This window comes from Juglans regia, chromosome 11, assembly GCF_001411555.2.
Source record: "Juglans regia cultivar Chandler chromosome 11, Walnut 2.0, whole genome shotgun sequence".
Classification (NCBI taxonomy): domain Eukaryota; kingdom Viridiplantae; phylum Streptophyta; class Magnoliopsida; order Fagales; family Juglandaceae; genus Juglans; species Juglans regia.
The window spans coordinates 1,672,525-1,811,953 of record NC_049911.1 but is presented as its reverse complement, the minus strand read 5'-3'; the positions used below and the strand labels follow the sequence as shown (position 1 = coordinate 1,811,953).

Sequence of the window (139,429 nt, the reverse complement as noted above, 5' to 3'; positions counted from 1 at the left end):
TGGGGCCGTTTGGACTGAAGTTCAATGGTGATCCACACTGTCGATCAGCCTAATTATCAAGTTCAAACTTGGAAGTTAAAAAAAATAAAGAACCTCGTTTGGTGAGATGAGATGGTAATTCTCATATGAACTGCATCATTTGGCTATACAGTTTAGATCAAATGAGATGTTTTGTTGAAAATTAAATAAAATATTATTATAATATTATTTTTATTTTAAAATTTAAAAAAGTTGAATTATTTATTATATTTTGTATGAGAGTTTGAAAAAGTTGTAATGATTATATGAGATGAGATAGTTTGATTTTGTGCATAGACAGTAATTTTATAGTCAAAACTCCCAATCTTAAAGCGATAATATCACCTATATCTAATTAAATGCAACTTGTCCATATACAATGACCATCAATTGGTGCATTTTGCTTAACATAATCTAATTTTGATATTTTACTCTCATTTTTTATTAAAAAAAGGTTCTATAGTCATAAAGAGATCTTACAAAAGTAAATCTAAAACTTGACGTGGGTTGATATTATACGTTAAATCGTAAAGCTAAACTTAATCTATTAAATGAAGTTGTATCAATTTGTAAATTTATTTTTATGGGATCTCTTCGTAAGTAAAATATTTCTCTTTATTAAAAGTTGTATGATAAATCTATCATAATTTCTTACTCCAAATTTTCAATATAGAATCAGTTCGTTTCACACCCTATTTATTTTTTAAATACATACTTAGGACAGTTGCTTAGTCCGGATTCGGCCATTGACACATTTCCTAAGAACCTATTGAATTTAAAAGGAAGACTTCGTTCGATCGAGAGACAGAGAGAGTAAATAAAATAAAGGGAGTTGGACTTCCTGTCCATTGTGAAGTATTCCATTGTCTCTTATAAAATTGAAAAAAAAAAAAAAATCAAAGATATTGGAACGTTTGTGGAAAGAGGTTTACTTCCACGAGATCAAGAATCTGAATCTTCACATGCAAGATACCAAGGACATCAAACTGATATCTATCATTATTAATGTTTATCAATTTAATTCATATTTATTATTATTGTTTATGACTTTAGTACCACTTTGTTCTTGGTGATCAGGTAGAGATCAGCATAAGGTCACATTCATGAGAACGAGTATGAATATCAAGTCTTCCGCTAGACCCGCTCCTTTTCTTAGAAAGTTTGAAGTTCTTTATAAATCAAGGGCACGAACTCTTCTAGAATTATTCTCAGTAAATAACATTAAGCTTATTGCCACAAAAAACATAAACATGCATAGATCACTTAAATAAGATAAATGTTTTAGTCAAAAATAAATTCTACAGAGGTAAAACCACAAACTGACATGACTTGATGTGGTACAGTATATTGTAATTAATTTTATATAGACTTCATTCTCAATGAGGCCATATAGCTAGATCATGCTTAATTCTTAGTATAAATGATGGAAGTCAACAAAACACTAAAAATTGTTAAAAAAAAGAAACAAATAAAGTATAAATTGAGAGCGCAAAAATAAATTCACAAACTGACATGACTTGACATGGTATGTTATATTATAATGCAATTTTTTATAGGCTTCATTCTCAACAAGGCCATATAGCTTAAAAAAGGAAACAAAGAAAGTATAAAATGAGAGAGAGAGAGAGAGAGAGAGAGAGAGAGAGAGAGAGATTAGGTTAGACAATCATTGATGGCTTAGTGGGTCATCAGAAGGGTAGCGAGTTGTATGAGTACTTGGCTAGACGAAAGGAGGGCAATGATGTGCTGGTTTGGTTGAAAGATCCGGATGGAAATTTTGCTACCAAGAGTGCCTGGAATTGCATTAGGGTCCGGGCGCCTCCTTTACCTTGGGCCCAGTGGATCTGGCATTCAAATCTCCCTAAGAAAATGTCCATCATGATGTGGAAGGCCACTAATAATTGTCTCAGTGTTGATGAAAAGATTAAGATGGTGGGCATTTCGATGGCTTCCAAATGCAACTGCTGCCAAGAGGGCCATACTGAGGACTTAAATCATGTTCTCTGCACAGGGGATCTCCCCAGACATGTCTGGCGGCTAGCTGCTATTCAAGTTGGGGTCCACATGCCTCCGTTCCTCACTTGGAAGGAACAGACAAATTTCTGGTTTCGCCGCGCGGGTAGCTCCTCTCAGTTACGTACTATTCTTGGCCTTATCCCCTCTATTGTCTCTTGGAAACTTTGGGAGAGACGTTGTAAAGCCCGATATGAGGACAAGGGCCATACAGCTCAGTCGGTTTGGCATGCTTCTAAAGTTTGGCTCCGCTGTATCATGGACCAGATTATGAAAATCTCCACTGTTTCCAAAAAGGACATTGATATTTTGAATAGACTGGAGATCCCAATTTTGCCTCCCAAGCCACAGAGGGTCAAGGTGGTAAGATGGACTCGGCCCCAACAGGGTTGGGTTAAGCTTAACACTGACGGCAGTAGTCTTGGAAATCCAGGCCTTTCTGGTGCTGGGGGAGTTATTCGGGATGAGAATGGCAGTCTCCTTTTGGCTTATTCGGTCTCTCTGGGTCAGGGTACTAATAATTTTGCTGAACTCAGAAGCCTTCTCGAAGGAATTCGCAGATGTTATACCCTTGGGTTTCGCCGTATTGAAATTGAGACAGATTCCCAATTGCTTGTAAATTGGATCACTAAGGATGACTGTTACACCTGGTACCTAGAAGACTACTGGGACGATCTCCAAGATTACCTGAATAGGTTAGATTATATTGTGCATCATATCTTTCGCGAAGGTAACATAGTGGCAGATTTCCTAGCAAAGTGTGGGGCTGAGGGTTTAAACTCGGAATGGTCTGACAATCACACCTGGCCTAGTCGTTTAAGAGGTCTTTTTCGCATGGACAAATTGGATCTTCCACATCTACGAGTCCGGTAAGGTTTGTATCAGGTAACCCCTTCTTTGGTTTGGTTATGCTCTTGACTCTCTTTTGTGATTTGTTTCTCCCTTGCAGGTTACCATGTATATGGTTATTTTAGTAAGTGTTTGTCCTTTAGTTTGGTTTTTTGACACCCGGGCTTCGGACTTTATGTAACCACCCGGTGTTGGGCTGTAACCACGGTTTTCCTCCGCTACAAGTGAGGGCAATTAATAAACTTGGGGTTCCGTCCTCTTTTTTTTTTTTAAAAAAAAAAAATTCCCAACATTAAAGATTACATACTAAAGAAAGGAGACCATGACAATGTAACAGCTGCCATAAGCAAAGTCCAAAACAGGATCAAACAAACTTAAGAAAAATATATTATATACATGAGACCTAAACCCCAACAAAGCCAGAGCTAAAGAAACCTTTTAACAAGCTTATGTTGTTACTTCAAAAGGCAAGCGCCGGAGTTTGTGAAACAAAAAACATAATTTAGAAATAGAAGTACAGACATTCCTAGAGAACTGCATTAACATGGACGTTAGCATTTAAGACTTATGTAGAAGAAATGAAGAAAACAATAACAACTAAAGGAAAAGTCAAATCTAAGATCCTGAAAATGAGGCACTTTGGGAGACAATATTTTAGCTGCATTACTTGGTTTAGATTATATATTGGCATTGTGTTGGAAGTTGAGTATTATTGGCAGGCATAGACTGAGTGACTGATCAGAGGACTGGTAGTTGAGGAACTCAAACACATTTCATTGACGATCATGCTCTTTCCGGAAGTTCTGTAGATTCCTGTTTAGTCTTGGAGATGAGCAAATAAAACCTAATTGTCAATTTGACCAAAATATTATTTTTTTTCCCCTTTCACACACCCACTCGGAATATATATATATATATATATATATATAAATTATATAATATACCCCTCACTCTCCCTTTAAAACCAACCAATTTGCACTACAACTTCAGCTTCTCTCTATCCCTCGTTTTCCATGCTTTGTAATTTGACCATAATCTTTTTCCTTTCTCACTCCCTTTTGAATACACCACACTCCTCTCCCCCTTCCAAAACCACCAACTTCTCTCACAACTCACAAGTTCAGCATCTCTCTCTCTCTCTCTCTCTAACTGATCTTCATCCTTTTCTGTCTTCAGCTCTAAGAGGAAGTTAAATTAGAAGGGACAAAGCAAGGAAAGAAGACAGTTTTCTTCTAGATCTTGAGAAGCCATGTTTATCTCAAGGACTCAAGTAGGGTGCCTCTTACTTATTTTCTTAAGTATTTCTGCTTTACACCATGAAGCTTTGGGGGCTAGAAATCTAAAAGAGAAGGTGGAGAATGCAGACAAGTCTCAAGTTTTGAAGAAAGGCTCTAATAATGCGGCAAATGATCAGGGCTTTTTTGCAGCCAGCAATAGACAAGTACCCTCTTGTCCCGATCCCTTACACAACAGGTAAAAATCTAAAGGTGAATTTGTCAGAGCTAGAGCTGTATATAATATATATATACACACAATCAAACTTGCTGAGCATGATCACATGGGAGATTGATCCAGAGCTTCTGCATGATAAAACAACAAGATTGAATGGTAGCACAGATGTTTGTTTTTCCATATAATACTCTGTAATTTTACAAACGTTTGTTAGGAAATCAAAAAGACTATATTTTGGTTAAAAAATATGCATTGCATGTATGTTATTTTAGTGCAAAATAACGGTGTCATGAGATTGCCTACACCGTTGTTTTGATCACTATGTTTATTGTTTTGATCAATTGAGTTATAAATTACAAATGCCAAATATTCTCTCAAAACCTTAGTCTTTACAAACCATTGCAGAACTAAGGCTGCCTCCTTGAAGTTAGAACTTCCTTTTGTGCTGTTCAGAGATATATATCATATATGGAAAATTCTATACACCCTACTACCATCCTATTAAGTAAGATGTTTCTTTATCATCTAATGGTGATAAATGTGCCACGTACTACTTAGTATGATCAAAATAGGATGAGAGTGTAGTGTATAACATTACTCATCATATATGGCTTTCTCAATTTCAGTAGTTCCGTTCACATATATACCTCAAAGACTTTTTGCCCTATTTTCTAAGCTAATCCACAAGTTATCTATATTCACATCACTTCCTTTTTTAACTTGAAATTTAACAAAATGTGATCCCCATAGATCACATCGAGAGCTTCTTGAAATGGCCCCAGGCCTCCATAATTTGGTGGGAGATTGGTATCCTAAGCAGGGAAATCGATCATTCAGCAGGGAAAACGAGGGAGGAGTATGATTGCATTTGGACAAAAAACAAGCAATGAATTACACGCATTGCAGTAAGACAAATTCGCAAATAATTGGCATAAAAAATATCTTTATATTGTCCAAATAAATTGATGCATGACAGACAATTAAATGAGCAAATTAAGGATGTGACGCTTTTTTTTCTATACATTTGATCTTAGAAGGCATAAGAGAGTGTACCTCTAAACGGACTCTAGTTCAAAAAGTCTAATTTTCAATAGTTAGCTAGATTGACTTCTGGCAAGGAAGTTATAAGAACATTATGCTTCAGAAAGAAGGGATTTAAAATTCTTCCCAATATTTTAAGAAAAAAGATATTTGTAATCGTGAATTATCGTTTTAAAAAAATTAAATAAAACATGAGATCTATATGGAAAAAAAAAAATTAATTTTTTAAAAATGATTATGCGACGTTTACGCACCGCTCGATCATATTTTAGAACCAATGTTCCAAATCATGTTCTTCTTTTCAACCAGTTTCATAATTGAAGTGAATTGTGGGCCAGCTTGACCGTATTGAATGGATTTTCGTGTCCTGCAAAAGGGGAGAAATTGCAGATTCAGAAATACTAGATTTATAGTATCACTTGTACTTAGCTCGATTTCGATTTGTGCTACATATATGGCCAGACTCATTACCGATAGGACGCAAAAATATTACCAGAACATGCTACAAATCAATTCATCACAAGATCATGATATCATGTGTAAATAGTTTGAGCTGAAGCAGTTAGATTCAGGCCACGGGGATATTTATAGGCTCTCTCGTCAGATTCGAAGATAGTTTTCTATCTCCAAAACTATGAAAATGGATCTCATGCAAATTTCTGGACATATACATCCATATTTGCTACAAATGCAAGCTTTCAAATGGTATACAAATCGATAAAATCCAATATATATTTAGGTAACAACTATTCCCATCGCAAAATCAGCTTCTAGACAAAGATCACAAACTCGGTCTTCCAATTTCCGAACAATAATGCATCAAAACAATCTAATTTCATGTTGTTTCCACCCATTGTTTTTGCTTCTTTTTTTTTTTTCGGAAAAATAATGTTGGGGTGGATAATAACATTGAAATTTTAAGTACTTCCCATCTAGCTCTCAGTCAAAGGTTTAGTTAAACAATGAATTAGGCCTTTGATTTCTTCCCTTTGGCTTCGTCGGCTGGCTTGTTCTTGAAAGGTAGGAAGGTCTTTCCACCCATAAATTCCCGCAAGGCTTCCGGTACCTCAACACCATCGGCCCTCTGATGGTTCTCAAGTATAGAGCATATTGTTCTCTCTGTTGCTGTGAGTGTCGAGTTCAATAAGTGAACATATTTCTTTGCTTGCTCATTGCTCTGCAACAGCACAAAAATTAATGGGCAAGAAAAGCATTATCTCAGAAAGGAAAAGGGTCAATCAAGGTTTCAATAGCTCTTGCATGCCATTTTTTTTATCAGCCTTACAATCAAAGTTTGTTAAGATTGGAATTCGCTTTCCCAAGTACGATTTATTTGATGAAAAATAAAAAGAAAAAAGAATTTTCCCAGGTACAATTTATCTAGAAGGAACGCATACAATCCATTTTGTACCAGCAAACAAAACCTGATGTTTATCGTATTTGACATGGTTTAAAGACTACAGCACCCAAGAGAAATATCTTTTCTCATTCTTTGGACCATCCTCATTTTGGGCCCAAAATTCCAAAGTAATTAGTACTGTCCTAGTTGGCTAAAATAAAATTTTGGATGATAGCACGAAATTAAAGAGGGAAAATTCACTTATACATGATAGGAGATGAATTAAAATTACTAGACTTAAGGATTAATTAATTACAGCATTGAAGTTTCTCAAAGTTTTTATTCTTCAATTAGAAATATTTTTGTCAATTGTATGTTCCCATTAACTTTTTTTCACTGATATACTCAATATTGCTGTTGATAAAGGCACCCTGATTGGCAATCGGGAATTTGTGATTACCCTATGGCTTGGCTCAGACATAATAAAATAAATTTACAGGATCACCTTTTTCTGCCCAAATCGAATTTCTAATCTTCTTGACTGATAGTCTGTACAGTTTGAGCAGGACACCAGCTCCCTGTAAGTCTGAGATGCAGGAAACCATCCTTCCAAATCATACTTCTTGGAAGCTGCATCATTGAGAGCACCAGAAACAATAGCAACAACTTGATATGGAATGTTTAGCTGCAATGTAGAGAAATGAATCAGATTCGGCACTTAAAAAGCAAGGCACTACTAAATTGAGAATGATCATCATGTCACTAAGGGGAATTCCTATATCGCACCCCATGTTCTCCTACACAAAGTGGGGAGAGAAAAGGGTTCAACCTGTGTCACTTAAATACACAAGTCCAGAAGTCACAAAAATATTTAACTACTCCACCACTTATACATGCAATTTCACACATGAAACACAAATACATCAGTCTCTAAACAAAGAAAAAACACAGAAATTGGACCATCAAAACTTGTTCATGGGTCTCCAAGGTCATGCGACATGCAAATAACCAACCTAGTCTGATATGCCAATCAAGAGTTTTCAAGGAAATGGAAAATTAAATGCATACAAGTATTTATGAAGATAATACTGTCTTGTAGATTGCATTAATAATAGAATAGTGTTACATGTACTTACAGTTTTACTTACACTTTTACTTACAGGACTCATTTTGTTAGTTTTCTTTTGAAATTCAAATTTTGAATTTCAAATTTTATGATTTTCAACATATCAATAATTGACATGTGGAGAAGTAAGTTTTTCTTAAGTACATTTAGCATTTTTCTTAATAATCATAATACCATCTTGTAGAAATCCTCGGAGTTTTTCATCATTTCCTCGTGCATTGCCCAAGATTCATTGTTATCCGGGCCAGTAATGCAAAACTGTTCAACCTTCTCAAATTGATGAACTCTGAATATTCCCAGAGTATCTCGACCATGTGAACCAGCCTCTTTACGAAAGCAGGATGAATAACCAGCGTATCTGGAAAAAAAATGAATATTCTTAACAAATGTCAACAACCATGCTTTTCTACACATGAAAAGGCTTCAACAAGATATTACAACCTTAAGGGTAGCTCAGAAGGATGGATCCAATCATCCAAATGATATGCACAAAGTGGTTGTTCAGCTGTAGCAATCAGATATTTGTCATCACCCTCACCAGTTACCTATTACAATCAGCCAACTGAAACAATTAGCTTATACACCTGACGATATGTTGCAGGAAAAGAATCTAAATGAGGCATTAATCTTTTTTCTGATGTAAGACTCAGCCACAAACACACTCTTATCTATGAAGAATTAGCCAGCCGTGACAAGAAGGTGCATGAAAGGTCCACTGAAAGATTCTCAAACTTATGGATCTTTTACGTTTACTAAGTAACAAGTAAAAACTCAAAATAGACAACATTGCATCCAAATAAAACCAAAATAAGCAAGCTTAGACATTTAAAACAATTATTCAGGGCCATAGTATTAAAGACATTTGCAGAAGTGTACAAATGTTACCTTGTAAAGTTCTTCATCAAATTGTGCTAATTGAGCACACTTTGCCATGATATCTTTTCTCATGAAAAATGGAGTCTGCAATGGTGTATATCCTCTTTTCTCCAAAAAATCAAGACCAAAGTTGATCAGAGCTTGATTAAGACGCACTCCATCTCCTTTCAAGTAGAAACCTCTACCTCCAGCCACATCAGTACCTACAAATTTGAAGCATATTGGGATTAGGAATCAAATTAGTTCCACAACAGATATAACTAACACGAGTATATAATTTGTTTAAACAGTTTGAGCGCTATGAAGGCCAGCAATCACACTACGGAGAAATACATCCAGGCAGTAAAAGTGAAGGGACAAAAGCGCACAGGATGAGACTGCAAACTTACAATGGCCAAGCTCTGCCATTATCTTTTTTCCACTTTCTGGTTACGTTTTCCTCTTGTATGCTTCTTGTGTACTTGGTCTATGATTTATGTATTTTCTATTCAATTCTTAGATAACTTATAAAAAAACTTTTTCCACAAAGTAAATACAAGTTGTTACAAACTCACAAAGCTGACCACATTATATCAGTGACATTGCAATTGAGTTAGCAAAGTAACTTATTGCACACTATAAGATTCTAATCTCATTGAATAGAAAACAACTTGCCCACCACCAATGTCGTAAATTGACGGTTTTACATTTTCTTAGAAGTGTCTAGACATTCAAATCTGAAAGCTGATCAAATTAGAATGAATAAAATCAGACCCAAGATATACAAGCTTTTACATTTACCATACATCTTTTCTAACAGAAAGTGTACACAAAAATAGTTTTTTCCTTTTCTAAATAGTCATATCACAAAGTGTAAATATGTCAAACCAGAAGAAGCACCCAAAGGAAGTGTTAAAAAAGTAATGACCTCAATTGATGCAGATTTGAGGTGACTCCACTGAAACACAGTAACACTAATTGTACGTTAGCAAGAATAAAACCAAAAAAAAAAAACAATAAAAAGTACAAGAGAACCAGTGTCAAACCCATGCATAAATTGAGTTATACACTATATGTTGCTACAATAAGATTTAATGCTTTCAAGCTTAGAACAGAAGTTTTTGCCTTAATATTGGATGACAACAATATAATACCTTTCTTTAAATCAGCAATCCCAAGGAGCTCAACAAGCTCAACATGATTCTTTAGTTTTGGCTCCAACCGTTTCTCACCCCATGATCTGATAACCGCATTGTTTGCCTACATCACAATAACCAATTCAAATATCAGAATAAGCACTAGGTAAAATGAAAAAAAAAAAAAAAATGTTATATACCTCATCATTGCTGATTGGAACAGAATCATGAACGAGATTTCCAATGGTTTCTAATTTTGAATTCAATTGTTTTAAAACTTCCCGAACTTTAACTTCTCCCTCTGCGGCTGACTTCTTGTTTTCTTCCGTATCCTTGATCATTCCAGTGGTGTCTTCACCAGCCTTTTTTGCATACAAAATCACAATTCAGTTTCATACCAAATGAACCCAAGTACTTATTTAAAAACCCAACAAAAACAGAATACTCAAATTACTAATATTCAAGAAATATTAAGTCCAACAGCTTATGGTCATACATATTTAATATAATTCAAATTTCAAATTCTGGATTCCTTAACTCTTCAACATAAGGATGACATTTTTTACAATACCAAATAAATTGGCTTATTTGCAAGCATACATCAACCGTATCCCTAATATATGCCTGCTTGAAAATTTTCCATTTTTTTGTATATAAAGCAAGAAAAAAACAATACGAGCAACCCCATGGGATGGAGGATGACATTTTTTACAATCCCACATAAACGCACAGTCTGAACTTCTTCCCGCTCCCCCCCCCCGCGCGGCCGGCGGGCAGTGCAAATCTCCCCGAGCTACTTCCCCCAGTCTGTTTGTTTTGGATATTTTAGGATATTCTTCCTGAATAGGTACTGAGAAAAAAAAAACAAAGGCAATAAATTCCATTACATAAGAACAGAAATCTGTGGGACCTCCTTTAGTTATATTACAATCATAATTTCAGTCACTCATGGAAGATTACCAGGGGGCCTTGAAACGCAGACGGGGAAGGCAAGAAGCTCGGGGGCACGCGGGGTGGGGGGAGAGAGAGAGATGCACGGAGGGGAGGGGAGAAGCTCGGGGAGAGACTGTGGGGGAATCACAGACTGTACGTTTTGCATTTTAAAAAAATAAATAAAAGCCATGCTGGCAAGCCCATACGGGGTGTGTGGTGTAACGGCTTTGGGTATAGCTTTACTCTTTTTACAATCCCATATAGATTGGCTTATTTGTAAGCATACATAAACCGTATTCCTACACATGCCCGTTTGAAAATTTTCCATTTTCTATATATAAAGCAAGAAAAAAAATACGACCAACCCCCATGTCCATCCCACCAAGCACATCCTCAAACAATTACAACCATTGGTATTTTCACTTAATGTTTCTGTTATTAGACCTTCAAGATCCTTTTTTTTATACAAGAAATATTATCCATCATTTGGTTTAGAGCAATGCTACATACAGTCGTGAAATGCGCAAACGCCGTGCAGTCGCTTTGAAAAAGAGTGGGGTCCACTATTAAAAAATTAATTTCTTTTCAGGTGGGTTCCTTATTTATTCACTTTTTTCAAAGCGACTGCACGGCGACTGCACGCTCACGACTGCAAGTATCATTTCTCTTTGGTTTATACCAGAAAGGCATGCCTTTCAACGTGCAGTGGTACCAATCTGTGTCCATAGGGTCCCATCCTTCGCACTCCATTGCCCAAAGTAAAAATGTGTCCTCACCAAAACGGTCCTGTTTCGAACAGGACAGCCATATTCTACAGAAATCTTTTCTTCGAACTACTATTATTAAAGGGTATATATCTCAAAAATACTTTTCTTCCTTTCCTTTTCTTTTCGTAATTGTTAACAAAAGATTCATTCACAGCATAATACAAATTTCCAACAATATGGATAATAAACCAAAACATGTTTCAAGCTTTTCATCAAGATGATTTAGTAACTCCTTTTTGGTTTTTTTTACGCTCTAATTTCCAATAACCAGAAACAAAAACAACCAAAACGGGAAAAAATTATCATAAACAAATGAAAAGGAAAAGTATGAAGCACTCACAATTCGAAGTTGTGCGATTCGCTTGTTGATCTTGTTAAGATCCTTTCGAAGATTCTCGAGATCGAATTGAACTAAAAATCAGTACCGAAATATTAAAAAACAAAAGGTTAAAAAAATCCATAAGGAACATTACTAAATTTACAAAATATAGCGCGCGCAAGAGAGAGAGAGAGAGAGAAAGAGGAGGTAGGAACGGTACGTTTTCGCCATTCTTTGTCGAGCTCGATGACCTCGTCAACGAGCTGGACGTTGGCGAAACGGCGTCGTTGAGATTCGCGGATGAGATCGGGGTTGCCACCCTTCTCTACTCGGAAGATATTGATGTCCAACATTCTCCCCCTCTGCCAATGTATGACTGCAACTACGGAAATGGAACGTAGAACAAAGCAGGAGCCAGCAGGAAGTGTACTACTCTACGAGACAAAACCCTACCTATGAAAACTCAACTCAGAATAAAGCTTCTGTTTGGGACACGGGTTCAAGCTACCCTGAGTCCCTGACCCGGTTCAGAACAATCGGATTTTTTACGGATTTTTGATTCGTTTGAAATTATAGGGCTGTTATGTAATATTTTAAAATATTTTCTTCTCAAACATTATCAAAAAAATAAAATATTTTTTAATTTTTAATTTTTAAAATTTTCATCTAATCATTATCTGATGATTATAATTTTTCTAAACTTCAAACAAAACAAAACAAAAATAATTCTACTTTTTTTTTAATTTCAAAACAAAAAGAATATTTAAATAATTATATTCAAATAATTTTCTAATTTTATAATATTTTATTTAATTTTTTTCTCTACTTTTCCAAAACTTAATAAAATATTTTAATTCAAATTATTTCATTACTCTTCACAAATATATTGAAATATTCTAAGTAACTAAACTACTCTTAATTACATCAAAGGAGAGAATATATTTTTTCAAAAATTCCACTCGCAACCGGTTTGGGGAACGGGTGCGTATCCGTGTCCTACGTGGGCACGTTAGAAAACGACGTCGTGTTCGTTTTGAAATCCAACAATGAAACTCAAACCCTCATATTTCATTCATTCATTTTCACAAAAAAAATAAAATTTCTCCCGCTCAATCTAGTTTCTTCTCCCCATTGATTCCTATCGTCTTCCCCCACGAACCTTCGAACCCACGAAAAACCACTTGGTCTTCTGCACCGAACCACGAACCACGGAGCCCTCTCGTCTTCACCGAACCCACGAAGCCCCATCCTCTTCAAACACCAGATCTGAAATGTGAAGCCCTAATCCTAACCTGAAATGTGAAGCTCTAGCCCTAACGCTAACCCTAACCCGAAACCCTAACCTCAAAAAATTTGGCATAATCATCAATTAGGCCGAGATTTAAAATCAGGTTAATTCTCTGATTGTTATATTTTATTTTCTATTTTTGAGCTCCAATTAAGAACTTCACTTTCACTCCTTGTGAAGAATCATAAGAGAAATTAGAAGTAGTGGACTGGATTGATATTATTTTAGCAATAGATTCTGAGGGATGTGTATTGGAATTGTATAGTTCACTGATAAAAGAAAAATCAATTTCTTACAGCATGGATATTTTATTTAATTATTTAGAAAACTTTAATGGATCAAGATGTTATTGTAAAGGATATGAATCGGTTTCATGATTTCCAGGATGGAATTTGCTATTGTGGTGATTATGCTCTCGTAATTGTAGGTTAAATCGGGGATTTCTTTGACGCCTCAAGCTGTGCAGAGAAGCAAGTTGACGACTACCAATCCAAATCGAAGGCTTTGGAGGAGAATTTTAGCAAAATTGGTGAGTTTAAGAAATCTTCCACTATCTTTCTCAACATTTGTTACCTTGAAACATGCATTTCCTTAAAAAGTTGACCTAGTTGATTGCCTCAATTAAATTCTATCAGTTCTTGCATTCCTTAAATTTTCACTCTGTGCTCAAGACTTCCATGTGGTTTTATTTCTATATTTTATTTTTTTTGTTGCAAATATTAATCTCATAGTGCTCGAGAGGCAAGTAATCTTAAGAAGATGATAGAAAATAGAATAATTTGTTTGGAATGATGTTTTCTAATTTATCATTATACTGTAATCTGAGTCCTGAGCAAATGCTTAATGAGTTAAAATGGTATGACTTGCAGTTTTCTTTTTCATTCTTTTAAATAGATATCATTGTATGCACCATTAAAATTCTTTGAATTGCCATTGAACTCCCCTTGATTTAAGCTTCTCCATGCTTCCATGCAGGCATATGTGAATACATGCATTCATACATAGATGTGTGTGTGTGTGTGTGATGAAGCATTTAAAAGGTGACTTTCATATATGTTAAATGTTAAGTTATTTATTTCTTGCAAGTTTCAGTCATTATAATCGAATCTTGAATGAGAAATAAAAGAATTTTGGATAAATTATTGGGTGGCCTCTTTCTCAAGAGGAAATTGAAGACTTTAGTTCTTAAAGAGGAATTTGCATAATTTGGGTTAGGTTTGGTTGTGCAAGGCATAATTGGATATTGTAGGAGGCTTACGGTTGGGCAATGGTTCAGGATTGGCGTATACTATTAATTGTTCTAGCCACTAGGCAATAGCAGACAGCATCATATGTCTGTATGTTTCAATGTAGTTGAGTTGCATAAATGTCGATGCATCAAGCAGCAAATGATGAATAAACATTTACATTACATGCAATGTTTAAAATATTTGAGCCTTCAAGTGTCGGGTGTCTATTCTTGAGAGCTGACCCTTCATGTAAGGTGAAGGTTGGGACTGTATTCAACTATTGCTTCTCAGTACCAGTACCTTGCTGTACTTTTTTTTTTTCACTAAATAAAGGATAGAACTTAGCATGTGAAGACTATGCCTACATTCCTTTGCATTACTTGATACTGTAAAAAGCCCACTATACTAAGTCAAGATAATGAGACATGGTATTTGTTTTATGTTCCACATTTTTTACAGTCCCTCCCCACCAAACCGAAAGGAAAAAAAAATCTCTAAAACAATAAACTGGATTAAGTTTAATAAAAAATTTCTCAAAAGTAATAAATAGTGAAAGTTTAAACCAATTGACAATGATTATAGAGTTTGTTTTAATAGCAAGACCATGTATACGCCCCGTATGAAATAGTAAAAGTGTCTTGTTTCATTTTATCTTATTATTATAATTTTTTTAAATCTTCACATAAAATATAATAAATAATTTATTTTTTTTAAATTTTAAAATAATAATAATATTAAAAATTAATATTTTATTTAACTTTTAATTTTTATTTCAGTTGGTCTCATCTCAACTCATTATGAGGTCGGTTGATAGCATATTAACAACCCAATTCTTAAAGTAGAAGAGTTTGTTTTTTCCTCTCATCAAAGCATAAGAGTTAAACATAAATATTAGCACCCTTGGTAACAAACTTGAAAAGTCAAAAGATGAGAGATGAAGTGTGCAATCTCGAAATACCTCTACTACCTGATAAATTAGGTGTAGAATAATGAAGAATAAAAAGAATGAGAATTTAATAATATGGTGACACTTTCGTGAAGATATTTATCTTATAAGTTGATAATGAACAAAATGAATTGAGTACATTTATCTGTACATCAATGACCTCTATTTATAAGCGCCATCATGCACCGATTGACAAATGGCTCAATCATTGATAATCCAATAGTAATTCAAATGTCACAACTTTAAGAAGAGACAACATTTTGTTTAAATCAAAAGGTTATGTCTCTTGACATTTCACTAGTCACACACAATCTTTTGACTAAATCAAAAAGTTGTATTTTTTGATACTTCCTTAAACATCACCCATTATGGGAACCATCACCATGTTAGAGGGTGTCATTTGAAGGGGTACACATTTTGGTATCACACCCCTTAGAATAACACTAGGGTTCCCTTTTGAAGCTTCATAAATATGATCCGTTTGGATAGTGAGTTAAAATGAGATAATTTTAAATAAAAATTGAAAGTTAAATAAAATATTGTTAAAATATTATTTTTTCATATTATTATTATTTTGAGATTTGAAAAAGTTGAATTATTTATTATATTTTATATAAAAATTTTAAAAAATTGTAATGATAAGATGAGATGAGATAAATAATAATAAAATGGTTGAGTTAAGATGGTTGAGTTAAGTAAATAGTAATAGTATTAAGATGAGATAAAAATTGTAATGATGAGATGAGATAAGATGAGATAAATAATAATAAAATGGTTGAGTTAAGATGGTTGAGTTAAGTAAAAATTTTAAGAAGTGGTGTGTCTCATTAATAATGAGTATATTTGTATAATGATTTATTAATTATTGATGAAGATATTTTCCACTATCAATTATCAATTCTTAAATAACAAAAATTCTCAGACATATTTAAATGGAAAATCCCCCAAGTTTTCTTCCCGAATTTATTTAATTGAGAATTTCCAAAAATGATCAATTAGACACATTTCTAATTAAATGGGAATTTTATAGAGATTATTTAATGAGTACTCGTACCAATAATTAGAATGGTAGATTAAATTATTATATAATTAATTATTTTAATTTTATATTTGGGAAATCCGAATTTTTATCTTCAATTAGTTTTTGGCTTAGTCATTTTCATAACCCACTTTATTTAAGTGGCAATTAATTAATTACAGATTGAAATATCATAAATTTAAGATTTTACATGCCATCCGATTTTGTAATTATGCCAATTATCATTTTAAAGAGAAATGAGATAAATAAGATAAATGATTCAAGTTCGCATAGGCGAAACGATGATCCGTCACAATTTCGGGCTTTTGAACGTAATTATATGCCATAATGTTGAAAATTACGATTTCAAATGCCCACTCATATATGCCTATGTAGGATTGCAATCTCATTCCGAGAGTATTCAGCCATGAGAGGAAATGCCCACTTGACGTTTCCGGAACATGAGAGGATTCAGCCACCTCATCAATCCCAAACGCATTTGAATAAGAAGGAAATCTATCGAAAATCTCATCATTAGATGTAACCGTCCAAATGAAATTATGTATGGCACTACGTACAACATCATTAATCAACCTTTGCCTAACTTTGGTATCAAGACATTGAGCTCAAAATTTTGAAATGTTATTTCAATGCATTAAATGAGTGTTTAATAACATGAAATAGTAACCTGATTTAACGTTTCAACCATAAATTGTTTTTAATAGGAAATAGATTTAATTCATTCATGAAAATGAAGTTACAGTTATGACATGATACATACAAGAAAAATCTCAGATTATAAGTCAACTACTTACGGTTAGGGCTCCACCAATACACAAATTTTTTTGTAACTGATATGGTCTTAATTTTTATAACTCTCTACAGACAAACCAACTGTGAGATCACACTCTACCAAAAGTAGAGATTTCAAACTCAACCTCCAGGGGAAGAGAGAACTTTCACTCTATAGACAAAATGTACAAGAGACTATTTATTTTTTATTTTTAGTAAAATAAAAGAAAATAACAATAAACATAAAGATGGATGTGAAAATGATGGATTATAACTGTAGATCCGAATTTTCAGCTTGAAAGAAAACAAAATACAAGAAACAAATAGATTATGATGGCACGTGAGGGACACGCGCCACACTAGGAGTGTGGCGGCCATTCGAGTATGAAGAAATCGAGGTCTCTGGTCCCAAAAATGCCATACGTGGCGGTAGTAGAAGTTTCCTGGTACAGTGGTACGTGAATCTCACACGTTGCTATGACCTGCGCATGTGACTCAAGTGCCGCTTTGTTCGATGACAACTTTCGGCCGTCCGAAGGATCAACAGCCTAGGAATCCTGTGTTGGGGCATGTGGTGGTAGCTAGGTTTCGAAAAATAGCAGATCGGCGTTTCGCCATACTTTAGACAGAAAAATAAACAAAAACTGGAAAATAAAGGGTTACACAATTTCTGGTCTAGCCAGATGGGAGGAGGGAGGGAGGAGCCAAAGCTCCACCCCCCAAGTTGGGTTTTTGCTGGGGCAACTCTTTGGAGAGATAAAGGAGAGAGAGCTTCCAACTAGGGTTTTTTCTACCCTATAGTCCGTTTCAACCATAAATTGGGCTAATTACGAGCTAAACAAATCATCTCATACAAGAAGTAGTTTCCTTGTCTTAATTAAATAATGTATAATATTTACTTTAGGTAGACTATAGAAACCGGTTCTTTCTTTATTCAACGCATCAAAAAATATACGAGCATGATTGGCAGTTCCCTCCCGCCCCACATATACGAATATAAACTTCATATTGAAGTCATATAATGCCAACACATTTTGTGTAATACGGTGATGACAGTTTCGATAAGCGTTACTTATAACAGCTTGTGCTCAAGCTTCCGTGAAAGTTCCGTCCATGCACCAAGACATTTTTACAATGATACTTTCAAGTGAATGTCAATCAATTAGGCTATGTTTGGACACTTGGATGAGATAAAAACATCTCATCTCATCTTAAAACTTTTTATAATTTATTTTCTAAACATCACTCAAACATAAAACATTTTTCAATTTAAAATATTCAACTTTTTCATCTAATAATTACCTAATGATTATAATTTTTCCAAAGTCCAAACAAAACACAAAAAATAATAAAAAACTTTCAAATTTCAAAACAAAAATTATATTCAATCAATATTTTGATTTTATAATATTTTTATTCAATTTTTTCTCTCTTATTTTTCAAAATCTAATAAAACATCTTAACTCAAACTATTTTACTATTATTCACAAATTATTTTACTACTACTTATAAAACTCTATATCATCTCATTACCCAAAGATGCCTATGTCAAGAGAATCAAGCACCGAAAAGGTTAGAGCGTTACAAATGAGTTAACATCTTATTGGAAAAAAGTTACATCAAACCTGAATAATGTTTGCAGTTGACTTCAATATAAGTATGCACTCCAGTGACATGTGTTGATGCAGTCAGCAGTCTCCCAAGACTACAGAGCGCCTGCATTACTGCACTCACATGTCGATTTATGGTCTTACTAGAACGTTGAAACCGATCTCCTGCATTTTGCTGTAGCGCATGGCCCACTACAATGTAAAACATTGCTAATTGATTCCTCCACTGCCATGCTTCCTGTAGATTGCATATCATATCCACACAACGGGTCGCATAAAGCTCAAAATGCCTCGACCTCCATTTGAAACCGATGCACTAACGCATGATGTCTCTTCGCTCTTGCTGTTCTTTCCATGGATAAAGTCATCATTTGACCCACTGTCAGCGTCCATTATAGCTTTTCTTATTAGTTATGCTTAGAAAAACTGGATCCACAATATGAAAAAGTGGAATCATAACCCCAAACAAGCAATATATGATGATTAATGTAACATAACAGGATAAAATAAAATACTGTTTCCCAGGGTTAGCAGTTAATTACAAATGCATGCAAAGTATTAACATTGGAAATAACATAGTTCCGAAAAATACCCAAACATGGAAAATATGAGCATAAAGAATAGCCGACAACAACGTCGGTACCCTTGTTTGAAAATTTCCGCTTATCGCTCTGAATGATATGATGCATAAAATAATTAGCAGCGCTCAAGGCCTCATATGCCAACTCAATGCAAACTCCACACCCATTCAGTTCTGCGACTTTCAGACATTGCAAGGAAGTCCATCTGAACTGCCCTGTCAAGCAATCGTTCCCATGCAAGATTAAATTGCTCAGATGGAAGCGGAGGGGTAATCCCTTCCAGCAGGCGGACACAATGAGATTGACGCTCAAAACTGCCATCAGATTCACCGCCATCAGATTGACTGCCAACAGATTCACTGCTTGTTTCACCTTTACCACGCTTCCTGGTCCCATACAATACCTCATCCAACTTTGCCCTCGCTGCAGAACTACGAGCTATTGCAAATAGGCAGTTGCTAATTTCTGTGGGTACCTGCATGAAGGGTCCCTCCCTCTGTCGCCGACGTGAGTCACAAGAGGATGCCTGCGATGATGATCTCCCTGATTGCAACGATACGTCCATGTCATTTACATCAATGGCCAATCCTTTGGCATTGCCCAGTACGGGGCCTTGAGCTCGCAACTCCTCAAGGCGCCGCTCCTCATTGATAGTTGGTGGTTCTTGCGATGAGGCATGATGGAGCACCCTTGTGGCAACCTGCTGAGATTCTAACTTCAACGAGCGTAAGTAGTAGCGCTACAAAATAAGGTTACACCAGTCAATAATAGGATAAAAAATATTGAACCAAATTGAGTACAATATAAGACAGACGCACATGGTGCTGCAAATAAGCCATCATATAACGTTTGCTGTAATCATATTTTACTACTAACAGGCGTGATTGACAAGAAGAAAGAATAGAGGGCTATCAATTTGTACAGTCAAATTAGGATGCAACACCACAGCTTTCAGCCATAACTCTATCCATAATGCACTTTGTTACCATAGCCCGATGGGCAACTTGGAAACACAGATGCCCATAAAAAAAGGAAAAAAAAAAAAAAAAGCAAGACTAGCAAAGAGACAATAGAAAATAGGAAAACGCAAGACTAACAAGACTAGGAGACCCAGAATTAACTAATAACAGCTCCAATGTTCATTTCACTCATGGTCTAATAAAATTACACATCAAGGGACCATATGGCATAAGGCCTGGTCTCCAAATGGGAGAACCAGTTTCGAATCCCCCGACCCCCTATATCAAAAGAATAAAAATTAAAATAAAATTAAAAGAGTTGAAAACAGACTCTAGTTATATATATATATATATATATATATATATCATTAAACCAACTGAATAGACATTACTAAATTTGATTGGGTTTTATTCCAACATAGATAAGAGACAAGCCAACAAAAGCAGCCTTTATATGAAAACGGTTGCCATTTTAAAAATAGTTTCAAAACTTCAGTATGGTCTGGAAGTCATAACTTTTTCAAATTTTCCATGGCCGAGGCTCCAACCATTAACCTGCAACTTGAAAGCTGCTGCTTGCTATGTTCATGAACTCAAGCCTCCTCATGGAAGTACATAAACAGAAGTACAGAAAATATGGTTCTATTGCAATAATTCTAGCTGGAGGATAGTAAAGATGCCGTCCAAGGAAAGGAAAGCACATTTCCAATTTCAGCTCTAATTGGAGGGACTGGAGCTTTCAGATGAAGTAACTTCACATGAAGCAGTACTAGATGACGTATCACTACTGGTGCTCACTCCATTCCTAAAGCTCTTTGATGCTAGTGAGGGGTTTCTTTCCCACTCATTAGCTGCAGGGATTTGCCCCTCCTCCGCTAATCTTTTAAGAAGGTTCATAACAGTGGGAATGAACTTGGAAGACAAGGAGATAAGATCAGGTAGCTGTTGAGTCACACAGTTTGTATTAGAAACTTTTGCAAAAACAAAAGAATGAATTGTGAAAGACACTCGGCTTTGTTGTGATAATTCAAAAGACCCGGTCCTTGCTTTCTGCGTTGCTCTTGTATACACCGTATACCAGGGTGCATACAGTATTTAGCAGTCCAATATCAACTACAAAAAATTTTGATGAATATAATTCTTCTTGGGTGCAAACAGTATTTGTCTGTTAAAATCTCAATAAAATCATTCAGAGAGGTTTACTTACCAGCAGGGATCAACTTACAAAAACAAGTTCCATAAATTATTTTTCTAAGCAGTGATCTCCAAACTCCAAAGTAACAAATAGAAAAATGAGAAAAGGAAAAAATATAGCAGCAACTACAAGGCTGCTCTTTATGGTACGGGCATGCGCAACAGAATTTCAATTATGTGATTTGTGCCTATCAGATTTCAAGTTTAATTCAAGAGCCTACTGGCATACGCAACAGAAAGTAGTTGAATAGAATTTGAGTCTCGAGTTCAAATTTCCAGGTGCACTTTCAAACAAGAAACTGGCTGTAGAGCTTCCTAAAAACCAATAAGACCAGCCATCAATTACGAAAAATTAAGCATAAGGTTCAAAGAGGTCATAGATTGCAATGGGAGGACATTTGTGCTTACCCCGAAGGAGCGCGTCTTCGGACCCATCGTGGCTGAGGTATGACTGCTATGGCGTTTATGGTCAGAGTTGGGGAGGGAGGTGCGAAGCTTGTAGAGACCGGGTTTCCTCGGTTTGGAAATGTAGTCGATTTGGTCCACAACAGACAAACCGAGGTCCCCTATGGAGATTGCAAAAATCTCTACAAAGCTAACTCAAGCTAGTTGGAGATGGCAGATGGAAGAGCAAAGCTGGCCTTCTGCACGGACAAATATGCTTTGCAGGTGAAGGCGAAATTCCCAAGGGAAACGGACAAAATGGTGCAGCGGGATTGTCGGTGATGGAACGGGGGGGCGGGGGGGCTTGCCTTTATGGCTGTTTACGGTGCCGGCCAGCGACCAAAAGTTGATGGAAAGGCAGGAAGGCAGACCGGAAGAAGGGAAGAAATCAAGTTGATGAGTTCCCTCTGGACGGACGGCGATGGCGTGTCGGTTGTGGAGGAAGGCAAAGCGAAAGAAATTTCGATAGGACAACACCGATGGTATGGATTTCTGCCTTCGCCAGGGGCTCAGCGCAGCTTTTATGTTGCTTCATGTCAGTGATAGAAATGTGTAGTCTCGTCAATGAACAGAACTGAGATATGGAGAGAACAACTGGGGTTAAAAAAAAAAACAAAAAAGTGTTAACCGGGGTGAACGGACCGCCGATTCGGTCCGATTTTATTTTTTGAAAATGGTCCAAGTCGATCCGATTTGATTTGATAACACTGATTTATATTTATATATATTAATTTTTTATATTATATAAAATACTTTTTATATCATTTTTATATATAATTATATGTAAAATAATTTTATATTATATGCTAAATTTTTAACTAATATAATATTAAATTTTAAAATTTTATTATTGATATATAATAATAATCTAATAACATAACATTTAACATAATATAAAATTAATCTTATAAATCTTAATATAACATTTGGTATAATAATATTATTAAAAGTTTTAATTTTATAGCATAAAGTTAATATAATATAAAATTTTAATCTTAAACATGAATATTTGATCGTATGTTATTAATATAAACTATATATATTAAGGATAAATATATTTTATAACATAATAAATTATAATATATATTCTTTTTTATATATACATTTGATCATATACACTCATAAAAAATATATATAACCATCATATTATTACTAACATATATGTAACAAAAAATATTATCACTAATATATATAATCAAATATATAAATAAATTAGACACTAACGTATTATCACTAACATACATAATCATATACTATATCACTAGGGTTGCAACCCGACCAACTCGGTTCATGTTTTGGTCCGACCAGACCCGATCCGTATTCAGAAGGGGACAAATCGATAAGGACCGACCCGACCCGAGATTGGAGGAGATAAAACTGCAAATCAGCTGCACAATAAACACAAACCCAAATCATAAACAAAATGACCTTACCCTCGATGACGACGAATCGGGTAGACAACGTCATCCTCTCTATCTGCAACTTTTGGGTTAAATTTGTCTGTCTCATTCTTGAGCTCAAACCAGTAATGGCTTAGGTGCTGGTGCTATGCCGAACAATTTTTTGTCAAAAAATCTTCAATGGTTTGCTGTGTAAGCACCGCAAAGTCATCTGATTTACTAAAGCAGCATCATTCTTTGGTGGGAACTCAACCACCAAGATCGAGATATGATGCAAATGAGAGTAGAGCACCCCCTCATTTGGCTGAGGAAGAAACCATCAAGGAGGTACTCTCCGAAACCCCGAAGCCCAAGCCTCCTCAACCTCTAGGTTTCCAATCTACTGCTACTAAGCTTGTGTTCAACGAAGTCAAAGATAATGACAGAGACGGAGACGATGAAGACAACAAGAACATGATCGACAAGTTTCCCTCGCCGATAAATACCGCTACCGACAATGAGATCTTTAAGGATTAAATTTCGTCCACTTGTGACGGCATTTATTTAGCCGCATGCAATCCAGAGACAAAAGATCACTTGAATTCGACTTTGTAATTGTGTAGTGGATCTTGCACTGATCAGAGGGTGTTTTTAGTTTTTTTATTCTTGTTTTATGATTTTCTGGGAGCTTACGTTGTTGACAGGGAGTTCTTCTTTTCTTTTGCTTTGTTTTTTCATGGGAAATGCAAACTTACAGAGGAGTAAGAAGTTAGAACGGTGTAGTCGGTTTCAACGGGTTCAAACCGTAAGTTACTTCAACCCGTTTTTTCAGATTGGGTGGAATCGGGTTGCACGGACGGATCGGATCGGATCTGAACATTTTCTGCACAGCCCTATATATCACTATATGATACTATTATATACTTACTAATACTATATTACTATATAGTCCAGTATATATCAATATATCACTATATTATAGTTATACTAACTATATAATCCACTAATACCATACTAAAACCATAAAAATCGAACCGAACTAGACTGTAATCGGTAAAACTAGAAGTACTGGTTTAAAGGTGTAATCGATGTGGTATCAGTTCTACAAATCTCAAAACCGGTGTATACCGACATGGTTATAAAAATATGTTTAAAACTGGACCGAATCGGATCGGTTAAACCCTAAGAACAATTGGGGAAGTATCCTTCGCCGTACCAAATTAACTGAATCCGTTTTGAAGTGAATAGCTTAGGTAACGTCCTGACCCAATAACTCTAAAGTTGGAATATTGATAATTTTTATTAAGCCTAAATAATATTTAATGGGTCATATTGGATAAGTCCATGAGCAATATATTACTGAAGTTGATTAAGAGTTTTAATTAGATTTAATAACTAGGCTAAATTTTATTTATTATTTATTGAACAAGTTAAACTCGTTTTATAATTTAAAGATCGGCCATAAGAAATTTATTTTAATTTAAAATCACCACTAATTGAAGTCTCTTACGCAGTCTTAATCACTGTCAATCATATATTGAATAAACTATTAGATTATATTTTTAAATTCAAACTCTCTTATTGAATGATTACAACTGAGCCCAACTAAAACTCGTTGTCACTCTCTCCTTAATCTCTCTATAAATATCTCTCATTCTTTGTGTTATTTGGAAAAATCATAAACCTCCATAAGTACAGCGGCCAAACCCAAGATACCTAGTACAACACTACGTGTATCCCATATTCACCACGCCAATAGTCGACTGCCTCATTCCTCTCATAACATCCATCACGTTTTCTCTCACATTTTCTCTCACGTTTGTTTTCTTTCAAACTCTCGGTTAATCTATTTCTCTCTTTGGCCACCACCGAGCCCATGAAAGAAAATCAGTCATGTCACGAAAATATTAGATTAGTGCTACAAGATAAATAACTTAATTATAAATTATGATTAACATATTTTAGCTAGTTATATTATTATTATTATTATTAGAACCAGTTCTTTGTAAGCCAATGTTTATGTACCACACATATTATCATATCTGTAAGCACGTCATTCATCATAACTCATGATGATGTTTCATTTCTCATATTATAGTTATGTATGTATTATATATCTCATGCATCTCACGTTGCATAAGACATGTAAACTTTCATAAGATAAAGTGTAAGATAAAGATCATATAAATCAAATGGCTATTCAAATGTATGGTACCAATGCAGTCAGGATGAATGTGGAAGCCACGAACTCAAGCGTGATCCACCATAGTATTTTATCAGATCAGATTAGCGATTCCCCTTGCGGCCACAAGATGTTGGACCGGTACACAACTTTGCACACATGATTAAGTATGTTGGCCAATCAGAAAAATCAAATAATTCACATTAGCCAAACAAGTCATTTAATTCAAATATGTCATGCATGTCATCAGCACACTTATGAACAGTCATGATTTTAATTTTCAGAAAAAAAAAATTAATAATAACTGGCATGACATAATGCTACGTCAATTTGTGAGATCCTCTTTGTGGATCCCTTTGTATCTCTATCAATTTTGTATAAAATAACACAATTTTTATACTTCCAATTGCTATCCTAAAGCTTCCGCCAAAAAGAATAGTAAGCAATGGAGAAAAATAAAGAGAGATTGAATTGTAGACTTGTCCTGATCAAGATTCAAGACCAAGCGCCCACCACCTAATCACCAAGGTCTTGAAATCATCAAACTCTATTTTTGAGTTCCCTCTTGCAATCATTTATGGTTAAGCAACCGCAATTTGCTCACAAATTTGCAAGTGTGAGTAAGTAGTGCTCCCCATTCCAAACCCCAGTCTCAAGATTAATGTAGGAAGTTTTAGATAAGGCTAGAAAATATCAGGCTGTCCCAAACCCACAACAGTAACAAGATAATGAGGAACTTTAAAACTGAAATTGAGGATTTTTCAAGAAATTTTGGACAAAATTTCATTTCATGAGATGATACCAACTACCTTACCTAGTGAGTTCTTTTATATTAGCCCTAGAGGAGCAACAAGTTAGCAAATCGAAGATAATGATCACAAGATAGGTTTTTCCAATGTCCGAACAATACATCAGAGCGATCTACTTTATTGTTGTTTACATGTAGTCGTTTTTGCTTTTTTATGTTTCTTTGAGGGAAAAGATGATGGATAATGACATTGAAACTTTGTTTACTTCCCATCTAGTTCACAAAAGCTTAGCAAAAGAATGACAGCAGAGCATCCATGATCACTGATGAGGAGAAAATCACGCATGGAGTAATTTAGGAAAGTCTGTTGTTAATTCTTTTTAATGTAAACGTTACACTGGATAGATGTCCATACGTTAGCTGTTTTATTGTAATTAGTAGATACCTTGTATAGCTACACTATGTATCTATTATACAAGGAAATACAATGATACCTCCAATCTCATCTCGTGAGATAGAGTTTCTCAGAAAGTCTTCATGGTATCAGAGCTGACGGGGAGATAGAGAGAATTCTTGTTTCCTTGCAGATATGGCTTCCAGTTCAGACTCTTCCATAAACAATACCATCACTGAATACCCTTACCCTGTGACTCAAAATATAGCCAACTTTGTGTCACTTCGTCTTTCATCAACAAACTTCCTTTTATGGAAGACACAAATGCTAAATATCCTTGAAAGCTACGACTTGCAAGGTTTTGTGACTGGTGAAACACAAGCACCATCACAACTGATTGCCAATGGTAATTTAAAACAACAAAATCTAGTATTTGTGAAATGGCGCAAAACAAATCGTCTTGTGAAGGGATGGTTTACAGCTACCCTCTCTGAAGAAGTTATTGGAATTGTAGTTGGTCTAACAACTGCTGCCGAGGTCTGGCATGCTCTGGTACATGCCTTTGCACGTGTTTCTTCAGATCGAAGTCTTGCTTTTAAGCAAAGACTTACCTCCATCACTCGAGGAACATATACCTTGAATGTTTATCTGCGGCGCTTCAAAACAATTTGTGATGAACTTGCTGCCATCGAAAAACCAGTTTTTGATCATAAAAAATCATGGTGGCTTCTCATTGGTCTCAGGAAGGAATATGAGGTGTTTACAGCAACAATGCTTCGACCTCAAATTCCATCCTATCCTGAAGTTGTGACACTTCTAGAAAGCTACACAGAGCGTTACAAGTTGGACATACCTTCATTTGCTCCAATGGTTTTCTATGGACAAAAAGGCAACAAAAAAAAAAAAAATGGAGTCAAGGGACTTCAAATTCATTCAACTTCAAGGGCTGTGGCTTTAATCAAGGCAATCAAGGACAACAGAGTGGATATCAAGGCCAAAATTCTGCTTCCAAGTCTTCCAGCAATCAATCTCAAGGATCAAGTTCCAACTACCCTCAACATCAAAATCAGACTGCACACAAGGATGATACAGTTATCTGTCAAATTTGCAACAAGAGGAACCATACAACTATAAAATACAGAAATCGTTTTAATCATTCTTTTACAGTTGACAGTCTTCCTTAAGGTTTTGCAGCTCTTAAGATGGATGAATCACAAGAAACAACATGGCAAGAACCAACTTGGCATCCCGACACTGGTGCCACTGATCATATGACAACTGATGCATGTAATCTTCATTCCATTAAAAATTATTCTGGTTCTGAGGGTGTTATGGTTGGAAGTGGAGAAGTATTACCTATTACACATATAGGTCAAGCCACAGTTGGAACTGGTTCATCCAAAATCAACCTCAATGATGTTCTTGTGGTTCCAGAACTCAAAAAAGACTTATTATCAATCAACAAACTAACTGATGATTTACCTCTCACAATTGAGTTTGTTGGTCTGGTTTTATGGTTAAGGACAGGATCACAAGGAGAGTGATAACAACGGGGAAGAAGAAGAATGGCCTATATATTTTTGATGAAGACCATTCAGAACCTGCTGCTGCTGCATATTTCTCAAATAGATTTTGAAAAATAAATAAACAGTGTTGGCATTTGCGTTTAGGACATCCTAATGCAAAGGTTTTAGATTATCTTTGTTAGCAAAATTTCATTGTTTCTGATTCCAAGTCCAAAGAAAATGAAATTTGTACTAGCTGCCAAATGGGTAAAGCCACTAAATTACCTTTTCTACCTAGAGATAGCAACATTAATCTTCCTTTCTATAAGGTGCACTGTGATCTTTGGGGGCCTACTTCTACTCTATCAAGAGAAAAGTTTCGATTCTATGCAGTGTTTGTTGATGAATACACTAGCTTTACTTGGTTGTTTCCTTTCAAACAGAAATCAAATTGGTTTGATTGCTTTCTTCAATCTCATTAATATGTTACATGCCAATACGATATGAAAATCTGTGTACTTCAAACAGATGAAGGTGGAGAATTCTCAAGTAATATTTTGACAAATTACTTAATAAAACATGGCATTCTTCACCAATCGTCATGTCCCAAAACCCCAGAACATAATGGGAAAGCTGAGAGAAAACATCGCAGCATCACTGAGTTGGGCCTCTCCATGATGTTTCATGCCAACTTTCCTCAATATTTTTGGCTTGATTGCTTCTGCACAGTAGTCTTTTTACTCAATAGGCTGCCAACTCAAAGTCTACAAGTTGATTCTCCCTATTATCGATTGCACAAACAACATCTTGATTACAGTGTGCTTCGAGTTCTTGGTTCAAGATGCTTCCCATATCTTGGTACTTATAGACAGAACAAACTGGATCCAAAGTCTCTAGCCTGTGTTTTCATTGGATATAACACTAAGCACAAAGGCTACAAGTGCCTTTACCCACCAATAGGTAAAATATATATCTTGAGACATGTGATTTTGATGAATCTGTGCTTCCTTTTTGCAAACCAGATCTACTGTATGGCTCCACATCTGTTAAGGGAGAATTCTCATAATTTGAAACAACTTCAACAATCCCATCTTCAGCATTTGCTCCTCCTCCCGTACCTCAAATCCTACTGCCTGCTCCTACCAGTGAGCCTATTAATCAATGCCGACAGCAGCCCATCCATGATGCTGTTATTTAGGAAATTTTTACACCAGAATCATCATCAGGTACTACAATTCCACCAGCACCACATACTATGGTTACAAGGTCTAAAGCTGGAATCAGAAAACCAAATCCCAAATATGCAAACCTACATGCACTTTCACCAATACCTAAAATTCCAAAGTCAATTATCTCAGCCAAAAAGCATCCTGGATGGACAACAACTATGCAAGAAGAGCTTACTGCTCTTTCTGACAATAATACTTGGACTCTTGAACCAAGACATCCAGACATGAATGTGGTAGGTTGCAAATGGGTCTATAAAGCAAAATTGAAAGTTGATGGTTCTTTGGAAAGGCTTAAAGCTCGGCTTGTGGCAAAAGGCTTCACTCAAATTGATGAGGTTGATTTTTCTGAGACATTTTCTCCTATTATTCGAGCAGCCACTATTAGAACAGTTCTTACAATGGCTGTTGTCAAAAGCTGGCCACTAAGACAACTTGATGTTAAAAATGCTTTCCTTCATGGAAAGTTGGATACTCCTGTTTATATGCAACAACCTCTTGGTTATGTCAACCAAGATCATCCTACATATGTGTGCAAGTTAAAAAGAGCTTTGTATGGGCTTAAACAAGCACTGAGAGCTTGGTTTGATAGACTAAGTGATTTTCTCATTTAACTTGGTTTCTATTCAAGTAAAGCTGACCCAAGCTTATTTATTTGTCATTCAAATAAGGGTGTACTCATCCTATTACTCTTTGTTGATGATGGTCGTAACAGGTGAAGACTCGACTCAAATTGACTGGCTCATTCAATAGTTCAATCAACAGTTCTCAACTAAATACCTTGGCCAACTTCACCATTTTCTTGGCATTGAAGTGCATAGTCTCAGATCATATATGTTTCTCAGTCAGCATTGATATGCTCTGGAACTTTTAACAAAATTTGATATGATTGATTGCAAGCCAATTGCAACTCCAATGCCTTCCAAAGGACGACAACTTGACTCATGTACTGAACCATTTCATGATCCCACAAAGTATCGAAGCATTGTAGGAGGATTGCAGTACCTTTCCTTTACAAGACCAGACTTGTCTTATTGTGTCAACTTTGCTTGTCAATTCATGCAATCACCTACAACAGCTCATTTCAAGCTTGTCAAACGTATACTGAGATATCTAAAGGGCACGGTTAACTTTGGAATTTATATACATGCAAACAGCCTACTTGATCTCTATGGATTTTCTGACGCAGACTGGGCAGGCTGCCCATTCACGAGGAGATCAACTTCAGGATTCTGCACTTTTCTTGGAGGGAATTGCATATCTTGGAGTGCCAAGAAACATAAAACAATTACGAGGTCGAGTGCTGAAGTAGAGTATCGATCAATGGCCTCCACTGCAGCGGAATTATATTGGCTTTCCAATCTTCTATGAGACTTACAAATTTTCTTGCCAAATGCCCCTTCACTACACTGTGATAGCCTTAGTACTTTGTATATGACAGTCAATCCCATTTGATATGCTCAAACCAAACATATAGAACTTGATTATCATTATGTTCGAGAAAGAGTTGCACTTGGTTCACTTCAAACACGGTTTGTCTCATCTGCAAATCAGCTCGCTGATATTTTCACAAAACCACTTCCCAAGAAACAATTTCAAGATCTACGTAGCAAACTTAGCCTTCTAGCTGATCCTTGGTCATGTTTGAGGGGGAGTGACAGCAAAGCATCCATGATCACTGATGAGGAGAAAATCACGCATAGAGTAATTTAGGAAAGTCTGTTGTTAATTCTTTTTAATGTAAACGTTACACTAGATAACTGTCTATACATTAGCTGTTTTATTGTAATTAGTAGATACCTTGTATATCTACACTATGTATCTATTATAAAAAGGAAATACAATGATACCTCTAATCTCATCCCGTGAGATAAGAGTTTCTCAGAAAGTCTCCAAAGAATGGACAAGGCTTTCACTTTCTTCCCTTTGGCTTCATCAGCTAGTTTGTTCTTGAAAGGCAAGAAGGTCTTCCCACCCATATATTCCTGCAAGGCTTCTGGTATCTCAACACCATCCTCCCTCTGATAGTTCTCAATTATACAGCACATTGTTCTTTCTGTTGCTGCGAGTGTAGAGTTCAATAAGTGAGCATATTTCTTAAACTGCTCATTGATCTGCGATGGCACAAAATAAGAATGAGCAAACAGTCATAAATTTGATAAAGACATATCATAAGGTGGTGAGGCAGTCAATGCTAAAATGATGATCCCATAAAAGAAAAGGGTATATCTAGGTTCAATGGCTTTCTCTTGCATACCATGTTCAATTAAAACTCATGATCATGTCATTAAATTTAATGAGAGAAGTCATGCATGCATAGTGGATGATAAAGGCAAAGAAGAAGTTTCTATATGAATATATTACAGTAATGGAAATTTTCAAAGTTTTTATTCTTCAATAAAACAATTCTCTAGAATTTTCCCTTGTCTTCATTGACTTTACATCGTTTATAGACTCAATATTGCCATTGATGGAAGTATCCGGATCAATTAATCGGAAAGAAATGATGATTCTATGACTTGGCTCAGAGTTAATAGCATCATCAATGGATTAGTCAAAATTAAAGAATATTTTTTATAAATATAAGAGAAATTTAACTTTCAACTATTCCATTTACATAAATTTCTACACTAGAATAACTATTTTTTTTTTCATTATATAACAATAAAATAATGTAAGATGAATTTGATTTTAGTTATTCACATAAAATCTCCACATTGTATTATCTATTTATTCATTATATAGTAATGAGTAACTAATAATTTAAAAAATATTTAATTTTTTTAATTATTAATTTATTTAATTTTATCATATTTTACTATTTCACCTATTATATATTAATTAATAATCATATTATAATTAAATTAATATATCACTAACTCAAATTAATATATCAATTGTGATAAAATATGTGATAGAAAGAAATGGAGAGAAAAATAATTAATAAAATATGTATTTGATGTATGTACAGTAACTTTTAAATTTAAAAAAACTTTTGAAAATTACTGTAGCTAAATTTAATTATTTGAAATTTAACTAATCTATTGTGAGCAATTTTATTATCTAATAGTTAAATTTTTAATAAATTTAACTTTAAACTAATCTTTTGAGAATGCTCAAGGACGGATGGCTATGTTAGAGCCACCTTTGGACAATCACGTGGTGGCTCGAGCAGAGCCATCTCATGGTGCTTGAGGTCTGAGCTATCACCAGATCGACTTAAATAAGGCCATATATATATATATATATATTGATTTGTTGATTTTTTTGTTTGAAAAATAGTAAGAGAGAAAAAAGGGTAGCTGACGTTATAGCATTACCTTTGCCATAGAAACTGGGAGATGACTGCATATTGTAGGGTTATGGCTGACATCAAAACTTCTTTACAAGTTCTATTTATTGCATAATGCCTCAACATATGCTAACTCAGTTATGTTTTCAATTAATACATCTCAGTGGAAAAAGCTAATATGAGAAAGAAATGACTCAATCTACAATGTATTCAGCCACCATCAGAACAGACTGATCCTGATTGGAAAGTCCACATATGTTTCACAATGTATTATTCAACATTCTCATGAATATTCAACATTCTCATTATTCATGCTTAATGCCTCTCAATCACAATACATAATTAAAATGGGAAAAAAGGTGGAGGAAGAAATCATTGACTATCCTCAATGTTTCACAGCTATATTTTTTCAATGTATATGGGTAATTTTTGTCACCCACTTTCAGAATATTACAGACTGGACAACAAAATACTACACTACTCATACTTCCAATTGCTAACCTATAGCTTCCGCCAAAAAGAATGGTGATCAATGAAGAAAAAGAAAGAGAACGATGAGAAAGATTGAATTGTATACTTGTCCTGATGAAAACCGAGCACCCTACTGTTCATCAGGGTCTTGAAAATCAAACTCTGCTTTTGAGTTCCCTCGATCATTGTGTCAACTGCAGTTTGTGCTCCAAAAGCCTCATTCCAGAGGAAACAATTCAATTTTGATCACTGCTGAGAGCTCCTAGAAAGCATCCTAACTTTTTTTTGGTATGATTCCTTATATATCATCAGCTACCATGAATTTGAGGCAACTTAGGAGGATCTGTACTTATTAGATTTGCCCACAAGTTTGCAAGCGTGAGAAAGTAGTGCTCCCCATTCCAAACCACCAGTTTCAAGCCTGGTTCAGTCAATTTCAGAGAAAGTTAGAAGACGCCAGGCTCCCCCATACTCTCGCCAGAAGGGGAAAAAAACAGAGAATGAAATTCAAAATTAAGATATGGATTAAGATGATCAGGATTTTAATAAGACAGAACTCGCTGTTTTCATTCTGGGGTGTGATAAATTTGAACTACAAAAAGAAGCTGAAATTAGGAAATTCTTTCAGATATTATTCATAAGTACTGAGATCCAAATTTCCTACTTGTTGAATCTTAGTTGTTCAAATTTTCATTGTTCTCATCAAGCTGTGTAGAGGAAAATGGTTATTTGATTGGCCTGTGTTAACTTATTAACCCGCGAGAGCTATAAAGTCAATACTACATACCTGGCACTGTTCCTGCAGTTAAGGCTGATAACCTACAAATAGGTTGTCCTGAGAATACATGATTTTGAAGTGCAACTGCATCAATATCATGAATATAATTGATAGATTCCAGTAGTGCCTTTATTGTTCCATCATATTGAAAATCAATATGATCAGAAATGCTTTTGAGAGCATCTTCAAGTCCTGAACTTGCCCATATACTATAGCATTCGCTTAGAAGGCCATACAAGCAAGTGGCAACGCCAGAAGTTAAAAATATCCATGGCTTATAAAGCTTGGTTGAGGCTCCAAGAACTTCGACGACTCTGTAAATTTCTCCAAGGGCAAGGATGCATCGCTTCCCTGTATTTTCATAAAAAACAAAAAGAACAAAAACATACATCAATGATAGAATTAAGGACAAGACAAAGTAGCTTTTTTGAAAAGGATGAGAAAACATAAAATAAATATACTATCATCATTATCAATGATGGTACCTAACAGTCAACCAGTACCTTCAGGTTCAGATAGTATTTGACTTTGTACATTCTTTTGCAACGACTGCTTCCAAATTGAGGCCCCATGTTTCAGTTCATGAGCACAGACAGATAGTATACTAGACCATGTCGAAACATAATATTGTTGCTCCTCCATTGTTCCCAACTTAAGAATCGCTAGTGTTGATTCCACATCATTAAGGAGTTCAATAGCCGATTTCAAATCCTTTTCTGCCTATTAAAAAGAAATGAACACTGATAGGTTACAAGCCAAGCCAACTCATCAATAAGCAGAGTATTATAAACAATTCAAAATAGGAAAAAAAAAATCTTGCCTTCTGAGTTTTAAAACATAGTATTCCTTAAATTGTGTGTTGAAGAAAGCAAAAAGAAAGAGATTCAAAACAGCTCGATAAGATCCATAGTTGTTTAAAAATCTAACTTTTAAGTTCGTCACGCATTTCCTTAAGGTCATACTGGAAATTGAATTCCAACAAAGTTATATGAAATACCTACTTGAGCAATTAAGAACCAAGCACTGGGTTATTTTCTTCCGAAATGAAAGAAACAATCAGAGGGGGGAAAGAATGGCAGACAACGAGGTAAGAAAACTTATTAGAGCTGGAAAATAAACAGTCCTGAACACTAGCATTTAATATCAGTTCCCATGACAACATTTCCTTTCAATGTAAGACCATTTGGGGAGTAAGGCTTCTTCAAGAACAGCTTTCTTTGTCTGGAAGGTTGCATTGGGGAAGATTCATCCTGGATAATTTGAAGAAGAGACATATTATAGTGGCAGAATGGTTTTGTATGTGCGATCAGAGTGGGGAATCAATGTATCATCTCTTACTTCATTGCAAGGTAGCTAGCTCCTTGTGGCAAGTGGTGCTTAGTCTATTTGAGCTACTCTGGGTGATGGATCTGTTAGCATCTTGAAAAGGGAGGTTTGAGAGTCATCATAGCAAGACCTTGTAAGAAAATGATCCCAATTTGGCACGCATAGGTGTTGCTCTTGTATATGTCCCATATACTTGGGCTTTTGCCTATACTTTTGATCAATAAAATCTAGGAAGAACTCAAGGCTTTACTTTTAAATTCACTCTACCATTGGATGGCAGCCACCCATGTCTTATTTACTTTAGTTTCCAAGAATTCTTCGTCTTTTTTCTTACTTAACAAAAGAATATCAGCAGATATAGCACTGCATAAACGGCACAGGGTGATAGGTTACAATGGAGGTGCTGTGGCAGCAAGAAGTTCTCAGTCAAGACATATTATAAAATATTGGCATCACAAGGTAATGTATCTTTCCCGTGGAAAAGCATTTGGAGGTCTCGTGTACCTTCCAAAGTGGCTTTTTTTGTGTGGACTGCTGCCCTTGGGAATATTCTAATCACAGATAACTTAAGGACGAGGGGTCTCATTGTGATGGATTGGTGTTATTTGTGCAAAAAAATGGAGAATCAGTGGACCATCTATTATTGCATTGTGAGGTGATGAGAGAGCTGTGGAATGGGATATTTAGTAGAGTGGATGTTGCTTGGGTTATGCTGGCAAAGGTGGCTGACCTGCTTGCTTGCTGGAAGGGTCTACAAGGTTGTTCCCAGGTAGCAGCAGCATGGAAGATGATCCCGTTGTGCATTATGTGGTGTACTTGGATGGAAAGGAATGCACGGTGCTTTGAAGATAGGGAGCGAACAATAGCGGAGCTTCAGAATTTTTTTCAACATACTTTACGCCTATGGTTTTCAGCCATTGTCCTTAATGGAGATAGTGTACATTATTTCTTATCTCTAATTTACAGTTTTTAGAATGTATTTAGGCGTTTTCTTTTGTATGCTCCATGTGTACATGGACTATGCCTATTTTCATTCATATCAATGAAACTTACTTCTTACTTATCAAACGAAGATATAGCAATGCATAAACATATCTTTACTTGGCTGGAAAAAGAAGCCACAGCTTATATAGCACCAGCAGCAGATCAATCATGGTTTCAATCCTAGAGTTAAGAAAATCCCACATATACTTACCATAATACTATCAAATTTATGCAGTTCACAAGTTTCTGATGTTATTTATGTCAACTCATATTGTATATCAGAAGAGAATATAACTAACAGGTAACTTTCAAATATTGAAGCTTTCAGCTGTAGTATCGATGTTTTCTAGTTCTTCATAAAAAATCAACGAAAGATGCATACCAATGTCAATCTTCTTGACATCTGATATTCTGATTCAAGCACTTGGAACTTGGGTTCCAGCAAACTGTCAAGAAATTCATTGAAGTGAATCGTTCTTGCTGATAGATCCTCTGACCAGACTTCTTTCGAGATCCGATTATCCTTGTGCAGTTCATTATAGAATTTCTACGACAGAAAGCAACAGTAAATGATAACAAAGTTCAGAACCATATAGAAATTTAGCTCAATGGATTTATAATCATAATTTTAAAGCACAAATTAAATAATTTTAGAAAACCAAGTTCAAAATAAGGAGAAAAATATTCAATAGTCTTGCATTATTGACTGTAAGAGAGAGAGAGAGAGCTTTTTTTTTTTAATACATGATAAGAGAGTGAGAGCTATAAGAAAGAAAGTTAATGAGATGACAATAATATTTTTTTTTTTTATAGGTAATGAGATGACAATAATATTCACTCATAAATCTGCTTGTGTGAGTGATTAAGGAGAGAGAACCCAACCTCTAGGAGTCATAATCATATTAAATGAGTTTCTTATGCACTCAAGATAAAAAGCCAAGTTACTTAATAAGCTTCTACGCAAGTTTATTTAGCTTTTTTGTAGTGCATACTCTTTTTTTTTTTTTTTTTACTTATAAAAAAAAGTAGTGCATACTCAAAGCATAAGCTAACAAACATTTTGAATATATTTTTCTATAAGTAAGGCAGATTATAAATATATTTTTTTTATAAGGCTTACAAATGTATATGACCAAGTACAGTCACCGACCTGGATTTCCTCATCAAGAGATTTCGCTTTTGCCTCTTCGCCAGAAAGAACAGCAGTTCTTTGATCTTTCTACAATTTGCATTTTCACAAGATTAAAGTGATAAACAATTTTTTTTTTTTTTAAATCTTAATAGGTTTACCAACCTTCAGATTGTCAAGATGAAATACTGCAACTGAGCTCAGTTCATCCTTTAATGTGCTATAGAAATCCACATAATCATTTAGCTCTAACGTGGTAGAAAGTGGTTTCTGTGAATCTCCAAGATCAATATCAGAAGTTCTATCTTCAGTTCTGGTTCCAGATGCGGCAGTCTTAAAATCCCAGGAACCATCATCAAAATCATCAGCACTGGTGATTAAATCAGATTTGAATAGTGTTGTGCTGGAATGCATCCCATGGTCACTTGCTATTGGTGTATGATTAACAGAAGCATTCTCCTCAGCTTGACTGTATAAACTTGATATTAGATCACTGATAGATACATTAGAACTAGGAATTTTAATGCCATCTCTCAGGTTGGAAGTGGGTGTGACAGTAGAAACATCTTGAAGGATTGAGGGTTCCTCCGAACCTAGTTCTCTATCACTGAAAATATTTATGGGCAAGGGTTCCCTGTGATTCTCAGACCTTATGCCATTCCTCTGGCAAGAATAAGATAAAAGATGGTCACAGAACTAGAAGAAAAGGCGTTTGATAATGAAAGCGTAAAGCATTACCAATACTACTAAAATTTCAAAAGACGAACAAATTTTGTAAGAAAGAATCATATATCAGCAAAGAGAACAGATCAACATCGAGACAGCATATATATGCTTAAAAATCAACATCATCTTAATTGTGTTGCAGTGACACATATGCTAAGGATTGCCTTGGTAGACCCGCATCATCCAAACCAACAAGAAACATCAATATCATTTTAAACCAAACCCCCCGGGCTTCGACCATTGTTTCTGCACACAACATTTTGAACTGAAGGAAACTTAATCTATAGATTTCAATAAAATAAGCCTATAGCCTGAATATACTACCTGGATTTCGCCACTTAAACCAGGTGCTTCTACACCAGCAGGAGAATAATCAACAACCTTGGACTTTTCCTACAGCAACCAAACTAAATTTTTAGCATCCACATTCTCTGCTTACTTAACAAGGTAAAAAATTAGAATCAAATCAAAATGATACATAACCTCATGCTTCAAAACAGTTTCTGAGAATGCATCCTTGAATTCCCCAAGGTTCTCACCAGATTCATCATTCTCAGCAAATGGAGAGGAGTTAAAACCATTCTGTTTGCTTTTAGAATAAGATCCAGAGATCATGTCATCTTGATCCAAAGAAGTCCGATTGAAATCAAATCCAAATTCCCATCCTGCAGATTTGGGAGAAATACCATCTGATCCTACCAATGAATCTTTAGGATTGCTCACACAATCGAGATTAGAAGTGCGTGCTTCTATACCAGCAGGAGAAATATCAGCAACCTTTGGCTCTTCCTGCAAACAAAAGCAAGCATGAGCACATTCTTCCAAAGATTCAACATTGTGTATGGCAAAAGGAATTCAAATCAAAGTCACTTACTGATTTGTGTTTCAATCCAGATTCTGAAAATGCATCATTAAATTCACAAAAGTTCTCATTGGCACCAACATTCTCATCAACCAAAGAGGATACCAATTCATTCGGCTCACTTTTAGAGTATGACTCCAAGATTATACCGTTCATAGAGCTTGGGTTGAGATTAAATCCAGAGGGCCCTTTCCTGGAATTTTGAGAGATCCCATCTGATACAGCAAAAAAATCTACAGGACCAACGACACCATCACCATCAAATGTTTGCGCTTCCCCACCAGCGAGAGATGTATCAGCAACCTTTGGCTTTTCCTACAGCCAGACTTAAAGTTTGATGATGCACATTCTTTGAAATCTCAACATTATCAGTAAAATGAAGAAACCAAATCAAACTGACTCACCAACTTATACTTTGATCCAGTTTCTGGGAATGCATCCTGAAATTCCCAAAAATTCTCAACAGAATCAACTTTTTTATTAGGTTCCGATGAAGTCATCCCACTTGCAGTATCATTGACCTTGCTTTGGGAGAATAAACCCGCGATAAAACCATCTTGTTTAGTCAAATGGCTTGAGTTAAAATCAAACCTAAAACCCCATTCACCACGGCTGTTGGAAGTTCCATTTGACACCACAAACAAATCACCAGGATCATGTACACCATTGCTAAACCCAAATGTTCTGGCTCCCTCCGCACTTTCCTGTACTTTCGGTTCAACCTTTACACAAGAAAATCTTTGAGTTAGAGTGAATGCAATCCCCATCAAGCGCATATGTTTCTACATGTCCAACGGCATGATAGAACAAACTATTGCAAGTCCACAATAAACATTACTGCCAATTTAAGTAGCTTAAAGAAAGGTCATTGCTTTAAATTCCCAAGGAAAATTCGTTCGTATGATACACACTATCGACGTACAAATACCCATAAATTAAACAATACCCGCCCGGATTAATTGTAATAAGAATCAGAATTTCAATTTCGAGATTGTAAACTATTTGGGGGCTAAGGAAACAAAAACCTCTACTCAATTGTGGCTAGTTTAAAATTATGAATCAACAACATAGCTTCCCAAATGCCGTGTTTACATATCAATTCACTACTTTTAACTCTTTACAGAGTTTTTAATAGTTTAATTACTTGGAGACCAAACAAAGAAACTAAAAGTTTAAGAAATGCTCCTTCACCTTAGAATCTCCATTTCCGATCTGAGCTTCTGGCTCCGCAACCTTGAATTCCCACCCATCATCATCATTGTCATCATCAAGTCCATCATTCCCATCCGCCAAATCCGAACCCAACCCATTCGAATTTGAGTCCAACCGGTTTATACTTAAATTCGACCCATTCGTACTAAAATCCGATTCATTTGAGTTCAAACTCGACCCTTTCTGGGTCTTGATTTGCTGATTCTGACTATACAGATTTGTAATCAAATCATTAACGCTGGAAGCGGATCCTTCTCTCCCAGAATCGCTTTTTATGTTGTTAACGATAACGCTCGCACCGAATTCCCTCTCCTCTGTCAATTCCTCTTCCAATTCCCCAAATATTGACAACGGCAGAGCTCCCGTTGGCTTCACCCACTGGGCCGTCCCCGGCTCGATCCGATCCGGTTCACGGGGATCGGTTATAGATAAGCTATTGTTGTTGGGAGGGTATATGGGATGGGCGGCACCACCGGGAAGCTCGTGTTTGGGGGTAGTGATGAATTCGCCCCATGAAAAGGGGGATGGTGATGAAGAAGTGGAAGCATTTGTGCCTTTGACTATGGTCGAAGCAGAATGGACGGCGGGGTTCGGGAATGATGCAAAATGAAAGTCCCCGAAGCTCTCGTCGTCGTCGTCGTCCGCCATAGCTGAGGCCGCCTCTATCTCTCTCCGTCAGTTTTGGGGTTTTGTTGCGAAACGGTGCGCATATGGTCCATGTTAGAAGAGCGCGATGGATGGATTCCGACACGGACGAGAGTCGGGCCCAACCCAGCTGTAAGGGCAACACCGGTTTTTTCTTTTTTAACTCGTCATATCATACATCGTATATTATTTTTATTTTTATTTTTTAATATTTTATTTATTTATTTTATTCGTACTTAATTAATTAAATTCTTCTATTCATTATCTTTATATCATATACTTATAAATAAAAAATAAAAAATAAAAAATTATGTATAATATGTAATACGAATAATAAGTAATCTAAATACAAAAATTTGACTAGAACTATGTGACTAATTTGAAAAGTTTGGATATGACTAAATGAATAAAGTGATAGAGTTTATCTTATATTTAGTTTTATAATTTGGATGAATTTGAAACACTCTAATCACTTTATCTATAATTATTTTGATTTTATCTAAACGTTGTTATAAAGTATTTTAGATAAATAAAAAATGTAGAAATCAAATTCCAAGAGATAGATCTCATCCAAATAAGAGTTTAAATATGATACTGTCAATGCTGAGAAGATAAATATTAAGCATTAACAAAATCCGTCAGCAAAGTTTTACCATGACTCAAACTCCTATCAGATTTGTTCCTTCAGCAAAGTTCTACTGCGAGTCAAATTCCTATCAAATTATTTATTTAAGAGATTCTACTGTTAAGATCTGTAAAGATTTTGGTTTTGGAGATTTTGGAGTGCGTGCTTACTCCATGTTGGAGTTTGATTGATTGAGTTAAGTTACTGAAGTTCCATGAGATAAGTCAATAGTTTGAAGATTGTCAAAGGTTCTGACTGCTACTGTGGTAGAGACAAATAAATTGTTTGTTGAGTTAAGTAAGAAAGTCAATTAGCAAAGATTTTATAGTTGAGAATTACTTGTAATTGATTTTCAAATAATAAAATTGATTTTTCTAGATTTTGCTTCTCCGTAAAGTTTTACCTTTGATGAGTTATTTAAAGGATTTCATTTCGTAACCAAGTTTGGTGTTATACAATTTATTTAGTTTATGTATTTGATTGATTATCAAATTATTTCATTATTGATTATTAACTAATTTATTGAGTGATTTAATAGATCGTTATATTATAATACAAGGATACATGAATAATTTCAAGTAGAATGTTTTTTTATTGGACGATGCTCGTTTGTTTTTCAAATAAACTTGAACTTATATATGAATTTTTTGGACAATTTGTTATTTAATTTTAAATATTTTTTGTCAAAATATTATATATAAATTTTTCTATTTATCACAATAAAAATTATATTTAAAAAATTATTATTTACAAATCGGTGTGAAGAACATACTATTCCTGCTATTTACTCAATAATATTTAATTAGTAAGAAAAAATTAGATTGATATATACATGTTTATACTAAGATTTATATTAATAGGGGTTTAATTGCCTTCTGTCATATTATTAGAATTATGGTTTCCTTTTATAATTTTGATAATATAAAAATAATAAATAATTATAAGTATAAGTATTGAGCTAAGTTAAAGAATAATACTAGATATAATTATGATTGTACAAATGTCGTGTATTTATTTTGTAAAAGAGTAAAATTTATTATTAAAATATTAAATTTTTCTATATGAGTCTTATATTTATTTATTTTTTTCAAAATAAATGTGTAACGCTTACGTATTTTATGATTGTAAATATCATTTCTATATATAACACGGTGTCATGTGTTAGCCACATTGCTTTAGAGCCACCCACACCAGCATATATACAACATATGGAATATCATGTAAAGCTATCATTTTAAAAATTTAAATAGATGGCAAAATATAAATTTAATTAATTTATTTACATGTAAACAAGAATTAAAAGATAGAGTTGGCCAACACATAGGCCAATGTGATCGTTGTCATGACCTTGTTTATACATGATACGCTTATATAATGTAACAAATTAACGTAACCAACACTTGATGCTGACAAATTACAAAAATACGTACACTTATTCACTCTACAGTTCCTGACAGGAGAACTCAATACAAACTTTGAGTTCATTTTTTATTTTTATTTTTTCTGACAAATTAAGACATCAGCAGTTGGGCATGCATGCATGCAGCTTCAGCTCTCAGACAGACACGATATTGATCAGAAGCAAGCAGCTGAATAACGAAGCAATTACCATGACGAGAAAACTTGGAGCCAAAGATATTGGAGCACCGGAAAAGCTTCCCGTCGACGTGTTAGTGCTCAAAATCACGACAATCCAGTCATCGTCGGAGCCAATCCCAGCATGAGTGAAGTTGGAGTCTTTAAGATATCTTCCATACTGAGAATTTCTGTAGTTGTTAAGCACAGTAGTCTCGTCTAATTTGGCGACACAAACAGGCAAAATGGCACCATCTGCAGTGGTGCTGACATTGATGTGACAGCGCCTCAGGAGCTTGTCGAAGTCTTTGAAAGCACTGTTCAGGCGACGGTTGGTGTCCGGAGTGTATCTGTAGGAATGGGCGTCAAGGCAAGGTTTGTCTTTTTTTAACTCGTCTGCGATTTTGTCAGCAAGGCAAGCTGCCTTGGCGTTCGGAATGAACACGGGGAGATTTAGTACCGACTTCCTGTAGCTGTTGATGTCTTTGAAGAGCTGTTTTTCTTCTTTATCATCTGTAGGCCGTCCGATATTGTTAATTAATTATAAATAAATACTGCAATTATGACTAGTCTTCCTAGCAACTAATATTCAAAACTCATGAAATTAAATAAGATCATTAAAATAAACTAGCTATGGCATGAATATCCTCAGTTACTTCTTAACGATTTATTACACAATGTGTTACTCATGTATTGCTAAGATCAATAAATTATATTAAGACATAAGACATGATATAATGGAATTTTTTTTTTATAAACAAAAAAAAGAAAAAACAAGCATTAGTGATGGATTATTTACGACGATAATGATTATTTAGGACGAAAATAGACTATTTTTTTTTATAGAAATTAATTATTTTTATAAAAAATAATTGACTATAAATAAATAATTTTCTTGTAATGAAAATTAATTAAACATCGTAAACTAACCACCGCAACCATCTGAATAAGAAAGAAACGGCATGCCATGAAGAATAAGCAAAATAATTATGGGGAGGCCAAGTTTGAGGAAGGCGGCCATGGCTTCAGCTGCAACAAGCTGAGATATTTGAGCACCTTATGGTATTTGCGTACAGCTAGAAGATCGGAGTGAAAGAAAAAGATGAGCATTGTGTGTTTTTGTTAAGATAAGTAGTGACCTTTGAATCTTTGCTTTTTTTGGGTTGCCTTGCTTGCCAAGGTGATCCAAGCTGTGGGATCTTTTTGTTTCTTGTGCAGTTTAAAAGTTACAACTTTCATGATCAATGACTACTGAAATTCTTCTTCATTATTTTTGAAATGGATGATCAGATTGGACTGATGAGAGACAATGTATATTATATATTTACATTAGATTGAACGTTGTTAGCAGACGAAATAGAGAATTGAAAAGTTTTGAAAGTTCGAGAGTCCACTTTAATGTAATTAGTAGTTTTTAAAATATATTGTGAATTGAATGAAAATTAGAGAGAACAAAATATAATTAACCCTTAATCTATTATATATGATATTATTATATGTTTGATGTTAGGATAAAATATAAATAATTACATTTTTTTTCATTAGTTTAAATTTTTTAGACGAATAATGATTTTACTTGATATAAAAGTAAAAATTTTGAATTCGAATCTTGATTTTATATAGAATAATACTCTATTTTATTTCATTAAATATTAAATATCGAACCATTTACATGACCTTCGAATCTCTGCTTTTTACGTGGCTGCATGCCTTGCTTCCCAATTAGGTGATCCAAGCTGTAGCCGGATCTTTTTGTTTCTTGTGCGGTTCAAAAGTTAGAGCATTCATGGTCAAGGATGATCAAACTAGGGCCAAGACACATAACTAACTGTAGGGGCCACGTAGGGACGGCCTCATTGTCCAAAGGTCCCGTGCCAGTAGTACGTACATGCATGATACGAGTAGTGTTACAGTTACAGAAGAATAATTTATTAAATTTATTTTAAAATAAAAATAATTTTATAATCTGATAAATCATATCAAACTGTATTAATTTGTAAAATTATTTTTTATATAATCAGTTTATAATTAGAATATTTTTTCATTATTAAATGTTGTTAGTGTGTCTCATTCTTTTTGAATCGAATGTTTGAAGAAGAAGATAAATATAAAGAGAGAGACACATGGTAGTTAAGTAAGATCTAATTTACTGTTATATATGTAAACTTGTCTGATACTAGCACGGCCTACTACATATCATAATTATATTTATTAATCTATTTTTTTTATTATTTTTTTTTACAAGAAAGTTTGATTTTTAATAGTATTTCTCATATTTTTGCAACTGGGCATGTGTGCATTCACTACAACAAGAAAGCCATTTTGCAAGGAACCAATCTAGTCGTAAAAAGGACTTTTTTCATTGCACGAACCTAACCACGTGATTATATTTATGTTCTAATTTCTGAGAAATCTGAATTGGGTCTTAACATTGATCTGATAATTAATTAGACGTATATTAATTTAGTAAAGATTTTTTTTTTAAAGGAAGTAAAGATTAAATAACTAAAATAGCATCCGATCTAAGGGCGATCTTGTTGCACAAATATTCGCTTTACCGAGGCTTTGATCATCAGTTGATAGCTAGCTAGATATATCATGCAATATCGATCATGTATATATAATATTGGAACCAAATCCGGAACAAACTGGCCGCATTAATATTATGCCGTCTACAGTCGAGCTAGCGTTGATCTTGCATTCGATCGTCCGTGTGTTTGGGGAGGTCGTAGAGCTGAGTATTGGAGCTTGGCACGATGCTCATGCCGTTGGTGGAGCTGGTGCAAGGCTCATCCTCTAATTCATCTGCAATTTCGTGGGCAAGGCAGTCTGCTTTGCCATTTTTCAGACTGACTTACTGCTTGCCTGAAACTGTTGATGCTGAAGAAGATTGTCTTCATCCTCTGTGCAGATAAAATGAAATATATACAGGAAGGTCTCAACTGATCATCATTAGAAGTCACTGAAATAAAGACAATATGTCTATGCTGCAGTGTAATATATATGCTAACAGTAAAGACTCGATCGCATGCAATAAGTTTTCAGACTCATAAACCGATCGAGTATGAGTGATCATCACTTCCTAACGAATGAATCGCAACTATTTAATACAAAAACACCATTATATATAACAAACTGATTATTCTACCACACAAATTACGATCAAAACCTACAAATCAAGAAACTAAGAGAAGGAGATGAGGTAGAAATTAAATACCATTACAGAACACTGGTCTAGGAACCAAAACTAAGCCGGCAAGAGAAAGAGACGAAGTCTGAAAGAACCCATGCGATGGTGATCTGATCACTGCCAAAGACCTTTTGCGAGAGGATCTAAGAATGCTCTAAAGAAGGAAGAAATAATTAAGTGAACAGATAGAAGGACTTGTGGTAGTAGATGTATATGATCCTTTTGAGGTTTTGAATTAATTGATCTAGCTGTGGATTGCCTTTTTGTTTTGAAAGAAGTTGGATGCAGGTCATGCCACTTCGTATGAGAAACATATATAATGGAAAACGGATATGCCAAACTGGCAGGTATAAATTGCTTGATCTTGCACGTGGCGGACATGCAAAGATACGAGCTGACATATAATTGATCTAGCTGTGTATTTTTTTTGCCAAAGTATTCGCGCGGTGACTAAGAAATATTATTCAAGAAATTGATAAGTTTCGGTGAGATGATCTTGCTTATATATAACTGGACTAGCTAGCTTGGTACACCTGGCTGAATTGATCTGTACCTGCGCCATGAAAGATAATGACACGCCCCGAGTCCGGAATATCTCATATATAGTACTAGAATGCATGAATAGCCTCCACCAGATCAACCTAGAAACTTCCCACCTTACTTCATCCAATGTATATATCTCCATTTCCACAGACGTCTCCGCAGTAGGCAACTCACCCGTCACGTTGACATCCCTCTCGCCAAGTCTCCCCACTTGCCTGCCCCACACGTACGCCAGACAGCTATATAACTCGCATCAGTTTGAACTACTTCCCGCCCATGCATATCCAAGGTCTCAATTGTTGTAAGCTCTCCCGATTAGTATATGTTTCTAGGTCCTTAGCAACTCGATCTAGACCACCTTGTTATCCTCCCAAAACCCACAGGAAGAATCCTTTTCCGGCTAGATTTCCAGCAACTCAGAGGCCCTTTAGAGTGTTTGAAAGAATGGCTTCAGGTGGCCAGCACTTTCCACCACAAAGGCAGGAGACACAGCCTGGGAAAGAGCATGTCATGGAACCTATATACCCCTCAGTTTGAAAGCCCAGACTATAAGCCATCCAATAAACTTCATGTATTTCTTTTTTTCTGATTCATATTAATATTACGAGCCTCAATTAATGCAGGCACGATTAAATTAACTAACGTGAAAGTTTTGCAGGGAAAGGTGGCGTTAGTGACTGGTGGTAACTCGGGGATTGGACGGGCCGTGTGCCACTCCTTTGCTCTGGAGGGTGCGACCGTGGCCTTTACATTTGTGAAGACTCATGAGGATAAGGATGCCCAGGACACTCTCATGATAATAAAAAAGTCAAAGACGACGCCTGATGCAAAAGAACTAATGGCAATAGCGGCCGACTTGGGATATGATGAAAATTGCAGAAGGGTGGTTGATGAAGTGGTGAATACCTATGGCCGGATCGATATCTTAGTCAACAACGCGGCTGAGCAGCACAAGACCACCTCAGTGGAGCCTGGAGGAGATTGATGAGGAAAGGCTTGAGAGGGTGTTTCTCATACTTTTTCACAGTCACGTAAAAACGAATTCATATATATATTGCTTACATTAAATATATGTCGTCAAAATTAACGCGCAATTGATGTGGCCTTGATGATATAACTGATGGTGATAGGCATGCTTTGAAGCACATGAAAGCAGGGAGCTCCATAATCAACACGACATCCGTGACTGCATACAGGGGAAGTAAGAGACTGATCGATTATTCAGCAACAAAAGGTGCGATAGTGGCTTACACGAGAGCTCTGGCTCTCCATCTAGTACAGAGAGGAATACGTGTCAATGGGGTTGCCCCAGGACCCATCTGGACGCCATTAATAACGGCATCATTCAGCGAGGAAGAGTGCGCTAAGTTCGGGTCTAACGTGACGATGGGAAGGGCAGGTCAGCCTGCTGAGTATGCACCAGCTAGCATATATATGTGTTTCTTGCTTGCAGCCATTGCTCCTCTTACATGACTGGCCAGGTTCTACACCCCAATGGTAAGTTTAATCATATTAATTTAGCTGCAACTTCATGTGCATTGGCTATTTATTTATTTTTGGTTAATTTCTCCTTTGGGCTGTATATGTTTTTAAAGGTGGGGCCGTAGTGAATGGCTGAGGGGTTGTAGGTGGAAACGTGCTTGCTGGGATCTTTTGGTATCTTTCGAGAATGGGATCAATCGTCTTGTATATGAAGGAAAGATAGGCAACAGTGTCCATGGCCATGGGTTGTTTTGTGAAGTTTGTAATGTATTGTACGAAATTCGAAAGCTAAACAAAAAAAAAAAGTTTATATATATATGTACGAAAGCTTCTGTGTCGACATGCATATCTGGTCTGGTTGTAGCATGGCTGAGGCTGTAAAACTTATGTATCTGTTGGTCTTTGTTTAAACATCTCAAGCTAGCTAGTTATGAGTACTGTAACAAAATGCTATCTATCTGTTTAATTTACTTGTTAATTAAGCTTAATATATAATTATCACCTCTCATATAATTAATCGATCTAAGCATGCATCAACTAATTATTATATGCATTTCGGATGATCAGAAGGAATGGTACCATACAACATTGCACCACGTACGAGGGTTGCCTTAATTAATTTGTATAAAGTACTACTTGTGAGACGAGAATTATTAATGTATCGAATTAGCTGCGTACGTATATGCATGCAGTGGAGAGGTCCAAGCTGCATGTACGTAGCAGAATTTTATGTTTTACCATATGGTATATATATATGTATGAGTGAAATATTCATGTGCTGTGATATTTTCTTCCGAGAAAGGAAGAATAAATTAATTATACGTTCATGATCAAGATTCGGAAGGTCTATAGAGCGCGCGAGAACCTTCTTCATAAACCAAGGTACATATAGTAGAGCTAGCGCACCTAGCTAACAAAATTACGTCAAGTGACAAGTACTACGAGAGCAAACACACATCGAGCAAGCTGGACCTGGGCTCGGAATTGATCTCATCTCTATCCTCACAGGGCATTAAACCTACTTTGTATATATAGCAAAGAGTTTATTATCTTAATAGATGGCTACAAATAGATTTAACATATTATATAAAATTATGTTAATTTATAAGTTTAGTTTTGTAAAATTTTTTTGTGTTTATAACACTTTTCATTTTAATAGAATTAAGATAAAACAGAATAAAAAAAATCTCACAAATTGATATGGTATAATATATACCAGTATGCCACGTCGGTTAAGTTTATTTTATTTTATTTTATTTTTACTTCCCTCTTGCCCTCCCCTCCCCCCATTTTCATTTGATCTCAGAGTAGAGTAGAGAGAGAACCTGCCGGTGATGGTTGGATTGCAGTGGCATTGGGTTGGACAGATGGGGTTTCGACTTTCGAGAGTTTGGAAAAGGGAGCGGGGAAGAGAAAAGGACTAGGGTAGGGGCACTTGGGAGGGAAAATAAAAATAGACTAACGTGTCACACTGGTATTACATCGCATTGGATCCCTTTGTATCTCTAACCATTCTAATAAGATGGTTAGTATTTATAAAGAATGTTGTGTGCACGGTCTACAGTATAACCTATTCATGATTAAGTGTCAATACTGACGTGTTATGTCGTCAAAATAGTAAACATATGTATTCATGCGGCAAGATATGTCAATGTTAATATCTATCAACTATCAGTGTTGACCATTAGTAGTGTTACGTGACACTAGCTAGATATTTAAATTTGACTGCGATACATTATATTTAGATTTGAAAAGATGACAGAGATATTAATTAGGGGTAAATCTCCTTTTTTCTTAGAAATAGATAAAGATCCTAACTTTCTTCTGTGTTATATTTTTATCAAATTTTGCCTTCTCGGTTAGTTAACCTAAGAACCAAAAAAGATAGCAATCCATTGAGATTTGACCGCTCTCTCTCTAGAAAAAACCTCTCCCTTCTCTCTAATCTCTCCCAAACTCCAGATCTAATGAAAGGGGTGGGAGCTTCGGCTCCTCCCCCTCTTTTTCCTTACTCTCCCTACTCCTTTGTCTATTTTATTTTCTGTGTAGTATTTTTTGGTCTTGTTTTTATGTTTTTCAGGCTAAATAAGGGAGGATCGCCGTTTGGATTATTCCAACTGTCGCCCTTCAACACCCATTCCATCGGGATGATGCCCAGTCGCCGATCTTCAAGACCACCAAATCCGGCGTCCATCGGAGTGGAGCATAGCCTGCATGCGTGGGAGGAAGTTCCGGATCTCGTTGACGAGTGGCCATCACGTGCTACTGAGGAGCCCTCTGCCGATGCTACGCTCGACTTCTCTGGAATCCCTGACTCCAAGACTTCCAAGATTGACCGTCGGCTTTCCTCCCAGAGTGACCAGTGTCCTGCACGAGCCATTGCCGACGCATTGTGCACTGTTCATCCATTTCGGTTTAGTGTATTTGTTTTTCTGCTTTTTGTTGTTCTGTTTTAGTGTTTTGTTTTTTGTTTTTGTTAACCCGAGTGAGGTGTTGAGCCTTTGGATCGGACATAATCTAAGGCAAGAGCTGTTCGAGAGTGGCGGGTGATGCTACGACCGGTGGTCGTACGGCCAGTGTTCGTGCATAGGTGGTGCCTACACACTGGAGGCTGTTTTGTCTGTGCATGAATTGAGTGCTTGTGTTGTTAGGACTTGAGATAACAATGCTTGCGGTGGACGTGATGTTCGTGATCACACTGGTGCCTTTAAGTTATGTTTTATAGAGCGCTTTCTCTATTAGGAGAGAATTTGTTGTGAAGTTAAGACAATGTTCACCACAAAGGAATTTGTGTGTGGGGAAGCCCTAGAGTTGATGCATAATTGGCTTATAGCCTGGATTTTTCATATATTGATAATTCACAATTGTAACTTCGATTCATTAATGAAATGAGTCTGTTTCCATAAATATAAAAAAAATAAAATAAAAAAATAAAAAATAAAAAATTGCCATGCCTATAACTGGCTGAATTCAGGAGCTAGGCCTGTTTAGATGAGAGATATTGGCTCGCCCCAAGTCAAGAACTTCAGAGCTCTTCCAAATAAGAAGAGTCACAGGACAGTGGATGATCCTAGAATTCCAGTCCCCATCTCCAACCAATTATGTCCGGTTCTAAAGACGTGTCCGCTGCATGCGACTCATCCGACACGTTGACGCCACCTCTGGCCACGTACCCCCAGCTTGTCCACACTCCAAATACACCTATATTAATCCACCCCAATTTCGGCTACCGCCCCCATGCACATCAAAATTAACCTCATCAATTTTTGTAAGCTAGACCTCAAAATCTCACTGATTAACGACTCCTTTACCGGAGACATTTCCGGGAACTACTAAGACGTACACCACCCATTAGAGTGTTTGAAAGAATGGCTTCCGGTGGCCAGCAGTTCCCACCACAGAGGCAGGAGACACAACCTGGGAAAGAGCATGTCATGGAACCTCCCCCTCAGTTTTCAAGTCCAGACTACAAGCCTTCCAATAAACTTCATGTATACTTTCTGATTTCGCCTCAACTTCATGCATAGATTTCACTTATCCACAAAGTCTTTTATGCAGACATATGCGCAGGGCGGCAGGGGTCGTCTATGTGACTCTGTCCATTGACGTGCCTGTGACTCTGCGCATGCGCACAACTAGATCTAGATAATGATAATTCTCACATGATTTGTTAGATATTTTATTCATGGGCACCTCAAGTTAGAGGTCCTTCGAATCCTTGAAATGTTTGCTTTTCATTTGGCTAAGCAGTAATTAAGTGATGCAGGCACTAATAAAAAATAATTAACGTGGAAGTTTTGCAGGGGAAGGTGGCGCTGGTGACTGGTGGGGACTCAGGGATTGGGCGGGCGGTATGCTACTGCTTTGCACTGGAGGGTGCTACCGTGGCCTTTACATTTGTGAAGAGTCAGGAGGACAAGGATGCTCAGGAAACACTCCACATAATCAAAAAGTCGAAGACCCCTGATGCAAAAGAGCCAATCGCCATACCAGCCGATTTGGGATATGATGAAAATTGCAGAATGGTAGTTGAAGAAGTGGTGAGTGCCTATGGCCGTATTGATATACTGGTTAACAACGCGGCTGAGCAGTACAAGGCTTGCTCGGTGGAGGAGATCGATGAGGGAAGGCTTCTCAGGGTGTTTAGAACCAATATTTTCTCTTGCTTCTTCACAGTAAGGTAAAAAGGAACTGAAATTACACTTGCAAAATCTAACTTCTCTTCTTCACATCACAAGAATCCTGATAATAACTGATGATGATGATGATGATAGGCACGCTTTGAAGCACATGAAAGAAGGGAGCTCCATAATCAACACTACATCCGTGAATGCATACAAGGGACACAGCACACTGATCGACTACACCTCAACCAAAGGTGCAATAGTGGCTTACACGAGAGCTCTAGCACTTAATCTCACATCCAGAGGCATACGCGTCAATGGTGTTGCCCCTGGACCAATCTGGACACCATTGATACCGGTATCACTCAACGACGAAGAGATTACTAAGTTCGGGTCTGAAGTCCCTATGGGAAGGGCCGGTCAACCTGCCGAGGTTGCACCTTGCTTTGTCTTCCTTGCTTGCAACCATTGCTCCTCTTACATGACTGGCCAGGTTTTACACCCTAATGGTAAGTTTTAGTATATTAATTAAGCTGCAAATTATGCAAGTTTTAGGAACTTTTGGTCGATATTGATGACCCATTTTTTTCTTTTGGCAATTGTTTTTTTGAAGGTGGGACTGTAGTGAATGCTTGAGGATCTGCGGGAGAATGTGTTTGGTACTATCTTTTGGTGTTCTTCCGAGTAAAGTAGTTATGTATATGGAAGAAGGGGTGGTGACAATGTTATGGATACTTTTTTATGCATATAGCTCAGCTTCTGCAGTGCCAGAAGAGTGGTATGGTGTCAAACGTGGTTTTCGTATGGTGTTTCAGCTAAGCTGCCTTAGTAGTTAGTGGAAGTTTGTAACACAAGGAACAAGAGAGAACATAGTTTGTATGTATTGAGCTAGTTTGTATGTATTGAGCTGCTTGCATGCGCAAGACTAATATTGTAATGAACTTTTTCTTGTTATGAATGATAATAAATGCAAGTGCTCCTAAATCATACAGTATTGGAATCTTATAATGTTTGCATAATCTTCTCTCTGTCGGGAGTGATGCTTTATCGAATGAGGAGTTGACAATGACAAATCTGAGATCAAGAATGTTCAATGAATATTTCATTCGTACCCGTCTTTCGTTTTTTATTCTTTGTTTCTTGAACCTATAGTGAGTGAAGGCAGGTCAAATCTTGTATGCATGCATGAAATTTAAATTCTTCGACAATTAGGTGATTGTATGTTTCAACAATTTGGTGATTCTAGGAAGCAATATATTTTATTGAAGGGACGAACATTACTGACTATGAATCTCAAGTGAGATCGTAGATTGTGGCCAAGAAGTCCAAATAAGTTAACTATTACCGTTGAGAAAAATAAACTTCACTGGTACTTTCTTTATTTGTTTAATTATATTCCCTTCAGAGATACTGAATAATCTGAGCACTCATTATGGGGGAATTGTTGGGAGCTGGTCATGTTTTTTCAATGGTCAGGTCAGGTGCTTCTCTCTTTTCCATTGAGAAGATTCCAAAGGAAGGTAACCCTGTAACTTACTAGATTTAGACCAATTAGTTTGTGTGGTGGTGGTGGTCATTTTTGCTAAAGCAAGGGTGACAAACTAGCTCCTTCACTGCCAAGTTTTTTGGGAAATTTTCAGCCTGGGTTTTAATAAGATCTCTGGGAGATGTTTGTAGCAAAGCCTTTCCTTTTGATGTAAATATACAGATTCCACATCTCATCGGCTTCAAAATGTCAAATGTGATTGCTGTCAGCTCCAGCTGAGGAAACATGTGACCATGTTCTATGCGCAAGTGAATTCGCTCATAATGTGGAATTACTTCTCAGTGAGGGATTGAATTATCTGGAAGGGCAGTCATTGATCTAATAAGATACACTGGCTCCAGAAGGCAGAGGAGAGTTCACAGCTTGGTTTGGTGTTTGGATCTTTGCCACCCATTATCACTTGGAGTCTTTCGCTTGGGAGATGCTCTGCTAGAAAGGAGGTTGGCAGGATATAATAGGTTTGCTTTTTGAAGTTAAATATCCGCTGGCTGAGACTTTTATCTCATGTCTCAAACCTAAAAAGTTGGGGGCTGTTCTGATATAGCAATTTTCAGACAACTTGGTATTCCTTATTTCCCTTACAGGCAGTTAAACTACCGTGCTCTTTGGTAGTTTAGACCTTTGGAAGGTCGGGTGAAGTTGAAATTGGATGAGTTTTTCTTCGTAACCCAGGAACCTGTGGGGTTGGAGGGGGGATCCGAGATTAAGATTTTTATGCTAAGGAAGGCTCTAAAGGGATTTCTCAAGAATATGTTGGTATGGAACAGATTCCTATCAAGATCAGGGGTGGGTGCCTTTGGAGAGAGCTGGTCTTCCCTACTTGAGATGTAAATGAATCAAGCTTTGTTAGTGTGGGGGGCTATTTTTTGTTTTCTTGTGTAGGGATGTTTGCACCCATCCTTATGTGAGCTTTATATAAAAGTTTTCGAGTACCGGTTAAAAAAATAGAGCAACAAGTTTATATAAATCATGTTTAGTATAATGCAACTCATAGGCCCCATTAGCAAAAAGGGTAACTGACAATTTCACGATAAATCCATCCAATAGAAAAATAAAAAATGAAGAGCAGTTGTTTATGTTGAGATATAAAGTAATTAACATAATCTACTGTTTCCAATAAGTTTTAAATTTTAGGACAATGGGCAATTTCACATGATAACAGAGTAGAGATCATTAATTCGAACTATGACTCTACATTCTATCCCATTGTTTATCTTAAGATATAAAGTAATTAAAAAAATCTACTTTTTCCAATTAGCTTAACCTTTTAGGACAAGTGGCAATTTCACATGATATCAGAATAGAGGTCCTAAGTTCGAACCCTGACTCTACAATTTACACTATTTTATTAAATATTCTACGTGTTTGACCTACTTATTAAGGAGTCTAACCCACACGTGATGGGCAATGTCAAGATATAAAATAAATAATAAAATCTACTTCTTCCAATCAGTTTAAACTTTGGGAATAAGTGGTGATTTCACAATTTACATCAACAACTATAATATCCTGGATTTACAAGTCCTGGGTTTATAACTCTTATCTTCAACATTTCAACACAACTTAATCCAAGTATATCTCAAAACCAAATATTATATCTCCAATAAATGTTTCTGGGTATTCTGCTAAAAGAATTTCCAATCATGATAGAACTTAATCTTCACCTTTGTGATTGTAGAAAACTACGAGGCTTCTGTCAATATTTAAAATTTTGAGAGAAAATCAATAGAAAAAAGAAGATACAATTGTGGCATCGATTCCATTTGTACTTAGTTGAAATTGAGCTCGATGACATGTTGAATTAGTGGAATTCTATTCCCAAAAGACTAGGCTGACAACATTTACAAAGAAGAATCTCTAATGGAACTTTATATTGTGTTATTCATAAAACTGCACCATGTAGCAATGTTATGCCACATTTATCCATAGGGTTACATGATAACCTTATCAAATGTTTGCCACAGGCAAAAAAAAAAAAAAACAAATCCATTCGTGTAAAATTGGTTTCCATCAAGGAGTATACAGAGTAGCACATAAAAGCTCACTTAACTTTTTACAATTGTCTTAACCACTCGCGAAGCAATAAGATTAACATCTCCCAAGACCACAAAAGTCCTGAAGCTTAATTAGTTTATTATTCTACAGAGTACAGACAGCAAAGGGGCATAACATCAAAGCAGACATTTCATGCTCATTATTTGGCATTAGGGATCTTACTAGAAATATCAAGCTGAACCACCAAAGCAGACCTCAACACCTTTCCCACCTATTGCAGCAATCAGACATTGGAAGCCACATGACTCCAGCTCCGCAATTACCTTGTCAACAACTGTTCCTGATAGCACTGATTCACGTGGTTAAGGAAGCATCTGGAAGAATATGAGAATTTAGAACACATACCATAAATCAGCATCTTAACATTATCTTAAGATGCAAAATCTGGTTTTCATCAAATGGAAGAGTTGATGAAAAAGAGAGAAAAAAAAGATAAAACGTTACAGTTGCAAGGATGAAGTTTCTCCATGATCCTTTGATAGTTGTTAACTTCTTTTGTTTTGATAGGTAAGTTTCTCCATGCTAATAAATCTTCAACCCCATTACAGCATTACCCCAAGTATGCTTTTCTGTAATCCTTGCTTTAATTATTGGTCAAAGATGCCTTGTACAGAATTCTAAAGGTTTATCACTAAGCCTCGTTTGGTTTGGGACTTATCTCATCTCATCTCATATAATCATTACAACTTTCTCAAATTCCCACACAAAATATAATAAACAATTCAACATTTTCAAATCCCAAAACAAAAATAATATTAAAAAATTATATTCTAATAATACTTTTTCAGCTTTCAAATTCTATCTGATCTCATCTGTGTAACCAAATGAGGCTAACAGTCTCTAGCTCAACTGCACCTCCTCACAGTATAAGAACAAGGAGGAGGTGAAGTTGAAAGTTCAGAACCACCAAGTATATGTTTATCTAATGATCAAAGAGAATCCAACTTCTATAGATGTCCTGACTTGTTTATACCTAAAGGCATGATACAAATTCAAATCTCACCATGAGCTTTGCCTCAAATGGCACCACTCCCACAAGGAACAATGAGAAAGGTTGCTGGTTCAAGACCTGGCAGGTGCATATATAACCCACCAATAAAAAAGAAGAGGTCAAATTCCACTGGAACCTCTCCTATATGCTATTAGCTCCTTGTAGTGATAAAATAATTTTTAGTTCTTCTAAGACTAACACAATAAGCATACAAGTAAAGTTGGGTCAATGCTACTATAATCATGCTTCGGTGATAGAAATGGATCAACCAGTTTCTGATTATCCCTGTGTGCTGCAACAAGATCAAACCTACATTTTTGTTTCATTGTTGGCACAAAGAAGGCCAATCACAGGTCCAAGGAAACACAAACAAGTGCAAGTTGACAGCCATAGAGGCCAAGAGGAAGACATATATGCAGGAGACATGAGATATACATTTTTTTTATGAATAAAGAAATGAGATATACATAAAAAGAAAAGGTTGAATACCTAATACTGAAATTTTTTTCCTACTAGAGTTATATGGTTTTTTTTTTATTGGCACCAGGTGTCCAGGAACAGCGTCCCGACTAATTCCGGGATGCACAAACCCTCGGCAAAGAGTTTCCCGCAAGTGCACCTCGGATAATTCAATGGGAAAATCCTCTAGTCCAATGGCCCCTAGAGATTGTTTGCACCCAAGGGGATTTAAACCTTAGACCTGGGGGGAGCATACCCCCAAGCCCAATGCCTTTACCACTTGAGCCAACCCCTAGGGGTTCCTACTAGAGTTATATGTTATAGCCTGGAACTTGCCAAAGTAAAATCCACTAAGGCTTCCACAGCCAACTACTATATAGACATAAACTAAACAAGGCAATGGCAATCATCAGAGTATAAAGATAGATAGGAAACCTTAAAAGAAACCAATAGGCAAAAAAAAAAAAAAAAAGAAAAAAGAAAAACCCTGATAGGTTGAATATATAAACAACAAGAGGAAATGGATACGGGTTGGCAACAATGTAAGAACACATCCTCCACCTCCTGCTCCTGTTAATTTGGAAGCCAACTTGTACTTCAATGTGGTCCTAAGAACAGTTTCTATTGCAGAATGGCTGACTCCCATACACTGGAGGAGACCTTGATTCATTTCCATTAACTCTTCTATCTTCTCTTCCTTCTCTGTAATGGAGAGGTCATCAGGGGCTGGTGACTGGATAATGGTAGACAATTCCTTGCTGATAGAATCAACAGCATTAAAGACAAAACTCATGGCATCTGGGTGCCTTAAGGCCCTCTCGGAAACGCCAGCAACTAAAGCCTTTGTATTCCTTCCAACTTTAGTGTTAGTAATGAGCATTCTAAGTGGCATATTGGACTTGAGGCGTGTCAAACTACCTGACCTGAACTTGATCATGTTGCCTGTTAAATGGGAATTTCAAATCAAAACCAGTGCATCCAAATACAGTACCCTGCTTGCATTCGGAGACAAACAAAATATCTATGGTGAAGTTGAAAATCATACGGACGCAAACAAAATGTCCAACTATAGTAGTTGTTTCTTATTATTTTTTTCCTTCCCCCCTCCCCCTCCTATTCTGATTTTTATCATCCCATCCTGCAGATGTGTATATTGTGAAAAAAGGGACAATTATATGCTTTTGAATATTGAAAAGTAAAAGTTCACAAGTTTCCCATAAATATTGTGTAGATAACTCATGAGTTATTCAAGTAGCCAAGAATATCAGAATAAGGCAATAATGAATTGAAGACAAAAATGTATACCTCCCATTAATGCTCTACTTCCAGGTATTCTATATTGGAATCATTCTCTTTCACAAGTATATTTCTCACATTACCACTACATTTAAAACTTTTCTGTATTACTATTAACATAATTGCTGTGGCTCCAGTTCATTGGTGGCAGCCAGTGACACCTAAATACTTTTCATAATGATCAGCAACAGGGAAGGAAACTTCTCCGGGCATAAAATTTTGATAAAAATGCATAGATTTGTCAGGCAGAGATCACAAGATCACATACCATATGTGCTAACTGTATTGTCAATTCCAGATGGTTTTCCATGGATTATCCTTTCACCTTCAAAAGCCCATTTATTCACCAACTCGAGGTCACTTTCCCCAAATACTGACCACTCCTGCCGGCTCATATCCAAACTTACTGAATCTGAGAAAGCAAGCAGAGCAGCTGAGAGTGCAACAGACAATGCAGCAGATGAACCCAAGCCAGAACCTAGAGGAAGCTCAGAAGTGACAACCACTGTAGCAGGCTTATATCTGGTATATAAAGAGAGAAACATCAGAAAACTGAATATCGAGAAAAGAATGGTTCAAAATTCAATTAGTGCATACCCTTGGATGCAGGTGTATAACCATAGAAAAGCTGAAATTCCAGTAGCAAGTCCAATTTTTGCTTCTGGAATGTTTTGTTCTTCAACAAGAGCTGAAATTAATTTCATTGTCTCTATTGAGCATGAGGTGGGTGTTGGAGACAATGAACTCGCTACTTCAGGTAGCACTTCTTTGATTCTAGAAACTGGCCATGAGAATTCTAGTGACATGTCCTTGAGCTGAAGTTTTAATGAGTCATCATTGTCTATCAAGAAAAGCACAAAACATTAGCGAGAAATTCAACAGAGAGCCTGAGGAGAAATGAACTGGATTTATGTCAAAGAAAAGAGAAAAAAAAAAAAAAAACTGTGGGAAAATTTATAGAAACTTTCAATGCATGGATAACATGCATCTACCATATTTATTATTGGTTATATTTTGCCTTCTACAAAGAATACTGGAGAATAAAATCAGAAGAAACCTCTTGGCTCACTTAATTTAACATGCAGGGACATGAACCATACTTTACTACCTTCAAATCAAAGCGTAAATTGTCAAGTGTTGTCTGTTATTTTGCTTGAAACAGCTCATAAAAATAATGTATGGGTTGAGAAGGACAGGACAATCAGAAGGGAAGCCTGACATAGATATTGATCTGAACAAAGGAACTGAAATCAATACCAGAAACCAAACAAGAGATGGAATTTTAGATTGAACAGATGCCTGACCTGCAATAAGACAAAAACAAAATTCCTACTTATACTCTCTTAGACAAACTAAAGGGATTTCTCTAAGCAGCCACGGCCAAGAGCGAGTAGGGGTAGTCCTATCTGCCTAGAAACTCAAGAACAAAGAAAGCCCTCCCTTCTTGTTCCTCTTCTTGGGTGATGTTGGTACCAAGTTTTTATTTTTCGGGAAGACTGAACTGTGCTTCTGAACACAGAAAGCGGGATCTTTAGTGGATTGGCATGTCAACATCCCTTCACGGATGACACCTCCCTCCAATTGCTTGGAAACCTGGAAAACTCCAGCATCCGAGAAATCCTTCGTGGCGTTTGGAAAACTTCAGTCCCTGAAAAACTGGATTCGATCTCCACTTGATACCCTCTCAGCTCTTTCTCCTCTGTTTTCTCACCTCAGAAAACTTAGCTCATAAAGTCATGACGGGCACTCAATTATCAGTTCAAACAAAACCAGAAAAAATTAATGTAAGAAGCCTCGTCTCTTCAAAGATGGCTCACATACATGCACATTCTACCCGCAAAAAGAAGCACGAAAACCGGAAATTCTAGCTAGAAAGACTTGAAATATGGGATCACGATCACAAAAGCTCACAAGTGTGTGCGTGTGTGTGTATAACTCGATGTTTCAAATCCGACCCTTAAAAAGATAAAAATCAACGTTTCCCGCAAACCCAGTTCAACCCAATCACGAAAAGCACGATCGAAAGAGAAAAACGATATTCCATATCAAACAAATGCAATACAGAGAGAGAGAATACCAGAAGGAGTCGGGAATCGAAGAGAAACATAGGTGCAGAGGTCAATGGAGGCAGCAACTGCCGCGGATCCGTGCACAACAGCATGTTCTCCGGCGAGTATAATTTTCCCAGGAGCTCTAGCTCTCACTTCCATTTTTATCCCTCGGTTCTCGGTACTCTCAACGTGTGTTCGTATACTTCGAAAGCTATACACTTGTATTGGTCCTCGGGAATCATGGCCTGTTACACACAGACTTGTTTTAAATTGGCGGAGAGACCAACCACTAATTCCATGAAAGACACGAATTGGCGAAGCACGTTGCTAGTTTTCTTCCTTTGATTGGTTTTTGCGTTTTATGTGGTGGGTTTGCCCACGCGACCTGTTCACGCGTGATAAAGACAATAATAACATAGGAAAAATCTGCTATGCCGACGGAGACGTTTGGATTCGAAGATGACTTGAGATGACTTGAGATGGATTATGAATAGTAATGAGATGAGTTGTAAATAGTAGTGAGATTTGTGGGTTAAAGTTACTGAATAGTAATGAATAGTAGTGAGATGAGTTGAGATGAGTTGAGATGAGCTGAGATGAGCTGAGATCTCTTTCGAATCCAAACGTCTCCATTTTGACCGCTCTATTCACCGCTTGAGAAAAAAAATTAAAAAAGTAATTTTAAATATATTAATATATTTTTTTTTAATTTTTAAAAATATTTAAATATATTAAAACTTAAGCGGAAAAATAGCACTACTCAATAACATAAGTTTTGATAGATAAAATGCTCCTTGCATTAACTTGTAGAGTTTTTTAATCTATACTGCCCTAAATTATTTTAATTTATAAATTTTTTTATGAATTTTTTATTTTATTTTTCTTTCTAATATGTTTACAAGATATTTATTTTTATGATTTATGTCAATTATAAAAATAAATTAAATCAGCAAATATGATTGATCATAATTGAATTTAAGATAAACAATAATATAAACATTTCATTAGCCAAATCATAATAAAACTCTAGTCCCTCAATACCCTAAAAGTAGGGTTGTTCACTTTGATTCGGATTCGGGTACTTGGTTATACCCGAATCCGCATATGGGTTTAACTTCGAGTACACGCCCCAGTTGGTTGGATTACATACCCAAGCGGTTATCCGGCCTTGCCAAGTTATAAAAAATTAAATTGGATACTATCAGATTTTTCAAAAAAATCATTTAAAAAAACATTATTAAATGTTGTTTTTTAAAGATCAAAACGATGTCATTTTAGCCATAAATCAACTTTTTTAAATGTCAAATTGAATATTCACATTATTATATAACCATACCTGCATCAAGGTAGGAGCCATATATGAAATCCAGACACTCACATGGATAAAACCTGAGCAGATATCCGTCCAAATGGATCCAACTTTCTGAATGCCTAACCTAAGGCTTCGTTTGTTTTTGAAAAACATCTCATCTTATTTCATTTAATCATTATAATTTTTTCAACTTCCAATACAAAATAAAATAAACAATTTAATTTTTTTTAAATTTTAAAATAAAAATAATATTAAAAAATATATTCTAACAATATTTTATTTAATTTTTTAACTTTAATCTCATCTCATTTTTAAAAACAAACGAGGCTAAAAGTTCCATTCGATCATGTCGTGGTGTTTCACAAGAGGCTGAGAGGCGCTTGGGGATTGACATTGTGCTCTCCCACCTAAATGGGTTCACTCCAAACTTGAAATTACCAAAGTCAACGCCAAACTCTAAAAAATTGGGGGTGTTTGTCTAAACATTCAAGTTTGAACATACTTTCGGTGGAAGATGCAAGAGGGCGTCTACAATGCCTCACTCATGACTCATGACTCACCTACCTTCATCTTTTACCATGTTTTTTCTGTGCTTGTTTGTTTACATAGATAAGTTAAAATTAAAATTAAAAAATTAAATAAAATATTATTAAAATATATTTTTTAATATTATTTTTATTTTAAAATTTAAAAAAATTAAATTATTTATTTTATTTTGTGTGAGGATTTAAAAAAATTGTAATGATGTGATGAGATGTTTTCTGAAAACAAACGAGATGTTAACCCATTATTTAAAATTGTTTCATGTTTTCAATTTATCTCCTCTTCTAACAATAACTGTTCGATAATTAAAAGTAATAAATTATAAAATAAATGGTACTTTGTCGACAAAGTAATAAAAATAAACCAAAAAACAAGAAATAGCAGGAATATGAAAGACAACATAAAAGCATGGAAAATGCTATGTATACAACTTAAAATACAACTTTTTAAACAATTCATTATCAAAATATTAATTTATTTCAAAGTTATTTGAGTTTTATATTATTTTGATGGATTTAAATTTACAAAATAATAATATTTTAATAAAGAATTGTGTAAAAGTTATGGTTGGAATGTGTGCATATCAATGTTTCTCAAAGCAAATGTAAGACCTTGCTAACCTATTAATCTTTAGGGTTCAGCCGACCTGGGAGCATTCATATAAGAACTCACTTTTCTCTCTTCTTTCTTGTTAACCTATTGAAGCATAGCTGATCTTGCAGGTCCCCTTCCTACTAAAAAGTGACCCGCTCAATGTTCTAAACAAACATGTGTTGGTTTTCAGATAGATCAATACTGTACCAACTTGTCAACATGATTCAATATAATCCCAGTATTATGTTAGATTTTGGGCTAAGTTATAGAGACAAACTTTTAAATCTGCAACATTAACTCTTAACAGAAAAGGAATTCTAACATCCCTGGGCAAGGGCAACATTCCCTGATCATCTCGAACTGAAAGTAGAACCGGAGAAAGTCCTGGTCTCTGAGGTTAATCCATTCTGTTGGAAATGAGACTGCAGTTTTTTGTGCAATAAATCAATTTTCAAGTAGTTATCAGTTACCTTTCAGAGTCCCTTAGAGAAGTTCCAAGGAGAAGCCTATGTGGCACAAAAACTGCAAGCAAGCTGAACCTTTTTCCCGGTATAATAATATCTTTTGAGCAGGATATAGGACTTACAATTAAATCTTAGGATGAGACTGTGATCAGATGAGACAGAGTTCAGTAACTCGTTCTCTCAGCAATTCCAACCTCTTTTTCGAGAGTGTCATACAAAGTTTTGACAAGATTAAGCAGGAACCCATCTGAACCATGTTTGGCCAACAAGGATATTGCCACAGGAAGATTATCATACAGACCTAGTGGTATGCTCACCTGTAGATTTGCAGAAACAAGTTTCGTGGATGTCCAAAAGGTTTTTACATAAACAAGGAAAAAGTAAAATTGTCACGTCTCAAAAATTGCACCCTCCGTTGCAAACATACAGAGAGAGAGAGAGAGAGAGAGAGAGAGAGAGAGAGAGAACCTGGCAGAATCCAGATACCCCACCAATTGAGAGCAAGCTAAAAGCTCTTGCACGGAATGTTTCCAATGGAGCTGGATCTGTTTGTAATTTTGGTGGAGGCCCTGGAACTGTGGGGATTGCTAGGACACCAAAATCCTGAATAATCGTCATCATTCAAAAATGTTAGTCAAGATAACAGAAAAAGGATAGTGCATAAATCAGAGATGGACTCATGGAGTCACTATTTCTGTTGCTAGTAAGTTTCTAATGAGAGCAAAGTGAAGGGAGATGCGGATCTGGTAGACTATTCTTTAATAAGTTGCTCCATTTTGAAATACAAACAAGGAATCATACTGAATGCCACTACTATTCTTTAAAATTTGTCATCCTACAACTCTCAACACTCTTAAAAATTTAGGGAGAAATTTTAAAACTCCAATAGGTAAATGTGGAATATGACAAAAAACATATTGAAAATTCAATTTTACTTTTATTTTTTGCCGCAATTCAGTATAGGTATTCGTTTAAATATTGTGCAATTCTTCAAGAAAACATTCCACTTCTACTTTGGGATGACATCTCCAGGAAATAAGCTGGATATAGCATAGTCGCTTGATTTTCATCTAGAGCATAAAACAAATAGAATGGTGTCTCCTACGAAGAGGCATACATGCATGTATCTAAGCACATACATGTAATCTCATAAAAACATTCAGAGGATGAGAAAGAGAGTGTACCCCTAGAAGAGCAATAAGAGCGGCCCGTAATTCAGTCTTTACTGAGTGGCAGATATCCACATTGACATCCGTTGTCTTAAGAGCTTCCCATACCCGCTCTGATATCCCAGGACCCAGATCAGGTTTGACAGTAGAAACCCACTCACCATGGTTAATCTTGAATTCATACCTATACTTTGAAATGTTAACTAGGTCAGGAACAATGTTTATAAAAGGACAGTATTTTTATCTAGCATGATCCAGACCAATATCACTATCGTTCAAGTTGATTGAATCAATTGAGTGGGTGACAATCTGCACCTCTGGAGTAACCGCATGGCACTTGAAAGTGCAGCTAAAGATGGTATATTATGCTCTTGATCTGCCTTTCCTCCACTCAAGAAGGGTTTTAAGCTTGGAACTTTGTCCTTGACATAATCCCCTAGGATTGCATGCTTTAGAAGATGACCTGCAGTATTAATGAAAACATGTTGTGACATTGAGTACTTGGGATGGAGTTTTTTTTTTTTTTTGCTAAGACTTGGGATGGAGTTGCTGAGAGGGAAAAAACCACAAAGGATGGAGTTATCTAGAATTTATGGGATGTTTAAATTTCTCCCACAAAAAAAAAACTAGGTAGATGACAGATTCACATGGTCAACGCACTTACCCCCAAATAACTTTTCCACTGATTTAATAAGAGGCTGAGAAACTCGATCACTTGGAATGGTTGAAAGCTGGAAACAATCCTCAGCAATAATTATCTGAGTCGGTTTAACAGGATCCACATCTGGTAAATTCAATAATACTCGTCCAACTCTATTCAAAATCACAGGGTTCCTGGCAAACCATCCTGGATGAAACGTAGGTGTCAAAAGAGTGAGGTGCCAAAAGGAAAAAAAACAAAAAAAAGATTTTCATACAGGGTCCAGCTACTGGAATTGGACCCTTGGAAATTTTCCATGTGTCCCATATCTCTAGTTATAGGACATGTGGTATGCATCAATGGCTCCAGTCCCACTAGAATTAGTCCAATACCAGTAGGAGGATCTAGAAGTGGAAGACGTTATCGCTGTACCACACTATTAAACAAAAAATAGCAGAAATTGGCTGGTCTATTTGATGAAGAATACTTTTTATTTTTATTTTTATGAAGAATACTTTATATGCTTTTATCATTTAGAGTACAGCCCAAAGCTTCTAGAATTACCACCTCTGAATGTTTAAACTCTGTTATTCAGAAGTATTGAAAGTTATTATGAATGCTACAGACACAAGAATAGACACACAAAGACATACATACCCTAAAGCAGACAAAGATGGCTGGATGATTAGCGAGAATTAAAAAGAGGAAAAATTAGAGACAAGTTGAGAAAAACTAAACAACATGCATATTTTTGTTGCATCATTGTCAAAATCTGTCAAAATCAGTGTGCCAATGCCAACAATTTCATCACCATTTTGCAATAGTTTCAGGTGCAGAGCTGAGTTTTACTAGTTACATTTAAATGTGAGATAAACAGGAATCAAGCCATCACATAGTTGGTTCCTTACCCACTGTATCAAAACTTTGTGCCATGGGAATAACTCCAGCAGTAGAGATGGCATCATGTGAAGGCCGAAACCCCAGAATTCCACAATATGATGCAGGTACTCTTACACTTCCTCCAGTGTCGGTTCCTATGATAGAGAGAACTACTTGGTTCAATCTAGTTAGGGCAAGCCAAGAACATATGACTTGTTCATGAAAGAAACTCACCTAAGGCGAAATCTACAAGCTTTGCACCAACTGCAACAGCAGACCCACTGGAAGATCCTCCTGGTACCCGATCAGGCACACATGGATTTCTAGGTGTTCCATAATGTATGTTTTCTCCATTTATACTGCCAAAAAATGGTCTTGAATTAATGATGTGAATACTCAAGGATCTATTTTTCCAAGATGAATAAATGAGTGAGAGCCCACACCTATTTAGGAAGCAATTGGGAACCATAGGAAATAAATTGGCTTAGCATCATGCTCATATCATTTCAAAGCACAAAACAACTGTTTATACTAGAGAGACTTCAGACAAAGAGGTACACTTTTCACTCACAAACTACCACCAAAGTTTTATTTTGCTTTCTAAACTAAAAAGAAATTCAACTTACACCCTTAATTACCAATAAGTTTCACTTTGAAGCCTCCAATCAAATTTGACTATCAAGATTGTGCCACATGGCCTATTGTTCGTTCATCTCAATGGTCAGATCTTAATCAAGGGTGCAAGTTGGAAAATATAGCTAGTTTTAGGACGTAAAGTGAAAAGTAGATGATAGTTTGTGGATGAGAAGTGTAATTACCCATTTTTCTTATCTTAGACATTTAGAAAATACAGACATCTACAATGACTTATGGGAATGAATGTTAACTTTCTATACGAACAAAAAAGAAGTTTATAGAAAATCAATCAAGTCACTGGCCTTTCCAATGCTAACCTGTATGCCATTTCATCCATTACAGTTTTACCAATGCATGTAGCACCTCCCCTTAATACGGCCAAAACGGCTGGGGCTGTTGATGTGGCAGCCGCATGAGTTCTCGACCAGTCAGGATTTCCAAGCCCAGTCACATATCCATCCACATCAAATCTGTTTCCAAATCAAAGTTAATAAAAAAATAAAAAAAATGCACTCAAAATAAAATTTTGCAAAGCATCACAGATCCACTAGCTTTCTTGCACTTCGAACTAATGTGGATAAAACAGATGAAACTGAGACAAATTTCCGACTCCAGAAATAGCGTTGCATGAGCTCGGATGCACCCTAGAAAAAGATACATAAAAATACCACAAGCTCAAATTAATATATGAATAGGCACTGACAGACACACTAGTTCCACAGACAAACATTAAAATTCAGAAAGAATGGACTAAACGCGATACTTAAACTGATCAAGGAGTTCAAAGGAACATGGAAACAAGCAAGTCCCCTTGAGTTTTCACGTATCCAACATGAAAATCGATATATGATTGGACACACATGACACGTCCCCCACCCACACACAAAGATTAAAAATTCCTATAGTGAACAGACGTTTCAGAACAATAGAAAACGAGAACAAGAACCTCTCTTTGAGTTTTTCTCGTACACACCGCGGTCTGGTCCGTGGGAAATTTAAGAAATAGTGGTGGTACAACGAAAATCAAAGAAATGGAAGTAAAGTTAATCGTACTCACATGTCTTTAACGGCAAAGGTGAGGGAATTCAAGGGAAGCTCATGAGGTGAAGAGCTTGGTTGGAGCAGGAACTTCTCCACGAAAGCTCCATAATCTGAGTCTCTTGCCATGTCCGTTACTAAGCTCCCTGACGGATGCCATGCCATACGTGTTTTAAACGGATTAAAGTGGTGCAGCCAAGGCCAATTTTACCACTTTACCAAATAAAACGTTGTCGTATCATTACCGTATTACGCTTTACTTATTCAAATTTCAGACACTTTAGCCTTAGGTTCTCAGGTTTCGAAGATTATAGCCCAAGGCAAAGATAGAAATGTACGGACGGTGTTTTGGACCAACCGCATCCACAGCTTGGAATGCTCCATCCATGATAATGGGGCCCACACACACACACAAAAAAAAAAAAACATAGAATTTGGATTACAACCTTATCCATTTTAAGTTAAATGTCCACAAATGGTGTAATTTAAGGTTAAAGTAATTTATAAAAAGTCCATATGCACTCAAGAAGCTGGCTTAATGAGCTAACCCGAAGTTGCAAACAAGATGGGGATGTTGTGTCACTTCAGTCATCCATTGAATTCAGTCTAATTTGCACTGGAAAATATGCAGGTTCAAGCTCCTAATTTTTTTTTTTTTTTTTATTGACATCGGGTATATGAAAACAGCATCCCGACTAATTCCAGAATACACAAGCCCTCAACAAAGAATTTTCTGCAAGTGAGGCTCCTAAAATCTTTTGAGGGCTCTTTACTTGTATCCAATTTTGGAAACAAAACAAAGACATTAATGAATGAAAAAAAATGACTCAAGACTTGAGGTAGACTTAAGAGTCTTATCCGTACAGATAGAATGAGTTTACCTTATGTTAGACGTTAACAGCTTTTGGATGGGTGTTTGGGATTTTTTGTTGAGGGACTTTCATTGATGTATTTATGGTGATTCCTCCGCCTAAATGAGTTATTTTAATAATGTGGAGGTTCCGTCCTCTTTAAAAAAAAAGAAAAAAAAATGAAAAAAATGACAAATTGTAAGAAGTTTATTTAATCAGGTCCATCAGAGTCTGCATCAAATATATACAGGTATGGAATTACAGTTGTCTGTCCACTAAGTGCTCCTTCAGAAGCCTCACTGGTGACTCCAGGAAAACTCCAACCTAATCTCTGCATGTACACAGCATCATAGGCTTCAATGTTCAAACCTGAAGCAAGAAATAGTTCCACCTCGTTTATAAATCGATCTGTTCTTGCTCCTAGAAAGGGCCTTGCAGCGTCAGAGACTAAAGCCTTCAACTCTTCTCCTTTCGTTTCAGGAATTTTTACATGACTTTTTGGCTCGTTCCTGGAAAGTGTGGCACTCGAGTGTTTAACTGTGGGTCATTAACATCCAATATAATCATTCTTTCATAGTAAACCTTTTGTTGTATCCCATCCAAAGAAGCAAAAGAACTAGGAAATATAAATTGTGAACATTAGATGATCGCTTTCCGTTATCAACTCGTATTCAATCTGTTTAAGATGCAGATGGTAGTAAAATATTACCGGGATACAAATGAGTCAATTACACCAAGTATGTGGTGCACAATAATGTCAACATCTTCCTCCTACAAATGAAGTTGCGAAAGGTAACCGTTACTCAACAAGAGTCAAAATTATGTAGCTGCATTAGAAAGCAGAAAAAGTAAACATGGTGAACTCACAATCATAGAAATTTATAGCTGATGATTTGATGAGAACATATTCACACAACCGATAAGCATTCAAACAAGGACCTTAATATATACTGAAAAATATGTCCTATATTGGAGCAATCAGCCAAGGAATTTGAATTAGAAAATAAAACACCTAAATGCCTATCGTGTTTTTTCTACATCACACTTGATTCTAACAGTTTTCATTATACTGCCTACTTTCTAAATGAGGGTCTATGTTAATTGATATGTAGAACTCAATCATGAAGATTCTAGGGACATTGAAACATTTTCTATGTACATTAAGGAAACAATAAACTGGTTTATACAAGACCTGCATCAGAGCTTGAATTTCCCTTCTCAACCAACTTTGGAGCCAGCGGTTTGGCTGAAGGTACTTACGAGACTTCCAATACCGTGATGCATTGAATATGTCACTTACGACACCTGATTGAACATGCAGTAGATTTAAAAAGTGAATATTGGGAAACAATGGCTTTATCAGGCAATAGAATAACAAACAGATAGCAATGAGAAGAAACCAAATAAGACCTGGTTCAGAGTAATAGCACTGTAATCTGTACTTGTGTCCTCTTGTTAATACAAAACTGCAGCACCATTACATGAAGTAACATAAACAACGGAATCTAATAACATAGAAGAAGGCACCAATAAAAAATATCATAAAGGCAAAAAAAAAAAAAACCGAAAGAAGAAATTGACAGGATGATACCTATGTTCAAAATCCTGATTGATATGGTGCTGTTGAAAAGAATTTCCATCATATCCATGTATAATAGAAAAATTTTCAGTCTACAAATTAAACAAAATTATAGTGTCAATTTGTGATAATAATCTTGTCACCGATTCTGAACCAATCTGTGAAGTTTTTCCAGATAGACAAAAGCATGACTATAATAATTTGTGACATTAGATTGCATATTGCTATCTGTGAATGAAACTCTTAGCTGGTGGAAGCCATAACCAAAACATGAAAAGCAAACTGGTATGGAAAGAAAAAAGAAACTCAACTGGGGTGCAGTAGTCTGAAAATAAAATAGACCAAAATGAACCTTGCAGAGAGGACATTTTACAGAGGGAAGCGGGCGAGACAGCTTGCCAGCAACTACTTTGGTCCATTGTACAATGCAAGTGTAACAAAACTTATCTGTAACATATGAATAAAATCACCAAGATTAATAAAAGATTAGGCCCCGTTTGGATACAAGAAGTGTTTCATCTCGTCTCATCACATCTCATTATTACAACTTTTTCAAATTTCCACACAAAATATAATAAACAATTCAACTTTTTTAAATTCCAAAACAATAATAGTATTAAAAAATAATATTCTAACAATATTTTATTCAACTTTCGTCTCAAATCATCTCATCTCATCTCATCTCAACCACTTCCAAACGGCACCTAAATACAATTTCCTGCACTAACTTCACGCTAACAGCGGAAGAAAGCAGTATGTTCACTCCCCATCAAATTGGGAAATTAATAACAAGCATTATATATTCTTGAATTATAGGCAACAAAATTAAGAAACATGACATGGTTAGAAAAATGTTCAAAACAACTCTTGACTTCTAATATAAACTCTGGTAATTGTAGTAAACAGTGATGATTCTGCAAGGATGTACCTAACCACCCTAACCTAGGTTACCAAGTGCTTTAGTTTCTCTAGTCAACTCCACTACCAGCAGCGCCACATTCACATACAAGCATGCATGCATATCACCACAAAAATCTGGCGATCCGTTCATCTCTCGTCTCCAAGACCTTTGCAGACATTTCAGCGGTCAGTTGGTGATTAATTTCCTTTCAATTTTTTTTAATAAGTAATTAGTTTCTCTTCAATTTCTCAGCTTCGAAACTATGTAGACCATAAAACTCACATGCTACAAAGACGGTGGAATTGCGTTTTTTTCTACCATAATGCTCTTGAGAATGAGTTTACCAATCCATGACTTCCACAACATTACCTGATCAGATTATTTCATGCTGGGAAAAATGAAACTTAAACAAATAATTAAACTTCAACAATTTAAACAAGACGTAAATTAATTCACATCAAATACAAACCAATTTTCAATCAAACAATTAGAAGCAGAGAAAGGTGAAAACGGTTTCTTTATATAACAATTTTAGAGGTCTTGCAAAAACCCAACTCATGGGATTGAACAAACAACAGCCTTTAACGAAAAGACTTAAGAAGAAAAAAAATTGAAATCTTAAATAGATGTCAATTTTTCATCATTTGGAAACCACAATTAAGGTAATAGATAAGTTTCAAAATCCAACAATATTGATTATCTAAAAAGAACCCTCTAGATTTTTATTTCCTTCACTATCTCGGCAACCAAACAGAGAGAGAAAAGAGAAAAGAAACATACGGAAACATTTATCAAGGTAGGAATCTTGAACGATGGGTCCGAGGCAGATGGGGCATAGGTTCAAATCCCCTGTGGAGCAAGAGCTGCCCTTGTCGTCCTCCTGGTTCATTTTGCTTTTTGTCTCAAAGCTACGAACTTTCAGGAACGAATACGTTTCATTTTTTTTTTTTTTTATATCTAAGCAAGCGTCCTACCCAAAGGTTAAAATATTCTCTAATTTTTTTTTTTTTTTAGAACTTGAATGTCATTGTAATATTGTAATATGTTTGAATATAAATAAATTAAGATATTTATTTAAATATAAATAAGTTGAGACGTGTTTTTTTTTTTTTATGAATAATTGAAAAAATAATTAATTTTATTAATAATTAATTTAAAATGAATTGAGCTCACTTTGACAATCTAATTTATCACATGGTTCGTGAGGCACATCCACCATCAAAATATCCCAGAACAAAAATCAAAGCCCTTATCACTTGAATAAATCCCTAAGAATTGAGATTTGAAAACCAGTAGGCCCATTGAAAATATATTTGAAGATAGATTTGTGTGAAAGCTATTTTGATATATTTTGGTTACAGAAATGGAGGTAAGATGTTTAATGAATGAAGATTATGTTTAGGATTGTTTTGATGTTTAGATATAAACATTGATTTGAGTGAAAAGACCCAAAACTTGATTATATTTAGCATTTATGTTAGCAGTTTTCTAAGGAAAAAATATAATATATTAGTTCAATCTCAATTAAAATCAGTCAGATAGATCGATGCTATCCATAGACATTACATTACTACCCAGTTTGAGGTAAGTCAAAAACTGTCAATTTGAGGCTGCAAAGTGATAAGGGGACAGTTTCTTTGGTAGTGTTGTGGCTTTCGAGTAAAGAGGTGTAGATGGACGACTTAAGTTAAACATGGAAATGACAGAGTGACTTCTTCAATTAAATTGATCAGGGTGAAGAAAACCCAAATCCAAATCATACCTTTCTCAGACATTTAATCCTATTGGTAGTCATGAGATCTCCTAATGTTGTTGCTAAAAAAAACTGCTGGATTAATTCTCAATAAACCCTGAGATGTCCCCAAAACTTTATGATCAAGTTGTCAGATCTTTCACCCTAATGCAATGATTTCAGACAACAAACGATAGTTCATTGATAGCAATAATGAAAAGTTGATGTTCATCTCTAATGTGGGGAACATGCTTACATTTTTTTTTTTTTTTTTGATTATCGTGGGTGTCCGGGCCAGCTTGCGCACAACTCGACTAATCTCATGGGACCTTGAAGTTAACGACCAGGTAAACCTCCAATGGGGACTCAAAACTAGTGACCATTGGGGAGCAAAACCAAGGCCGGACCAGCTGAGCTACCCCTTAGGGTTAAATGCTTATATATTTTTTGTTCTTGTAAGAGCAGAATAATGAAAAAAGTCACGGATACACCAGATGATGCAGAATAACCAGAAAATGCAGAAGAATAAGCGGTTATTCTCGTGGATTATCACTGTGAAGATCATGATGATTCGAAGGCTATTTAGAGTTAAGACTGCAGATGATATAAGAGATATGTTTATCTTTTCAGTCGAATTAGCTAAACTTGTAGCGATACTAGTTATAATAGATATACAAGTACGCATGCTGTTTTGGATATCTTGACCAAAACAATGCATTCAAAAATATTTTCCTGTTTGACCCAATATTAGTATGTGAATGTCTATAGGATTGATGGAGCAAATAAGTTGACATGATGCATATGAGGATTAGGGTTGCATAATGGAGAGAGAGAGAGAGAGAGTTCTCATGGGAATATAGCTTTGTTTCCAGCGATGAGTACACACCATATAAAACTCAAAAGAACAATAACATCAGCAGACATGGAAAAAGAAAGTTCAATTTCAATAAAAACTTATCAATATGAAATCTATTATAAGGATGAAGAATCCATGCTATTGTTCTTCCCTTTTAGAAACAAGGCAACAAAGCTTTATCTAATTGAATATAATTTTTCTTCTTTGCTTTACCTGCATCAACCTGCACATTGCAGAATCAAGAAATGATAAAATATCGAATAATCAGAAAAATTAGAGGTTAAGAATGCTCTGCATTACAATATAACAGCAGTGCATACATAAGAGTGTATATGAGGTCAAAAGCACACAAATTCTATGAAGCTAAAATTTATCTTCTGTTTGTGGTTTGTTCCACTTACCTCTCAAATTCTTAAGTTGTGCAAGTCCAACCTTGGTACATATAAAACTGAGAATTCTAACTTCTTAACAGCTTCACTCCCTGACCATCGCAATCCAATTTCTTGGTTATAGTTGAGATTTCTTTTCTTTACAATATGTCGAAAGGGCTGAATCGAATAAGCAAATTCTTTCCTGGATTCTTCCCAGTCATAACAAGGTTGGTCCATCATTGTTGAACAAGGATAAAAGGGTTTTTCCTTTCTCTGCTTCTCATCAAGAAATGGTGTTGGTTTGAACCAAAAGGCCTCCTTCTTTGCCAACTTTACAGAATAAGTTTCACGAGTATCGGCATCATGAATCGACAGTTCAACAGGAATCCATGCTTCCAAAGCATTATGGCTAGCCTCATTCATGTTACCTAAAATGTGTTCTTCAAACTCCTTTGAAGGCAAAATCTTAAGGCTATCCCAACGCAAATGATCTGTTGTAAGTCTAATCCTAAATGGCCATGAGTTACAAGTTTCTCTTGTGACACTGCCATCCCTGGCCATTTTCTCTTGTCTGTGAAATGGACCAGAGGTAAAACAAGAGAAAGAAAGGATCTGCAAGGAATAGGCCAAAACTTGCTAGTTGCTTTATAGTTGGCAATGATTCGTGCTAATGATCCTATACATGGTTTCCTTATTAGATCATTAATGTCAAGGGTTTTACCTCCTAAAGAGTCTCCTTTTCTGTTTTGTCAGTCATACCATTAAGTGCACTTCCTCAGTTTGCTCTTGTCCAGCAATCATATTGGCTGTTACCAATACTATTGACATAATTGTAATTAATTGAAACTTCACAGAATAATATCCTAATTAAAAAAAACAATCATGTGGTACATGAAAGCAATAATAAATGCAAATATTCATTCAGTTGCATTTAAATTAAGCGCATTCTCTATGTTCATAAATGCTTTAAGGGCGAAGTGTAGACATGGAGCATGGATATAAATAGACACTTATTTTCTTGGAAAAATTAAAAAGAAAATGATTTGTCTTGCACCTTTAATTAATGTGGCAGTTATTAATTAAGACTTTAAAACCCACAGTTTTAAATTTTCAAATATGTAGATAAAATCATTCATTGAATCCGTCAATACTGAGAAAAACAAAGTAATCATAGCTCATGAAATTAGGGTGTTGCATTCTACTCTAATATCAAATTTATATTTCGGTATTCCTCCGTCATAAATGAGGACTCGGGATATTATTCTCTTCTTAAAAAAACATCAATTTAATATTTTGCTCGGTAGGTCTTAAATCATCAGCTGGCGTCTTGAACCTGGTGGACTTGAAAACCATCTTTGGAGTACGCAGCTGCACTACTATCATAATATTGCTTAAACATACATCTCCTGCTTCATTCATCAGATGTAGCTATAAAAATATTGACTATCTATTCTTCAAAAATCTTCCAATAAACTAAAAGGAACCATAGTATTGATAGGAAAATTAACCAAGATTTTCATTACTTCTATAAAATGCTTCCTCTCATCTCCCACAGGAAATAAGGTTGCCTCATATGGCTGCCAGTCTGCCATTGCAGAGACATAAAGGCCATAGAGCATCCATAACATGGATTTTACTTTCTTAATTTTGATAGAGAATCACAAGTCAATATAATACGATCCTCCATATGAAGGAAGTTTAAAGGTACAACCTTAATTGGCTAGTTGTGAAGATAGGAATAATTCTCCAAAATGATAACCAATATGCAATATCCTAAATGATAAATTAGGTAACAAGGTTACAGGCAGATATACTTAAAGTGGCAATATAGTTTTTGAATTCCAAACAACCAAGGCAAGACCAAAGATCCAACAAAATGACTTTTTCGTACAAAGCTGAGATTTTCCTTCTAATTGATGCATATCTTCACTTGTCTTTGCAGCTTTAGTTTACACATCAGTAGTTCATTGAGTTGCACCTTCATGTTGTCAACCTCTTTCTTCATTATCTTAATCTCTTCCTTGCGATTCATCCAGCCATTCTCTAAACCTTTAGACACTCTAATAATTGCCTGCGCCTTCCTTCTTCCATAATTTGATCCAGAAGCTGTCATTGACCTAGTCATGTTCACTTGCTCTAAGAGCATGAATTGTGTCATGATTTTCAAAGGCAGCCTGTCGTTCTTCATCACATGCTCACGGGCTTCTTGGGATAGTCTATGGTATTCCAGGGATCTACATACACTTAATCTTTCCTCATCTGTTAAGCTAGGGTGTATCTGCACAATTGTTAGAAAAGAAATATTCAGATGCAACTTAAAACCAAGTTCTCAGTGACTGATTGAGATGTGAGGTTGCATGTCCTCAAGGTCCATCAATAAATTGCAATATCAGTAGAAAAAATCACCAGTTTTGCAGGGTTAACCTTTGAACTTTGCCAGAGGAGATTGGCAGCCACTGAGCTTTATACTATACAATCGAAAACGACATTCCTATTTTACAAAGTTCTGGGTTTTCGTACCTTGAGATACATGTCAACGGCTCTGTAAAGGCTGTCATCACAATACCGAGCATCTTTTGGCAATGCTTCTGCAAGTGACTGGAAACTTTTCGCAGGGAGGGTTTCATCCCTTGCGACCAGTGTAAGATAACCATCCACCAGCCTTCCGACAGCAAATATTTTTGGTGTGGGATTGCTTGAAACCGAAGACACATAAGACTCTACCACCCTGATGATAATGCCCACATCGTAAACACTGTCATTGTCTCCAAAATTCTTAACTAGGAGATCTGGAACACGACATTGCTCCAACAGGAAGCCTATTCTTCTTTCTAGCATATTCAACAATTCAGAATTTATTTTTGCTGTTAGGGCTACCTTGAGTAGGTGTAGTAGAAAATTGCAAGAAACTGAGTTTTCCTCCACAGGAAGCAGCTTAATCAAGCATTCAGTTGTAACCCTTTGTAACTGTTTATTCATATGTTTGGGAGTCAATTGGTCCAGTCCAAAAGTGATCCTTGAAAGCCGTTTTGCAGACCAATGAGCTATACATGATCCTACAAGCTCCGACTTCATCCCTTTACTTTTAATGGCATGAATCACTTCTATAAAATGATCTATTCGAAGGCATGAAACATCTTCAAACCACCAATTATCAAGTCTGTCATCAAGTTTTGAGTTCTGATCAGCATTTGCTAGAATATTCAAGCACTCTGCATCATCTTCACCAAAGCTGAATGCTTTTGAATTTGAGCAGGCCTTCCAGGCGATGGCTTCTGAGCACCTTTTCACAATTTCCAGCTCCTTTGCCCAGGCAGAAATGGATTCACAACTTTTGAAAATCCGAAATGTGTCTTTCCAGGATGTAAGGATTAAAAAGCTTAGAAAAGCCTCAGTTTCGGACATGAGATTTCCCGGTTCAAGGTCCTCCCTCATTTCCAAGAAATGTGAAGCACAATATAATGGAGCAATGTTGGTTGCTGTTAAATCAACCTTCCATCCGTAACAAAATCTCACTAGTAATTCAAAAGTTTTGGTTCCTCCTGGAAGATTATCTAGTTGGATTTTGGGGCTTGTGTCTCTCTTGCCATTGCTGTTTCTCTGGAATACCAGTCTATTCAAATATACACTTCTTGAGACCATAGGAATCTGCTATAAAAAGATTTTTATTTAAATGAAGTTTTAAATAGCCTAAAATTGACTTGATATCTTGAACGATTATCAAAGATAATGAATATTGGTCAAAATATTGGGGTAACTGAATATCTAGTATGATTCTCTTGTATGACTGGTTGATGGGCATCCATCAGCCAACCCCAGTTTAATTGGGATCATAGATACTCAGTTTAGTTTAGGTGTTAAAAAAATTCTAGTCTTGATCTTGTTAAACCACTCAAAAGAGTTAAGATACAGCTTCATACCCAGTTTCCAAAGCAAAAAAGGGAGGTGAATGAATTATTCACATGCCATTTTACAGAATAAAAGCAATCATAGGGAAACGTGATTTACTTATATAAACACTAACATGTTAATGATTCTGTTAGCATCTTTACAGGCTTGTTTTTCAGACCTAGTTCTGCAGGCCTGATGATTAATTTTGTGCAGCTGAAACAACCATTTAAATGGGTCAATACATGAAATGGAGTTCTAAGGGCCTCATGTAAGCTTGATATAGGTCACACACACAGATTGATTCTTCCATCTTTTGTCAAGAACAGAGTAAATGAGTGCACCTTGTGCAAGAAAAAGGTTGAATCTCCAACTTGTATGATCAGATCACTTGTAAATTTTGTCCGAACAATCCTGCATGAATAATTGAGACTTGTTGCCATAAAAAAAAACACATGTATGCTTTTTTCCAACGTAAATATCATATATATGTTCTACAAGGACATAATCAACAATCCATATATGTATGTACACGGAGAGGATGAAGGTATTTCTGGGGGTTGAGGTTACCAGTCCTGGTTTCTTCTTTCTATAGCTTCGGCGACCATGCTAACATTGGCTGGAAAAATGACAAATCGGTTAGGCTTCCCACCAGATATTGACTGACAGATTAAATTCTCTCTGTCAAGACTTTTCCTTCCCAGTGTAGGCTTGTCATGTCCAGGATTGGCAAACCTGTATTCCATTCTTTGTTTGAAGTTTTCTCTGATTCTATCTTTGCTGTTGCTCACTCGGACATGGGCACATAGTCTTGATGTAGAGATTGTTGCAATATTTGTTTTGAAGTGGGTATGTCATTAAGAAGGTTTGTTGTCTTTTGCAATCTCATGTCATTTTAGGTACAGCTGAAAAGCGTGGACAGAATAGAGCCAACACCTTGATAATATTTATGGTCCATAATCTCATCCACCTGTAGAGAGACATTGAACCACCTTTCGCCATCGGTGTAAACCTCTCATTAAAAAAGAGAAGGAATGAAAAGGAAGCTTTCGAATAATTGAAAATAGCCCTGCCAATATATGGAGGCGCTGCCCTTCTAAATTGCATGCAAAACCTGCTGGATCAAGCCTGAAAAACCAACAGAGGAGAGCTCGGCTGGGATATGTTATGTCCAATGAAGCCTAACTTTGAAATACGTTGGGTTTTTAGTATTTCAATGTTCTCTTCCTTTGGGTTGTTGTAGATCAGACTCACCACATGTATTTCAAGTTGTAATATATCAAAGTTATAATATAGTAATAATTTACAATAAATCAGAAATGTATGCTACATCTAACACATACTCTAAATAGACTACTATTTCTTAAGCAATGTGGGATCCCAAACACCATCAACACTTAATAAATCCATATGAGCACGTCGTTGGGCCATTCTATCATAGATAGCATGGCTCAAGTCCCACACTTAATGGCGTAGATAGACTTTGATAATATGTATAAGGCATCAAGGAAATGCCCTACAGTCACATTTGGACCATACTCCAAAATGACTAGCTAGTAAATGGTAAAATTAGATTCCATTGAAATCATTATAAAGAAAAACAACTTCCAAACAATGCGTGATCTTATACACTATAAACACTTATTAGTCAGTATGAGATATTGCACAAAATTATAAATTATAGTTTACATTACTAGTTTTGGTAAAGTGTGCAAAACTTTTTATCAAGTCCTTTTGCTAGTTCCCTTGGGCAAAATGGGTATGGCATCCTGCTCTTCCCAAAAAAATGTCTATAACTATGTGGAAGGCCATACATGATTGTCTTCCTGTTGATGACAGAATTTGCAGAATTGGTATTTTTATTGTCTCTAGATGTGATTGTTGTTCCAATCCTAATTATGAAGATGCTAATCATTGTCTTGCGAGAGGGGAATTTGCTAAAAAAATTTGGCGTCTTTGTTCGGTGATTCTAGGTGTTCCTTGGTTGGAAGGTGGTTCTTGGAGACAGATGGTGGAGTGTTGGTATAGGCGGGCAAAAAATTCTAATTGCCCTGGTCAATTGCTGGGTCTCCTTCCGGCTATCATTACTTGGAGATTATGGGCTCGTCGTTGTAAGGCTAGGATGGAAGGCTTGATGGAATCAGTCCAATAGGTTTGGTGCTCCATTAAATATTGGGTTTCTTGGATTGCTTTAAAACTCAAGGATGTCAATTTGCTCTCTCGGCGTGATGAAGGTATTCTACATTGTTTCAATGTGCCATTAAATGTCATGCGTAAGGAATTTATTTTTTCAGTCAAATGGAAGCCACCTAAGCAATGTTGGGTTAAACTTAACGTAGATGGTTGTTCTCTTGGTAATCCGGGTCCTTTAGGTGCGGGAGGTATCATTCGGGATGATAAAGGTGATTTGCTGTGTGGGTTTGCTGAGGCCACTGGGCATAATTCTAATAATCATGCAGAATTGATCGGTTTACTTCACGGGCTTCGTCACATTAGTTTGTTGGGTATTTCTTCTGTGGAGATTGAACTAGACTCCATGTTAGTGCTTAAATGGTTGAGAAATCAGAGATGTGGCCTGTGGTATATGGAAGATTATTGGGATGAAATCCAGAGCCGTATAGTTGGGCTTAAAGTTTCTCTTGTTCACTGCTATAGAGAATGTAATTCGGTTGCTGATGGGTTTGCCAAAATGGGTGCCAAGGGTCATTCTGGATCTTGGTTTTCTTTATCTGCGCTGCCTGCTCCCATTAGACGCAATATCCGGCTGGACAAAGGGGGTCTTCCCTATATTCGGAAAGCTCGAAGACGTTGCTAGTGGGTTATGGGCTCTGGTTTTTTCTTCAGGTATGGTCTTTTTTTCGTTGCGCTCAGTTTATTTTTCTTACTCTTTGTTGGTGCAGGTTTTTTTTCTTGCAGGTTTTTGGTTTTGTTTTATTTAGTTGTTTTCTAGTTTTTTTGGTTACCAACTGTATTGTGTTTGAGTTTATGGTTTTTTTGGAGTCCTGGGTTTTTGGTTTATTTTATAATTGTAGCTCCCAGGTCTCGGGTTGTAACCACGGTATTCCTCCGCCACAAGTGAGGGCTTATTAATAAAATTTGGGACGGGGCTGCTATGTGGGTGGCTTCCGGCTCTTTATAAAAAAAAAAAAAGTCCTTTTGCTAGTTTCATGTTTTTTTCTATAAGGTTAATTAAGTATTTTACTCTTTTAGAAATATATATATATATATATATATATAAACTATGTGCTTTTTAATTTAAGCTTTTTTTAAAAAATATATATATTTATTTTTTATTTATTTATTTATTTTTTTTGTAATTAGATGATGACCTGAAAACAGAAACGACTATGATTAATTAATTAATTATTGAAGAAAATGTAGCTGAGATTTAATTCATCACATGTGAAAGTTTAAGAGAAATGAGTTGCAATATTGTATTGGATCCCATCCAATTTGTCACGATCTTTGACTCAGAACATTAATATATAATTCAGATATAAAAGAATGGGTGCCTCTACAGCACCAGCTCCAAGCTCTTGTTAGTGTAAAATATTGTGGTTTTTTTTTTTCACACTTAAAAATATTAAAAAAAAGTTATGCTACGTAAGTTTCATATTCTACACATCATTTAAAAAATATATAATTTTATTCTTTTATCCTCATATTTCATATTTTATACAATATGACATTTGGTGTGCAGAGTAGGGGTGATATTTGGTCGGTCCGGACCGGAAAAACCGACCGGACCTTTTCCGGTCCGGACCGACCAATTCGGTCCGGACCGGACCGGACCGAGAATGGTACCGGTCGGTCTCGGTCCGAATTTTATAGGACCGACTTAATTCGGTCCGGTCCACGGTCTATGGGTTTTTCGGACCGGATCGGACCGGATCGAATTAAAATTGAAAAAATATATATATATTAATTATATAATTCTCATTTAACATATCACTAACTCACCATTAAATAATTATTAACTAATAGTCTAATACTAATATTTATAATTTTATACTAATATTAATATTTATACTAATAGTCTAGACTTTACTTCTAGTCTTCTATACTCTAATATGGTATATAAAAAAAAATATTAATAGTCTAATATAGAGTAAGAGTCTACGACTATAGTTATAGTTATACTAATATTATAATATAGTTATAACTTATACTAATCATGGATTCATGATTCATAATAACTAATCACTATAAGCCTATAGTATTAATGTATTATTATATAATATCTAATATTAGTATCACTATATCATTATAATATTAAATATTATAATATAGTTATAACTTGTACTAATTACTAAATCACTATAACTAATATTAGTATATTACTATTTACTAATAGTCTAATACTAATAATATTATATAGTTATAACTTATACTAATCAAGTAATCATGAATTCATGATTCATAATAACTAATCACTATAAGTCTATAGTATTAATGTATTATTATATAATATATAATATTAGTATCACTATACCATTATAATATATATTACTGTTACTATTAATATTAGTAATTTAGTATTGGTATAGTCAATAGTTATTTAGTATTATATAAGTATTATATAATATATTATACTAAGTAGTAAGTACCAACTATATAACTATTATAAGTTATAATAACTTTACTCATATAAGAGTTATAGTATAATAGTATTAATAATTTAATAGCATATTATAAAAGTTATAGTATTATCGCATAATATTTGTATAATAGTATAGTATTAATATCACTAAAAGTTATAAGTTATAACTATATATACCTAATAGGCTAATAGCATAATATTTGGGTTTTTTTAATTTTTTATATAGAATAGTTTTTTTTTTATCATTGTATTTTTCAAGATCAAGCTTTTTTTAGTAGTTTTATCTAAAAAAAATGTACAAAATTTGAAGTGGGCCGAAAAAAATTGAAATTGGACAAAAAAAAAATCAGATTTAGATGGGCTGAATGGCCCATTTTAGACATGTCCAGACCGACCCTAGACCGGACCGGACCGAAATGGACCGGACCGGACCGGAACGATCCTATATGTGACTCGATCCGGTCGAAGGTATACAATTCTTGGACCGAATAGGTCCGGTCCGGTCCACAAAATGGCCCAAGACCGGACCGGACCGGACCGGACCGAACTCACCCCTAGTGCAGAGTGTGAGAGAGCGAGGGGCAGCTGCAGAGAAAGATAGGAGAGAAATAGAGAGAGAGCCTTACCGACTCCCGAGAGAGGGCCAGAGGGCGGCGGAAGCGGTGCGACGGGGCTAGTGGCTGGCCGATATCGACGGCGGCGAGAGCTTCGAGGGAGGAAGAGTGAGAATAATTTCAGACTTGTTAGGCGTAAGGTTGACAGAGAAGGGAAACGAAAATCACTGGAGGGGCATCGTTGTGCGACAGAGACTTACCGAGAGAGAAGACGCGACGAGTGGGGACTAATGGGCCTTCTCTGTGCGTGATGGTGGAACACTGAAGTGTGAGAGGGAATTCGGTACCGTTAACAGAGAAACACAACGGCAAAAGGGAAAGGAAAGGGATTTCAGCTTGAGCTTACTGGAAAGGTGCGACGGTGAAGGGAGTGACCGGTCGGCTGTTTCTGGGTGTCTTCCGGCGAGGTGGCTTGGCTGGGAAAATCTGTGATGTCTCGGTTTGAGGAAGGAAAGGCTACGGTGCTGTGAAAGTCGGTTGTTGTGTTTTGAAATCGCAGAGGGAGAAGAGGGTGTTCGACGTGTTCGATTTGGAGTCAAACAATGGCCGCCGTAAGCCAACAATTCGGTCATGTTACCCTAGAAGAGAGGGAGTCGAACAATGGCTGCCGTATGTTACAGGTTTTCTCGTCCGGTTCCAAGCAATTTGACATGGGTCACTCTCATTTCTGCGAATCCTGTTGGCATTTGTGGCGGCTGAGTTGAAACAAAGAAGCCTATGATGAAACACTACAACGCCATCCTGCCTTTGTTAGACAAATGCAAAACCATGACTGAATTGAGACAACTACATGGGCTGATGATCACTACATCAGTGATAAAATATGTGATACCCTTGAGCAGGCTTATTGATTTTTGCGCGAATCCCAAAGCTGGAGACCTCGATTATGCAGAGTCAGTTTTTAGCCAAATTGAAGTGCCTAGTGCATACATTTGGAACTCTATGATCAAAGCTTACTCAAACAGCAACAACCCAGATGAGGCTGTGCATATGTATAGAGAAATGCAGCGAAGAGGTTACTCACCGGACCATTTTACGTTCCCTTTTGTGCTCAAAGCATGTTCAGTAGTTACGAATCCACATCACGGGAAATGCATTCATTGTCGAATTTTGAAAACTGGGTTTGAATTGGATGTGTATGCGTCCTGTGGTTTACTAAATATGTATGTATCCTGTGCAGATATGGTAGCAGGATTGAAAGTGTTTGATGCTATTCCTAAGTGGAATGTGGTGGCTTGGACTAGTTTGATTTCTGGGTATGTTAATAACGGTTGGCCAAGGAAGGCAATTGAGGTGTGTAAAGACATGGAGTTTTGGGGTGTAGAGCCTAATGAAATAACCTTGGTTAATGTATTAGTTGCATGCTCTCATAGTAGAGATATAGATTCTGGAAAATGGGTTCACAGTCGTGTCTGCCAACTGGGATATGATCCCTTTGAATCAGACTCGAATTTCAACGTGATACTTGCAACTGCCATTATAGATATGTATGCAAAATGTGGTAGCTTGGGATACGCAAGGAAGCTGTTCAACAAAATGCCTAAAAAAAGCTTGGTTGTATGGAATTCCATGGTTGGTGCTTATAATCAGTATGGCAGGGTTGAGGAGGCACTAGGTCTGTTTCGAGACATGATGATTGGTGGGTTTCAGCCGGACACAGCTACCTTTCTGAGCGGCATAGGTGTCTGTGCTCATTTGGGGGCTTTGGCATTGGGACAAAATATTCATGCATTTGTATTGAAGACCAACATCGTCAAGGATATTGCTGTTGGAACTGCCCTGTTAGACATGTATGCCAAAGTTGGAGATGCAAGAAGTTCGCATAAGATCTTTTGTGAATTGCAAAAGAAAGACGCGATTGCATGGACGAGCATGATAATTGGTTTAGCTATGCACGGGCATGCAGAGGAAGCTCTAGGTACTTTCAAGAGAATGCAAGAGGATCCTAATGTAATCCCTGACGAGATCACATACATTGGGGTTCTATCTGCATGTAGCCATCTTGGGTTGGTAGAAGAAGGTCAGAGACACTTCACTTCAATGGCAGATGATTACAGCATAGAGCCAACAGTAGAGCACTATGGTTGCATGATTGATCTCTTGAGCCGAGCAGGCTGCTTCGAAAAGGCAGAGAGGTTAGTTGAGAAAATGCCAACCCAACCAAATATTGCCATATGGGGTGCTCTTTTAAATGGTTGTGAGATTCATGGAAATGTGGATCTAGCTGATCAATTGAGAAGCCGTATAACAGAGTTGGAACCTCAGGGTAGCGGAGTTTATGTTCTTCTTTCCAATATATATGCTAGGGTTGGTAAATGGCAAGAAGCAAAGCTGGCTAGAGAGCTGATGGCACATAGAAGGATTGCTAAAACTCGGGGACACAGTGCAATTGAATTGAAATTGTTGCACTCTTAATTACTTCGGAAATTTTACTTCAAAAGGATTTTGGGTTTATTTTTGTTCAATCCTGCTCCATTCCAAGGAATTTAGAAAAGTTATTCATGAAGATTGACGAAACTTTAAATTATCCAAGCAGCTGTAATTATAACAATCCATCGCAAAATATTCTACTTTTATTTAACAGATCCCAAGTCTGTCAATAAGCAAATTGACAACAAATCTACTGACAATGCTTGGTTTTATTGACAATAAAAAAATTTCGGCAGAATTTGAAGGGTTTTTGTGTCAAGTTGAAATCATTCCACTGAGATGTATTTGACTTTGAACGTAGAAAATGAACACTTGCCAATTGTTGGCAACAAGTGAGTTATGAACAACAATTTGAAATATAATTTTTTCCGAATGGATAAAAGAAAAATAAAAAGAAGAGACAATTTCTTGAACAGCTCCTAAAAAGTCATGTTCAACTGAGAAAGAAAAGCGTTTGTCTTGTTAAGCTAATTACACCAAACCAAAGGACAAGAAGTCAAGACCACTAATAGGGCGATGTTTGAATACATTATTAAAGTTACGAGAAGCGACACTTCATCCATTCATTCAAGCTCCATCCGAAGAAGAAGAAAACGCAGCGGCAAATCCTTCCCCTCTCTCAGATCTCAGGGGAAAAAAGACTAAATAAAATTTCCTGCAATAATTTCATGCTTACAAGGGAAAGGGGACAGTAGTTTCGTTTCTTTAATTGGTAGTGTTATGGGTTTAATTCGAGTAAATAGGTGTAGATGGACGAATTAACTTAAACATGGAAATGACAGAGTGACTTCTTCAATTAAATTCAGCTGATTTTGTAATGGGTAATAACTAGCAGAGTAATTAGTCGGATACAAAAATCATGAGTTCTTGAATATCTTAGCAAAATTGCTTGCAGCCTTGCACATGCTCTTTTAATTTTCAATGTGGTGGTGATTTCCTGAATTAAATCTATATATGTTATTGGTTGAATCTAGAGGATCACCAACTTTTAATTTTAATCTCAACTCGTCTCATTTTAAGTTAAACATGGAAATGACAATTTTCATGATCAAGGCCGGTGATTTTTTCAACTTTTAACTTTAATCTCAACTCGTCTCATTTTATCTGCGAAAACAAACAAGTGTCAGAAAACCCGATTAGTCCAAATCATGATTTTAATTTTCATGTTAAATGTGTTAGGTGATTTCCTGCAGTTTATATATGTTATTGGTCTGGGATTATTTTGTTTATGCATGGGGGCTATTAGGCATATTATTGCATACGCAAGTAGTCTAAATAAAACAAGTCTCTAATCATAAGATTTCATGATTTTAATTAAAGTTTTAGGTGCAAGTGATCTTATTGTTATTGCTGTTGTTTAAGAGTAATGATATCTAATTTCTTTACTATCGCTTTACTATCTAGTTTTTTTTTTTTTTTCTTTATCTATTTGAATCTGAACTAAGAATCTCATAATAGTACGCACCTACCTAACAATATGAATTAATGTCTATATATATACAAATTATATGTAGATGGATGGTGTTAATTAATTAGGAACATATATAAGATTATTGACTTACAAGAGTACTATGTATCATGTCCTGATCATCGATCCGGTTGCATGTAATAATTACCTCTTCACTCATCACCACAAATATATAATTAACTTTAATTCAACCACCTACGCCTACACATCTTTTCTTCTTTTAATAACCGGCCACTAAATATTTATTAAACAATACAAGTAACTGTTTATATTTATAATCAAGTTTAATTTCTGATCAACAAGGAAGTAATAAGTGGATACACATGAAGTGATCTTTACAACAATTCTTCATGTAATTTCTATTACATGTAAATGCCAACCATATTGTCTTTCTCTCAATTTCCTTCTTAGCACCTTGGACAATGAACAATGAAATTACACTCGGCACATTCATAAGCGAAACCTTCATTAATCAAACTACCACATCTCGAGCATTTAGCATGTGTCTTCTCAACCAAAGTAAGAGGATGCTGGTGAAAATCAAATTTGAAAGTTTTTCCAAACTTGATCCTTGGATGATTACCGAGAATGCATTCAGGATGAGTAGGATAACTGCAATCAGCACAATAATAGAACCAACTCTTTGGATCTCGCTCTTTTTCACAAATATCACAATAATATTCACCAGAGTCATCTTCTAAAGTATAACAAAGTGTGAATGGATGATCATGATTCTCGTAGTTCATCGTACGCGGTCGTGTCAAACACTTGAAGTCGAGAGTGAATTTACAATCAACACAACTAAAATTATATCTTCCCTTTGATCCACAAGAACTACAAGTATTGTATTCTGATGAGTTAGCAAGAATTAGTTGGTGGTCATATTTGTGACTAGGATGTACCTTAAGTATATCAGGGATTGAACTGCATTGGACATCAAGGTCAAAGTCGCATTCCGCACAATGATAAACGAAGCCATTACATAGATGCCTACAAGCATCACAAATAATTGAAAGCTTTCGTTCTCCCAAGAAGATCAACTTGAGGGGGTGTCGATGAAGTGAGCTTCGCAATTCTGTTGGTAATTCAACACACGATTTGTGAAGAAAGAATTCACATTGAGCACATTCATAAAATGGGGGACAGATAGACCTTATGCACCCATCGCACTTTTTGTCGATCCCAGACCCATGATCGGTGAGTTGTAAGTCATGCTCATGACTAAAATGCTCGATTTCTGTATGTATTTCAGTTCCGTCTCCTTCTGATTTGGTCTTTTTGACAATATATGCAGGTAATAAGTCAATAGATTTATCATTGTGATCTTCTTTAGAGTTCGGCACAAATGTTTCATCTATCTCTTCCTTCTTTGTAGCACAATGAAGGTGAGCAACAAAATCGTGGCTTGAGCAACAGTAGAGCCAGTAGTTCGTGTCCACCGTCTTAGCACATAGTTGGCACACTATTCTACGTTTAGATTGGTCGGCTGGAAGAGAGTAGATGAGATTGAGAGGGTGCTTGTGCCTTTTTACTTTGACGATTGATGGTAAAAGGGCACAATCTAGGTGGGCCACAAATAAACAAGTGGCACAAAAGTAAAATGCTTCCTTGCCTTCATTCCCACAAGCATCGCAAGTGAATGAGAAAATTTTTTTATGAAGGGTCAATGAATGGCTGTGAATTGCAGCTTGTATGGTGGGCGACCATTCAATCGATGGTGAAGATGTACATTTTGAGTGGACCATAAATGAACAGGTGAGACAAAAGTAAAGCATACCATTGGCTCCCTTCAAACAATGATCACACATGAATGACGATAATTTCTCTATAAGGGTCAATGGGTGGTCATGATTTTCAACCTTTTTGGTGAGCGGTAGAAATGCACATTCAGGACAAAGATAAAACTCATGACAATGAGGACACTTATATTTAAAGTCGAACTGATTGGAGTTGCAATTAGCACAATCTTCATAACGATGTAGTTTGAGGAGAAGAAGATGTTTGGGATGTGAGGGATGCTGCAACTCATTGGGAAATACAACACATGACTTGTGTATGTAGAAACCGCACTCTTTGCATCCGTAACCATCATCAGAAACCCGTTCTATTATTTGATAGCATATTTTACAGCGACCAAGATCACCATCCACTTTGTTAAGGAGGACTAACGTCAAGGGATGACGGTGGCTGAAATGTTGAATATTCTCCATTGGCCTCTCTATATATATATTACACACAACAAATAATAAATAGAGAGAAATTCCTTAAAGTAGTCATGACTGCAAACCTATATATACATACATGCACGATGTTGGTATTTGTAAGTAAGGAAGGTTGAAGATGAAGTCTGGGAAGAAGCAGGTGTTTTCTGCTTATGTATATTACGTGCTTGGTAAAAAGCTTTACAGAAAGTTGCTTTATATACAAATAACAAACTAATATTCTAACTGCCTATCTAATAGAGAAATACATGAATACCCTTTATGTACAACTCAGCAAAGCCAAAGAAATAACAGAATGCAAAAGATTCCTATAAACGGCATGACAGTAGCAAAAGCGGAAGTGAACTGATCTTTATTGGTGAATTTGGGCAAGGCATCAACTAGAGCAGAAGGTGCAACCCGTGATCTAAGTAGATGATATAAACCACCTCTTACTTCACCCATCCCAATCGTTGTCCAAGAAGCTAAGTCCTGAAAAAAACAAGAGTTGGATAGGAAAATGAGACAAAAAGAATTGTTTTGTGCAAGTCTTTTGGCAGAGAGTAAATTGAAATGAAATGAAGGTACACACAAAATATGAGAAAGGGTAAGGTGTTCAGAAATTCTCACAACACCAACGTGAGTGACGGGTACTGCCTCTCCATTTGGTAATTGAACTTGATGAGAAACAGTAGCAGTAATAGATGTGAAAAGAGAGGTACAACAGATCATGTGATCTATGGTACCTGTGTCAATTATCCAAGGTGCTGTGTGTGTGTGTGTGTTGATGAGCAAAGAGCCATACCAGAAACATGAGAAGGGTTGATATGGTGAGTAGGCGAGGAAGAAGAAGGTTGTGCAGCAGCAATGGAAGCCATAGGTGTGCTGACGGCATTAGAGTGTAAAAGAGCAAGAAGCTGCTTGTACTGGTCCTTAGTGAGTGCCACAGGTTCATTAGAGTGAGAGTCATGATCAACATCTGGAGAAGAAGTTCCATAAGTGGCAGCTGCTGTAATATTTTTCGGTTTTCCATGAAGCTTGTGACCAGGAGGATAACCATGTAATTTGTAGCATTTCTCAACGTGGTGACCAGTCATGTGACAATGGGAGCACACAGGAGCTTCAGCATTTCCAATTTTAAAGCAGTTCTCAAGCAAATGACCGGGAATTTTGCAATGTGAGCAATAAGGTCTATTTCCTTTAGGACTGGTGGAATTGGAGGATTTAGTGTTGTGTTTGGTGGTGAAATAATTTGGTTTGGCCATCATGGCCATAAGATTAGAAGGTGAGGAAGTAGAAATTACTTGGTGTTGTCTTTCTTGTTGTTGAACCATAGAGAAGACACGGTTGAGTGGTGGTAATGGTTCAAGGAGCATAATCTGATCTCTGGTATTAGAGTAGGATTCAGAGAGTCCCATGAGAAATTGAATGACACAATCACGATCATAACGATCATGAAGGATTTTCAATTTCCCACAGTCACAATCAGGAAGTGGATCATAAATTGCAAGTTCATCCCATAAGCCTTTCAAGCGGCCAAAGTATAAACTAACAGAGTCTTGGTTTTGTGATAAACTAGCCAAATCACGTTTAAGTTGGAATATACGGGGACCATTTTGATGAGTAAATCGATCCTTGAGTTCAACCCACAAGGTTCTAGAATCATCAACCAAAGCTAAGCTAGATTTAACAGAAGCACTTACAGAGTTTTGCAACCAAGACACTACTAAATCGTTGCAGCGCTCCCAGGCTTCAAAAAGAGGATCTGAAAAATCCATAGGTTTGAGAAGAGTCCCATTGATGAACCCGAGCTTATTCTTTGCACGAAGAGCTCGACAAATGGTACGCGACCAGCTGACATAGTTATCAGCGTCGAGGAGGTCAGAGACCAAAGCAGCAGCAGGATTGTCACCAGTTTCAATTCGGAATGGATTGAATGGGTCTGAAAAATTTAGGAAACGCTGAGAAAGTGTGTTCGCATTGGTTGATTTTGGAGTTTCTTCATTGTTGGTCATCATTTGGATCAAGGGAGCTCTGGTACCATGTAAGTAAGGAAGGTTGAAGATGAAGTCTGGGAAGAAGCAGGTGTTTTCTGCTTATGTATATTACGTGCTTGGTAAAAAGCTTTACAGAAAGTTGCTTTATATACAAATAACAAACTAATATTCTAACTGCCTATCTAATAGAGAAATACATGAATACCCTTTATGTACAACTCAGCAAAGCCAAAGAAATAACAGAATGCAAAAGATTCCTATAAACGGCATGACAGTTTCCATTTTACAGCACTCATGACTCTGTTTTCTTGCCATCGTGATGATCCTCCAATAGTATTCTCATGCATTATTTTTTTTTCCTTTCAAATTATTCGTACCTGGAATATGGGATCAGATTTTCAGATTGGATGAATGTGGTTTGAACCTCTGATCAATGATGGATGGCTAGCTTATTCTCTAGTAGTCGTATTCTGTAGGTCTTGCAGTCAGCTAATTTCCTGGCATATAAAATTAAGTTAATTACCAAAAATTATTTGGAAAAAAGCTGCATATATATATATATATATATAAATACAAAGCATGTAAGATTAACCATCAATACTCACAGCAACAAATTAATGAAAGCAGCTTCCCAGTTCAGCCCCACTTTAATCGGCTTTCATCTATATGATTTGTAAAATAAAGGTTATCATGAATGATGATGATATGTATAGCATTCAACTCTATGTATATATAATATAATAATGGGGTCCGCCAAGTATCATTTCTTGTCTTATTGGCCACGTAAAGTACTATTCCAATAATTTTTCTTTTTAATACTTTACTTTCGATGGGATTAACTAAAGCACTAAAAGGTTCATGGAGTAAAGCTTTTTTCGTTTTTTCTTCTCACGGAAGAAAATAAACGAACTGTGTGATTGGGAACATTTCATCTCAATTTTTTATTTTTTTAAAGTTCTTTTCTAAATATCACACAAATACAAATATTCTTTAATTTTAAAATTTCAATTTTTTCAAACTTCTAGACAAAATATAAAAAATTATATTTTAATAATATTTTAAATTTATAATATTTTTATTTAATTTTTTCTTCTTTTTGAAAGCTCAATAAAATATCTTAATGTAAACTATTTTATTATTATTTACAAATAATTTTATTATATATTATTCACATAACTCTCAACTCATCTGGTCCCCAAACCATTCTTTGAGCTTTTTTTCGCACTTTGGTCTCGTTGAAGAAAATAAGGCCTGATTACATATGCACTGAATAGTATGGTGTTGATGATACTTTGCTTGCACAAATTGTAAAGTGGAGGCCTTAAAATATAAAACATTGGTAGCCAACATCTAGACATTACCGGCCTCTTGCTACAAATAATTAAATTCTCAAAGGAAAAATGGTAGATACTTATTAAAATTTTCCAAATATTCCTTACTTGTAATACATCAAAGCTATTATATAGTAATAATTTATAAAGTCTATCAATATTTGACAGTTTAGACTTTGTCTTGTATCCCATTTAATTGATATTGATAGTCAAAATGTAATTCTCAAGGGAGGGCTAAGCTACCTAGCCCAAACTCTAAAAGCAACTCCATGTTAATGGTATAATTGGAACTCCATTAAATTATTATAAAGAGCAATAACTACTCCAGCTCAAGTAATGTGAGATCCTAGACACCACATGCACTTATTAGTCAGTATGAGATATTACAATTTTCTTTCCTTAAATTTTCGACGTCCACGTCGGACCATTCGATCATAGGTATCATGACTCTAGTTCCACTGTACAAATGGTCAAGATAAGCTCTGATACTATTTGTAACGTCTCAAATGAAGGTCTAACCACATTTAGATCATACTCCAAAATGATAGGGCTGGGCAGCCCGTCCTACAACGCCCTAGCTCTACTTGGGCAGAGCGGGGGGGGGGGGCACCGGCCAGGTCCGCCCACCCTTATTATACTTTGATGTTCTTATCTCCTCTCTTCTCTTCTTTCTCTCACTCCGTAGATTAGTCGTTCTCTTTTTTTCCTATTTTTAAGTTTATTTATTATGTTTGTTTTAAAAATTTTTCTAGTCCAGCATGTTGATAGAGCAATTTTTTTTAGTTTTAATTTAAAGATGATTATGCATTGACACAAATGTCTCTACCCAATTAATAGATGATGAAGAATGTCACATCTACATTTTCCACCTATGACTTTTGCAAAGAATGGCTGGATGGAGGAGGAATATATATATCAATTACTTCGAAGTTTGGACAAGTATCAAGCTGGATGGTTGCGATACTTTTATCTTTTTATCCATAATAGAATATAGTTGTCCTTGGTCATCATGAGCATATTGTTGATGATACTTTGGCGTGCCCAAGTATGTACGATTAGTGATGAATATTATCAAAGAATTTTGTCACACTTTAACCTCAAAAAAGAAAAGAATATTGAAAGAATATGTTATGCACATATTGTTGATGATACTTGGCGTGCCCAAGTTGTAAATTGAGCGGTACTAAAGTATAAAACTTTGACAGCCAATATCTGATTAATTATATTGTTTGCAATTAATGAATAAATTTTCAAAAGACCATAAATGCTACACCTACAAAAGGTTACAAAAAGAATGTTAAATATATCATGTTATATAGACGTGATACGTTTTGTTTATTTTATGAAAAAATATATTTATAATAGTGAATTGTATAACTGTGACATAATCATTTTAAAAAAAATGAATAAAATTTAAGATTCAAATAAAAAAATTAATTTTTTAATAATAAATCTCACTCATTTTCAAAATGATTATGCAGCAGTTGCACACTTTACAGTTATATATAGAATTATTCTTATTTTACATTAATCATCACAAACTATCACAACATCCATGATATATATTAAAAATATTACTGATATGAATATTAATTTATAATAATATATTATCCTACGATATGTTGAAAGTAGTACTACGTGTCTGTAATCCGAACCTATCTAATAATTACTTGTAATTACTTGTACTACGATACCATCGTTCAAGACCTAATCATTTAGATGATATTTCATAGCCTATTTTTATCCATCTAATTAACAATACAATCATAACCAATATGCAAACTAGGGCCGCAACCCGTTCAACATTTGGGCCTGATCCGCACTTCTTGATTGGTTGGACAGAATCGACCCGACCCGCATATTCAATTCTTGTTTTTTTTTTCCTTCATCTTCAACCCTCATCTTCCTTCAAGCCATATTCCCGCATTGTTGGTGCTCTCAATTTCACTTCTCACTTCATGGAATGTAACCAAACGATCAAAATGCAATAGTTTGGTCATTTTTGTGTAATTTACTCAAGTATTTTTTTTAAAAAAAAATTATAGGATACTGGCTAAAATATTATTTTAAGTGTACTGTTTAATTTGAATTAGGAGCATAAACAATTGTGGCATTTCAAACCACAGTGGGTAGTCAAAATTTGTTCAATTAACTTTTATTCAAGTACAAGTCGTGCTCGAATTTATCATTGAGTTACGTTTTATATTAGGAACATCCCATTTATTATTCAAAAGAGCTATTTAATTTTTAATAAACTTTGAATTTTTGTGAATATCTTTTATATATAATTTGACAGTAATAGTAACAATAGGAAATAATAAGACATTTGTGACATATGCATGCTTTCTCCACAACCATAACACAATAAATAGGACTAAAAGCCAAACCATTAACTTAACAATTCTCCTACGGCCAGGCAATTTCACCCACCCTTTGTGAGACTCCAAAAATTAGTATGTTTTATTTTATTTTATTTTTATTGTTTTCTTTAAGGGAATTCTAAGCCCAAGTGTTTGTTTGTGGGTTATTTTTCTTTCTTGGACTGTTATGGACTGAACCTAGGCTTGTGTAGGGAATAAAATAGGCCCAGCCCATGTGCTAGCAGGGAAGCCCAACCTTCCCACCAAAACGACACCGATTGGTTGGCTGCTAGGTAAGTTTTTCCCCTTCCCTAAAACAACGTCATTTTGTAGCTTAAGGGTAAAACCCTAATATTTTCCTTCTTTTTCCCCTGCGTCGCGACACCCTGCTTCTTATTCTTCCTTCTTTCTTTCTTTTTCTTTTCTTCTTCCTCCTTTGGCACTTGTGAGCCCTCACCGCCCCAAGCCACCGTTGTGCCTTCACCATGCGTACGTCAAGCACGGGCCACCACCACCGTCACCTGCACCACCACCGCTCCATCCAATTCGTGGCGCACACACATATACACACACACACACACACACACACACTCTCTCTCTCTCTCTCTCTCTCTCTCTCTCTCTCTCTCTCTCTCTCTCTCTCTGTGACCCGTGAAGCTTCAGACATGAAAAGGGCTTGCCACCGGTGCCCACAACCCACTGAGCGCCACACGTGTGATGCTTGTGGTCCTCCCACCGTCTCGCACCTCCAATCGCAGCCGCAGCTACATCCGTTGAGCCCCAAACCACGACCTATAAATAGGCCTTCCCTCCTTCACTTGAAAATCACATCCAAGTCTCTCATCCTCCCTCAAGCCTCCTCCATTCGCCTTCCCCATCATCCGAGCTGCAACCCCGTAGATTTAGGAGATTTTGCCCTAGCACCACCGTGGGCCACCCCACTTCCAACAACCTTGCAGTGGTCGTCCGACCCCTTCCCCCTCTGCTAGGTATTTTCCCCCTCTGATCCATGCCAACCCGAGGCCAAAATCCCCCTTTGGGATCTACTTCGTCGTGTGCCACCACCACCCTCCGCCGCGAGTTTTCCTCCGCTCAACCTCTTTCCTTCCTCAAATCTGTCACTTTTAAAAAGAATCCCATTTTAGTCTCTGTTCCGCCCAATTGCATCACTGCCGCCGCATCCCCGCAGTGCTCCGCCCCTTTAGACGCCACAACAGTAAGCCTTTATGCCTCTTGCCTTGTGTTTCATTTTTTAGCGTGTTCAGTTTTAGTCTAACCAACTTTGTCCGTTCGTGCAGCGACGTGCGTGCTCGTTCAATCGCAGGGCACCGTAAACCATCACGTGCGATCATCTAGAATATTTGCCTTCTGCATTGTAAGAAACTCTCCAGCGCGACTCTTGAATTTATAACGTGAAATTATCGCAAACTTCGTTGCAATCTAGTTGTGTTTGAGAAGGGCCTTGGGCCTGTGGAAAGTGTTGGGATTATTTGACGTAGTTGTTGTCGGAATTTGGGCTGAGGGCCGAATGGAAGATGAGAAACGCGTGTAGTTTGGGTTTGTGAAACTGTGGATTTGTGATTGTTGTCTTATTGTGTGACTGTTGTGTGCTAGACCATGTCATCCAATAAACTGCCTCTCATGTATCTACATATTATTGTTACTGATATCTGCTATGATTTATTCAACGGTTCCATGTTGTATGATGTGCTAATAAAATTGAAAACTAGATTTTCGTATCTTGGTAATATTTTGTGGGTGTGTACGTATCATGATCCCAAGCCAAGATGGGATATTATTTCAGTGGAGCTCCTCTGATCACTCGAGAGCTTAATAAATTAAATGACGTCCCCTGACTTGTCGTCGGGCGACAACGGACTCGAACAAGATGGTAACGCTCTCGTGCTAACTTTATTGCCTCTCCAGTGGAAGGGGCTAGAGGATACCTAGTCACGTACGCGTCAGGTGCAGAGCTGGGCATCACTCATTATGAAGTCACATGCACGATCATTACCCATGGTGTGACAAAGGGAGCTAGGGTATGCACATAGTCCATAGGAGAGACCATGGTGCATGCGTAATAAATAGATTTATTTTTTGGTACAAAAGGGGTTTTTGGCGTGAGTGGTCCTAATAAATGCATTTTTGGGGATGGTTGTAAAAATGGAAATTTTGGGGTATTGCTTCCATGACTGTTGTGCATTGTTTGTTTGTATAATTTCATACTTGAAACTCTTGGTTGTCGCCCTGCCGATTTATGTACTGAGATTGCAAAATATCATTATGGTTTCCTACCTATAGTTCTGTTTCATAGAATCATAGACTTTGATGCAGATGATGAGTATAAGTAGAAGGGACCAGCCCCACCTGATGAGTGATGGCTTGGGATTTTTTACCTGTGTGGTCATCATCCCGGTGTCACGACTTCCACCAAAGCACACGTCAAGGTCGAGGGCGTCGCACCCTTTGTGCATATCGCTGACGTACCATTCTGCCACGTTAGCAGTTGTTTTATTTTAGAAACAAAAAATTGAAAAATACAAAGACGACGGACTACCCCTAAATCTCTCCCAAATTTTTGCAGTCGACACACTTGAGTTGAGTCAGTCCACTGCTCTCCTCCGCTTCTCGCACTCGAAGGGAAACTCGCCGTTTCTCTCATTTGTCCGTCTAAACTTGACGGGAAATACTCTAACCCCTCTTCTTCCTCTCTCTCTCTCTCTCTCACACACACACACACACAAAGCGCATACAGTATAAATCCTCACAATGCGATCATACTTCACCTTCTCGATCAAACAACCACAAACCCTCAAGCACACGAAGCCAATTAATCCGATAATGGAGATGGAAGTTGTGGACTTCAACTTCGACAGTTCCTACTCCTCTCCATACATGACTACTCCTTCCAGCCCTCAACAATTTGGCAATTTCTACTTCAGCGCCCCTACTAGTCCTACCCGCACCTCAGCCTTCTACCTCAAGCTCAACAACCTCTCTCTCCATGACGTGATCCCCAGAAACTCAACCTCCTCGATCCCCTTTAACTGAGAAGAAAGGCTCGGGATTCCCAAATCCAAAGCTACCAACAATGGCGAAAGTGATAACAACAACGATGGTGGTGAAGATTTTGAGTTCGATTTTAGTGGGCACTTAGAGTGAACTTCTTTTTCTGCAGACAAGCTCTTCGATGGCAAAAAGATTAAGCCTCTAAAGCCACCACCTCAATTACAAGTTGTCATCGGAGCTAATGACCATTCGGTGTTCGTTTCATCTCCAAGGTCCACAAAATCAAGGATTTCACAGGGAAAAAGGATGGTCCAAGAAGCACTATCACTGCGTTGCAAGAAAGATCTTGATCCATTCACTACGACAATAGAGGAAACTCCAAAAAATGAGATTGGAGAAGAAGAGAAGGGGAGGGATGCTACAGGAGAATGGATGAAGGAGGGCGACGTTTCTCTTAGTCCCACACCAAAACACAGTGTTTAATTTTTTTTCAGGTCAAATTTCGTGTGCAAGGGGTGCACAAAAATGCATGTATTCAGGTTTTTCCGTAACTTAAACAAAAAGTACGAAAAAAGCAAATCACTGTTACTAATATCAAAGAGAAAACATTTACCAAGAAGACCCTAAAAACCAACCCCAAGATTGCATAGAAAAAAGTATAGGGTATTCAAAAGTATATCCATTTGAGAAATACTCTAGCCACAAAAAAATTACATAAAAGTAAACCCACAAACTGATGTGGGGTAATGCGGTACGTCAAATTGTAAAATTACTTTTATTGTAAAGTAAATCTAACTGATCACATGAAATCATGTCAGTTTATGAGTTTAATTTTATATAATTCTTTTGTGTCTGTAGCACTTCTCTTTATTTATATATTTGATAATGTACATAAATTAACTATCTCATTTTAAGTTAGGAGAGCTGTATCTTTTTTTAATAAGTGAGAGTCATATCTTTTGAATGTTTTTAGTTGTTAAAGTGATATCAATCCATTTGAGTTTACTTTTTAACTTCTCATAAAATAAGTTAAATTCATTTCAACCTACTTCATACATTCAAATACATATCTCAACTCATTTGCATTCAAAACATCTTCAATGGGAATTTTATTCACAGATCAACTCAGATCATCTGAAATCACCTCATCATCCATTTGATAAAATAATTATTTACTATTAACATATTTTGAATTTTATATTTTATACTTAAAATTGTCAAAACACTCGCATGTTCTCATAGCTAAAAGTTCCTTATTTCTAAAAACAATCGAATTTCATAAAGTCTTCGTCCACAAAAATACCTCAAAAGAAAGAAAACCCACAAACAGAACCTCAAAACCCTTGCTGCTGTAATTTCCAAGAACAATGTTATACATCAACCACTATTCACCCCACACCCCATACCTGACAACTTTTTTTTTCATAGGGTGTGGGGTAGTGAATAATAGCTAATGAGAAAAATTATTCTATTTCCAATGGTTTCCCCAATGAGGTAAAGACATACAAATATACATATATACATACATACGTTGATAAGTTTCTAAGTGACTGCATTAGGGCAAATTCTTACGTACATATACATGGATAAATATAAAGTGTAATCTTTTTATAAGTTTGCTTTTGTATATTCCAGTGACGTAACTATGAATGGGTAGGGTGAGCCATGCCCCCCTCCCCCCCCTCCAAAAGTTTGAAAAAAAATAATACATATTAATTTTTAATGATTTAATAGGATGATATTAATCTCATCTTGTTTTGGTCCCCTCTCTAAAAATTATATCGGCCTCCCACTACAAAATTATTTTGATCTTATATATTAATTACTTATAAGTCCAATTTAAAAAGCTTTAATCCAATTTAAAAATAAAATAAATAAATACATCTCACATAAAATAAAAGGATCTAATAACATGATGACACGTTTTTACTATCAATAAAAAAAAAAAAAAAAGTCAAATGGTTTTCTTCTCCTCTGCCCGTTGCTGCCTATCATTTCTAACTTTCTACTGCTAAAATAAAATTCTCTTGTCCTTACTATATGCCAAAAGGCCAAAATGAGAGCTTTTGATCATGGACTTACGTGTTGTCTTGAAGCAAAGTTTTGGTGTAGAGTGCAGCTCACACTATTATAATAGCCTAGCTGCCTACATACATAGTGATAGTTCCGCCATTGCCTGATACACGGTTTGGCTTTTCTTTATTTATTTTTTTTTTTTTTTTGTTCTTTTTTTTTTTTTTTTGTTCTTCTTCTTTCATATATATAATTGTATTGAATCTATTGATGCAGTGTTTTAGAAGTTTTTTTTTTCACTTTTCCCCTTCTTCTATGTATTGATGTAGTTGTATTTTTTGTTTAGAATTTTTCTTTTTTTTTTTGAGATAGATTGATTACTATTTGGTTTGGCTTATATTTAATTATGTCTATTGAATGGTTATTTATTTTGGGCTTAAAGATTAACTTCAAATTCATATTTCATGAGTAATTGAATTCATATTCTTTTTTTTTTTGAGATAGATTGATTACTATTTGGTTTGGCTTATATTTAATTATGTCTATTGAATGGTTATTTATTTTGGGCTTAAAGATTAACTTTAAATTCATATTTCATGAGTAATTGAATTCATATATATCTAGCTTTATTTTATATGTTTCAATTTGATTTTAAATTTAGGTTTATGAATTATGTCTAAATTAAAAACTATCAACCCATTCTTCAAAAGAAAAGAAGTTGATATTTCAAAAAATTCCTCTAAAATTCCATGGATTGAACCTAAAGAAAATACTGATCTTAACTCTTTAATTGTGGAGTCTGAAGAGATTCATTTTACATTGTCAATACTTGATTCTAAAGAGATTGATATATCTTCTCTACAACGAGATCTAGGATTACGTCCCCTATGTAGGAATATCCAATCAATCAACGTGATAAAATAAGTGTTGTGAGATGTTATGCAAAACACACACACCAAAGTTGACAAATAAAGTAAAAATAACACAATCAAGAACACGACACACAATATACGTGGTTCGGCAAATTACCTACGTCCACAGAGCTGTAGAAATCTTATTAACCAGAGGAGATTACAATCACTCAATCTCAACTCACACTCTCTAGGGCTTTTTGCTCTCTCACATAATATGCACTCACAAGACAGTTGTTCTCTCTCAAAATATGCTTAAGACCATCCAACACAAGTCTAATATGATATATTTATAGTGAGTGGCACTGGAAACCAAATCTGGCAAAAACTGCGTACTTTGCTCTAGCGGAGTGTCGAGAGCGACTCGAACGAACAACCAAATAAACATTGGCTCGAGCGGAGTGTCAAGCGGGACTCGAGCGAACTCTTGAACTTGATTTTCGCTCGAGCGATGTCAAGCGAACTTTGGCTCGAACCAACTTTTAGTAAATACCTTTTTCAGCTCCAAAACCAGTCTCCACATATACCTCAACAATCTCTTACTTGGAGACTGGGTCTCCACATGTCAGCCACTATTTCCAGCCAAGCCCTATCATCTCTGCAGCTCACAGCTCCCGTCTTCAAGCTAGAAGACGCACTAAAGTCAAGCCCGACTTCAGTCTTCCACATACATCGCCCTTAGTCAGCAAATCCACAGGGCGACTCACAACTCCCACTGCACCAAGAGTATCCAGTCTCGAACCGATCTTGCCAACCTTAGCTAACTTTCTCAGGCTTTCATGAGAAACGGCAAAACTAACTCCCTTTGGCTTCCTTAGATGTTTCGCTCGATCAAGCCTACCTTTTTGCACTATTGTATTTTCTTGCACATCACTGAACTCTGCTGTTAAATACAAAGAGTTAGATCTCTTACCATGCGTTAAGATCAACTCACCCTTAGTGATCTTCTAAGGTCCTCCAGAGAACGCTACTGCAAAGCCGTTGTCATCAAGTTGTCTCATAGAGATCAAGTTTTTCTTCAGATTTGGAACATGTCGACTTGCTATAAAGTCCACACCCTCCTATTTGGAAGTGTGATATGCACATCACCCACTCCCACTACATCCAGTGCCTCTCCATCAGCTGCATACATCTTCCCAAAATCACCAGCAACATAATTATGCATGATTTCTCGATGTGAGGTGCTATGTAACGAAGACCCTAAATCCAACACACAATCATCAATCGGACTGTGCACTGCAAGAAGTAAGGCATCATGAATTTCTTCTGCCATTACATTCACAGCATCATCATTAGAACTTTCTTGATTCCTGTAGTTTCTCTTGTTGTGGCCTGGCTTGCCTTAACTCCAGCATGTGATTTGCTGCCCAGATTTCATCTTGCTATTTCCCCTACTATTGGAGCTTGACCTGCCATGTCCTCTGCCCTTATTGTCAACAATCAGGGCAGATCATGAACTTGAGGACTCACCCAAGTCTCTCCTACATACTTCTTCAGCAAGCACCATGTCACGTATGTCATTGTAGTTCAGTTTTGCCTTGCCGGCTGAACTACTCACAGCCATCCTCATGGCCTCCCAACTATTTGATAACGATGCCAATAGAATTAACACTCCGATCTCATCATCAAACTCAATCTCTACAGAAGATAATTGATTTGTGATCGTATTGAATTCATTCAAGTGTTGGGCTACAGACATACCTTCAGATATCTCCAGATTGAACAATTTATTCATCAAGTGCACCTTATTGAACAATTTATTCATCGATTACAATTAGCATTAGTTACTGCATCTAGAGAAGTAGTTTATGTTCACGAGTTTTTCTCAAATTTCAGTTTCATTATCAATGTGGTGGGCACTTCATGTAAACATCATAATGAATTGCAAGCTGCTTAAGCAACACAAATTGCACATATGATAGCTATTGATAAACTTGAAAGTGGAAAATGAGCTAACCAAATTGGCATTTCCAAACGAGCCGAGGATTCTCGTTGGGATTCTCATTTTTATTCTATTTGCAGTCTACTACGAATGTTTAGAATCACTTGCTCGGTGCTTGAACACATATTAAAAGAAGGATCCACTTACTCTCAACGCAGGGATGCAAATACTGCTTATAAAATGATTACATCATTCTAATTTATATTTATTTTATATTTAATGATGGAAATCATAGGTATTACTGATTTTTTTAGTCAAGTTTTGCAGCAAAAATCTCAAGACATCTTCAATGTCATGAATATGATTTCTACTATAAAAAGACTTATTCAAAAGTTAAGGAATGAAGGTTGGGAAAATCTGATTGAGAATGTTTTATCTTTCTCCAAGAAATTTGATATTGACATTCCAAAATTAAGCTCTCATTATGTATAAGGTCGTGATCGTTATCAACGAAATCACATTACGATAGAGCATCATTATTATTTTGAAATATTTAATGCTACTATAGATTTTCAAATGTAAGAGTTTGACAGTAGGGTTGGTCAAGGAGCGACAAAGCTTTTAACCCTTAACTCAGTTTTGGATCCAAATGATGCTTATAAATCATTTAATATTGATGATATCTATTGTCTTGCGAAAAAAATATTATCCTCTTGATTTTTCTGAGAACGAGAAAATTAATTTAAGGTTTCAATGAAAGCATTTTGAAGTTGATGTGCTTACTAATCTAAAGTTTCAGAATTTGTCATCCATTTCAAATTTATGTCAAAGATTGGTAGGAACAGAGAAATCAAAGACATACTATTTTATTGATAGATTGATTCGTCTTGTTTTGACTCTTCAAGTATCTACAATGACCAGTGAATGAGCATTTTCAACTATGAATATTGTAATTAAAACAAGACTTCGCAATAAAATTGAAGATGAGTTTCTAGCAAATAATTTAGTTGTTATATTAAAAGAGAAATAGCTAAGAATTTTTATTTAGATTCAATACTTAATGATTTTGTTTCTTTAAAAGAACACAAGTTATAATTTTAGACACTCTGTGTTTCTTTTATTTAATATATTTGTATGAGTGTCTTTATGTTATTTTAATAATATATTAATTTTGACATATCATATACTTTTTTAATACAGAGGTTGTATTGAATGTATTTTATTTTTATTTTAGATCTTAATATCAGATTATTCTATACCACAGGAAAATTATATATAAATAGAATAAAAAATATTTTATTATAATTTTAGCTTTGATTGGCTGCCCTAAAACAAATCCTGGTTCATCTATTTGTGGTTCAAATATTTTTTATAAATAAAAAAATATGACCCTCCTAACATAAAAAAGTCTAAAAAGATATTACTCTCTCCAGTTTTTTGAATAAGTTTTTCTAAAAATGTATGGAAATATATAAATAAATTGACTATAATTTTGGTATTTACTCAAATAGTCAAATATATAAGAAATCAAAATCTCACTACTGTTTCCTTTTTAATTTCTGCAACCAAAATAAAACACTACTACTGTTGTTTCTCTCGGATTAAAAAGCTCATCGCCTGAGACGTTTCCGTAAGAGATCAGAAAAAATGGGTATTTTTCTATCGTGGCTCGAAACGTTTCAGAACACCTCTCTCCCGCTGGTTAGTTTCTTCTCTACAAGCTCCCTCTGCATATTTTTTGTGTTCGTTAGTATCCATCAGCAGTCGTTTGTTTGTGTGCTTTGATTTCCTATGAGCTTGAGAAGGGTTTCGTGGGCGTGCTCAAATTCAATGTGGGGATTGAATGAGATCTTTATGTTTGCATGCAGTACGTATACTACTGAATCCATTTTATTTTTGATGGAAACCAAATCCCATTGGTTGAAATTCGCACCACTTGTTTGCATATGGGAATTTTAGAATTTCAAGGAATATCCATTATTTTCTGTTATTGTTTAGTGGTTAAACCCTTAGTGCTGTGTCTTCATGCTTGAGCGTAAGCTTTAAAGGCATTTGAAATTAAGCAGGTTTGCTAATTTCGTTGAGCGTGGCTACTATTAGTGCAAGTCGAGATTTTGACGAATGAATTGATTTCTATGTCATAAAGTGATCACAATGACGTTTCCCTGAATGCAAGTTTGCATGGTAGAAGTGGCTTTATTGAACAGTAATTATATGTATTAGTTTTCTAATTGAAGTAGATATCACCAAAAAAAAAAAAAACTTCTGGTCCTAGGAAAAGAAGTTAATATTCATTCCTTCATAAGATTTTTATTTTGGAGAAACATTGATTCTGTCCAGTATGCTCATTTATCAGTTGTCTTGACAACCAAGGAAATGGTGTATACCAAGCTAAGGCACATAGAAAGACTTTTTCCATGAATTAGCAGACTGACCTGTCTTCCTCGAGATACTCTGCCTCCTTGTTTTTCTTCATCTCCCACTACCTAATGACAGTCTGAAGACTGAAGAGAGCCTATTTGATCTATTTGCCTTGGATCTATTTCCTGAATTGTTGTAAAAAAAGTTAAAGTTTCTTTAATTTCTATGAAGCCATTGATAATAATAAACTCTTTCAATCTGTCCATCTTATACAGTCATTCCATGCTATTTTGTCAACTCTTTCTAGGATCAAAATCAGTCTTCTTTTCTTGTTTAATTTTCCTGTTCTTTTTTAACATTTTCATTCAGATTTCTAATTTTTTTCAATCAGCAGTAGCAATGGATGACTCATCTCAGGCTACCGAACCTCTCACTGCCGCGAGAGTAGAATCCAACAATGAACAAAGTGGTATTCCAGATGATAATCAGCTACTGAACCATCATGAAGTTAGGAAGGCTGCTGAATCTGTTGTTGTTAAATTACCATTGCTGCACCAGTTCTTCGAGGGCAATGTCCCTGTTCATGGACAAGACCCCACTGCCAGTTACCCTCAATTTCCTGATCTCTTTCCTCCACAATTGCATCCTCTTTCGCAGTTGAACAATCGTTATAAGATCGTTCACAACATTATATTTATTAGCAACCCTGAGATTTTTTACATCAAGCCCGAAGATACTGAAAGGTTCAAGAGGCTAACTGGACTCTAAGAATTTGCTTTTGGATAGAGATTCTGCAAGATTTAATACTTCTACAAATTGTGGTGTTATGTGTACTGCATCAGCGAAGGTGGCTGAAAACAGAGAGTTGACTCCCACCCGATCTTCCCATTGTTCTAAAAGAACAAGACGTTTAGATGATCTCCTAAGGCCACAGGATTTTATTTGTGCGTTAGGCAAATCAAATTCCTTTCTGCTTGAACTTTCACCTATTGAAGTCCATGGAGATGTGCTGCAATGTTAATGGATTACATTTTTCTTTAAAACCCATGATTAACTTAAAAAAAAAAAAAAAAAAGACAAACAAACAAACAAAGCAAAGCTATACCTTCCAGGAATGGAGGAACGCGCGAGAGAGAACACAACACCAGCCATTTGAGGCCGGGAATAAACCTCCAATTACACCAAACAAAGGGACAAGAAGTCAAGACTACCAATAGGGCGAGGTTTGAATACATTATTGAAGTTACGAGAAAAAGCGACACTTCATCCATTCATTCAAGCTCCATCCATAGAAGAATAAAACGCAGCGGGAAATCCTTCCTCTCTCTCAGATCTCGTGCATCCTCACTTACAGGGGAAAAAAGCAGTATGTTCACTCCCCATTAAATTGGGAAATTAATAACAAGCACTATAAATTCTTGAACCATTGGCAACAAAATTAAGAAACATCATGACATGGTTAGAAAAATATTCAAAATATGAACTCTGCTAATTGTAAATAGTGACGATTCTACAAAGATCATGTACATAACCACCCTAACTCCCATCAGCGGGACACTCAGGTAGAAGTACGCATGCCTATCACCACAAAAATTAATTTGGCAATCGGTTCATCGCTTGTCTCCGAGAACTTTGTAGACATTTTAGCAGTAAGTTGGTGATTAGTTTCATTTCAATTTTTTTAATAAGTGATTAGTTTTATTTCAACTACTAAGCTTGAATTAATTGTGTTTTATTCTACATAAAACTCACACGCTACAAACATGGTGAATTAATTGTGTATTATTCTACCACAATGCTTTTGAGAATGAGTCCACCATCTTATTAGTATTGTTTTATATACAATGACTTCCACAACATTACGTACACTGATTAGATTATTTCAGGCAATTATTTATTTCATGCTGGGAAAAATAAAACTTAAACAAATAATTAAACTTCAATAACTTAAACAAGACGTAAATTAATTCACATCAAATACAAACAAATTTTCTTTATATAACAATTTTAGAGGTCTTGCAAAAACCCAACTCATGGGATTGAACAAACAGCAGTCTTTAACTTGTTACAGTGATGCCATTTAATTGCACGCCAAGAAGAAAACGAAAGAAATAAGAAGAAAAGGAATTGAAATCTTAAATAGATGTCAGTTTTTCATCATTTGGAAACCACAATGAAGGTAATAGATAAGTTCCAAAATCCCACAATATTGATTGTCTAAAAAGAACCCACTAGATTTTAATTTTCTAATTCACTATCTTGGCAACCAAACAGAAAGAGAAAAGAGATAAGAAACATATGAAAACATTTATCAAGGTAGAAATCTTGAACGATGGGTCCGAGGCAGATGGGGCAAAGGTTCAAATCCCCTGTAGAGTAAGAGCTACCCTTGTCGTTGTCACTGTTCATTGTGCTTTTTGTCTCGAAGCTCATCGGTGAGTTTTAAGTCATGGTCGTGACTGAAATGCTTGATTTCTGTATGTATTTCTGTTCCTTCTCCTTCTGATTTGGTCTTTTTGACAATATATGGTAATAAGTCAATAGATTTATCACGGTGATCTTCTTTAGAGTTTGGCACAAACGTTTTGTCTCTTTCTTCTTCCCTTGTAGCACAATGAAGGTGAGCAACAAAATCGTGGCTTGAGCAACTGTAGAGCCAGTAGTTCGTGTCCACCGTCTTATCACATATTTGGCACAGTACTCTACATTTGGATTGGTCGGCTGGAAGAGAGTATGTGAGACTGAGGGTGTGCTTGTGCCTTATTACTTTGACCATTGATGGTGAATGGGCACAATTGAGGTGGGCAACAAATGAACAAGTGGCACAAAAGTAAAATGTGTTCTCGATTTCATTCCCACAAGCATCGCAAGTGAGGGAGATCAGAAATCTTTGCACAAGGGTCAATGGATGGTTGTGAATTTCAACTTGTATGGTTGATGATTGTACAATCAATGGTAAAGATGTACATTTTGAGTGGATCATATACGAACAGGTGGAACAAAAGTATGGCATGCTATTGCCTTTCTTCAAACAATGATCACACGTGAATGGCAATAATTTCTGCATAAGGTTCAATGGGTGGTCATGATTTTCAGCTTTTTTGGTGAGCGGTAGAAATGCACATTCAGGACAAAGATAAAACTCATGACAATGAGAACACTTATATTTAAACTCAAACATATAGGAGTTGCAATTAGCGCATGGTTCCAAATCATTTAGTTCGAGGAGAAGAAGATGTTTGGGATGTGAGGGGTGTTGCAACTCATGGGGATATTCAGCACATGATTTATGTATGTAGAAACCGCACTCTTTGCATCCGTAATGATCGGAATTGGTTGCTAATTTTTCCCAACATATTTTACAGCGATTATATTCCACTTCGTTGATGAGGACTAACGTCAAGGGATGATGGTGGCTGAAATGTTGAATCTCCATTGCTGCCTCTCTATAGTCTGCATTACACACGCAACTAATAAATAATATAAACGAGAGAAATCCTTTAAATAAGTCATGACGGCAGACCTACATGCATGATGTTGGTATACCGTTGTTTACTTTTTTTCCTTTCAAATTGTTCTTACCTGAAAATTGGGATCAGATTTTCGGATTTGATGAATGTAGTTTGAATCTTTGATCAACTCCTTCCAAAAAGTATAGATCCGATGGATGGTTTCTTATCTAGTCGTACTCTCTAGATCTTGCTGTCTTCCCCTGCACTAAAATCCAATCCAAATAGAAAACAAAGGGACATACAACTTGTAATTATTGAAAGAGGAAGCTGGGGGGGCGAGTAATTACCAAAACACTTAAAAGATTAGTTCTTCGAGTAAAGCCAACCTCGAATCAATGGCTTTTTTTCACACTTCATCTCAAGCAAGATAAGAATGTAATTAATGTACGATTATAGATGCAAGAAAAGAATGATAGTACGATTCCATTATTTTCTTACTTTATGTGAAAGTTTGACAAAATCCTTTGCTTCAAACCTGGCTTACTCCAAGAATCTGCATGTGTTGATGATACTTGGCGTGTCTAAATTGTAAAGTAGGAATGGTAAAGCATAAAACTTTGATAGCCATGATCTAGACCAATAAAAAGAATTATTAAATTATGATTAAGAACTTTCATGAATTGATGTGATACATCATATGTATTGTATTTAGTAATAATCTATGTCATCGATCGAGATATGACTGTTTAGATTGCGTTCATATCCTATGTTTCATCAATCTTTATAATAGTTTATGGTACTACAAATTAGTTGTTTTGGTAGTTTAAACAGTGCAAAAATAGTATTTTAACCTTTTTCCAGTTTCATTTGATTTTTTTATTTTCAGGTTATTATTTATTAGTTTGCTTTAAGAAAATTGGGCTTTTCTAATTTCGGTTTATTTTTTAAATGTTAGTTAATATTTTTACTTTTCTAATTAGCAATGTTCATCCGGGTTTCGAACCGGAACCCAAGTATACCTAGACCAGAAGCCAGATTGAAGCCCAGCCCAAGTTATCCCAGTTATGACTTGGGTCAGAAGCCGAATGTAATACAATATTGTAAAACTCGGAAACTCAGCCGGATTCTGGGTTGCAACTGGATTTTTTTTATATAAAACAACCTATATTTTATGAATTTAGTTTTCAAGAAAGAAAAAAAAAACAGAAAATTGGAAAGCATAATTTTTATACATAAAAGTCTATTTTATTTAAGTTTTTTCAAGAAAAAGATGATGTTGAATAGCATAATTATATTATATATAGATGCCTATACTTTATTAAAGTTTTCTGAAGAAACAAATATGCAAAAAGCATAATTTTTTTATATATTAAATCTTATATTTATTAAATTTTTCAAGAAGTATAATACTTATGCATTGAACATTCTCCATAATTATAAAAATATATCAAACTGGAAAGCTAAAGTTATGTAAAAAATAATTAAAGCTAGAAGCAACTAATTAACTTTTTAACTAAATGCATGTAAAATAAAAAGTAAAATAAAATATTCATTATGTAAGGGGATTTCCCTATCGAAATGCCCACTGGACTTTGGCCCTAATTCTACTCGACCCAAGGGCTTCTTAATGCACATAGGGAATAGGGGGTCTACCAAGGAGGGGGCGCCATATGGGCGACAAGATTGATCAACCTAATATTCCACGGCTGTCTTCAGAGTCCAGGGGCCTGCACAGAATTCAGCAGAAAACACAGAGAGCATTTGATCTGTAAGTGTCAGATCATCTACGGCACACATGGCTTGGACAGAACCAGAAAACCACGTCACATTTATGGAACCGGCACAGAGCTACACCACATTAAAGGAAGTCTAACAACAGATGCATGAGGGAAGGCACGAACTCAGAGTAGGAAAAAACTATCTTACGCCTTTTACAGACCACAGTATAAATAGCCGATTCTAGGTACTAGAAATCTCTCTGATCCATAGACTCCCTTCCTTATTTGCAGCCCTCCAATAATATTTACTAACTTTGGCATCGGAGGTTACCCGGCTCCTAAGCTGCCCTCTCAGAGCTGCAGTATTTTCTACCTTTTGCAGGCCCGTTTTCGAAGATTTGAGTTGTCGGAGTTTGGCTCAAATGTGTGCGAAATTCGACGTTAATAGTGGTGCCGTTTTTGGGATCGTAAAAGGTTTTGCGAGTCTTTCGTACACCCGAGACAACCCATTCCTGGCAACTCAGAGATTTATTGAAACAATCCGAGACATGGAAATAGGCCAGGAAGAGAGCCAGGCATGTAGGAATGGGAAGGTCGCGATGGGAGAAGACCATGCACACATGGATGAAGCACGACAAGCAGTAGAGGATACTGGCGCTCTGCCCCCAGTCCCTGATCGCACAGAGGTTATAAGCGAAGTTCGAGACTAGCAAGAGCTCTTGAATGCTAAGCCAATCAGACCACTGGAGCTTGTTACCCTCCACCAAGATCAACCATAAGCTACGGTGACAATTAGTAGCAAAATGATGTCCGAAACTCGAGACGCCATGCGGCGGCTCCTCGCTAAACATCTGGATGTGTTTGCATGGAACCATGAGGACATGCTCGGGATAACGCTTGATATCATACATCATAGCTTGAGTGTGGATCCAAAAGCCAAAGGGGTACGACAGAAGCGCCGAAGCATTAGTGCGAAAAAGAATGCCGCCATAGGCAAAAAGGTAGACCGACTGTTAAGGGTGAGATTCATCTGAGAAGCTCCCTATTCAGAGTGGTTGTATAATGTAGTGCTAATGAAGAAGTCGAGCGACAAATGGAGAATATGCATTGACTTCACTGACTTCAACAAAGTTTGTCCAAATGATAGCTTCCCGCTTCCTCGCATCGACCTTATTGTCGACTTGACAGTGGGTTATCATATGCTTAGCTTCATGGATGCCTACTCGGGATATAACCAAAATCCGTATGTAGCCTAAAGACAAGGAAAGACCCACTGGACTTCGGCCCTAATTCTACTCGACCCAAGGGCATCCCAACGCATGTAAGGAATATGGGGCCTACCAAGGAAGGGCGTCGTATGGGGGACAAGACTGATCAGCCTAACATTCCATGGCCGGCTTCAAAGTCTAAGGGCCTACACGGAATGCGGCGAAAAACATGGCTTGGATAGAACTAGGAAACCACGCCACATTTATGAAATCGGCGCAGAGCCATGCCGTATTAAATGAGGTCTGACAACATATGCAGGATGGAAGACACGGACTCAGTGGAGGAAAATACTATCTTACGCCTTTTATAGACCACAGTATAAATAGTCGATTCCAGGTACCAGAAATCTCTCTGATCCCTAGACTCTCTTACTTATTTGCAACTCTCTAAGAATATTTATTAACTTTGGCATCGGAGGTTACCGGCCCCTAGTCCACCCTCTCAAAGCTGTAATCATTTCTACCTTTTGCAGGCCCCTTTTTTAAGACTTGAGTTGTCGGAACTTGACCTAAAAGTGTACGAAACACGATGTTAACGCATCATATAAAATGTCAACAAGAAGTCCACTATATATTACATTGTTTGGTATTTGTACATTAGATTACAAAACACAAAATTACAATATGAGTCACAACAATAGCACCAACACGTTCGTATGATACATATTTTATTTTTTAAAAAAAGGTTCATATGATACATTCCCTTGTCTAGATCTCCAAATCAAACATGCCCCAAAAAAATATAGTTCAATAATCAGGGTAGCTAAAACTCCAACAAGCACTACCCAATAATTTTGTTGCCACCAATGCTCCAAAGGATTCCAATTGTGAATATGAAAGAAAAATGTAGGAAATATTTATTAAAATCCAAACTAGTCAAAAGGGAGGAGATCGAATATATAGTATTCCATAAAAATTTCAATATAATTGGAGATATGGTAAGTATATAGAAGACTAGTTATCAAAAGTTTCATTAAACAAATTAGTATATATTTTAAAAAATATAAGACTACTCAAGATATGGTAAGGTTTCGTTTAGATAGTGAAAGTATTTTATCTGATCTCATCATTATAATTTTTCAAAATTTTCATATAAAATATAATAAACAATTCAACTTTTTTTAATTTTCAAAACAATAATAATATTAAAAAATAATATTTTATTTAATTTTCAAATTTTATTTCAAATTATCTCATCTTATCTCACTATCCAAAGTGCAACTAAGTATCCAAGATCCTACCAACCAGAGAAGCATAACCTGCAACTAACAACAAGGTGATGTCAAAGCTCCAGTAATTATTTTTGAAAAAAAATGGCAAATCATGAAGCTGTGTAAAACAGTAATATATAATATATCTCCTTGAGATATTATATTTTAGATGCTTCAAGGACCTATGATTCACCATCTCCCTCTGTACATGCTCATCAATCTGATGCCCAACCAAGAGAATCAATGATGTCAATGAATTCAATATACGTGAAGAAACCATAAACCCATCACTACGAAATTAAAATTAACCAGCGTACACTAACAGGCAACTTTAAGACCATTAATCTCACTCTAATCTATGTTCTGCTGCTTCTGCAACAAAGCCAACTTCAAACCAACATGTACAAATAGACTTGATCAATTTTAAACTCTTACTAGTATTTACTACTGAGATAGGAGAGAAATAGAGAGAGAGAGCCTTACCGAGGCAGGGCCAGACGGCGGGGGAAGCTGTGCAATGGGGCTAGTGGCTGGCCCATATCAACGGCGGCAAGAGATTCGGCTTAAACATACATCTCTTGCTTCATTCGTCAGATGTAACTCTAAAAATATTGGCCATCAATTCTTCAAAAATCTTCCAATAAACTAAAAGGAACCATAGTATTGAAGGAAGTTTAAAGGTACAACCTTAATTGGCTAGTTGTGAAGATAGGAATAATTCTCCAAAATGATAACCAATATGCAATATCCTAAATGATAAATTAGGTAACAAGGTTAAAGGCAGATATACTCTACTCCATGTAACACTCCGTATTTTTTGTGTATTTTTTATTGAAAGATTTTTTTTGTTATTAATTTAAAATTTATTCTCTTGTTTTAAAATTGTTAGATTTTTAGTTGTGTTATTTTTATGATTTTTTTTTAGTTTACAAAAATTATTTTTGAAGTGCTTTCTCTAAATTAATTATTTTCATGTTAATCACTGTGTTTGAAATATTTTATTTCACTAGCTGTTTTAAAATCGTTTCCGTTGGATCATTTTCGTGACCCAAGTTATGAGGATTGGACCTCATTTCTTTTCTCTCTATTTTTTCTTTTCCTTTTCTTTTTCTTTTCTTCTTTTCCTTTTTTTTTTCTTCTTTCTTTTTCCTTTTTTTTCTTCTCCCTCCCGCGCCTCTCTCTCTTTCTCTCTCCCGTGCGTCCGCTGTTTGCCCTCGACCCGCTGCCGTGCGCAGGCGGTGGTCGACACCGCCCGGTTTCCCAGCACCCCCACCCACCGGCGACCTCCCCCTCCGATTTCCAGCCCCAGCCGCGCCGCCGTTAGCCTCCACGCACCACACGAAGCCGCGGCATTCCTTGCGCCGCTGCGCCGCCGTCACGCCACCTCCGGCCACCATCTTCTCACCACATCATCCTCGACCTTCTAGCAACCCAATGGACCCAACTCCACCTACGATCTGTCACCGGTGAAGCCCCACCATCAACATTTCCGTTTTGGGTGTTTTTGCACTTCAACCGCCTTTTGCGATGCCACCCACGGCCAACCACCACCACCACTAGTCTCACCGACATCCCTAAGCCCTACCCTATCAATCTCGGGTCTTCGTTTACACCCGTTCAAAAGTGGGTTTTTGAGACCCACGGCCATAGTGCATTTGGCACTGTTTTGTTGCTGCGTTGCCGCTTCTAGCACCTCCGTGATCTTTCAAAAATTATATTATAGCATTGTAAGTATTTTTCCCAAAGAACTTTTGAGATTTAAATGTATTTCTGCGCTAATTCATATTTACTGTGACGTTGTTGGTTATGCCGGACTGAGTCCGAGGAGTAAGGGGGGGTCGATTGGATTGATGGTTGAGAGAATATTTAGAGAGGAATTAATTTTCTTTGTCGAGTGCAGTTTAATTTTTGGAGGTATTAGTTTATATTTTCTGTTATGGAGTTGTGAATGGGAAGAAGTGTGCTTTGTTTAGTGTTGGTTAAATTGTTAGTAATTGTTTGGGACTGCGAACCGTTGGAATAAGTGTGAGTTATTGGAATTTGAATTGACATTGGTCTTGATGCTTGTATTGGACAATACTGAGATTGGTATAGAATATTTTGGGTCGAAGTGAGGGCTGTCCGGATTGTTATTTGGCTGTTGGAGTTTGATTAAACTTGCTGAATTATGATCTAGAGTTTGGGTCTTGAGTTGTCTAAGATCAATTTTGTGTTGTTGGACTTTAATATTTAGTTTATATTATTTTTATGAATAGGTGACGAGATGGATAGAGACTGTATTCAAGTCATAGATAATGTGCTGCAGGAGTCAGGTAAGCGGGGTTCATATGCTGGGTTTTATACAAGCTAATAAGACTGAGGTTGATTTTATGAAAATTTGCATAATTTGTGTTGTGTTGGGAACTTTTGAAAACAAAGATCAACCTCGGTCACTTATCTGCATTATTCATGAAATCTGTGTGAAAAAAAAAAAAAATATATATATTCTGACATGCATTGTGTAGACATGAGCTAAATTCTGTCATGTGATTTCTGAAATTTGAAAAAGAGCGATATTGAGAATATGAAAAGTTGTGCATTTATTTGTTCTGGCTTTTGTGTTCAGCGTGTGTAAACTGTTCTGATTCTGTTTTGGTACTCTGTAATTTTTTGATATAATATCTGAAAAACCTTTGGCATGGTGTACTGGTTTTCGTATCTGATTCTGTCTTTGCTCTGCTCTGTTATGCTCTGCTCTGTTTGGGTTGGTACCAACTTCTCTGTCTCTGAGTGCACCCACTTTGGAAACAAAGTGGTTTTATTGTGGTCTTTCCTATGTGCACACTCGGGGCTCCGAGAAGAATAAAGGAAAGATTTCACCTCTGTCTCTGCCTGGTTTGGCCACCGGGGTTAGCACAACCCTACCACGGAGGTGAAACATGGTCTCTGCTCTGTTTGATGCTCTGTTTTGATCTGATGATGATACTTAGTTTATGTTATGCCAAAGCACTAAGGGTTTTACTTGTCTTAAAACCATCGCTCTGTTACTTTTGAAAATAGGTTCTGTTCTGCATGTTAAGTCTGGAAAATATTTTGTTCGGCATGTTCTACTTTGTAAATGCTCATATTTGCACGCTAGCATATGATTTCTGCTTACTGAGTTGTTGATAACTCACCCCCTATCATTATAATATTTTTCAGATGATGTGGAGAGTCTAAATGAGGACCTGGATTAGATTGCTGTTTGTGTTTAAGCTGAGGAGATGTTGCTAGAAGAAGGACTTCTGATGTTCTGAGTTTAAATCTCTTTGAGTTTTAGTAATATCTTGGGTTTCAGTAATATTTATGAAATTATTGGTTGGGTTGTTATGACTACTGGGAGGTTATGGACCCCTTTGATTTATTTTTATTGCATTAAAGATTGTGTGGAGTTTGTAATGAGATTATTGAGAAGATTTGAGATTGATTTCATTTATGAAGTTTTTGGAGATTATTCTTCGAATGTGTTGGGAGACATGATTATGAGTGACAAGTAGTAATTCTCCAAGCCACCCGGGTTTGGGGCGTTACACTTCATACTCAAAGTGGCAATATAGTTTTTGAACTCCAAACAACTAAGGCAAGACCAAAGATCCAACAAAATTTCTTTTTCGTACAAAGCTGAGATTTTCCTTCTAATTGATGCATATCTTCACTTGTCTTTGCAGCTTTAGTTTACACATCTGTAGTTCATTGAGTTGCACCTTCATTTTGTCAACCTCTTTCTTCATTATCTTAATCTCTTCCTTGCGATTCATCCAGCCATTCTCTAAACCTTTAGACACTCTAATAATTGTCTGGGTCTTCGTTCTTTCATAATTTGATCCAGAAGCTGTCATTGACCCAGTCATGTTCACTTGCTCTAAGAGGATGAATTGTGTCATGATTTTCAATGGCAGCCTGTCGTTCTTCATCACATGCTCACGGGCTTCTTGGGATAGTCTATGGTATTCCAGGGATCTACATACACTTAATCTTTCCTCATCTGTTAAGCTAGGGTGTATCTGCACAATTGTTACAAAAGAAATATTCAGATGCAACTTAAAACCAAGTTCTCAGTGACTGATTGAGATGTGAGGTTGCATGTCCTCAAGGTCCATCAATAAATTGCAATATCAGTAGAAAAAATCACCAGTTTTGCAGGGTTAACCTTTGAACTTAGCCAGAGGAGATTGGCAGCCACTGAGCTTTATACTATACAATCAAATCGACATTCCTATTTTACAAAGTTCTGGGTTTTCGTACCTTGAGATACATGTCAACGGCTCTGTAAAGGCTGTCATCACAATACCGAGCATCTTTTGGCAATGCTTCTGCAAGTGACTGGAAACTTTTCGCAGGGAGGGTTTCATCCCTTGCGACCAGTGTAAGATAACCATCCACCAGCCTTCCGACAGCAAATATTTTTGGTGTGGGATTGCTTGAAACCGAAGACACATAAGACTCTACCACCCTGATGATGATGCCCACATCGTAAACACTGTCATTGTCTCCAAAATTCTTAACTAGGAGATCTGGAACACGACATTGCTCCAACAGGAAGCCTATTCTTCTTTCTAGCATATTCAACAATTCAGAATTGATTTTTGCTGTTAGGGCTACCTTGAGTAGGTGTAGTAGAAAATTGCAAGAAACTGAGTTTTCCTCCACAGGAAGCAGCTTAATCAAGCATTCAGTTGTAACCCTTTGTAACTGTTTATTCATATGTTTGGGAGTCAATTGGTCCAGTCCAAAAGTGATCCTAGAAAGCCGTTTTGCAGTCCAATGAGCTATACAAGATCCTACAAGCTCTGGCTTCATCCCTTTACTTTTGATGGCATGAATCACTTCTATAAAATGATCTATCCGAAGGCATGAAACATCTTCAAACCACCAATTATCAAGTCTGTCTTCAAGTTTTGAGTTCTCAGCATTTAGAATATTCAAGCACTCTGCATCATCTTCACCAAAGCTGAATGCTTTTGAATTTGAGCAGGCCTTCCAGGCGATGGCTTCTGAGCACCTTTCCACAATTTCCAGCTCCTTTGCCCAGGCAGAAAAGGATTCACAACTTTTGAAAATCCGAAATGTGTCTTTCCAGGATGTAAGGATTAAAAAGCTTAGAAAAGCCTCAGTTTCGGACATGAGATTTCCTGGTTCAAGGTCCTCCTTCATTTCCAAGAAATGTGCAGCACAATATAATGGAGCAATGTTGGTTGCTGTTAAATCAACCTTCCATCCGTAACAAAATTTCACTAGTAATTCAAAAGTTTTGGTTCCTCCTGGAAGATTATCTAGTTGGATTTTGGGGATTGTGTTTCTCTTGCCATTGCTGTTTCTCTGGAATACCAGTCTATTCAAATATACACTTCTTGAGACCATAGGAAGCTGCTATAAAAAGATGTTTATTTAAATGAAGTTTTAAATAGCCTAAAATTGAATTGATATCTTGAACGATTATCAAAGATAAGGAATATTGGTCAAAATATTGGGGTAACTGAATATCTAGTATGATTCTCTTGTATGAATGGTTGATGGGGATCCATCAGCCAACCCCAGTTTAATTGGGATCATAGATACTCAGTTTAGTTTAGGTGTTAAAAAAATTCTAGTCTTGATCTTGTTAAACCACTCAAAAGAGTTAAGATACAGCTTCATACCCAGTTTCCAAAGCAAAAAAGGGAGGTGAATGAATTATTCACATGCCATTTTACAGAATATATGCAATCATAGGGAAACGTGATTTACTTATATAAACACTAACATGTTAATGATTCTGTCAGCATCTTTACAGGCTTGTTTTTCAGATCTAGTTCTGCAGGCCTGATGATTAATTTTGTGCAGCTGAAACAACCATTTAAATGGGTCAATACATGAAATGGAGTTCTAAGGGCCTCATGTATGCTTGATATAGGTCACACACACATATTGATTCTTCATCTTTTGTCAAGAACAGAGTAAATGAGTGCACCTTGTGCAAGAAAAAGGTTGAATCTCCAACTTGTATGATCAGATCACTTGTAAATTTTGTCCGAACAATCCTGCATGAATAATTGGGACTTGTTGCCATAAAAAACACATGTATGCTTTTTTCCAACGTAAATATCATATATATGTTCTACAAGGACATAATCAACAATCCATATATGTATGTACACAGAGAGGATGAAGGTATTTCTGGGGGTTTGAGGTTACCAGTCCTGGTTTCTTCTTTCTATAGCTTCGGCAACCATGCTAACATTGGCTGGAAAAATGACAAATCGGTTAGGCTTCCCACCAGATATTGACTGACAGATTAAATTCTCTCTGTCAAGACTTTTCCTTCCCACTGTAGGCTTGTCATGTCCAGGGCATGGGCAAACCTGTATTCCATTCTTTGTTTGAAGTTTTCTCTGATTCTATCTTTGCTGTTGCTCACTCGGACATGGGCACATAGTCTTGATGTAGAGATTGTTGCAATATTTGTTTTGAAGTGGGTATGTCATTAAGAAGGTTTGTTGTCTTTTGCAATCTCATGTCATTTTAGGTACAGCTGAAAAGCGTGGACAGAATAGAGCCAACACCTTGATAATATTATGGTCCATAATCTCATCCACCTGTATAGAGACATTGAACCGCCTTTCGCCATCGATGTAAACTCTCATTAAAAAGGAGAAGGAATGAAAAGGAAGCTTTCGAATAATTGAAAATAGCCCTGCCAATTTATGGAGGCGCTGCCCTTCTAAATTGCATGCAAAACCTGCTGGATCAAGGCTGAAAAACCAACAGAGGAGAGCTCGGCCGGGATATGTTATGTCCAATGAAGCCTAACTTTGAAATACGTTGGGTTTTTAGTATTTCAATGTTCTCTTCCTTTGGGTTGTTGTATATCAGACTCACCACATGTATTTCAAGTTGTAATATATCAAAGTTATAATATAGTAATAATTTACAATAAATCAATAATGTATGCTACATCTAAGACATACTCTAAATGGACTAGGCAATGGTACAGTTAAAGTCCCATTATTATAATTCTTTAAAGAATTAGGACTACTTTTTCTTAAGTAATGTGGAATCTCAAACACTATCAACAGTTATTCTTAAGTAATGAGGACGTCGTTGGGTCATTCCATCATAGGTAGCATAGCTCAAGTCCTACACTTAATAGCTTAGATAGACTTTGATAACATGTGTAAGGCATCAAGGAAATGCCCTGCAGACACATTTGTCCCATACTCCAAAATGACTAGCTAGTAAATGGAATAATTAGAGTCCATTGAAATCATTATAAAGAAGAACAACTTCTTACTTTCAAACAATGCGTGATCTTATACACTACAAACACTTATTAGTCAGTATGATTACACAAAATTATAAATTATAGTTTACATTACTAGTTTTGGTAAAGTGTGCAAAACTTTTTTTCAAGTCCTTTTGCTAGTTTCATGTGTTTTTCTATAAGGTTAATTAAGTATTTTACTCTTTTAGATATATATATATATACTCACCACATGTATTTCAAGTTGTAATATATCAAAGTTATAATATAGTAATAATTTACAATAAATCAATAATGTATGCTACATCTAAGACATACTCTAAATGGACTAGGCAATGGTACAGTTAAAGTCCCATTATTATAATTCTTTAAAGAATTAGGACTACTTTTTCTTAAGTAATGTGGAATCTCAAACACTATCAACAGTTATTCTTAAGTAATGAGGACGTCGTTGGGTCATTCCATCATAGGTAGCATAGCTCAAGTCCTACACTTAATAGCTTAGATAGACTTTGATAACATGTGTAAGGCATCAAGGAAATGCCCTGCAGACACATTTGTCCCATACTCCAAAATGACTAGCTAGTAAATGGAATAATTAGAGTCCATTGAAATCATTATAAAGAAGAACAACTTCTTACTTTCAAACAATGCGTGATCTTATACACTACAAACACTTATTAGTCAGTATGATTACACAAAATTATAAATTATAGTTTACATTACTAGTTTTGGTAAAGTGTGCAAAACTTTTTTTCAAGTCCTTTTGCTAGTTTCATGTGTTTTTCTATAAGGTTAATTAAGTATTTTACTCTTTTAGATATATATATATATATATATATATATATATATTTAAAAACTATGTGCCTTTTTATTTTGGCTTTTTTTAAAAAAAATATTTAATTTTCATTTATGGTTTTTTTTTTTTTGTAATTTTTGGCCCAACATGTTGATAGAGAAACATTTTAGTTATTAAAGCTGATCATGCATTTGCACAGATGTTTTTACCCAATTGACAGATGAAAAATGCCACACCTATGATATTTAAAAACATTTTTTTTTTTTTGGCTTACCTAAGGTATTTATATCGAGATTTTTATGGAGCTAGCAGATTACAATATTTTGATAGTTTGATGGGCGATTAATGAAATTGATAGTTTGGAGCTGATTGTGAATTTGGTGATAATTTGAGGGAGGTTTGCGTATCTTTCCCCAGAGGAAAATCATATAAATTAAGCAATTCAAAACAGAAACGACTATGATTAATTAATTAATTATTGAAGAAAACGTAGCTGAGATTTAATTCATCACATGTGAAAGGAGAAATGAGTTGCAATATTGTATTGGATCCCGATCTTTGACTCAGAACATGAATATATAATTCAGATATAAAAGAAGAGAAATGATACTTGCAGTCGTGAGTGTGTAAGCGTCATACAGTCATTTTGAAAAGAAATTAATTTTTTAATAATAGACCTCACTCTTTTTTAAAACGACTGTACATCACTTACACACTCTACGACTGTATATAGTATTACTCATAAAAGAATGAGTCGCTCTACAGCACCAACTCCAAACTATCGTTAGTTTAAAATATTTTGAGATTTTTTTTTTATGTATTTTTTAATACTTAAAAATATTTTTTTAAAAAAATAAAATTACAACATTATTAAAAAATAATTATATTTGAATTCAGAGATAAGTTGAGATGAGTTGAGATGATTTGTGAATAATAGAATAAAAGTTGAATTATTTATTATATTTTGTGTAAAAATTTAATAAAATTATTTTAAGATTTGAAAAAGTTGAATTGTTTATTATATTTTGTCTAGAAATTTAAAAAAGTTGTAATTATGAGATGAGATAAATTAATGTAGATTTTGAATCCAAACCTCTCTAGTTAATCACTAAGAAAAAAAAAAATACAGCAATAGCTCCCAGCTTCAGCGGGAAGCAGTAAGAGTAACTTTACTCTAAACTCAATTTAGTTACACAAAATCTCTCATGCTATCTCATTTTATTATTATAATTTTTTCAATTTCATATATAAAATATAATAAATAATTTAATTTTTTTAAATTTTAAATTATTAAAAAATTATTTTATCAAATTATTTTATTTAAATTTTAATAAAACATCTCATTCGATGTCATTAAATCGAAACCAAACGTAAAATAATATGGGTCGAGAAACATCAAACAGTAATTTTTAACATTGTGGTATGATAAAGTATTAAATAAAGGATATGAGAAAGCAAAATTGAAGTGCCTAGTGCATACATTTGGAGTGGCCGGTCGGCTGTTTCTGGGTGTCTTCCGGCGAGGAGGCTTGGCTGGGAAAATCTGTGATGTCTCGGTTTGAGGAAAGAAAGGCTACGGTGCTGTGAAAGTCGGTTGTTGTGTTTTGAAATCGCAGAGGGAGAAGAGGGTGTTCGACATGTTCGATTTGGAGTCAAACAATGGCCGCCGTAAGCCAACAATTCGGTCATGTTACCCTAGAAGAGAGGGAGTCGAACAATGGCTGCCGTATGTTACAGGTTTTCTCGTCCAGTTCCAAGCAATGTGACATGGGTCACGCCTATTTCTGCGAATCCTGTTGGCAGTTGTGGCGGCTGAGTTGAAACAAAGAAGCCCATGATGAAACACTACAACGCCATCCTGCCTTTGTTAGACAAATGCAAAACCATGACTGAGTTGAGACAACTACATGGGCTGATGATCACTACATCAGTGATAAAATATGTGATACCCTTGAGCAGGCTTATTGATTTTTGCGCGAATCCCAAAGCTGGAGACCTCGATTATGCAGAGTCAGTTTTTAGCCAAATTGAAGTGCCTAGTGCATACATTTGGAACTCTATGATCAAAACTTACTCAAACAGCAACAATCCAGATGAGGCTGTGCATATGTATAGAGAAATGCAGCGAAGAGGTTACTCACCGGACCATTTTACGTTCCCTTTTGTGCTCAAAGCATGTTCAGTAGTTACAAATCCACATCACGGGAAATGCATTCATTGTCGAATTTTGAAAACTGGGTTTGAATTGGATATGTATGCGTCCTGTGGTTTACTAAATATGTATGTATCCTGTGCAGATATGGTAGCAGGATTGAAAGTGTTTGATGCTATTCCTAAGTGGAATGTGGTGGCTTGGACTAGTTTGATTTCTGGGTATGTTAATAACGGTTGGCCAAGGAAGGCAATTGAGTTGTATAAAGACATGGAGTTTTGGGGTGTAGAGCCTAATGAAATAACCTTGGTTAATGTATTAGTTGCATGCTCTCATAGTAGAGATATAGATTCTGGAAAATGGGTTCACAGTCGTGTCTGCCAACTGGGATATGATCCCTTTGAATCAGACTCGAATTTCAATGTGATACTTGCAACTGCTATTATAGATATGTATGCAAAATGTGGTAGCTTCGGATACGCAAGGAAGCTGTTCAACAAAATGCCTAAAAAAAGCTTGGTTGTATGGAATTCCATGGTTGGTGCTTATAATCAGTATGGCAGGGTTGAGGAGGCACTAGGTCTGTTTCGCGACATGATGATTGGTGGGTTTCAGCCGGACACAGCTACCTTTCTGAGCGGCATAGGTGTCTGTGCTCATTTGGGGGCTTTGGCATTGGGACAAAATATTCATTCATTTGTATTGAAGACCAACATCGTCAAGGATATTGCTGTTGGAACTGCCCTGTTAGACATGTATGCCAAAGTTGGAGATGCAAGAAGTTCGCACAAGATCTTTTGTGAATTGCAAAAGAAAGACGCGATTGCATGGACGAGCATGATAATTGGTTTAGCTATGCACGGGCATGCAGAGGAAGCTCTAGCTACTTTCAAGAGAATGCAAGAGGATCCTAATGTAATCCCTGACAAGATCACATACATTGGGGTTCTATCTGCATGTGGCCATCTTGGGTTGGTAGAAGAAGGTCAGAGACACTTCACTTCAATGGCAGATGATTACAGCATAGAGCCAACAGTAGAGCACTATGGTTGCATGGTTGATCTCTTGAGCCGAGCAGGCCACTTCGAAAAGGCAGAGAGGTTAGTGGAGAAAATGCCAACCCAACCAAATATTGCCATATGGGGTGCTCTTTTAAATGGCTGTGAGATTCATGGAAATGTGAATCTAGCTGATCAATTGAGAAGCCGTATAACAGAGTTGGAACCTCAGGGTAGCGGAGTTTATGTTCTTCTTTCCAATATATATGCTAGGGTTGGTAAATGGCAAGAAGCAAAGCTGGCTAGAGAGCTGATGGCACATAGAAGGATTGCTAAAACTCGGGGGCACAGTGCAATTGAATTGAAATTGTTGTACTCTTAACTACTTTTGCAATTTTACTTCAAAAGGATTTTGGGTTTATTTTTTTTCAATCTTGCTCCTTTCCAAGGAATCTAGAAAAGTTATTAATGAAGATTGACGAAACTTTAAATTATCCAAGCAGCTGTAATTATAACATTCCATCGCAAAATATTCTACTTTTATGTAACAGATCCCAAGTCTGTCAATAAGCAAATTGACAACAAATCATTCAAGCTCCATCTGAAAAAGAAGAAAACGCAGCGGGAAATCCTTCCTCTCTCTCAGATCTCGTGCATCCTCACTCTCAGGAGAAAAAGGACTAAATATAATTTCCTGCAATAATTTCATGCTTACAGGGGAAAAAAGCAGTTTGTTCACTCCCCATTAAATTGGGAAATTAATAAGAAGCATTATAAATTCTTGAACCATTGGCAACAAAATTAAGAAACATGACATGATGGTTAGAAAAATGTTCAAAATATGAACTGGCAATCCACAAAAATCTGGCAATCCGTTCATCTCTCGTCTCCAAGAACTTTGCAGACATTTTAGCAGTCAGTTGGTGATCATTAATTTCATTTCAATTTTTTTAACAAGTGATTAGTTTCATTTCAACTACTAAGCTTGGAAACTATGCAGATTGTGTATTATTCTACCACAATGCTTTTGAGAATGAGTCCACCATCTTATTAGTATTGTTTTATATAAAACATTACCCTGATCAGATTATTTCAGGCAATTATTTATTTCATGCTGGGAAAAATGAAACTTAAACAAATAATTAAACTTCAATATTAACTTAAACAAGACGTAAATTAACTCACATCAAATACAACCAATTTCTCGATCAAACAACTGGAAAGGGGACAGTTTGAGCCAATTAGTCATGGGTTTAATTCGAGTAAATAGGTGTAGACGGACGAATTAAAGTTAAACATGGAAATGACAGATCGAGTGACTTCTTCAATTAAATTCAAGTGATTTTGTTGATCATGATCCGCAACTTAACTAATGGGTACTAAATAGCAGAGTAATTAGTCGGATACAAAGGTCATGAGTTCTTGAATATCTTAGCAAAATTGCTTGCAGCCTTGCACATGCTCTTTTAATTTTCAATGTTAAATGTGGTTGTGATTTCCTGAATTAATTCTATATATGTTAATATTGGTTGAATCTGGAAGATGACCAACTTCAGGCTCAATGCATGTTTTTGCATAAACATCTATATATCATCATTTCTCTTATCTATAAAATGGGATTGCTAACACGAGTACTATATATATATATATATATATGTCCTGATCATCAATCCTAGTGTTGCATGTCATAATTACCGACCACTAAATATTTATTCAACAATACTTGTAACTGTTTATATTTCAAATCAAGTTTAATTTATTTTCAACAAGAAAGTAATAAGTCATGAATACACATGAAGTACTGATCTTTACAACAATTCTCCATCTAATTCCTATTACATGTAAATACCAACCATACTATTGTCACTCTCTCAATTTTTTACTAGTACGCACTTTTCGTGAATAATTAAATTACACTCGGCACATTCCTCAGCTAACTCTCCTAAAATTAATTCACCACATACCGAGCATCGATCAAATGTCTTCAGAACCACAGTAAGAGGATTTTGGTGAAAAGCTCTTTTAAAAGTTCTTTGTGGGAAGGAGATAAGAATTCTTTCCCAATTGAAATTTGGGTATTTTCCGAGAATGCATCCAGGATGAGCAGGATAACTACAATCAGCACAATAATAGAACCAACACTTTGGATCTCGCTTTTCTTCACAAATATCACAGTAACATTCACCAGAGTCATCTTCTGAAGTAGAACAAAGTGTAAATGGATGATCATGTTTCTTGTAGTTCATCGTATGCGGTTGTGTCAAACACTTGAAGTCTAAAGTGAATTCACAATCAACACAACTAAAATTGTTTCTTCCCTCTGATCCACAAGCACTACACGTTTTGGCTTCTGATGAGCTAGCAAGAATTAGTTGGTGGTCATGTTCGTGACAAGGATGTGTAAGGATATCAGGGATTAAACTGCATTGGACATCAAGGTCAAAATTGCATTTGACACAACGATAATCGAAGCCGTTACAAAGAAGCCCACAAGCATCACACTCAAATTCCTGATCTTGTTCTGATCTTGAGCAGAGCTTGAGGGGGTGTTGATGAAGTGAGCTTCGCAATTCTGTTGGTAATTCAACACACGATTTGTGAAGAAAGAATCCACATTGAGCACATTCATAAAATGGAGGAAAGATAGACCTAATGCACCCATCGCACTTTTTGTCGATCCCAGACCCATGATCGGTGAGTTGTAAGTCATGCTCATGACTGAAATGCTTGATTTCTGTATGTATTTCAGTTCCGTCTCCTTCTGGTTTGGTCTTTTTGACAATATATGCATGTAATAAGTCAATAGATTTATTATTGTGATCTTCTTTAGATTTCCGCATAAATGGACTATCTATTTCTTCTTCCGTTGTAGCACAATGAAGGTGAGCAACAAAATCGCAGCTTGAGCAACAGTAGAGCCAGTAGTTCGTGTCCACCGTCTTAGCACATATCTGGCACACAACTCTACGTTTGGATTGGTCGGCTGGAAGAGAGTAGATGAGATTGAGAGGGTGCTTGTGCCTTTTTACTTCGACGATTGATGGTGAAAGGGCACAATCTAGGTGGGCCACAAATAAACAAGTGGCACAAAAGTAAAATGCATCCTTGCCTTCATTCCCACAAGCACCGCAAGTGAATGAAAATTTTTTTTTATGACGGGTCAATGAATGGCTGTGAATTGCAGCTTGTATGGTGGGCGACCATTCAATCAATGGTAAAGATGTACATTTTGAGTGGACCATAAATGAACAGGTGAGACAAAAGTAAGGCATGCCATTGTCTCCCTTCAAACAAAGATCACACATGAATGACGAGAATTTCTCTATAAGGGTCAATGGGTGGTCGTGATTTTCAGCTTTTTTGGTGAGCGGTAGAAATGCACATTCAGAACAAAGATAAAACTCATGACAATGAGGACACTTATATTTAAAATCGAACTTATAGGAGTTGCAATTAGCACAATGTTCGTAACGATGTAGTTCGAGGAGAAGACAATGTTTGGGATGTGAGGGATGCTGCAATTCATAGGGAAATACAGCACATGACTTATGTATGTAGAAACCGCACTCTTTGCATCCGTAACCATCATCAGAAACCCGTTTTATTATTTCAAAGCATATTTCACAGCGACGAAGATCATCATCCACTGCGTTAAGGAGGACTAATGTCAGGGGATGACGGTGGTTGAAATGTTGAATATTCTCCATTGGCCTCTCTATATATATATTACACACAACAAATAATAAATAGAGAGAAATTCTTTAAAGTAGTCATGACTGCAAACCTATATATACATACATACACAATGTTGGTATTCTCATGCATTATTTTTTTTGTCCTTTCAAATTATTCGTACCTGGAAAATGGGATCAGATTTTCAGATTGGATGAATGTGGTTTGAACCTCTGATGAATGATGGATGGCTAGCTTGTTCTCTAGTACTCGTATTCTGTAGGTCTTGCTGTCAGCTAATTTCCTGGCATATAAAATTAAGTTAATTACCAAAAATTATTTGGAAAAAAGCTGCATATATATATATATATATAAATACAAAGCATGTAATATTAACCATCAATACTCACAGCAACAAATTAATGAAAGCAGCTTCCCAGTTCAGCCCCACTTTAATCGGCTTTCATCTATATGATTTGTAAAATAAAGGTTATCATGAATGATGATGATATGTATAGCATTCAACTCTACTATGTATATATAATATAATAATGGGGTCCGCCAAGTATCATTTCTTGTCTTATTGGCCACGTAAAGTACTATTCCAATAATATTTCTTAGATCTATCCTTTTTTTTAATACTTTACTTTCGATGAGATTAACTAAAGCACTTAAAAGATTCTTGGAGTACAGCTTTTTTCGTTCTTTCGAAGAAAATAAACGAACTGTGTGATTGGGAACCTTCATCTCAATTTTTTATTTTTTTAAAGTTTTTTTCTAAATATCACACAAATATAAATATTTTTTAATTTTAAAATTTTAATTTTTTCATCTAATCATAACTTAATCGTTATAATTTTTTTAAACTTCTAAACAAAATATAAAAAATTATATTCTAATAATATTTTAAATTTATAAGATTTTTATTCAATTTTTTCTTTTTTCTCAAAGCCTAATAAAACATCTTAATGTAAACTATTTTATTATTATTTACAAATAATTTTATTATATATTATTCACATAACTCTCAACTCATCTGGTCCCCAAACCATTCTTTGAGCTTTTTTTCACTCTTTCGTCTCGTTGAAGAAAATAAGGCCTGATTACATATGCACTGAATAGTATGGTGTTGATGATACTTTGCTTGCACAAATTGTAAAGTGGAGGCCTTAAAATATAAAACATTGGTAGCCAACATCTAGACATTACCGGCCTCTTGCTACAAATAATTAAATTCTCAAAGGAAAAATGGTAGATACTTATTAAAATTTTCCAAATATTCCTAACTTGTAATACGTCAAAGTTATTATGTAGTAATAATTTATAAAGTCTATCAATATTTGACAGTTTAGACTTTGTCTTGTATCCCATTTAATTGATATTGATAGTCAAAATGTAATTCTCAAGGGAGGGCTAAGCTACCTGGCCCAAACTCTAAAAGCAACTCCATGTTAATGGTATAATTAGAACTTCAATGAAATTATTATAAAGAGCAAGAACTATTCCCGTCCAAATAATGTGAGATCCTAGACACCACTTGCACTTATTAGTCAGTATGAGATATTACAATTTTCTTTCCTTAAATTTTCGTCGTCCACCTCGGGCCATTCGATCATAAGTATCATGACTCTAGTTTCACTGTACATATAATCAAGATAAGCTCTAATACTATTTGTAACGTCTCAAAGGAAGGTCTAACCACATTTGGGTCATACTCCAAAATGATAGGGCTGGACAGCCCGTCCTACAATGCCCTAGCTCTACTTGGGTAGTGCGGGCTACCCTGCCGCACCCTTTGAAGTAATTTTTTTTTTTTTTGGGGGGGGGGGAGGTCCGTAGATTAGTCGTTCTCTTTTTTTCATATTTTCAGGTTTATTTACTATGTTTGTTTTAAAATTTTTTCTAACCCAGCATGTTGATAGAGCATTTTTTTTAGTTTTAATTTAAAGATGATTATGCATTGACACAAATGTCTCTACCCAATTAATAGATGATGAAGAATGTCCCATCTACATTTTCCACCTATGACTTTTGCAAAGAATGGCTTGATGGTGGAGGAGTATATATCAATTACTTCGAAGTTTGGACAAGTATCAAGCTGGATGGTTGCGATACTTTATCTTTTTATCCATAATAGAATATAGTTGTCCTTGGTCATCATGAGCATATTGTTGATGATACTTGGCGTGCCCAAGTATGTACGATTAGTGATGAATATTATCAAAGAATTTTGTCACACTTTAACCTCAAAAAAGAAAAGAATATTGAAAGAATATGTTATGCACATATTGTTGATGATACTTGGCGTGCCCAAGTTGTAAATTGAGCGGTACTAAAGTATAAAACTTTGACAGCCAATATCTGATTAATTATATTGTTTGCAATTATTGAATAAATTTTCAAAAGACCATAAATGCTACACCTACAAAAGATTACAAAAAGAATGTTAAATATATCGTGTTAGATAGACGTGATAAGTTTTATTTATTTTATGAGAAAATATATTTATAATCGTGAATTGTATAACTGTGACATAATTATTTTAAAAAAATGAATAAAATTTAAGATTCATATAAAAAAATTAATTTTTTAGTAATAAATCTCACTCATTTTCAAAATGATTATGCAGCAGTTACACACTTTACAGTTATATAGAATTATTCTTATTTTACATTAATCATCACAAACTATCACAACATCCATGATATATATTAAAAATAATACTGATATGAATATTAATTTATAATAATATATTATCTTACGATATGTTGAAAGTAGTACTACGTGTCCGTAATCCGAACCTATCTAATAATTACTCGTAATCATCTATATATACCATCGTTCAAGACCTAATCATTTAGATGATATCTCATAGCCTATTTTTATCCATCTTAACAATGCAATCATAACCAACATGCAAACGATCAAAATGCAATAGTTAGGTCCTTTTTGGGTAATTTATTCAAGTTTTTTTTTTTAAATTATAGGATACTGGCTAAAATATTATTTTAAGTGTACTGTTTAATTTGAATTAGGAGCATAAACAATTGTGGCATTTCGAACCACAGTGAATAGTCAATATTTGTTCAATTATGTTGTAGTGAGTCGTGCTCGAATTTATCATTGAGTTACGTTTTATATTAGGAACATCCCATTTATTATTCAAAAGAGCTATTTAATTTTTAATAAACTTTGAATTTTTGTGAATATCTTTTATATATAATTTGACAGTAATAATAACAATAGGAAATGATAAGATATTTGTGACATATGCATGCTTTCTCTACAACCATAACACAATAAATAGGACTAAAAGCCAAACCATTAACTTAACAATTCTCCTGCAACCAGGCAATTTCACCCACCCTTTGCGAGATCTCAAAAATTAGTGTGTTTTATTTTATTTTATTTTTATTATTTTCTTTATGGGAATTCTAAGCCCAAGTGTTTGTTTGTGAGTTATTTTTCTTTCTTGGATTGTTATGGACTGAACCTAGGCTTGTGAAGGGAATAAAACAGGCCCAGCCCATGTGCTAGCAAGGAAGCCCAACCTTTCCACCAAAACGACATTGTTTGGTTGGTTGCTGGGTAAGTTTTTCCACCTCCCTAAAACACGTCATTTTGTAGCTTAAGGGTAAAACCCTAATATTTTCCTTCTTTTTCCCTGCATCACGACACCCTGCTTCTTATTCTTCCTTCTTTCTTTCTTTTTCTTTTCTTCCTCCTCTTTTGGCACCTGTGAGCCCTCACTGCCCCCAGCCACCGTTGTGCCTTCACCATGCGTACGTCAAGCACGGGCCACCACCACCGTCACCTGCACCACCTCCGCTCCATCCAATTCGCGGCACTCACTCACTCTCTCTCTCTCTCTCTCTCTCTCTCTCTCTCTAACCCGTGAAGCTTCAGCCATGAAAAGGGCTTGCCACCGCTGCCCACAACCCACCGAGCGCCACACATGTGATGCTTGTGGTCCTCCCATCGTCTCGCACCTCCAATCGTAGCCGCAGCTACATCCGTTGAGCCCCAAACCACGACCTATAAATAGGCCTTGCCTCCTTCACTCGAAAATCACATCCAAGTCTCTCATCCTCCCTCAAGCCTCCTCCATTCGCCTTCCCCATCATCTGAGCCGCAACCCCGTAGATTTAGGAGATTTTGCCCTAGCGCCATCGTGGGCCACCCCACTTCCAACAACCTTGTAGTGGTCGTCCGACCCCTTCCCCCTCTGCTAGGTATTTTTCCCCTCTGATCCATGCCAACCCGAGGCCAAAATCCCCCTTTGGGATCTACTCCATTGCGCGCCACCACCACCCTCCGTCGCGAGTTTTCCTTCGCTCACCCTTTTTCCTTCCTCAGATCTGTCACTTTTAAAAAGAATCCCATTTTAGTCTCTGTTCTACCCAGTTGCATCACTGCCGCCACAACCCCGCGATGCTCCGCCCCTTTAGACGCCACAACAGTAAGCCTTTATGCCTCTTGCCTTGTGTTTCATTTTTTAGCGTGTTCAGTTTTAGTCTAACCAACTTTGTCCATTCGTGTAGCGACGTGCGTGCTCGTTCAATTGCAGGGCACCATAAACCATCACGTGCGATCATCTAGAATATTTGCCTTCTGCATTGTAAGAAACTCTCCAGTGCAACCCTTGAATTTATAACGTGAAATTATTGCAAACTTCGTTGCAATCTAGTTGTGTTTGAGAAGGGCCTTGGGCCTGCGGAAAGTGTTGGGATTATTTGACGCAGTTGTTGTCGGAATTTGGGCCGAGGGTCGAATGGAAAATGAGAAACGCGTGTAGTTTGGGTTTGTGAAACTGTGGATTTGTGATTGTTGTCTTATTGTGTGACTGTTGTGATATATACCATGTCATCCAATAAACTGTCTCTCATGTATCTACATATTATTGTTACTGATATCTGCCATGATTTATTCAACGGTTCTATGTTGTATGATGTGCTAATAAAATTGAAAACTAGATTTTCGTATCTTGGTAATATTTTGTGGGTGTGTACGTATCATGATCGCAAGCCAAGATGGGATATTATCTCAGTGGAGCTCCTCTGGTCACTCGAGAGCTTAGTAAATTGAATGACGTCCCCTGACTTGTCGTCGGGCGACAACGGGCTCGAACAAGATGGTAACGCTCTCATGCTGACTTTATTGCCTCTCCAGTGGAATGGGCTAGAGGATACCTAGTCACGTACGCGTCAGGTGCAGAGTTGGGCATCACTCATTACGAAGTCACATGCACGATCATTATCCATGGTGTGACAAAGGGAGCTAGGGTATGCACATAGTCCATAGGGGAGACCATGGTGCATGCGTAATAAATAGATTTATTTTTGGGTACAAAAGGGGTTTTTGGCGTGAGTGGTCCTAATAAATGCATTTTTGGGGATGGTTGTAAAAATGGAAATTTTGGGGTATTGCTTCCATGACTGTTGTGCATTGTTTGTTTGTATAATTTCATACTTGAAACTCTTGGTTGTCGCTCTGCTAATTTATGTACTGAGATTGCAAAATCTCATTATGGTTTCCTACTTACAGTTCTGTTTCATAGAATCATAGACTTTGATACAAATGATGAGTATAAGTAGAAGGGACCAGCCCCACCTGAGGAGTGATGGCTTGGGATTTTTTACCTGTGTGGTCATCATCCCGGTGTCATGACTTCCACCAAAGCATACGTCAAGGTCGAGGGCGTCACACCCTTTGTGCATATCGCTGACGTAGCATTCTGCCACGTTAGCAGTTGTTTTATTTTAGAAACAAAAAATTGAAAAATACGAAGACGACGGACTACCCCCAAATCTCTCCCAAATTTTTGCAGTCGACAGACTTGAGTTGAGTCAGTCCACTGCTCTCCTCCGCTTCTTGCACTCGAAGGGAAACTCGCTATTTGTCTCGTTTGTCCGTCTAAACTTGACGGGAAATACACTAACCCCTATTCTTCCTCTCTCTCCTTTATATCCTCTCTCTCTCTCTCTCTCTCTCTCTCTCTCACACACACACACACACACAAAGTGCATACAGTATAAATCCTCACAGTGCGATCATACTTCACCTTCTCGATCAAACAACCACAAACCCTCAAGCACACAAAGCCAATTAATCCAATAATGGAGATGGAAGTTGTGGACTTCAACTTCGAAAGATTAAGCCTCTAAAGCCACCACCTCAATTACAAGTTGTCATCGGAGCTAATGACCATTCGGTGTCCGTTTCATCTCCAAGGTCCACAAGATCAAGGATTTCACAGGGAAAAAGGATGGTCCAAGAAGCAGTATCACTGCGTTGCAAGAAAGATCTTGATCCATTCACTACGACAATAGAGGAAACTCCAAAAAAATGAGATTGGAGAAGAAGAGAAGGGGAGGGATGCTACAAGAGAATGGATGAAAGAGGGCGACGTTTCTCTTAGTCCCACACCAAAACACAGAGTTTAATTTTTTTTCAGGTCACATTTCGTGTGCAAGGGGTGCACAAAAATGCATGTATTCAGGTTTTTCCGTAACTTAAACAAAAAGTACAAAAAAAGCAAATCACTGTTACTAATATCAAAGAGAAAACATTTACCAAGAAGACCCTAAAAACCAACCCCAAGATTGCATAGAAAAAAGTATAGTGTATTCAAAAGTATATCCATTTGAGAAATACTCTAGCCACAAAAAAGTTACACAAAAGTAAACCCACAAACTGATGTGGGGTAATGTGGTACGTCAAATTGTAAAATTATTTTTATTGTAAAGTAAATTTAACTGATCACATGAAAACATGTCAATTTGTGGGTTTAATTTTATATAATTTTTTTGTGCATGTAGCACTTCTCTTTATTTATATATTTGATAATGTACATAAATTAACTATCTCATTTTAAGTTAGGAGAGCTATATCTTTTTTGAATAAGTGAGAGTCATATCTTTTGAATGTTTTTAGTTGTTAAAGTGATATCAATCCATTTGAGTTTACTTTTTAACTTCTCATAAAATAAGTTAAATTCATCTCAACCTATTTCATACATTCAAATACATATCTCAACTCATTTGCATTCAAAACATCATCAATGGGAACTTTATTCACTATCAACTTAGATCATCTAAAATCACCTCACCATCCCTTTGATAAAATAATTATTTACTATTAAAATATTTTGAATTTTATATTTTATACTTAAAATTGTCAAAACACTTGCATGTTCTCATAGCTAAAAGTTCCTTATTTCTAAAAACAATCGAATTTCATAAAGTCTTCGTCCACAAAAATACCTCAAAAGAAAGAAAACCCACAAACAGAACCTCAAAACCCTTGCTGCGGTAATTTCCAAGAACAATGTTATACATCAACCACTATTCACCCCACACCCCACACCTGACAACTTTTTTTTTCATAGGGTGTGGGGTAGTGAATAATAACTAATGAGAAAAATTATTCTATTTCCAATGGTTTCCCCAATGAGGTAAAGACATACAAATATACATATATACATACATACGTTGATAAGTTACTAAGTGACTGCATTAGGGCAAATTCTTATGTACATATACATGGATAAATATAAAGTGTAAACTTTTTATAAGTTTGCTTTTGTATAATCCAGTGACGGAACTATGAATGGGTAGGGTGAGCCCCCCCCCCCCCCCCCCCCCCCCCTCCAAAAGTTTGAAAAAAAAGAATACATATTAATTTTTCATGATTTAATAGGATGATATTAATCTCATCTTGTTTTGGTCCCCTCTCTAAAAAATTATATCGGCTCCCCACTACAAAATTATTTTGATCTTATATATTAATTACTAATAAGTCCAATTTAAAAAGCTTTAATCCGATTTAAAAATAAAATAAATAAATACATCTCACATAAAATAAAAGGATCCAATAACATGATGACACGTTTTTACTATCAATAAAAAAAAAGTCAGATGGTTTTCTTCTCCTCTGCCCGTTGCTGCCTATCATTTCTAACTTTCTACTGCTAAAATAAAATTCTCTTGTCCTTACTATATGCCAAAAGGCCAAAAGGCCAAAATGAGAGCTTTTGATCATGGGCTTACGTTTTGTCTTGAAGCAAAGTGTTGGTGTAGAGTGCAGCTCACACTATTATAATAGCCTAGCTGCCTACATACATAGTGATAGTTCCGCCATTGCTTGATACACGGTTTGGCTTTTCTTTTTTTTTTTTCTTTTTTTTTCTTCTTCTTTCATATATATAATTGTATTGAATCTATTGATGCAGTGTTTTTGAAGTTTTTTTTTTTCACTTTTCCCCTTCTTCTATGTATTGATGTAGTTGTATTTTTTGTTTAGAATTTTTCTTTTTCTTTTTGAGATAGATTGATTACTATTTGGTTTGGTTTATATGTAATTATGTCTATTGAATGGTTATTTATTTTAGGCTTAAAGATTAACTTTAAATTCATGTTTCATGAGTAATTGAATTCATATATATCTAGCTTTATTTTATATGTTTCAATTTGATTTTAAATTTAGGTTTATGAATTATGTCTAAATTAAAAACTATCAACTCATTCTTCAAAAGAAAAGAAGTTGATATTTCAAAAAATTCTTCTAAAATTCCATGGATTGAAACTAAAGAAAATACTGATCTTAACTCTCCAATTGTGGAGTCTGAAAAGATTCATTTTACATTGTCAACACTTGTTTCTAAAGAGATTGATATATCTTTTCTACAACGAGATCCAGGATTACGTCCCCCTATGTAGGAATATCCAATCAATCAACGTGATGAAATAAGTGTTGTGAGATGTTATGCAAAACACACACACCAACGATGGCAAATAAAGTAAGAGTAACACAATCAAGAACACGACACACAATATACGTGGTTCGGCAAATTACCTACGTCCACAGAGCTGCAGAAATCTTATTAACCAGATGAGATTACAATCACTCAATCTCAACTCACTCTCTAGGACTTTTTGCTCTCTCACATAATATGCACTCACATGACAGTTGTTCTCTCTCAAAATATGCTTAAGACCGTCCAACACAAGTCTAATATGATATATTTATAGTGAATGGCGCTGGAAAACAAATCTGGCAAAAACTACGTACTTTGCTCTAGCGGAGTGTCGAGAGCGATTCGAACGAACAACCAAATGAACATTGGCTTGAGCGGAGTGTCAAGTGGGACTCGAGCGAACTCTCGAACTTTATCTTCGCTCGAGCGATGTCAAGTGAACTTTGGCTCGAACCAACTTTCAGCAAATACCTTTTTCAGCTCCAAAACCAGTCTCCACATATACCTCAACAATCTCTCACTTGGAGACTAGGTCTCCACATGTCAGCCACTATTTCCAACCAAGCCATATCATCTTTGCAGCTCACAGCTCCGTCTTCAAGCTAGAAGACGCACTAAAGTCAAGCCCGACTTCAATCTTTCACATATATCGCCCTTAGTCAGCAAATCCACAGGGCGACTCACAACTCCCACTACACCAAGAGTATCCAGTCTCGAACCGATTTTGCCAACCTTAGCTAACTTTCCTAGGCTTTCATGAGGAACGGCAAAACTGACTCCCTTTGGCTTCCTCAGATGTTTCGCGTGATCAAGCCTACCTTTTTGCACTATTATATTTTCCTGCACATCACTAAACCCTGCTGTTAAATACAAAGAGTTAGATCTCTTACCATGCGCTAAGACCAACGCACCCTTAGTGATCTTCCAAGGTCCTCCAGAGAACGCTACTGCAAAACCATTGTCATCAAACTGTCTCATAGAGATCAGGTTTTTCTTCAGATTTGGAACATGTCTGACTTGCTGTAAAGTCCACACGCTCCTATTTGGAAGTGTGATATGCACATCACCCACTCCCACTACATCCAGTGCCTCTCCATCAGCTGCATACATCTTCCCAAAATCACCAGCAACATAATTATGCATGATTTCTCGATGTGAGGTGCTATGGAACGAAGACCCTAAATCCAACACCCAATCATCAATCGGATTGTGAACTGCAAGAAATAAGGCATCATGAATTTCTTCTGTCACTACATTCACAACATCATCATTAGAACGTTCTTGATTCCTGTAGTTTCTCTTGATGTGGCCCGGCTTGCCATAACTCCAGCATGTGATCTGCTGCCCAGATCTCATCTTGTTATTTCCCCTACTCTTGGAGCTTAACCTGCCATGTCCTCTGCCCCTATTGTCAACAATTAGGGCAGATCATGAACCTGAGGACTCACCCAAGTCTCTCCTACGTACTTCTTCAGCAAGTACCATGTCACGTATGTCATCGTAGTTCAGTTTTGCCTTACCGGCTGAACTACTCACAGCCATCCTCATGGCCTCCCAACTATTTGATAACGATGCCAATAGAATCAACACTCTGATCTCATCATCAAACTCAATCTCTACAGAAGATAATTGATTTGTGATCGTATTGAATTCATTCAAGTGTTGGGCTACAGACATACCTTCAGATATCTTCAGATTGAACAATTTATTCATCAAGTGCACCTTATTGTTCGCAGACGGCTTTTTATACATACCTGACAAAGTTGCCATGAGATCCACTGTGGTTCTCTCCTTACTAACATTGTGTGCCACTATTCTGGACAAAGTCAGCAGAACAAGACCTAGAACCGGTCAATCTAATAGGATCCACTCAGCATCAGTCATGCTCTCTGGCTTCTTTCCCAACAATGGAAGGTGGAGCCTCTTCCCATAGAGATAATCCTCAATCTGCATCTTCCAGTACCCAAAATCAACGTCGTCAAACTTCTCGATCCCGGGTGCGTTCACTTTATCTCCAGCCATCATTCTCCTTCATATTCGACTTTGGCTCTTGATACCAGTTGTTGTGAGATGTTATGCAAAACACACACACCAACGAAGACAAATAAAGTAAAAGCAGCACAATCAAGAGCACGACACACAATATATGTGATTCGAAAAATTGCCTACGTCCACAGAGTTGCAGAAATCTTATTAACCAGAAGAGATTATAATCATTTAATCTCAACTCACACTCTCTAGGGTTTTTAGCTCTCTCACACAATATGCACTTACAAGACAGTTGTTCTCTCTCAAAATATGCTTGAGACCGTCCAACACAAGTCTAATATGATATATTTATAGTGAGTGGTGCTGAAAACCAAATCTGCTAAAAACTGCGTACTTCATTCGAGCAGAGTGTCGAGCCCAACTCGAGAACAGTCAAATGAACATTGGCTCGAGCGGAATGTCGAGCGAACACTAGAGTTTGTGTCTCGCTCGAGCGGAGTGTCGAGCGGTACTCGAGCGAACTCTCGAACTTGATCTTCGCTCGAGCGGTATGTCGAGCGATGTCAAGCAAACTTTGGCTCGAGCCAACTTTTAGCAAATACCTTTTTCAGCTCCAAAATCAGTCTCCACATATACCTCAATAATAAGAAGAGCTTAATTGAAAATTGGTCCATATCAGATACGTCTCTCAAAATATCCATTTTCTAGTTCTGAAAAGCATCATCGTCGCTTTCAAGCTTATTGGTTTGTACAATTTGCATCTTGACTAGATAATTTTCCATCAAAGGATGTTGCATATTGTTTACCTTGTTATCTTTTTAC

The 139,429-nt window shown here is 36.2% G+C and overlaps 16 protein-coding genes and 1 pseudogene across 22 annotated transcripts; 5 read left to right on the top strand and 12 right to left on the bottom strand.

The window, feature by feature from the left end:
* Positions 1-6,029: 6,029 nt before the first annotated feature.
* Positions 6,030-12,390, bottom strand: LOC108983829 (serine--tRNA ligase-like). Its single transcript, XM_018955601.2, has 9 exons — positions 12,069-12,390; positions 11,870-11,940; positions 10,030-10,191; positions 9,848-9,953; positions 8,724-8,917; positions 8,280-8,383; positions 8,013-8,196; positions 7,218-7,397; positions 6,030-6,550 (listed from the first exon to the last, which is right to left on the bottom strand). Exons 1-9 carry the CDS (start codon positions 12,199-12,201, stop codon positions 6,341-6,343), a joined length of 1,344 nt encoding a protein of 447 aa, XP_018811146.1. The 5' UTR covers positions 12,202-12,390; the 3' UTR covers positions 6,030-6,340.
* Positions 12,391-19,181: 6,791 nt separating this feature from the next.
* On the bottom strand, positions 19,182-22,485 carry LOC108983822. The gene is made up of 2 exons (XM_018955590.2): positions 21,874-22,485; positions 19,182-20,051 (listed from the first exon to the last, which is right to left on the bottom strand). The coding sequence occupies exons 1-2, from the start codon at positions 21,898-21,900 to the stop codon at positions 19,458-19,460; spliced, it is 621 nt and encodes a 206-aa protein (XP_018811135.2). The 5' UTR covers positions 21,901-22,485; the 3' UTR covers positions 19,182-19,457.
* Positions 22,486-32,842: 10,357 nt separating this feature from the next.
* LOC109006835 lies at positions 32,843-40,879 on the bottom strand. Its single transcript, XM_035682897.1, has 11 exons — positions 40,103-40,879; positions 39,316-39,633; positions 38,924-39,226; positions 38,533-38,838; positions 38,374-38,442; positions 37,489-37,986; positions 37,345-37,413; positions 36,577-36,741; positions 34,388-34,604; positions 33,894-34,235; positions 32,843-33,527 (listed from the first exon to the last, which is right to left on the bottom strand). The coding sequence occupies exons 1-11, from the start codon at positions 40,769-40,771 to the stop codon at positions 33,415-33,417; spliced, it is 3,069 nt and encodes a 1,022-aa protein (XP_035538790.1). The 5' UTR covers positions 40,772-40,879; the 3' UTR covers positions 32,843-33,414.
* Positions 40,880-42,675: 1,796 nt separating this feature from the next.
* Positions 42,676-45,822, bottom strand: LOC108983823 (uncharacterized GPI-anchored protein At5g19250-like; the record flags this gene model as incomplete). The annotated part of the gene is made up of 3 exons (XM_035695595.1): positions 42,676-43,481; positions 43,899-44,024; positions 45,657-45,822. Coding segments are annotated over 3 exons (825 nt in total), but the record flags the coding sequence as incomplete, so codon positions are not given.
* Positions 45,823-47,020: 1,198 nt separating this feature from the next.
* LOC108983827 lies at positions 47,021-48,542 on the top strand (annotated as a pseudogene).
* A 2,864-nt stretch (positions 48,543-51,406) lies between these two features.
* LOC108983828 (NADPH-dependent aldehyde reductase 1, chloroplastic-like) lies at positions 51,407-53,309 on the top strand. The gene is made up of 4 exons (XM_018955599.2): positions 51,407-51,674; positions 51,987-52,363; positions 52,458-52,816; positions 52,921-53,309. Exons 1-4 carry the CDS (start codon positions 51,552-51,554, stop codon positions 52,941-52,943), a joined length of 882 nt encoding a protein of 293 aa, XP_018811144.1. The 5' UTR covers positions 51,407-51,551; the 3' UTR covers positions 52,944-53,309.
* A 2,402-nt stretch (positions 53,310-55,711) lies between these two features.
* Positions 55,712-61,047, bottom strand: LOC108983826 (mevalonate kinase). The gene is made up of 5 exons (XM_018955597.2): positions 60,732-61,047; positions 59,252-59,495; positions 58,923-59,176; positions 57,887-58,300; positions 55,712-56,197 (listed from the first exon to the last, which is right to left on the bottom strand). The coding sequence occupies exons 1-5, from the start codon at positions 60,862-60,864 to the stop codon at positions 56,079-56,081; spliced, it is 1,164 nt and encodes a 387-aa protein (XP_018811142.1). The 5' UTR covers positions 60,865-61,047; the 3' UTR covers positions 55,712-56,078.
* Positions 61,048-63,316: 2,269 nt separating this feature from the next.
* Positions 63,317-68,238, bottom strand: LOC108983825 (amidase 1). 3 transcript variants are annotated; one of them, XM_018955595.2, is made up of 10 exons: positions 68,000-68,238; positions 67,260-67,412; positions 66,541-66,665; positions 66,336-66,461; positions 65,452-65,634; positions 65,103-65,250; positions 64,803-64,971; positions 64,087-64,221; positions 63,741-63,935; positions 63,317-63,576 (listed from the first exon to the last, which is right to left on the bottom strand). In XM_018955595.2, the coding sequence occupies exons 1-9, from the start codon at positions 68,143-68,145 to the stop codon at positions 63,783-63,785; spliced, it is 1,338 nt and encodes a 445-aa protein (XP_018811140.1). In that variant the 5' UTR covers positions 68,146-68,238; the 3' UTR covers positions 63,317-63,576; positions 63,741-63,782. The 3 variants fall into 3 exon arrangements, with proteins under 3 accessions (XP_018811140.1, XP_018811141.1, XP_018811139.1); XM_018955596.2 differs by adding an exon at positions 67,495-67,586 and having other exon boundaries at positions 63,317-63,935; positions 68,000-68,107; XM_018955594.2 differs by having other exon boundaries at positions 63,317-63,935.
* Positions 68,239-69,011: 773 nt separating this feature from the next.
* LOC108983818 lies at positions 69,012-72,250 on the bottom strand. 2 transcript variants are annotated; one of them, XM_018955585.2, is made up of 7 exons: positions 72,092-72,250; positions 70,763-70,857; positions 70,423-70,502; positions 70,242-70,297; positions 70,024-70,136; positions 69,541-69,602; positions 69,012-69,340 (listed from the first exon to the last, which is right to left on the bottom strand). In XM_018955585.2, the coding sequence occupies exons 1-7, from the start codon at positions 72,198-72,200 to the stop codon at positions 69,043-69,045; spliced, it is 813 nt and encodes a 270-aa protein (XP_018811130.1). In that variant the 5' UTR covers positions 72,201-72,250; the 3' UTR covers positions 69,012-69,042. The 2 variants fall into 2 exon arrangements, with proteins under 2 accessions (XP_018811130.1, XP_018811131.1); XM_018955586.2 differs by having other exon boundaries at positions 70,722-70,857; positions 72,092-72,109.
* A 3,725-nt stretch (positions 72,251-75,975) lies between these two features.
* LOC108983819 (root phototropism protein 3-like) lies at positions 75,976-79,117 on the bottom strand. The gene is made up of 4 exons (XM_018955588.2): positions 78,729-79,117; positions 78,503-78,572; positions 76,791-77,918; positions 75,976-76,548 (listed from the first exon to the last, which is right to left on the bottom strand). Exons 1-4 carry the CDS (start codon positions 78,902-78,904, stop codon positions 76,180-76,182), a joined length of 1,743 nt encoding a protein of 580 aa, XP_018811133.1. The 5' UTR covers positions 78,905-79,117; the 3' UTR covers positions 75,976-76,179.
* A 4,223-nt stretch (positions 79,118-83,340) lies between these two features.
* LOC109005524 (putative pentatricopeptide repeat-containing protein At3g05240) lies at positions 83,341-85,826 on the top strand. 2 transcript variants are annotated; one of them, XM_035682632.1, is made up of 2 exons: positions 83,341-84,387; positions 84,553-85,826. In XM_035682632.1, the coding sequence occupies exons 1-2, from the start codon at positions 84,090-84,092 to the stop codon at positions 85,785-85,787; spliced, it is 1,533 nt and encodes a 510-aa protein (XP_035538525.1). In that variant the 5' UTR covers positions 83,341-84,089; the 3' UTR covers positions 85,788-85,826. The 2 variants fall into 2 exon arrangements, with proteins under 2 accessions (XP_035538525.1, XP_035538524.1); XM_035682631.1 differs by having other exon boundaries at positions 83,341-85,826.
* A 1,728-nt stretch (positions 85,827-87,554) lies between these two features.
* Positions 87,555-92,163, bottom strand: LOC109019557. Its single transcript, XM_035695594.1, has 3 exons — positions 92,074-92,163; positions 91,846-91,965; positions 87,555-89,488 (listed from the first exon to the last, which is right to left on the bottom strand). Exon 3 carries the CDS (start codon positions 89,478-89,480, stop codon positions 87,678-87,680), a length of 1,803 nt encoding a protein of 600 aa, XP_035551487.1. The 5' UTR covers positions 89,481-89,488; positions 91,846-91,965; positions 92,074-92,163; the 3' UTR covers positions 87,555-87,677.
* A 5,837-nt stretch (positions 92,164-98,000) lies between these two features.
* Positions 98,001-98,651, top strand: LOC109019559. Its single transcript, XM_035695593.1, has 2 exons — positions 98,001-98,112; positions 98,338-98,651. The coding sequence occupies exons 1-2, from the start codon at positions 98,001-98,003 to the stop codon at positions 98,649-98,651; spliced, it is 426 nt and encodes a 141-aa protein (XP_035551486.1).
* An 8,740-nt stretch (positions 98,652-107,391) lies between these two features.
* Positions 107,392-109,141, bottom strand: LOC109014724. The gene is made up of 2 exons (XM_018997221.2): positions 108,918-109,141; positions 107,392-108,788 (listed from the first exon to the last, which is right to left on the bottom strand). Exon 2 carries the CDS (start codon positions 108,769-108,771, stop codon positions 107,734-107,736), a length of 1,038 nt encoding a protein of 345 aa, XP_018852766.2. The 5' UTR covers positions 108,772-108,788; positions 108,918-109,141; the 3' UTR covers positions 107,392-107,733.
* Positions 109,142-116,505: 7,364 nt separating this feature from the next.
* Positions 116,506-119,625, bottom strand: LOC108984130 (root phototropism protein 3-like). The gene is made up of 5 exons (XM_035695592.1): positions 119,512-119,625; positions 119,177-119,373; positions 118,953-119,022; positions 117,248-118,369; positions 116,506-117,006 (listed from the first exon to the last, which is right to left on the bottom strand). Exons 1-5 carry the CDS (start codon positions 119,623-119,625, stop codon positions 116,638-116,640), a joined length of 1,872 nt encoding a protein of 623 aa, XP_035551485.1. The 3' UTR covers positions 116,506-116,637.
* Positions 119,626-122,500: 2,875 nt separating this feature from the next.
* LOC109019387 (putative pentatricopeptide repeat-containing protein At3g05240) lies at positions 122,501-124,691 on the top strand. 2 transcript variants are annotated; one of them, XM_019001668.2, is made up of 2 exons: positions 122,501-123,173; positions 123,339-124,691. In XM_019001668.2, exons 1-2 carry the CDS (start codon positions 122,876-122,878, stop codon positions 124,571-124,573), a joined length of 1,533 nt encoding a protein of 510 aa, XP_018857213.2. In that variant the 5' UTR covers positions 122,501-122,875; the 3' UTR covers positions 124,574-124,691. The 2 variants fall into 2 exon arrangements, with proteins under 2 accessions (XP_018857213.2, XP_035538647.1); XM_035682754.1 differs by having other exon boundaries at positions 122,501-124,691.
* Positions 124,692-125,978: 1,287 nt separating this feature from the next.
* LOC108983817 lies at positions 125,979-128,363 on the bottom strand. Of its 2 annotated transcripts, none has more exons than XM_018955584.2 (3): positions 128,274-128,363; positions 128,048-128,167; positions 125,979-127,906 (listed from the first exon to the last, which is right to left on the bottom strand). In XM_018955584.2, exon 3 carries the CDS (start codon positions 127,896-127,898, stop codon positions 126,063-126,065), a length of 1,836 nt encoding a protein of 611 aa, XP_018811129.1. In that variant the 5' UTR covers positions 127,899-127,906; positions 128,048-128,167; positions 128,274-128,363; the 3' UTR covers positions 125,979-126,062. The 2 variants fall into 2 exon arrangements, with proteins under 2 accessions (XP_018811129.1, XP_035538646.1); XM_035682753.1 differs by having other exon boundaries at positions 125,979-127,837.
* Positions 128,364-139,429: the final 11,066 nt, after the last annotated feature.

Excerpts from the sequence above, each read along its gene's own strand:
- LOC109019557 (XM_035695594.1), bottom strand. The coding sequence starts at position 89,480 with ATGGAGAATATTCAACATTTCAGCCACCGTCATCCCTTGACGTTAGTC.
- LOC108983826 (XM_018955597.2), bottom strand. The coding sequence starts at position 60,864 with ATGGAAGTGAGAGCTAGAGCTCCTGGGAAAATTATACTCGCCGGAGAA. Across the intron at positions 59,177-59,251 it reads TTATACACCTGCATCCAAGG|ATATAAGCCTGCTACAGTGG; the intron begins GTATGCACTAAT and ends TTTATATACCAG. Across the intron at positions 56,198-57,886 it reads TCTTACATTGTTGCCAACCC|TGCTATCAGGAACAGTTGTT; the intron begins GTATCCATTTCC and ends CACGTGAATCAG.
- LOC108983818 (XM_018955585.2), bottom strand. The coding sequence starts at position 72,200 with ATGAACCAGGAGGACGACAAGGGCAGCTCTTGCTCCACAGGGGATTTG. Across the intron at positions 70,298-70,422 it reads AATCAGGATTTTGAACATAG|TTTTGTATTAACAAGAGGAC; the intron begins GTATCATCCTGT and ends ATGGTGCTGCAG. Across the intron at positions 69,341-69,540 it reads ATTGACTCATTTGTATCCCG|GAACGAGCCAAAAAGTCATG; the intron begins GTAATATTTTAC and ends CACACTTTCCAG.
- LOC109019559 (XM_035695593.1), top strand. The coding sequence starts at position 98,001 with ATGGAGATGGAAGTTGTGGACTTCAACTTCGACAGTTCCTACTCCTCT. Across the intron at positions 98,113-98,337 it reads CTACTTCAGCGCCCCTACTA|ACAAGCTCTTCGATGGCAAA; the intron begins GTCCTACCCGCA and ends CTTTTTCTGCAG.
- LOC109006835 (XM_035682897.1), bottom strand. The coding sequence starts at position 40,771 with ATGGCGGACGACGACGACGACGAGAGCTTCGGGGACTTTCATTTTGCA. Across the intron at positions 37,414-37,488 it reads TTCATCTTGACAATCTGAAG|AAAGATCAAAGAACTGCTGT; the intron begins GTTGGTAAACCT and ends TGCAAATTGTAG. Across the intron at positions 36,742-37,344 it reads CTCTTGATGAGGAAATCCAG|AAATTCTATAATGAACTGCA; the intron begins GTCGGTGACTGT and ends TTTCTGTCGTAG.
- LOC108983819 (XM_018955588.2), bottom strand. The coding sequence starts at position 78,904 with ATGGAATACAGGTTTGCCAATCCTGGACATGACAAGCCTACACTGGGA. Across the intron at positions 77,919-78,502 it reads CAACCTTTTTCTTGCACAAG|ATTCCTATGGTCTCAAGAAG; the intron begins GTGCACTCATTT and ends TTTTTATAGCAG. Across the intron at positions 76,549-76,790 it reads CCGTTGACATGTATCTCAAG|ATACACCCTAGCTTAACAGA; the intron begins GTACGAAAACCC and ends ACAATTGTGCAG.
- LOC108983828 (XM_018955599.2), top strand. The coding sequence starts at position 51,552 with ATGGCTTCCGGTGGCCAGCAGTTCCCACCACAGAGGCAGGAGACACAA. Across the intron at positions 51,675-51,986 it reads AGCCTTCCAATAAACTTCAT|GGGAAGGTGGCGCTGGTGAC; the intron begins GTATACTTTCTG and ends GAAGTTTTGCAG. Across the intron at positions 52,817-52,920 it reads CCAGGTTTTACACCCTAATG|GTGGGACTGTAGTGAATGCT; the intron begins GTAAGTTTTAGT and ends GTTTTTTTGAAG.
- LOC108983829 (XM_018955601.2), bottom strand. The coding sequence starts at position 12,201 with ATGTTGGACATCAATATCTTCCGAGTAGAGAAGGGTGGCAACCCCGAT. Across the intron at positions 10,192-11,869 it reads GAATCGCACAACTTCGAATT|GCTGGTGAAGACACCACTGG; the intron begins GTGAGTGCTTCA and ends TATGCAAAAAAG. Across the intron at positions 6,551-7,217 it reads TTCGATTTGGGCAGAAAAAG|AGCAATGAGCAAGCAAAGAA; the intron begins GTGATCCTGTAA and ends GTGCTGTTGCAG.
- LOC109005524 (XM_035682631.1), top strand. The coding sequence starts at position 84,090 with ATGATGAAACACTACAACGCCATCCTGCCTTTGTTAGACAAATGCAAA.
- LOC109019387 (XM_035682754.1), top strand. The coding sequence starts at position 122,876 with ATGATGAAACACTACAACGCCATCCTGCCTTTGTTAGACAAATGCAAA.
- LOC108983825 (XM_018955594.2), bottom strand. The coding sequence starts at position 68,145 with ATGGCATGGCATCCGTCAGGGAGCTTAGTAACGGACATGGCAAGAGAC. Across the intron at positions 66,462-66,540 it reads GCTTGTAGATTTCGCCTTAG|GAACCGACACTGGAGGAAGT; the intron begins GTGAGTTTCTTT and ends TCTCTATCATAG. Across the intron at positions 65,635-66,335 it reads ACAAAGTTTTGATACAGTGG|GATGGTTTGCCAGGAACCCT; the intron begins GTAAGGAACCAA and ends CGTTTCATCCAG.
- LOC108984130 (XM_035695592.1), bottom strand. The coding sequence starts at position 119,625 with ATGAGAGTTTACATCGATGGCGAAAGGCGGTTCAATGTCTCTATACAG. Across the intron at positions 119,023-119,176 it reads GAAAGAAGAAACCAGGACTG|GATTGTTCGGACAAAATTTA; the intron begins GTAACCTCAAAC and ends TTATTCATGCAG. Across the intron at positions 118,370-118,952 it reads CAACCTTTTTCTTGCACAAG|CTTCCTATGGTCTCAAGAAG; the intron begins GTGCACTCATTT and ends TTTTTATAGCAG.
- LOC108983822 (XM_018955590.2), bottom strand. The coding sequence starts at position 21,900 with ATGGGTCCGAAGACGCGCTCCTTCGGG. Across the intron at positions 20,052-21,873 it reads CGAAGACGCGCTCCTTCGGG|CGCTACTACTTACGCTCGTT; the intron begins GTAAGCACAAAT and ends CTTATTTTGTAG.
- LOC109014724 (XM_018997221.2), bottom strand. The coding sequence starts at position 108,771 with ATGGAGATTCAACATTTCAGCCACCATCATCCCTTGACGTTAGTCCTC.
- LOC108983817 (XM_018955584.2), bottom strand. The coding sequence starts at position 127,898 with ATGGAGAATATTCAACATTTCAACCACCGTCATCCCCTGACATTAGTC.